Here is a 136,544-nt window from a genome sequence, read left to right as displayed (position 1 = left end):
CTCTCTCTCTCTCTCTCTCTCTCTCTCTCTCTCTCTCTCTCTCTCTCGGGCCCTTTCCCCCTACTCGTGCTCTTTATTAAAAAAATCTCTTTTTGATTATTAAAAACTTAGTATCATTTCAAGTTACATTTCCTTGCTTCTTGGTGAAGTTGTAGGTTTTTCCTGTATTTACTGACTGTTATCAACCAAATTGCCTTTTGGGTCCTTGGCTTTCAAAACTTTTAATGAAGTAGTGTTAATCTTTTATTCCTTGTTTTCATCTTGCTAAAAGTGAGAGCAGGTTATATAATAGATTCATGGAATTTTGAACATGGACAGGACCATACCTTGTTTCGTTCTCTCAGTTATAGATGATTCTACCCAGATCCAGGAACTAGGAGTGACTTTCTCTCAAAGTTATACTACCAGTGTATGGCAAGTCAGAGCTAAGATTCCTGGGCTTGTCCCTACATAGAATCAGTTCTGTTTAATTTATTTATTTTAAGAGAGAGAGGGAGAAGGGGAAGGGGCAGAGAGTGAGAGAGAGAATCTCAAGCAGACCCTGTACTGTCAGACTGTCAGCGGGGAGCTGATGACACAGGGCTTGGACCCAGGATCTGTGAAATCATGACCTGAGCTGAAGGCAAGAGTTGGGTGCTTAACCAACTGAGTCCCCAGGTGCCTCTGTGCGTATTGTGTTTTAAACCATTATACATATATTTCCTTGGTTAAAGATATTTTCAGAATTTATATTTGGTGATTAATACTTCATGTTGATTTTGGAAGCTAAATAAAAGAAAAGTAATGCAAATAGTACAACTAGACCCCCAAAACAATCTAGGCTAGCGGCAGGTCCTAAAATTTAGGGTACATTAGTGTCAACCTGGAGAGCTTGTTTATTTTGAACTGATTTTAGACTTAACAGAAAAGTTGCAAAAATAGTACATGGTTTACACATATTCCTCATCCAATTTTCCAAATGTTAACATCTTACATACTATATAGTACAGTATGAAAAGTAGGAGGGGCGCCTGGGTGGCTCAGTCATTTGGGCGTCCAACTTCAGCTCAGGTCATGATCTCATGGTTTGTGAGTTTGAGCCCTGCATCGGGCTCTGTGCTGACAGTTTAGAGCCTGGAGCCTGCTTCAGATGCTGTGTCTCCCTCTCTCTCTCTGCCCCTCCCCCATCCACTCTCTGTCTCTCTCATTCTCAAAAAAAAACATTAAAAAAAATTTTTTTTAAGAAAAGTAGGAAATTACCATTGGTATAATACTATTAATGAAACTGTAGACCTTATTCAGATTGCACCATTTTTCCAAAAATGCCCTTTTTCTGTTTTAGGATCCCAAATTAATTTACTGGTTATTCTTCCAAGTCTCCTCCAATCTGTGAAAGTTCTTCATCTTTCATGACCTTGACACTTCTGAAGAGTACCGATCAATTATTTTGTAGAATGTTCCTCAAATTGGATTTGTCTATTGTTTCCACACAGTTGGAACAAGATTATGCACTTAGGCAAGAATGTGTCCTTCTCAGTGTATCATATCAAGTGGTTCATGATGTTGATAAGTCTTATTACTGGTGATGCTGACCTTGATTTAGTTAAGGCAATGTCTGCCAGGTTTTTCCACTGGAAAGTTCCTGTCTTTCCCTTTGTAGTTAATAAATACTTTAAAACTATGTAAATTTTGTTCCTCCTCACACTTTTGCCCATTAATTTTAACATCCATGTATGGTTATGGAAGTAAATTTAAGCAGGAATTTATCATGTGGATCTTTTTTTTTTCCATTTAATGTTTATGTATTTATTTCAAGAGAGAACGCGAGCAGGGGAGGGGCAGAGAGGGAGGAAGAGAGAGAATCCATGCTGAGCTCAGAATCGATATTGAGATCATGACCTAAGCCTAAATCAGGAGTTGACATTCAACCAACTAAGCTGCCCAGGTGCCTTGTGAATTTCTACTTTTAAAACTTCAAATGCAGCAAGATACTGTTAACATTTTAAATTGCAAAGATGAATTAAGATAAGATTTTTCAGGAACTATCAATAGAATATTTCTTTTTTGTTTGTTTAAAATGTTTATTTATTTATTTTGAGAGAGAGTGCAAGTGGGGAGGAACAGAGAGAGAGAGGGAGAGAGAATCCCAAGCAGGCTCCACACTGTCTGCACAGAGCCTGACTCAGGGCTCAATCTCATAAACTGTGAGATAATGACCTGAGCCAAGATCAAGAATTGGATGCTTAACCGACTGAATAGAATATTTCTGGCACCCCGATAGAATATTTCTGCAAGTTGCATTCTCACTGAGCCAGTTTTTTTTAGCTAAGCTTTCTTCCATAAGTTGGTTCCATATACAGTAAAACCTTGGATTGCAAGTAACTCGTTCTACAAGTGTTCTGCAAGACGAGCAAACATTTCTAGTAATTTTTAACTTGATAAATAAGCTATGTCTTGCAATATAAGTAGTATGTGATGCTGAACCTCAGATGATCACAACTGAGGCAGTAGTTCTTGAATTTGTTTCGATATACAGGTGCTTTGAATTACAAGCATGCCTGTGGAATGAATCATGCTCACAAGCCAAGGTTTTACTGTATAGGCAAAGAATTTTGAGGTTGTTCTCACATCTTGTATCCAAATTCCCACTAAATAAAATCATTTATTTGCTCCTTGTGTATTTTCTTTTATATTTGAAATTTATTTCTTTTATTCTTCACACCCAGTGCGGGGCTTGAATTCATGACCCTGAGATCGAGAGTCGGATACTCTACTGATTGAACGAGCCAGGTGCCCCTATTTTCTTTTAATTACATACTTTATATGAAAAATGGTCCCAAAAACCAAACTGAGGAAGTGGGGAAATGAGTTCGGAAGGTAGAAAAGCCCCCCACAGTGGTGTCAATGAGCAGTTTTATGCTCACTCCCAATAGGAGAATCTCTGAGAAGCTGTGTGAAACAAATTCAGATCACCCCAGTTGAGTATGGAAGACTGAAACATTTATCCACCTTCCCCCAGGCCCCTCTGTTTGAGGACTACCCTTAAAACGTTCATTCCCATATCTCTGGTACCTGTCTGTGTGCGGTTGAGGAAGTTCTGTGGTGCTAAAGAAAGCCTCGGGCAGAAAAGAGCTACTTTTTTCTTTTTTAAGATTTTATTTTTAAGTAATCTCTACACCCAACATGGGTTTCATACTCACAACCGAAATCAGGAGTCGCATGCTCTACCGACTGAGCCAGCCAGGCACCCCTGGACTTATTTATTTATTATTACTTATCCCTTTATTCTGGTAATTGTCTTGAGGGAGATCACTTGGAGGTTTTATTGCACTGTGGTCACTAACGCTGCAGAAGCACCAGAGGGCGCCTCTGAGAGGGTTTCCAGCTCCTGGGAGCTGAGATGGTGTTTGCTCCAGCGCACTACGACTGTTTGGAAGAATTTCACTCCTTGGCTGGAATCCCAATTCTTTTATTTTGGGTTTGGGCTTTGGAAGTGTCACCTGAGTGGATGGAAATAACCACTGGGCTAGTTATTTCAATAAAGTTAAAGATAGTGAATAGAACCAACTGCCTTATCCTAATTGGTATAAACATAATGTTGCTCTCAACACTTTTACACATTAGTGATGATGAAGAATGCACTCAAGACTTTGGATTATCTTTTATTCTATTCTTGTACCAATAATTTCAGAAAACACAAAAAGATTCTCCCGTACTGTTTTTGCATTTAAAATTTACTTAGTATTGAAAAAACTCGAGTGTCATTGATTGTTGAACTTGTGAGCTTAGAATTGACCGGAGGTGACTGTTACCACTCTAAACTTAGGACTTTGCTTTCCCCAGGGCTTATGACTATGGCTTAAAGATAATAGATATTTGGTAAATATCGATCGATTGAATCATTGATCCTAAAGCTTTGAGATCTCAGCCATACTTCAAGTCAGGGTCTGCCTCCACTCAGAGTCAATTTAATAATCCCCTTTGGGGAAAAGTAATAAATATTTCATGGAAGATATGTCTTAATTGTAAGAAATTTTGAATTCTGACATGTCAGAAAAAGGTGCACTTTAGTTGGTTCTTCAAATGTTGTGGATCATAGACACTGTGGAAATGTGGTCTATCATCTGGAAACTTTTTTTTTTTAGAGAGAGAGAGCATGAGTGAGGGAGAGGAACAGAGGGAAAGAGATAGAGAATCCCAAGCAGGCTCCACCCTCAGCACAGAGCTAGACTCGGGACCCGATCTCATGACCCCAGGATCATGACCTGAGCTGAAATCAAGAGTCAGTCGCTCAACTGACTGAGCCATCCAGGTGCCCCATCTCTGGAACCTTTCCTTAGGAAAACATGTCCATTTGCAAAATCTTGCCTGCAATTCCTGAAGCCCAGCTTCAGAGCTCCTCAGGAAGTCTGTGAACCTTCTGTTACGGCTGTTCTTTTGCCTCCCCCTAGTTGCTTGTCTTGGCCACAGCAGACATGAAAAGAGGAGATTGTTTCTGTCTTTTTAAAAATTTTCTTTTCTTTTTATTTCAAGTAGGCTTCACGCCCAGTGCTGAGCCCAATGCTGGGCTTAAACTCAAGACCTTGAGATCATGACCTGAGCTGAAATCAAGAGTCAGATGCTTAACCAGCTGAGCCACCCAGGTGCTCCATGAGACATTTCTAAATATTTTTGTTTTCTTCTCCAGGGCTTATTGACTATAATTTTCATTGCTTCCGGAAGGCCATCCATGAAGTTTTTGAGGTGAGAATGAAGATGGTGAAATCACGAAAAGTTCAGAATCGGCTACAGAAGAAAAAAGGAGCCACCCCCAATGGGACCCCAAATGTGCTGCTGTAGTGAAGTTTCAGGAGTATCTTTTTAAGCCAGACCTTCCAGTGAGGCCACTGAGCTGTGTTGCACTAAAGGAAAAGGAAAAAGGATATGGGACACATGATGTATTCGGTGTAAGAAAAGAAAAATTCCTGCAACCCTCTTGATCTTCTCTTTTTTAAATAAAGTGAGCACTTTGAAGCCAAAACTTGTATTTTAACAATGAAGTAAAATCTGTAATTTCGTTACACAAATGTAAACTTTTATGGTCTGTGGTCAGAAACTCCTGTGTGAGGACTGCCAGGAACTGTATATATTTTGCTCTTTTTCATGTTTTTTTTTTCTTTGAACTTTGATAAAACAACTTTTCTAAGCTTTTTTCTGTACTTGGTGTCAAGGACATGCATACTGTAGTGTAGTTCAGATCTATATGGCAATCAGAAATCAAAAAGCAATGCACTGGCAATGACTTTTTTTTTTTTTTTTAATCACTTTGGGAATCTTTGCTAACAATTGTCGAGAAAAATCATTTTTCAGTGGAGCTGGAACAGATTGGGGCAGCAAGCTCCAGGAGCAATAAGAACTGTCTCCTGTTTATCACTGGTATAAACGGGAGTTTTGTAGAATACTGTTAGCACCAAACTTACCTAAAAATTTCTATAGCTGGGGCAGTACTTCCCGACTCAACAGTTTTTACAGAGCTCTTTACCTCAACACACATCTCTATAATCATTTTATACAGAGAGGTTGTTCCTTTTTGCTGCATTACTGTTCTTTGGAACCTTCGGGACCAGATTTCCAAAATGGTGCCAATCACTGGAGATTGGTCAAAGTAACATCAGAGGCCACATGGTTTCCCAATTGTAGGTGATTGGTACCTACAGATTTAAAAATATATATACAATTCTGTATGTTCGGCCCTGAGCAATGGGCCTGTTGTTGTGCAACATTTAAAACGTTTGTTGAGGATCATGACCGCAGGGAATGTCTCAGAACTTGAGCGGAGAGCATAATCCTGGTGAGCATGTTTGTCGCCACTGAGCCTCCTGCTCATCTGTGATCGTGTGCCTTGTGGACTCTGCCTGTTCCCACCTTAGGACTGAACTAGAGCTCAGCTTGCTAGCAGCACACTCTGCACAGCTGAAAAGCCATCCTGCAAACCCCTAACGATCAGTGGGAAGAGGACAGCCAGAGGAGGCGTTACAGTTAGCTATGTCTTGGTCTCCATGAAATTCTTCCACTCATGCTTACCTTAGACTATCAGGATGTTAAGAGACTTACTAATCACCCCTCACCCCAGACCATTCCAAGTAGGTAATTCTATGTCCATCCCCAGGGTCAGTGCCCTAAAGCTACTTGTGGGTATTAGAAAATAATTTTATTTATTTATTTATTTTTAAGCAGAGACTCCTGAGGAAATCAAAGCTGGTCCTAGCAAAATGTACCAAGTTTCTAAAGTTACTTGCCCTTGAAACTATCTCACTTCCATCTGTAGCTTCCTTCCATCCTCTCTCCTTTACTCCCCAAATCCTATTCCTTTGAGGCTGCTAACTGCAAACGCAAGACTGATTGCGGTTTAAGATTTGAGTCCTCCCAAGGGTCTGTGCATTTTGGAAGGAAATTTCCAAAAATCATTAAGGCGCCCAACTCCCTTCCTCATGATTCCTGCTCAGAAACCTGGGTCAGTAGGAGCCCAGGGTTCCAAAGGAGCCTTTTCCTTAATTTCTAGACCTATATCCTGTTGGATCTTTGGATCTTTGCCAACAGGCTTGGTACATATGGGTTATTCTTATAAATTTAATGCTCTAATATTTTTTACACAATGTTTCTTTTTGATTAAGCAAATAAAGAATCACTTTTCTAATGTGACTTTATCCTAAAGGTAGAGATACTTGCCTATCTGGTAAATCACACATTACTTAGCTATATATATATATTGTTGTAACCAGGAGGAGCTTCCATTTTTAAGCTGGGTATATGATGGGTTTTTGTTAAAATGTGCCTTAAAAGTCTATTACTTCAGGAGCAAATGGTTCTTTTGGAGAAAGCAAAAATAATCCTATGGCATAGGACCCAAGTTCATGGTAGTAAGTGCACTCTTTGATTAATCACACACTAATCCATAGATTACTGCCTCAAACCTGTAAGCATGGTAATGACCTCTTAGTTAAAGACAGATGTAGGAGTTGTGTCTAAGAGTTCAATTTTTGAAGTCTGTGCTATTGGAATTACAAAATCTCTTTGATTCCTTTCACATTTTATTTCTGATATGGAACTTGGGTTTCTGCGATGCGTATGACCATATTTAGGTCTCAAATCTAATATAATTGGGCTATAAATACAAAGCCCAAATACATGGCTATGGTGATGCCCTGGAACATTTTTGCTCCTTTTCAAGGGTTGAGAACTTGACCTACAGGTTTCTGGGGCAATTAGAACTTCTGTGTAGAGGTGAGACTGAATTACCACCTTTGGTTATTTTTAGTGATAAAAATTAGTGTGTATGACCAGGGTAGAGTGTTTCTGAAGGAATAAGTAAAAAACTGGTTGGCATTCACAGTGTTATTTTGTGAACATAATATATTTTGGACCCTTAAATATAAAATGACTAAAAAGTCAGCAATATTGTTAAATACGGGTTATATGCTAACTTTGTTTGAGACATACTCCAGAAAAATGGCTAAACTGTCTTGATTATTAAAGTACGGTATGCATTTAACTTCTATAGACTGGTTGTAATTTGTAATCAAGCATCGTATTATGTTTTACTTTAAGCCGTACATCATTTGTAATTATTGGTAAACCGTTGCTTTCAAGAATGTTAACAGCCAATTGAAAAGCATGTGTCATGCTCATGATTTGGGAAGGCTCTCATTTTATTTCAAGCATATTCATAACTAATCATTCTGGGAGCAGACTATTCTCTTGGTGAAGCGTAGGTATGGTCCTTCCTACTTGTGTGGTTTTATCCCATACAGGAGTATCATTGCTTCACTGGCCCTGCTGGGTCCCTTTAGTAAAATGTTTGTCCTGATTAATTTCCATTTTATGGAAATGAAGGTAAACTACTCTACTTACATTGGATTTACACTTTTATTTTTATATTGTGAACACCCTTATCCATATTTTTGATGGGAACATGACTGTTTGGAATGTAGAACTGGTTTTTCAGTAAACTTCAGATATTAATTCTTGCTTCTCTGGCCCTAGTCCCAGGGCTACCTGGGAATTCTTTTCCAAACAGTCCACCTTATCGATTCTGCCTTGCTTAGTAAGATTCCACTCTGTGATGACTTTGACAGATACCTAAGAGTTCCCAGAAAAGACTAGCCTTTAGATGTTACATCTTATATATGAAATTCTGTTTCTGGTTGGAAAACCTGACCTAAGATAATATTTTTCTATGGTTTTTTATCAGTGGTGATGTTGAGTTTAGGAGAAAGAAAACTGTCTTGAACAGAATTACTTACTGATAACATGATTGAGTGCACACAATATTTCATAAGTGCTTTTTATGTAAGTTATCTTCATAAACCCAAGAGGGGGTACTATTATCACTATCTTACAGATGAGGCAACTGAGGGTAGAGGGGTGAAATCCCTTGGTGAAGATCATATAAGTAGTAAGACAGAAGGGCCGGAGTCTGCCTGGAGAGTCCACCCTCTCAATACTGCTCTAAGCAGCCAGACCACATGTCCCTTTAAGTAGCCTCCCTTCACAAATCTGAAGATGGGGACTTGAAGTTTAGGATTTACTGCTGCGTGGGCTTATGAAGGCTAAAATGCTGGGATATTAAAAAAAAAAAAAACACCTTTTCTTATGCGAGAACCAATATGAGCAGCTCTAAATGTACTCCAAGATTATGCGTTTTTCTTCCTAATCCATTAAATAACTCTACTGCCGAAAATCATATTAACAGATAGTGTTTAAATGTCAGAAGAGAATTCAAATACCTTGTCCAGACTTTTGGTCTTCTAAGAAACCAAAGTATATAAAATTCTGAGAAAATCAAGAGGGAATAAGCCTTTGAGCTTAGCTGTATTTAACCTTTTACTTCATTTTTAATATGTGTAACCATATTTATAGAAAACAAAACACTGATCTGGAATAAAAATCAAAAAGATACTTTTCAACCCTAACCTTTTCTTGAGATGCAGATCTATATTTAAAATTGCCATTAGCATACTTTTGCTGTCATCTTCTATTAGGGGACCCTTAAATCTAACATGTCCAAAAATTGAACTTGCTTCCTTCTTGCTAAATCTCCTCTTTCTATGGTGGTAGGACTATACTCCCTGTGGTGCCTGCCAGAAATGTAGGCCTCCTTCTTGGCTCTTCCTTCCTGTTCACCCTTTCAACCACCCAGTTCTTTCAGCTCAGCCTTACAAGCTTTTTTTTTTTTTTTAATAGTTTTTTTTTTTTTTAAGTTTATTTATTTTGAGACAGACAGAGACAGCATGAGCAAGGGAGGGACAGAAAGAGAGGGAGAAAAAGAATCCCAAGCAGGCTCTGCACCGTCAGCACAGAACCCGATGCGGGACTCAAACCCTAGAAACTGTGAGATCATGACCTGAGCCAAAACTGAGAGTCTGACCCTTAACCAGCAGCCTTACAAACTTCTATTCAATCTATTCTCTCTGTCTCTTTTGCCATTATCCTGCTTTAGATCACCATCTCCTCTCTCTGGATCTTAATAACCTCTCAACTAACGTCTCTCCACCTCATCCATCCATTCTCCACACAAGACCCAGATTGACTGTTCTACACCACAGTTCTGACCACATCACTCCCTTGCTTAACACCCCTCATAGCTCTCCATTATAGATCTCAGTCATACTCCTCAATACAGTTTGCAAGAACCTGCTTCCCAGGTTTTTACTTCCCTCTTCAGCCGTGGCTCATTTTCCCTCAACAGAGCTGAACCAGGATGCCCATACAGTGCATGGTAAATAAGAAGATCCATGAGTTTTGAGCCTTTTCTTTGTCAGTCATTTTCTGAGGGAAATGATAATTGTTTTTCATTCAACAGTTACTGATATGACACTTTTTATATGCTACGTGGTTTTTTTTTTTAACTTTTTAATGTGTATTCATTTTTGAGAGAGAGAGCGAGAGCAGGAGAAGGGCAGAGGGAGAGGGAGACGCAGAATCTGAAGCAGGCTCCAGGCTCTGAGCTATCTGCACAGAGCCTGACACGGGGTCTCCAACCCACGAACCATGAGATCATGACCTAAGCCGAAGTCGGATGCTCAACCAACTGAACCACCCAGGCGCCCCTACGAACACCTATTCAGGTGTTCTTAATAAAATACCTAAATGGCAGATTCTGGAGATGTAAGGATTTTAATAATAGAAAATAAAGCACTTTATAGAACTGTAGGAGTTGACCCTTTATGGAATCCATTTTAAACTTTTTGTTGTTGTGAGCCACAATAAATATAATTCACATTGCAAACTATCACATACTCACACTTATAAATATTACTTTTAAAAAAGATTTTATTATATTTTTAAAGGGTTTATTTTTTAAAATATTTTTAATGTTTATTACTTTAAAAAAAAATTTTAATGTTCATTTATTTTTGAGAAAGAGACAGAGCACTAGCAGGGGAGGGGCAGAGAGAGAGGAAGACACAGAATCTGAAGCAGGCTCCAGGCTCTGAGCTGTCAGCACAGAGTCTGACATGGGGCTTGAACTCAGGAACCACAAGATCATGACCTGATCTGAAGTCAGACGTTTAACCAACTGAGCCACCAGGCATCCCAAGAGTTTATTTTTAAGTAATTTCTACACTCAGTTGGGGTGCCAACTCACAACATGGAGATTAAGAGTCACACTGTCGGGGCACCTGGGTGGCTCAATTGGTTAAGCCTTTGACTTTGGCTTAGGTCATGATCTCAATGGTTCGTGAGTTCAAGCCCCATGTCTGGCTTTCTGCTGTCAGAGCCTGCTTTCAGATCCTTTGTCTCCTTCTCTCTTCCTTACCCCTGCTTGCACTCTCTGTCTCTTTCTCAAAAATAAAATAAAACATTAAAAAAAAAAAAAAAAGAGTTGCACTGCCCACCAACTGAGCCAGCCAGGCACCCCTTATAAATATTACTTTTTCAAAAATCTCACAAAGTAGGGGCGCCTGGATCTTAAGCATCCAACTTCGGCTCAGGTCACGATCTCACATTTCCTGAGTTCGAGCCCCGCATGGAGCTCTGGGCTGGCAGCTCAGAGCTGGAGCCTGTTTCAGATTCTGTCTCCCTCTCTCCCTGCCCCTCCCCTGCTCGTGCTCTGTATCTCTCTCTCTCAAAAATAAATAATAAACATTTAAAAAAATCTCACATAGTATTATTCCTTCTACATGCAATGCATTCTAGTATTTTTTAATTTCCTTTTTGAAAAAGATGTCACAATTCACTAATGGGTCATGTTCTATTTGTAAAGCATTGCTGGAACGAATGAATCCATTTGCCAGATCAGAGATACCTGAGGATTTTCTTTCTAGCCTAAAATAAAATATTTTCTTTCCCTAATGTTTATTTATTTTTGAGAGACAGAGACAGAACATGAGCGGAGGAGGGACAGAGAGAGAGGGAGGCACAGAATCCGAAGCAGGCTCCAGGCTGTGAGCTGTCAGCACAGAGCCCGATGCAGGGCTCGCACCCACAAACCATGAGATCACCACCTGAGCCGAAGCCAGACGCTTAACTGACTGAGCCACCCAGGCGCCCCTCCTGTTAATTTTAAAATCTTAACAAACCTAGGGGAAATTCTGAGGAAGTTCTTGAATTTTCCTTTCACTTAATCAGGGCTTTCTGTTGTTTACCAGAGTAGTTCTACTTTCCATTGCCATCCCTTGGACGATTTTGTATGCTGGGTTGTAGGGGATTTAGGAGGCTGCTGTCCTGGCAAGATCATCATTTACTGTAGACTCTATCCTTGACTATAATAAATAGTTAACTTTACCGGGATTTTAGGGACTTATGAATTTACATCTGACTTCTATGTGGTCCTTTGTTAAATCAGATGATATTGGTATTACCCAATATCGAGGCTGCATGAGTTTTGCCCTTTTGTAGTATTTTGAGACTCCCAAGAAGCAGGTGAGCAAGGCTCTTCCACATGAAAGAGACGTGATCTGCTGCTACACTCAGGGTGGAGGAGGGCATTAACTAGTGTCGGGCTGCCTGAGGTCTTGACCACCCTGCTTCTTCAATCTTACTAATCAACGGCTGGGGCAAGGAGGATCTTTCTAGTTTCTCAAAACTGAGCAACCCCCCCCCCCCCCAGAGAAAGAGGGGGGGGGGGGGGGGGGCCCCCCACTTAAGACCCTTCCCCTGAATGGCCAACTACAGTTGACCTCAGTTTCTTCCATGCTAATGCAGGCCACCCCAAGATGAGCCACTCTAGTGTGAAGACTGAGCTGAAGGCAATCAAGACCTTTCAGGCTCAAGAGAAACTTCTGTCCTTTCCTTAACCACAGAGAAGAATCTAAATTGGGGGTATTTCCCAGAATAAAGATAATTATCAGAGATAATTTTTATCTGAGTGACCCATCTGTATGGTAGGGCAAACATTTTATTACCAAACATCTGCATTACTTTTTATTGCCCTGTTAAGTGCATTCTTCCCTTGAAGCCCCAGATCCCCACCCACTTCTCCTTAGTTCAGAATGACATATAGAACTCATTTTGCCTGACTTTAGAGTTTCCATGTCTGTGTGGATGCCCCATACATATGCTATAAAATTTGATTTTCTTCTGTTTATCTGTCTCGTGTCAATTTGATTCTTAGTTCAACCAGAAGGACCTTGAAAGGGACAGGAGTTCTTGCCACCGACACTTACCCTCACCACCTGTGTGGAGAATTCCATTTCTCCTCCTACAAGCTGATTCTGGTTGCTTCCACCTTCCATTATTGCCTAAGTCCCTGTGACTGCTGCCCAGTCATTGCTTGCTTCTGGCCTTGCAGAGAGCTCATGACGGTAATGCCCTGCCTTCATCAAGTAGTCAGTAACCAGGAACAAACTCCAGACTTCTCCCAGACTTCTACAAGCGACCTCAGTCACCTCCCTTCCATGGGAAGCAGCCAGTAAAGAGGCTGACTGGGAGGGGCCAGTCCTAGATATCTTTCCATATCAGTGGGAGAGGAAGGAACTCAGATTAATAAGGTGCAAGAAAAAGCACCATCATGGGGCGCCTGGGTGGCGCAGTCGGTTGAGCGTCCGACTTCAGCCAGGTCACGATCTCGCGGTCCGTGAGTTCGAGCCCTGCGTCGGGCTCTGGGCTGATGGCTCGGAGCCTGGAGCCTGTTTCCGATTCTGTGTCTCCCTCTCTCTCTGCCCCTCGCCCGTTCATGCTCTGTCTCTCTCTGTCCCAAAAATAAATAAACGTTGAAAAAAAAAAAAAAAGAAAAAGCACCATCAAATTCATTTAATGCTCAAGGCCAGAGCTTTCCAAAGTTCTTGGATCGTAAGAATCACCTAGGGTGTTTAGAAACATAAATTCTCATCTCTACTCCAGCCTTCTTGAATCTGAATCTCTGAGGAGAGGTCTAGGAATTTGTATTTTAAATACGTATCCTAGGCAAGTCTTTTTTTTTTTAATTTTTTTTTATATTTATTTATTTTTGAGAGAGTGAGACAAAGTGAGACTGGGGGAGGGGCAGAGAGAGAGGGAGACAGAGGATTGAAAACAGGCTCCAGGCTCTGAGCTGTCAGCACAGAGCCCGACACGGGGTCCGAAGCCACAGACTGTGAGATCATGACCTGAGCCAAAGTCGGACACTCAACCGACTGAGCCACCCAGGCGCCCCTAGGCAAGTCTTATATATTGGGAGACATTGTTTGGCCTTATAGCTGTTAAAAGGGATGAGAAGCAGAGATGATGGAAGACTAGGGTTAGAATCACTAGGGGAGCTTTCTTCACTCTTCCACTCCTCCATTAATACACACACACACACGCACACAAACATGTGTCCACACACACACACACACACACACACACACACGTCTCCAGTGTTAGTTTCTTTTTCCAATTGGGTTATATAGCTTTTAAAATCCAATTTATTTAATCAACAATGTGAATGTAAACTTTTTTTTTTTTATGAGAGAGAGAGAGAGAGAGAGAGAGAGAGAGAGAGTGCAAAAGCAGGGGGCGGGGAGAGGCAGAGGGAGAGAGAGAATCTTAAGCAGGCTCCATGCTCAGCTTGGAACCAGATGCTGGGCTCGATCCCATGACCCCAGGATCATGACCAGAGCAGAAATCCAGACTCAGGCACTCAACCGACTGAGCCACCCAAGTGCCCCTTGAATGTAAACTTTTATAGATGTAAATTAAATAATTTAAAAAGTCTAGTTAAATTGTTAAATTTTTTTAATGTTTTATTTATTTTTGAAAGAAAGAGAGTGCGTGAGTGAGCAGGGAGGGGCAGAGAGAGAGAGAGAGGGAGACACAGAATTCCAAGTAAGCTCCAGGCTCTGAGATGTCAGCACACAGCCCAATGTGGGACTTGAACTCGCAAGCCGCGAGATCATGACCTGAGCCGAAGTCAGATGCTCAACCAACTGAACCACCCAAGTTCCCAAACCATGCGTTACTTTAGATATTTAAATATTTATTCATATTAAAATAACAAATTATAAAATGGTATTACAAAAACAAATTAACAAAATGGTATTAATAAAAAATTTTCTTCCCCACTCAAATCATTTTATTTAATTCTTCACAGGCATCTTGTACAGCAGGGTTTTCATCATCATGGGAAATTTTGAATCATCTAACAGTTCCCTCTTGGCTGTTTAAGAAAGAATGTTTAAAAAAAAAAAAGTATTTCCCCCCAACCCAAATTCTAGTTAGGTAACATACAGTGCAGTATTTGTTTCAGGAGTAGAATTCAATGATTCATCACTTACATACATCGCAACAGCTGCCCCCTTAACACCCATTAGCCCACCCCCACCTACATCCCTCTACCAACCCTCAGTTTGTCCTCTTTTTTTTTTTTAAGTTTTTTTTTTCAACGTTTATTTATTTTTGGGACAGAGAGAGACAGAGCATGAACAGGGGAGGGGCAGAGAGAGAGGGAGACACAGAATCGGAAACAGGCTCCAGGCTCTGAGCCATCAGCCCAGAGCCCGACGCGGGGCTCGAACTCGCGGACCGCGAGATGGTGACCTGGCTGAAGTCGGACGCTTAACCGACTGCGCCCCTGTCCTCTATCTTTAAGAGTCTCTTAAGGTTTGTTTCTTTCTTCCCCCTCCCATACGTTCATCTGTTTTGTTTCTTAAATTCCATGTGCGAAATTAGATGGTATTTGTCTTTCTTCTACTGACTTATTTTGCTTAGCATAATTCCTTCCAGTTCCATCTACATAGTTGCAAATGGCAAGATTTCATTCTTTTTGATGGCTTAGTAATATTCCATTGTATATATAAACCACATCTTCTTTATCCATTCATCCATTGATGGACATTTGCGCTCTTTCCATAGTTTGGTTATTGTTGATAATGCTGCTATAAACATCAGGGAGCATGTGCCCCTTCAAATCTGTATTTTTGTATACTTTGGAATAAATACCTAGTAGTGCAATTGTTGGATCATAGGGTAGTTTTATTTTTAACTTTTTGAGGAACCTCCATGCTGTTCTCCAGAGTGGCTGTACCAGTTTGCATTCCCACCAACAATGCAAGAGGGTTCACCCAAAAAGAACATGTTTTAAATTGAATAGGATACTGTCAGTGGAGATATTATGGGGTCTCCAAAAACCATTTGTTAAACATCAAGACAGGTATGTTTCCCCCCTCTATATTCACTATCTCCACAAATAAGTACTTCTTGCGTTTCTCTTTTCAGTGACTTTTTAAAAAGCCTACTAATAATGATCTCCTATGCTTATTCTCCAAGGTCGTACCCTCAGGAATGTCTTCACCTTTTCCCCATAATTTTTTAGGTAACCCTTATTAGAAAACTGCCATTGCTCGAGGCCCTTTCAAGACATATTGTCTTCCTGAAGAGTACTGTGTTCAAAAAGGACAAAGACAAAAACTTAAGGCAACTCTTTTTTCTGAAGAATGGTATCTTGGAAAAATTTTACTTCCTATTCTGGCATATATGCTATATGTTTCCATTTAAGAACATCTGCACCTAAACCTAACATCAGTTCCCAGGGAAGTGAGACTGGCCCGGCTGTTCTCTCACAAGATGCTAGAAGGTAGGCGGAGTGGTGGCATACCTGCACCTTGTGGTTATTTTGTGCTAAAAGGATAAACTGTAGGAAAGTCCAGGACTGCTTTTTAGAAGATGATGACTTGGCTGTTATTCAAAGCTTGCAAACTGGATTTTAATGGGAAGCAGCATTGAGTTGTTAGTTCTAAAGATGGTAATAATATTCCTGAAATGCCTTGGGGCTGCAGAATTTCTCTACGAAGTTTTGTAATTTGTGTGTGCGTTGAGCATTGTCTGTAGACTGAAGAAAGTTTCACATCTTTATCAACTATGACTTTTTGGAAGATTGTGGATGCTGCAGTGGTGAAGAAAACACAAATTTGTTTAAAAGTATTCGACTCACACTAATTTTTTGCCATTTTGCAATTTCCCAATGAATAGAAACTGAAACTGCTCTCAGGGTAGACAGCAGAGTTCTAAGTTATTCAGGCGAGTTTGTAGATGACCAAGTTTCTTCCATCAGCAAGTGCCTAAAAAGGTTCAGAGAATGACACACTGGCGTGGCAGGGTAGGGGCCATAAGAAAAAAGGCATAGACAGAGTGGCAGAGGGACAGCACCCATCTGTCCTGAAGAGCAATTCAGAGAGGACCCAGGAAGAGGGAAGAAGGGAGAAGACACAGTTGCTGGCACATCACAAAGTACCTGTTCTTTCATCCATGAGCAACTAGTTTTATCTTAGTGGCAGGTGTTTCCTTAACAGCTAAGATTAGAAACGAATGATCTCTTGTTAAACTCATCAGTTCGTCAGAACTAGGAAGTAAGCAATATGAGCACTGTAATTTTTGCTTTTAATTTTAAAAGCGTCTATATTGTGAGGGGCATCTGGCTGGTTGAAAGAGTATGTGACTCAGTCTCAGGGTTGTGAGTATGAGCCCCATGTTGGGTGTGGAGATTAAAGGAATAATTTTTAAAAATGAAAGCACTTTTATTATGAAAAAAAAAAACAAAGATATGCAATCCATGTAAACAAAGCAAAACTACAGTACTGAGCAGGTTTCTTTTTCTTCATTTCTAATATCAAGAACCATAATTTGGGGGAAGATGTCAGATAATTCAAAACTATGGCAGCAAATTGGGTCTCCAAAAAAGTGTTATTTTAAAGAAAGTCACAGTAAAAATGATTTTAATAATGTTGCAAACAAATGTTTACTACTGTATTTACTACTTTGCTTATTAATGGGAAAAATATTTAAAAAAAAATTTTTTTTTTCAACGTTTATTTATTTTTGGGACAGAGAGAGACAGAGCATGAATGGGGGAGGGGCAGAGAGAGAGGGAGACACAGAATCGGAAACAGGCTCCAGGCTCTGAGCCATCAGCCCAGAGCCCGACGCGGGGCTCGAACTCACGGACCGCGAGATCGTGACCTGGCTGAAGTTGGACGCTTAACCGACTGCGCCACCTAGGCGCCCCAATGGGAAAAATATTTTTTAAAAAAATGTTTATTTTGAGAAAGAGAGAGAGAGAGAGAGAGGGAGGGAGAACACATTTGGGACCAGGGGAGGGGCAGAGAAAGGAGAAGAGGGAGAATCTCAGGCAGGCTCTTCACTGTCAGTGTGGAGTCCGACACGGGGCTTGATCCCATGGAACTGTGAGATCATGACCTGAGCCAAAATCAAGAGTTGGCTGCTCAACCAACTGAGCCACCCAGGAGCCCCAAGCATTTTCATTTTCAAATGGTGGGAAAAAAGACCTTGCATGACACAAAATAGCCTGATTCCTTCCTAGTGTAGCAAAAACAATCCAGGTTTCAGACCCAAAAGACCTGGACTTGAATCAGGGTTCTTCCACTTCCTAAACAGCCTTGGCTAAGACGCTGAAACTTTTAAGATTTCCAAGTATTCAAATCGAGAAATAAATAAAATTCTAGAAAAATTTGTTTTCATCAATATGATAAAAAAAAAATAGCATGTTAGAAGTATAAGAACTTGTAATGTAGTGGAAAAAACTGAGAATTAAAGTAAGCTGCTTTGGGGAGCCTGGCTGGCTCAGTCAGTACAGCATGTGACTCCTGATCTTGGGGTTGTGAGTTCAAGCTCCCGGTTAGATAGAGATTACTTAAAAAAAAAAAAAAAAAAAAAAAATTGCTCATGGTGCCTGAGTGGCTCAGTCGGTTATGTGTCGGACTTCGGCTCAGGTCATGATCTCATGGTCCGTGAGTTCAAGCTCCATGTTGGGCTCTGTGCTGACAGCTCAGAGCCTGGAACCTGCTTCAGATTCTGTGTCTCCCTCTCTCTCTGCCCCTCTCCTGCTTGTGCTCTATCTCTGTCTCAAAAATAAATTTTTAAAAAATTGCTCATTTTTCTGAGACCTCAACTGCCTTCATCAGTAAAATGGGTATAAATAACCTATGCTGCTGTCAGTATTGTTGTGAAGAATAAATGAATTGATGTATATCAGGTGCCCAGTACTGGGCCCAATACACAGTAGATGCTCAGAATAGTCCTGGCCTTGCTCCTAGGATGCAAATGAAGATGAGTGGTAGACCTGCACTTCACAGGACTTCTTTAGAAAAGAGGAACTAGGGGCGCCTGGGTGGCTCAGTCGGTTAAGCGTCCGACTTCAGCCAGGTCACGATCTCGCGGTCCGTGGGTTCGAGCCCCGCGTCGGGCTCTGGGCTGATGGCTCGGAGCCTGGAGCCTGTTTCCGATTCTGTGTCTCCCTCTCTCTCTGCCCCTCCCCCGTTCATGCTCTGTCTCTGTCTGTCCCCAAAATAAATAAACATTAAAAAAAAAAAAAATTAAAAAAAAAAAAAAAAAGAAAAGAGGAACTATATAGGGCAACGATAGTGGTTGTAAATAAATAAACTTTTCTCTATAAACGTTTCTGCTGAGAGAAATCTTTCAATTGGCTTACTAGAGGTCTTTGCTCTTGCAACAAGTTTAATAAACTTTAACATGTGCCCATGAACTACATTGTCAGAATAAATTTTTTTGTTTTTAACCAAGAAAGGAGAGATTATAATTCCTATGGAACCAGTCTGGTGGAGGAAAGAAGCCTGTTAAGGAGCAAGAATTCTTTGTCTCTTTTCAGGGAGCAAGAACCCCTGTTCCCTTCAAGGTCCTTCTAGCGGGACTAGGAATCAAATTGACATAAGACAGATAAACAGGAGAAAATAAAAGTTAACAGCATACATACAGGGAATCCACACAGACATGGAAACTCCAAAGTCAGGCAAAACGAGGTTTGTATGTCATCCTGAACTAAGGAGAAGGGCTCCGGGTCTGGGACTTCAGAGGAAAGGAAGGCACTTCCCAGGGCAATAAGGAGAACAGATGTTTGGTTATTAGATGTTTGCTCTGCAATACAGATGGGTCACTCAGATAAAATTTATCTCTGCTAACAATCCTTTTTCTGGGAAATACCCCCAATTTAGATTTTTCTGTGTGGTTAAGAGACGGACAAAAGTTTCTCTTCAGCTTGCAGGGTCTCAAGCGCCTTCAACTCAAAATAATCCATATGTCAAGTGGCACATTCTGGTGGGGGGGGGGGCCTGTCTTGAACCCTTTCAGCACTAAGGAGCAGACTAGGTGGTAGTATCTTCTAAAAAAAAGAAAAATGTCCCACTCTCGGTGCAGAGGAAATAAAGGAGGAGAGCCCCCAGAGACTACAGCATTCAGAATTTGACTGACTTGCAGGCTGAATAACTGAAAGGCTCCTAATGCTTTCAGAACTCTGTTTCCTTAGCTATCAGATAGGAATGATAATACCTGTTTCACAAGCCTCTTCATTGTGAGGCCTATTGCCACAGGCTTTTGCAAAACTGTCAAATGTTAGACAATCTGAAGATTTAATAACAAAGAATGAAAAAATGAACGAAGCAGCACATTGGGGTTTGGTTTGGTTTGCGCATCTCAGCCAATCTGATTATCCCTTTACTTTTCAGAAAACAACAACATGGAAAGGCTTGAAAGATATCATCTAATTTTATTTTAGATATCCTCCATTTCTTCCCTTCCCTCCCAATTTCACTCTACAAAAGGTTGCTGGTACAATTCTTTATATAACAAAATGTAACTTGGCCAGCCGGATTAACCCTTCTTCATCTCACCTAGAATTCCTTCCTTCCCTCTTCATCCTCCCTAGTCTGCCAATCCCTCCCTCTTTCCTAAATTCTCGCCCCTCCTTTAGGCCTTCAAGAACCCAAGCCCTCTTTCTCTTAATCCCATTTTTTCCATAATGAAGCATGAACTGTGTCCTCTGAGGTTCACCCTTACGTATGTATTTGTATGCTTTCCCGCAAATTGAACGTAATTCCCTTAGTTTTATTTGGCAAGTCACAATTATTTATAACTATAAATAAATGCTTACAAGTGTCTTGCACCTGATGACATTATCTTAAAAAAACTGTTCTAAAAACCCTACTCCGTTCCCTTATCACTGGATTTTTTCCCTTCCGCACGTAACTGTTCCCACTCCCATCAGCTATACTGGATCACAGACAAGGCTGTGCAGCGCGCGGGCAGCCGGAGCCTGGGCCCCTCTGGACTCTCAGGCCCGGGCTCCAGGAGCCCACCGGCGGCGAGTAGGGCTGGGCCGCTTCCGGCCGCGCCGTTCTTCCGTAATACCCGCGAGCGCCGGGGGACCCCGGACAGGCCCGGCAAAAGGTCGGCTTCCGCTGGGCCTGGGCGAGGGGCAGACGAGCGCGCCGTACGCTTTTGCAGACCCCGGAGAGCTTTCCGCGGGGCCAGCGGCGACTACGCAGTGACGGACGCCGGAGCCGGCCGACCGACCGCCACGAAGCGACCGCCACGTCAGGGCAACTTCACAAAACCCGGGCGAGGGCGGGTGACGCAGGCCGGGCGGCCGCGGCGGGGTTGGGCCCGCGGCCAGACAGGAAAGCTTACCTCCAGCCCGGGCGCCCGGTACAGCGACTCCCCGGCCGGCGCCGGCGCCTGCCCCGCCCTCAGGGAGGCGGGGGAGCCGCGGGGGAGGCGGTGCCATCGCGAAGCCCGCGCCCCGCCTTCACCCTCCTGCCTGCAGTCCGGGCCGGGGCTGGGCGGCGTCTGCGGAGGCTCCCTCGGCCTGGCCCAATCGGCCTGAGCCGCGCTTTCACACCGGCGGCGGCGCGGAAAGGTGGAGGCGGCTGGCCGGGAGGCCGGAGCCGGGCCAGCGATCCGCCATGGAGACCCGCTACAACCTGAAGAGCCCGGGTGAGCAAGGCTGGAAGCGGTGGGCGGCGCCGGCGGGTGGGCCGGGGAGGGCAGAGTGACCCCGGACCCCGGGTCGGGCGCTGCGGTTCCCTCGCGTCCGCCGCCACTCGCGGCTCCGCCCCGGGTTTCGCGCTCTACGCGAGACCGCCGCCTGCCGGGATGGTGCAGGCCGCAGGGCGGCCGGGCGGGCACCGGCTGCCAGTCCGGGGACTGGCCAGTTCCCCGCAGCACCTGGACTTTCCCTTTCCTCTTGTTGGTTGCGTAGTGCTGGGTCATAAACTCGTATCTAAGAACAGATGTAAAGATGATGTCCGTGGGTAATAGTTAACAGCGCCGTGCCGTCCGTACCTGCACCCTGAACACCGACCGTCGTTATCCTTTCGTCGCTGCCACCGGACTTATATTAGCTGTTTCACTCACTTACACGTGAGGATTTGGTTGTTTAAATATCGCCTTTGCAGCATTTGGGGGCAAATAGAATTAAAGACCTAGAGGAAATACTCGGTATTAAACCAACTAACCAAAGCGCTAAGAAAACTAGTTAGATGAGCCAAGCCCTTTAGTGCTTAACCATGATTTTTGCCATGCCGACTAACATGATATATATCCATATTCGGTCATAAAGACTTATTTTTCTGTACTTAGTGCCCCTGCTTCATTTACAAAACAGCCCAAACAGTCCTAGCCTCAAGTTCTTTTCTGGTGCATTATGAAGATGCACGAAAATCAAGCAGCTCTCTCATATTAAGGCAGGCTGGAAATGAACAACTACTTTCTGTAAATGGTATTTATTCTATGTGTACCTTGATAAAATTGTCAGGAGGGACAAACTCCACAGTTCAGCTCTAAATGATATTCCTAGAATATTAGTGGTGGTTTGGCCAAATATTGCTGCTGCTTATTTTTTCATTACAAGAAAGCATCTTTTCATTAGGAATCAGTAAGATTAGCATCGTTATGGAAAGAGCGGACATGTGAGTCTTTGATTTTTAAAAAATACTTAATATGTAGAAACTCCAGAAAAGCTTGAGGTTATTGATTGAGCAGAGCTTTGTTAGCTTGAGTGCTTTCAGGCTGAGAAATGTTCTTAGGTGACCAAGTGTGTAGAATGGGTCATACCATGTATGGGCCCATAGACTCCTTTAAAAATCTAGTGAAGGCTATCGGCTTTCCAAGAGATGCATTTATACACTTCAATTTCAGTTTGGTTAATGGCTCTCCATTCCCCATCTCTTAAGAACGCTAGAGGGGAAAGAGGGGAAAATAAAAGACAAAGAGGGAAAGAAAACTTTGGTTTTAAGGATAGATGGTAGAATGCTTAAATTGTTTAGATTGTTGTAGATTATTTTTTATGTTTATTTTTGAGAGAGAGAGAGACAGAGACAGAGACAGAGCGTGATCAGGGGAGGGGCAGAGAGAGAGGCAGACCCAGAATATGAAGCAGGCTCCAGCACAGATCTGAGCTGTCAGCACAGAGCCTGATGTGGGCTCAAACCCACGGATGGTGAAATCATGACCTCAGCTGAAGTCATACACTCAACCACCTGAGCCACCCAAGCGCCCCTAGATTGTTGTAGATGTAAATAAAACTATATGGGTAAAAATGTATGGTGACTCTGAGGGCTCCTGGGTGGTTCAGTCGGCTAAGTGTATGACTTTGGCGCAGGTCACGATCTTGGATCTTACCGTTAATGGGTTCGAGCACCGCATCGGGCTCTGTGTTGACAGCTCAGAGCCTGGAGCCTGCTTCAGATTCTGTGTCTCCCTCTCTCTGCCCCTCCCCTTCCTGCTCCCACTCTCTCTCTCTCTCTCTCTCTCTCATAAAAATAAACATTAAAAAATTTTTAAAAATTAAAAAAAATGTACCTTGGTCACAGGATACCAAGTTCCTTAGGACAGCTGAGATACTTGGAGTGTCCAGAGAATAATGCAAATATGAGTAATAATGCAGTTTGGAAGGGAAAACTGGTGGATCCAAAGACATTGTTTTTAACAGCACATTGCTCAGTTTTCTTTTTTTAAGTTTATTTATTTTGAGAAAGAAAGCACAAGTGGGGGAGGGGTAGAGAGAGAGAGGGAGAGAGGGAATCTCAACTAGGCCCTGCACTGTCTACACATTGCTCAGTTTTGATAGGTTATCATGCCTGAGGTTATGAAAAGCTTTTAAATTCTCCAGAATTTTGGGGCGCCTGGGTAGCTAGTCCCTTAAGTGTCTGACTTTTGATGTCGTCTCAGGTCATGATCTCATGGTTTGTGGTATTGAACCCCACGTCCGGCTCTGCACTGATAGCATAGAACCTTCATTGGATCCTCTCTCCCCATCTCTCTCTGCCCCTCCCCCGCTTCCTGCTTGTGCTCTCCCTCTCAAAATAAATAAACAAACTTAAAAAAATTCTCCGGAATTTTGTGTATTTCCAAAGTATCTGATCTGTCAGCTGGCTGAGCTTTTGTGGACATGCTTCATGCTGTGTTGTAAATTGCTTCCTCTTTTTGGTATCATTTCCTCAAAGGTGGTGGTGGTGTTCTACCTGAGATCATTTTTTAAAATCTTTTTTATTAGTTACTCTGTGGATCATTTGGAGTTCATGGTGAAGGTGAATTAGATGAGATATGGGACTTACCAGAAATGCTAGCAAACATGGTGAAAATGCTTCCTTTGTTTTAGTCTCAGTCGTGTGGTATTTTTAGAGTAATCCATGTGTGAAAGAAAGTGATTAAAAGCACTTCAAGAGATATAACTCTTTCTAATTAGACATATGCATGGCACAATTAGGAGAATACACATAACTGGTAAAGGGCCAGTGTGCTAGTATGTGGCTAGTACGTATGTTCAGTTTGTAAGTGGGAAAACTTATTTCTTTGTGATTTTTCTGGAATGGACTTGTGGTTAGGGGTAAAGTTCTGTGTGGAGCTACCTCATTAAGCCTCTGCCTTAGCCCATCAGTGGTTGTTCTGGATCAAGTTCCCTGATCCCTTTTTGGGTCTGCTCTGGCCAAGGTAGTAGGATTTCAGAATACAAAGTAGGGTGACCTATGTGTAGAGAACTTCTTGTGGTAGCTTTCTTCAGAAGGGGTCTGTGGCCGTGTTCAGGAGGTGATTGGTGAGAGAGTGGAGCAAAGGCACCCACTGTCTGCACCGGAAACCTGGGAGCTGTTCTATCCATATACCCTTAGTGTTGGCTGGACCTTCATGCTAATTATTCTCAAGCTTTAATGTCCAATTCAGCCTTTTTCCTAGGCTGTAGTATACCTGGAATTACTGGTGATTCAAAGTCTTCACCCAGATTTCCCCCACACTGAAAAAATCTCTATGAGGTAATAAAAAACCAAACTCATCAGTTTACTCTCCTCCTCCAGAGTCCCCTCATCCCTTATTCCAGGATTGACAGCAACTAGGCACCCATGGGAATTATCTTTGATCTTTCAGTCTACTCCTTAGTCTACCCCCTACCCTGGAACGAACACCACACACCCACACCCACACCCACACCCCCCCAGACACACACATGCACACACACACACACACACACACACACACACACAGGCATACTTGCATGGGTGCCGGTATACACACACACATATTTATCTATTCAGTCACTTTTGTCACCAGCTCCAGTAAAACAAAAAACAAAACTGATTAGATCAGTCCTTAAATTGAAAAAATTTCAATGTCTTCCTAATAGCTATGGATAACATTAAAAGTAAAGTGTTCAGTTTGGTCTACACGGCTGCTCACGATTTGATCCCTGTCTTTCTCACCAACCTAGTCGAGACTACTACAACTGTGCTCCGTTGCTTTTTTTTTTTCCCTCTTCTGCATTTTTGCCATGTATCCATTTCGCCCAAGTGACTATCCAGATGGAGTAGCTCTTCTCACCTGTATGCCTTGGTCCCTGTTGGAAGCTCTGCTTGGCATGGCTTCCCTTTAATCCATTGGAAATTCCTATTCTTCAAGCTTCTTTAAGGTTCGGCCTTGTCCAGCTATCTTAAGCAATTAGGTAGACTATAAGGTAGTCTCTATGTTTGTACATACTTGGTCAGTGTTTGTATTTCAATTGTTTTAATATCTTTCTCACTGTGAGTTTTTTGAAGGCAAGAAGCAGGTCTTGGTTATTTGGTCTCCATCACTTGGACATTTTTTTAAATGTTTGTTGAATGGATACCTTTGTAGGGTCCTTCTGGACAGAAACACTAGTCTTTAAACATTTGCTTAAGTGCCTTCATTATGGGAGTAGGAAGAGGCACTTGGGGAGCAGACATTGGGTTCATATCCCCAATATACCCTCCTTCTGCATTTTACCCATGCTTTGGAGATTGATTATATTAAGATATTTGCTTTCTTTCTTTTTAAAAGAATTTTTTTTAATGTTTATTTATTTTTTAGAGAGAGAGAGTGCGAGCCCAGGAGGGGCAGACAGAAAGGGAGACACAGAACCCAAAGCAGGCTCCAGGCTCTGAGCTGTCAGCACAGAGCGTGACACACAGCGCTTGAACCCACAAACGTGAGATCATGACCTGAACCAAAGTCTGATGCTTAACCAGCTGAGCTACCCAGGAGCCCAAGATATTTTCTTTCTAAGAGAAATAGATACTTGAGAGACAGTGACCTGTAAAAGATCCCTTTAGCTGGGGCTTTGTCTTCAAAGCCCAATGTAAGCCTAGAGAGGTAGAGCCTGGGTATTTGAAGGTTGCTATTGCTAATGCCTAGGCCCATAGAGCCTAGAGTTTGGATCCAGAGTGATCCTGTGGTCTCCGTAGAAAAGAACAAGAGCAGGCATGCAGGTATTCCCCATCTCCTTTCCTTCCCTGGCATATTGTGTCTCACCATGATAGAATTCCTTGAATAATCTTGCAAAGAGTTAAGAGAGGAGATGATCGGAAAAAGTTTTCTCTGTATGTGATAACAAGAGATGGAGTATCAGGAGTGGCAGACCATGTTCTAGACCTAGTTGCCAGGCAGTAGTTTGAAACTTGACTATCCTGTAGTGATAGTTCTCCTTGGGAACCAGGGAGCCATGCCATGAGGCCAACTATATATGCTCATTGTCTGTTGTTTTTAAAAAATTTTTTTCAATATTTATTTTTGAGAGAGAGAGAGAGACAGAGCTCAAGCAGGGGAGGGGCAGAGAGAGACGGAGACACAATCCGAAGCAGGCTCCACGCTCTGAGGTGTCAGCACAGAGCCCATGCAGAGCTCAAACTCATGAACTGCGAGATCATGACCTGAGCTGAAGTCAGACGCTTAACCTACCTAGCCACCCAGGTGTCCCCTCATTGTCTGGTTTTGAACCAGGGAGAATTTTGAGAGGGTCTTATATCCCAGTCTATTTCTGACAATAACTTGTGACCTGGGGAAGAGGTGGGGGAGAGGAAGGAAAAGAGAATTACGTGAAGATATTATTGACTCCCATTTGACAGATATGAACATTGAGGCAGAATAAGATTAAGTGATTTATTTAAGGATTTAGAGCTACAGAATATAGGAGCCAGAGGTTTAATGCAGCTCTAATTCAGAGTCCACATTCTTTTGCACTAAGACATTTATAATATATGTAATGTAATTTCAGGGAAAAAAAGATTATGAGAACACTAGACTAATATTACCTTCTATTTGGCTACATGGCTTTAGCTCTCACATGGTATGTGCCTGTGTAGTCTGTGAACTATGAAAATCAGTATGTTTAGTTGTTGAACACATGATTGTTCCTTTATTCAATTATTATCAGTTGTTCTTAATTCTGATCCTTTCTTAACATCTCTTGTAATATCCAAGTACTACTGGGTGTTTATTTTTTTTTCTTTCCTGTTGAATTGAGCTGAGTGGGGGAGAGGTGGAGAAAATGTGGAAAGAGTTTGCAATAACATAAAATAGATTTCTTCAGCTTAATCATTCAGCCAGCTGATGAGAAATGAAGAAAAAAACAATCTCCATGGCATCTTTGATTGCCGACAGCAGCCAAATGAATTAACTTCATAGCAGCTTCCATGATTTTATTTATATCTAATAATATTAATTTGAAAGAATGATATTTTCCTGTGGCTTTAAACCAAGGTTTTTCAATCCTTGTTCCATGGGCTCCTTCGATAGACTAGGTTGAAGGGCGTAAACAGCCTGAAGGCCCCTCCATCCCCAACCAAAACAGCTCTGTTACCTGTTGTACATATTGAGGTTCTCATTAAGCTTTTTTTTGAACAAAGGATTTTATTGTCAAATAAGTTTGAAAACCATTGCTTTTAACCAGATGCTTGGAAAGATTTTTTGGGAGGATGATAGTAAAATTCAATTAAACTAATATTTGAGTGTTTACTATGTGCTAAGCCCTGAGGAGCCTGCAGTGAAGTAAATTGTTTCACAGCAGACAGGTGTTAAGTAATTACAAGTGAGATTTTATAAACTTTATAAAAGATAAAATACAGAGTGTTAGGGCTTAGAGCAAGGAGTCTCAACCTAGTTTCTACAGTAGTGGCTTCCAGATGGGACTGACCATTAGAATAACTAACTTGGAGAGTATTTCTGGTCTCTGTTCCCCTCCCAGAACTCCTCAGAGATTTTTATCTATCAGATGGGCATCTCTAGTCATTCTTCGGGGTGTACAAGGGAAGTTGTCTGGAAGACATTCCTAAGGAAGTTCCTTAAGGCCTGTCTAGATGGGGAGTGGGAGTGGGAGCAGCATTGCAAGCTGAGGACCATGACAAATACTAGATTAGAAACATGTATGTGAACATTAAGATACATTTCCCCCCATGTTCTAGACACTAGACTTTTTTCCATTCTTTGACTCCCTGCCCCCTACCTCCACCACCTGCCCCAAGACTACAAGCTCCTTGATAACCAAAACTATATGTTGGTTGCAGCTGTAACATCTAATATGATGGACTCAGTAACTATTTGATGTTCAAATACTTTGATCAAGTGAACAAAGTCTGTGACTACAAGGACCTAGTTTGATGTAGGAGATAGAAAAGAATGAATAATTATGGAGTAGGATAGTGAGTTATGAACTCTTTCCCCCACTTAGGAACCCTTGATTAAAAGGAAATTTTATGCAGAAGTCCTGATACATACTGAACTGTTTGGTTGTATGTGTGTGGGAGGTGTGCTGAGTTAACCTCTTTCATTCCATACCTATACCTCTATGCATTTTACTTTTATTGTTTCCTCTGCCTATTCATACCCATGCATAATTGCCACTGTCTTTCTTTCAGATGTCAGTGCCTGCCTGACTCCTTTTCTCTTCTGTCTGTTGTCAGGTTAGGTGCCCACCTGGTACATACTTCTCTTATAGCACATTGAACTATATCAGTTGGTTTTCAAGCAGAATTTTGAGGAGCCATGGGCTACCTGGTTTTTTCCTGGCTTTACAGTCCTATACCAGTATCCTGACATTTTTTAGCACCTACAGCTTGAGGTTTGAGGGGCTGGGATCAAAGGATTGACCTTTAAGAACGAGTAGGGAAGGAAGGAGGGTACAGGTACAGATAGGATTTGTAGGTTGTGATAGGCTGCTGACAGTCATTTATCGTGGAAGTAAAAGGCTGTGTCATTAACTGTAAGAGGTGAAAGAGGAGTGAGATGAGGAGTAAACAGGTGTGAAATAGTCTTGGGGTGCTGGCTGGAGTGGGCTGCTTGGCTTACCAGAGAAATTCCGGAACGTTGGGTGGCATTGTGTCCTGGTGGAAGTTGTCGATAATAACTCTGTAATGACATCAGTGTGCCTGCCTCTGTGACTTTTTTTACCCTCCCCTTCAGTAATGCTCAGCTGTTTGGGTATAGATACCAAATAAGAAGATGGTTGGGTTGGGTCAGCTAGAATTATATTTTATTAGGGGAGTATAAATGAGGAATTCCTAAGAGCCAATGGTATGGATAAAGAAGGACGTGAATATAGATATAGGTGGTTACAGAAATTTATGGGGTGAGTTGATTGGAGGTTTTAATTAAGCTGAAGAGTCTTCTCAGAAAGGAATTCAAGGGGCACCTGGCTGGCTCAGTTGGTAGAGCATGTGACTGTTGATCTCCGTCAGGGTCTGGCATTGGGCGTGGAACATTGGAGCATACCTTAAAAAAAAAAAAAAATCAATTAGAGCTGTGGAGATTTAGTGACTCCTGGGGACAGTCCATTTAAATTAATGCAAAATAGTGGGTGAAAATTCCCAAGAGGTAGAGGATATCCTCCCTGTATAGGAAGATACAGGGTCTACCGTTCATAAGCATGAATTCCAGAGGGCACATTTTTGTTAATATAGATATTTTAACAAAATAGAGTTGGAATGCCTGTGTTAAAATTCCAGCTGTCATTGACTAGCTGTCTGGACTTGGACAAGTTATGTAATCTCTCCATGTTTCAGTTTCTTAGTCTGGAAAGTGGGAATTTTGTAAAAAGTTTATTTATTCATTTTGAGAGAGAGAGAGGTGGTGCACGCAAGCAGGGGGAGGGGCAGAGAGAGGGAGAGAGAGAGGATCCCAAGTAGATTCCACGCTGTCAGCAAGAAGCCCCGTGTGGAGCTCTATCCCATCAACTATGACATCATGACCTGAGCCAGAATCAAGAGTCAGATGCTTAACTGACTGAGCCACCAAGTCTTCCATTGTTTTAAGGATTACATGAGTTAGTGTTTATGAAAATGCATATTAAATAAAAATAGTGTCTTTATGAGACTGCCCTAAGTATTTAATTTAATATATAACTCTTCTAATGCCATGTCCTTCCCCTCTCTGATTATTACCATTATCCCATAATTAAACTTTAACCATATACCCAGTTGACCTAGTCCTCTGTACAGTTTTTATTGAAATAGGAACTTTTTCATTAGTTTGTGAATTTGTGCTAATCTCTTGGAAAAGTGTATTTTAAATGTCTCTATCTTATGAATTTTATTTTAGCTGTTAAACGTTTAATGAAAGAAGCAGCAGAATTGAAAGATCCAACAGATCATTACCATGCACAGCCATTAGAGGTAAGTTTCTATCTTCCATGTCTTAACATGTGGATTAAAAAAAATTTTTTTTTTAACATTTAATTATTTTTGAGAGACAGAGCACGAGTGGGGGGAGGGGCAGAGAAGAGGGCGGGCACAGAATCCAAAGCAGGCTCCAGGCTCTGAGCTGTTAGCACAGAGCTCAACATGGGGCTTGAACTCATGGACCATGAGATAATGACCTGAGCCGAAGTCGGACACTTAACCGACTGAGCTACCCAGGCACTCCTCTTACATGTGGATTTTAATGCTTTAATATTTTATTTTTATTTATTTTTTAAAACATGGTATTATTTTTTTAAATGTTTATGTTTGAGAGAGAGAGAGAGAGAGAATGTGCGAGGTAGGGGCGCCTGGGTGGCGCAGTCGGTTAAGCGTCCGACTTCAGCCAGGTCACGATCTCGCGGTCCGTGAGTTCAAGCCCCGTGTCAGGCTCTGGGCTGATGGCTCGGAGCCTGGAGCCTGTTTCCGATTCTGTGTCTCCCTCTCTCTCTGCCCCTCCCCCGTTCATGCTCTGTCTCTCTCTGTCCCAAAAATAAATAAATGTTGAAAAAAAAAATTAAAAAAAAAAAGAATGTGCGAGGTGGGGGAGGGCAGAGAGAAAGGGAGACAGAAGATAGGAAGCCGGCTCTGCACTGACAGTAGAGAGCCTGATGTGGGGCTTGAACTCATGAACTGTGAAATCATGACCTAAGCCAAAGTCAGATGCTTAACCAGCTGAGCCACCCAGGCGCCCTAATACTTTAATATTTTAAACTAATTACTTAAAATTGTTTTTTCATTGCTTTGAGTCATTACAGATGTGTTTGATGTGGTTTATTGACATATTTTACTCCCTATATTTTCTAAGTATTTATTTCATTAGCCATTCAGAATCTGACATTTTAGAAGCAAATTTCCGGTTTCTGTAAAATGGTCTCAGATGCTAAATTGGTTTTATGTTTTGAGTATGAGGGAGGGAGGGGGAATGGAAAGAACCCCAAACTCTTTATACTTTGAAAGATCTGGCTCCTTGAGGGGCCTCTGCAGTTAGTCTAGGCTTTTTGCACAAACATCTCTATCTCTTTTTAGTCTTCCCATCTGTATTTAAATGTGCTCAGTCTGGTTTCCATGACATTAGTGAGAATAAAATGTAATTTTGCACACTGTAAACTGTAAAGTACTTGGGAACTCTAAGATAATATTGATAGCATATTTATTAATATTACTGACTACTTATAAATAAATAGGCTCTTAAGCATCCATGAGGGATAATTTTTTAAAGTTTGTTAAAATAGTAACAGTAATTTTACAGTAATTATTTGATTATATACTAATTATCACTAATTAGTATTCAAGGATTAATTTCCAGCTTAAGTAAATCTGGAATCTAATTTATGAATATATAACAGTGCTCAGCTTTTTAAAATGCATTTGTTTAAATTTTAGCTCTTGTGGGACATGGAAACTAGATTAATAACTTTTATTTATAACTTTTATACTTGAGACATTTTGTGCATTAACTATTTTAGTAATAATGTGAAACATTTGATTTTTCTCATCTAGGAATATTTCTGATACTCCTTGATAAAGATGATCAGACCTTTTAATGTTACTAATTTCTTGCTGGTTATTTTTTTTGTTCAGGATAACCTTTTCGAATGGCACTTCACAGTTAGAGGGCCCCCAGATTCTGATTTTGATGGAGGAGTTTATCATGGACGAATAGTACTGCCCCCCGAGTATCCCATGAAACCACCAAGCATTATTCTTTTAACGGTAAGAATTCTTGGCTTTTTGGAATACTTGTGGTTTAACTCTTCATGACGACTACAGAGTGTGGTTAGCATACTCATTTTCATTAAGAAATAAAGTGGGACATTATTATAATTTTGTCTTTGGAGACCACGCCTTGGTAGTACAATTATTTTCCCCCAAAAATAATTCCTAGGAATTATTGATGCTAATGAATGCATAGTGGCCATAGTGTAGGTGATAGGATTCAATGAATTAATGTATGCAAAATGCTAGGCAGTGTCTGGCACTTGGTAAGTACTCAGTAGAGGGTAATGTTATTATATCTCTTAATCGCATCATTTCCTTCAACTTCTCAACTTTGTTACACTGCTTTCCTCATTTTCCTATGCAGCTCTTAAAGTAAGAGCTGTCACAGAGTCCTCAATAAATGTTAGTTATATTATTACTATTTTTTAAAATTTACTTATTTTGAGAGAGAGAAAGTGTGTGGGGGCATGTGCAAGTGAGGGAAGGGCAGAGAGAGAGGGAGAGAGTATCCCAAGCAGGTTCTGAGCTGTCAGTGCAGAACCCTACTTGGGGCTCAATCCCACAAACCATGAGATTATGACCTGAACTGAGATCAAGAGTTGAATGCTTAACTGACTGAGCCACCCAGGCACCCCTCTGTTATCTCTGTTTAGATCTTAGAATTTCTTTCGTCACATATTTTACCTCCATGTGAAAGAAAGCTGTTGATCCAGTATTCTCTTATTTATCCTGGGATGTTGTTCCTTCAGAGTAAATTTCTCTCTTATTTGTTAAGCATTCTTTCCCTCGTTTCTTTAATTTGCAAGTATGTCTAAGTATCCCCTAACCTTGAAAAAAGCAAAACAAAACACAAAAACCTTTCTCTGTTGGGGTGCATGGGTGCATCAGTTGGTTGAGCATCTGACTTCAGCTCAGGTCATGATCTCACTGTATGCAGGTTTAAGTCCTGTGTCAGGCTCTGTGCTGACAGCTGGGAGCCTGGAGCCTGCTTCAGATTCTGTGTCTTCCTCTCTCTCTACCCCTTCCCCACTTGCACTCTGTTTCTCTCTCCCTCGAAAAATAAACAAACATTGAAAAAAATGAAAACCTTTCTGTGTCTCTCCTACCTCTTTAAACTGTTGTATTTTCTCTTGGATAAGTTCAAGACATCCTTACTCAAGTTTAGTCTGTTGCAGTCTGGTTTCTACATGCTTACTACACCAATTTCAGGGACTAGTTTCAAAAATCCTGCTGCCCCTTTTCGGTCTTCATCCCAGTCCATCTAAGTTAAATATCTGATACACATGGAGTGGCAAATGGTGAAACACAAGGTATTCATTAATAAATACTAAACTAATGCTGCTTTAACCTATATTTGGTGTAGTGGAAAGAGCATTAGTTTCAGAGCCAGTAGACCTGGATTCTGACCACTGCTCTTGCCATTACACCAGAGGCAGGTTATATAATCTCATTGAAATTCACTTTTCTCATCTGTCAAGGCTTGTGTATGGTAAATATAATCACAATATAAAGTTCCTAGCATATAAAATTTGCTGCTTAACACACATTAGGTGATGTTGAGAATTGTTAATGCTGGGGATAGTCCTGGGGGGTGCCCTACTGTGTTAGGAGTCCCTTTTTAGTTGCTAGATCATGTGGAGAGCCAAGTGGTCCAGGAGTGGGGCTGGTGCATGGTGAAACTGGCAGGGAGGAATAGTTGGGGCAGCAGCTTTCACCGGAAGTATAGAAATAATTCCAGTAGTTACCCAATATATGGTCATGGTTAACACACTGGCTGAGAATCAGCCCTGCCCTCCTGATTGTCAGTATTTACTCTTTCTGGTTCACTTCCTCTCTTTTGAAAAGTCTTCTCCAATCTTCATTCAACAAGTATTTGTTAAACATATGTCATGTACCCTGTAGGTGTGGCAGAGAATAAGTTAAATTCTCTGGCCATGTAGAGCTTGTATTCTAACTTCATGCTTCTTCTTCCTTATCCTTCCCTTAAATATGGATATTCTACAAGTTCAGACTTCAGCTGTTTTCTCTTATTTCTATAAAATGGTTTCATCAGTCATCTCTGTTAAGGCAGATACCAAAAATGTTTCTTGTCTGACATCAGCATGTCTCTATTTCTGCCTATCTGCTATACGTCATCCATAGCTCTTCTACCAAGACAACAGATCCATGTCCAAAACTGAAATCATTATCTCTGATCTGACTCTTTTGTGTTCCTGTCTTATGAAATTGTATCATCCTTATGGAAATCACTTCAGTGTCAGAGCCTTCTGCACCAATATCTAATTAGGTAACACCAAGTTCTTAGGTTTTATTCTAGCCTCTGTATATCTTCTCTTTTAGATCCTTCACAGGGCCTTGTGCGGTACTGGGCTCAGAGTAGGACATCAGGACATCTTTATACATCAATTATGTATGTAGATTTCAGTTATGCAACTCAGTTTCAAAATGGTGCTACAACCCTTTTTTTTTTTTTAAGTTTGTTTATTTTGAGAGAAAGCATGCGTGGGTGTGTGCAAGTGAGGGAGGGGCAGAGAGAGAGGGAGAGAGAATACCAAGCAGGCTCCGTGTTCTCATCACAAAGTGGAATGCGGGGCTTGATCCCACAAACCATAAGATCATGATCTGAGCTGAAATCAAGAGTCGGACGCTCAACTGACCCAGCCACCCAGGTGCCCCTAGGTGCTACAACTTCTAAAAACAGCTTTTATTGTTCTTTCAGACTTCAACCAATATTTGTGGAGTATCTATAAGAGGACAAAAATCTGTGTCCCCTTGGAGATTATGTTAAGAATTAAAAAAAAAATTATTTACTTGTAAAATATATTTATACTTATAAAGTATACAATATTAAACACATGTATAGTTTTTTAAATGCCTTATTTATTCCTAAGGCTAATGGACGATTTGAAGTAGGCAAGAAAATCTGTTTGAGCATCTCAGGACATCATCCTGAAACTTGGCAGCCTTCGTGGAGTAGTGAGTATTAATTTAAAGTGAATATAAATCTTCTATTCTGTAACTCTAATCAATTCATAATTATAAAGTGTAACACCCTTTTGAGATTGAAGCTGTTTTGGATAAATAATTTGATGATATTCAATAAATAATAAAAATTCTTTCCCTCTCTTGGTTTTGCCATCATTTTATTTTATTTATTTTTTTAAGTTTCTATTTTTATTTATTTATTTATTGAGAGAGAGAGAGAGAGTGTGTGCGCGAGAGAGATTGTGAGCAGGGGAGGGACAGAGAGAGAGGGAGAGGGAGAGGGAGAACTCAAGCAGGCTCCCTGCTGTCAGCATGGAGCCTGACGCAGGGCTTGATCTCAGGAGCCATGAGATCGTGACCTGAGCTGAAATCAAGAATGAAGATGCTTTACCAACTGAGTTAACCAGGTGCCCCATTTTAATACAGCCACTCTACCTGCACCTCTTCAGTGAAAGCCTATGTGTCTTTTTTCTCTTTCTAGAGTAAACCCAGTTCGTTTTACAAAACAACTTAGATTGATGTTTACTCTTTATTTCAGTAAGAACAGCATTATTAGCCATCATCGGGTTTATGCCAACAAAAGGAGAGGGAGCCATAGGTTCTCTAGATTACACACCAGAGGAAAGAAGAGCGCTTGCCAAAAAGTAAGTTGCATTTCACTCTTTGTTAGGATTGAAATACTTTTCTGGGTAATGGCAGTAGGCAGATAGGGTTTGTCTCTTACTTTGTGAGTTATCTTGGTTACAAGATCTAGTCTTAGTTTTGCTATTTTAGAAATTCATTTGTAACAATTTATTACTCAGGGATGACCAGAGTCTAAAAATTATTTCATGCTGTCCAGTTTTCGAGAGTAGTTGATTATATCAACCTACAGTGGGAAATATCTTCTCCAAGAAAACAGTTCTGGTTATTTGTGTCCCTTTGGGCAGTATTACAGATGGAAAAAAACAATTCAAATATTTATATATAGCTTTTCATAATAAGATTAAAAACTCTTTGAGGGTAGGGAGGGAATCCATTTTATTGATCTTTGCATCTACAGTATCTGGCTCAAAGCAAGTGCTCAGTAAGTGATCCAAAATAAAGTAAAGGAGGTTTTCTTTATCAGGTTGTAGTTTTCTGGTGTATTGCCTTCTCATTTTTTTCAGAGGCATTCTGTCTGTATAACCCAGATTAGTCATCAGATTCAAAGTATCCTCTCCTTTGAGTAGTGCAAAGACTAAATTTTTTTTTTTGATGTTTATTTATTTTTTGAGAGAGAGAGAGAGACAGAGTGTAAGCAGGGGAGGGCAGAGAGAGAGGGAGACACAGAATCCAAAACAGGCCACAAACTCTGAGCTGTCAGCGCAGAGCCTGACATGGGGCTTAAACTTGCAAGCCATGAAGTCATGACCTGAGCTGAAGTCGGATGCTTAATGTCTCAGCCACCCAGGTGCCCCTGATAAATTTTTTTTAAGAACAACTTCTAATCTAGTTTATGTTTTTAATCAGTGTGCCTACAGAAGGGACCTTATAAGAAATCCTATCATGAGGATTTCCAGTGCTAGAATAGTATACTCATCCCTCAACAAATGTTAAAGATTCCAAAATTGCACTGAGGTGAAGAGTATTTAAAAGTACTGACATTCTGTAATTCTTGATCTTGATCATTTTCCTGCCCTGGACTCTGCTGTTTACTACCTCTCAGGCATTTTATATTAGTTAAATTTTAGTATATCATAGTCTAGAACAGTCCAGAATACGTCCTCTATAGATATTGTTAAGTCAAATAAATTTTAATATCTGAAAGATTTGATAGACTCTTTGGTTTTCATCAACAGCTTTGCTTTGCTTTTCTTTCTTCCTTCCTTCCTTCCTTCCTTCCTTCCTTCCTTCCTTTCTTTCTTTCTTTCTTTCTTTCTTTCTTTCTTTCTTTCTTTCTTTCTTTCTTTCTTAATGTTTATTTATTTATTTTGAGAGAAAGAGTGCACATACATGTGTGTGCAAGCAGGGGAGGGGCAGAGAGAGAGGGAGGAAGAGATAATCCCAAGCAGGCTCAGTGCTGTGAGTGCAGAGCCTGATGTGGGGCCTGGTCTCACAAACTGTAAAATCATGACCTGAGCCGAAATGAAGAATCTCTTGCTTAACTGACTGAGTGATACAGGTGCCCCAACTTTTCTTTGTAAACCTTGTTGCCCGGTTCTGGGTACATACCTTACTTTAGCTATTAATCGCAAATTATAATATGTACTTTGAACATACAGCTTTCTTTTTTTTCTTTGTTGGCTTTCTGTCTTGATACTTCAGTTCATGTATAAGGAGGGAAAGAAAAGAACTTTGTTTTTTTGTTCTAGACTTCTCTGTGTAAGATTCTAGCTTCTTAGTCTGTGATAGAGGATTTTTAAAAGCATGATTTTGTATTCATCCATAGTAGCATATTGTCCTTGTGGATAAGCTAATATTAAAAATAAACATTCCCCTTTAAGTTTCATCTGACTTCTCAGTTAAAAGTGGACACATTTTAAAGCAAATAATTTGGATACAACTGACTCTCAAAAGGATATGGACAGCAGTCCTTCTGGTGAAACAAACATTCATCAACAAGTACTGAAGTCATACTACTTTTACATATATTTTGTTCATGTGAAGTTATTTAATAAATTCAGTAACATGTTCTTTCAAGACCTAAGGCTTTTAGTATGTTGAACTGTAAATACAATAAAACAATTTTTTTTTTTTTAAGTTCAGCAATGTAATACATACTCCTGTGTATTATACATATTTACTTCCAGTCCTACAAATCCTTAGTACTCTTGTGAACTTCAGGGCACTTTTGGCTTTATCTGGACTACAAAGGGGAAAATGAAAACATAGAAAAACAAATAAATCTTAGGAAATAGTCTAGTTAACAGGTTTATCTTGAGTCTATTTAATATAGTGAGTGATAAATTTCAGCCTTTGGATTTTAAACAAGTTCTCTGTTTTTCGAGTTATACTGCTATTTATTTTTTTATTTTTATTTTTTCCAAGTTTTTATTTAAATTCCAGCTAGTTAACATACAGTGCAATATTAGTTTCAGGTGTAGGATTCAGTGATTCAACACTTACAAACACCCAGTGCTCATCCCAGCACATACACTCCTTAATCCCCACCACCTATTGCACCCATCCCCCCACCCACCTCCCTCTGGTAACCATCTGTTTGTTCTCTGTAGTTAAGAGTCTGTTTCTTGATCTGCTCCTCTCTTTTTCTCCCCTGTATTCATTTGTTTTGTTTCTTTAAATTCCACATACGAGTGGAATCCTATACTGCTATTTAGATGAATAGGATTTGTGAATTTTTTCCCAGGAAGTATCTGTAAATTCTATTTTTAATGGTTTCTTTACTGTTTTATATATGTTTCTGCTAAAACATAATTTAAACTTTATAATGGACTTTTTTCCCACAGGCTTAACATAGTTTTAAGTGTGACCTTGAGGACAGTGTAATTAGACATTTTGTATGTTTTGTTGTATAGATCTAAAGCTTAGTTTTCTTTAGATAGTATATTAGAAAAAAATGGAACCTAAGCCCTGGATTTTTTTTTTTATTTTAGATTTTTAAAAATTGAGATATAAGTGACATGAGTTTCTTTTTTTTTTTTTTTTTTTCAATGTTTATTTATTTTGGGGACAGAGAGAGACAGAGCATGAACGGGGGAGGGGCAGAGAGAGAGGGAGACACAGAATCGGAAACAGGCTCCAGGCTCCGAGCCATCAGCCCAGACCCTGACGCGGGGCTCGAACTCACGGACCGCGAGATCGTGACCTGGCTGAAGTCGGACGCCCAACCGACTGCGCCACCCAGGCGCCCCTGAGTTTCTTTTTTAACACCAACCTAACTTGTATATTTGTCTCAGAACTTTAATTATTGCCATAATTGTCTAATTTACATGTAGATGAATATGATATGGAATTATCCAGTGTTCTTTTATTTTAAATTTAATCATTCAGTAGTTGAGTGTCTTGAATTACCATTCAAGTATGTAATTTATACCCATCAAAAAAATTATTTCCTACCAGATCACAAGATTTCTGTTGTGAGGGATGTGGCTGTGCCATGAAGGACGTCCTGTTGCCTTTAAAATCTGGAAGTGATTCAAGCCAAGCTGACCAGGAAGCCAAGGAACTGGCTAGACAAATCAGTTTTAAGGTACTCTAAATTCGTAAATAAATTCTAATTATGTGATCCTTTTGTTCTGGATAGAAAGTAAAAGAATATAGTTCTGTTGCAATAAGGTTTTATAAATCATTTTTTCTTATTATGACACTAATAACATACATTCACAAAAGCATTACAGCATACCAGTTAAAAGCTTGGATTCTGGGGGCACCCTGTGTGGCTCAGATGGTTGAGCCAATTCTTGATTTCAGCTCAGGTCATGATCCCAGGGTTGTGGGATTGAGTCTTGTGTCAGGCTCTGTGCTGAGCATAAAACCTGCTTGAGATTCTCTCTCTCTCTCTCTCTCTCTCTCTCTCTCTCTTTCTCAAATAAAATAAAATATTTTTAAAAAGCTTGGATTCTGGTATATAATGCTGGGGTTCAGATCTCAGCTTTGCTATTTATTAATAGTAGGACATCAGATGTATTACTTAGCCACTGTGCCTTTTTATCTGTAAATAATAATGTTACTTATCTTGTAGGATTCTTATGAGGATTGAGTGAGTTAATACTTAAGTATATTGTATTTAGAACTGTCCCTGATACTTAATTATTATAAAAATATAATAATGTATTATTTTTTTAATGTTTATTTTTGGGAGATAAAGACAGAGCGTGAGCAAGGGAGGGGCAGAGAGAGAGGGAAACATAGAATCCAAAGCAGGCTCCAGGCTCTGAGCTGTCAGCACAGAGCCTGACGCAGGGCTCAAACTCACAAATTGTGAGATCATGACCTGAACTGAAGTTGGATGCTTAACTGAGCCAGGTGCCCCAAAAGTATAATAATTTAGAAGGAAATAACAATCATAAATAATCCCATCCCCAAGAAATAACTGCTGATAATATTTTGGCATATCTCCCTGATGTCCTTTTTTCCCCCTTATATTGCATATAATTACTTCTGGAATTTAATTAGCTCTATTAAAAAATGTCAACCTGCATTAAGCAACATGCTGCTTCCTCCCTGTTCACCTCTCTTGTATCCTGTCTGTCCTTTCATATCCAGTTCTCAGGAGAAATTTTTCCTTCTATTTATTGTATTGCCTGGAAGAGGAGGTGCTTAGGAAGTGTTGGTTTTTTTCTTTCTTCTGAGGATTCCAATTGTACTTAAAGTTGCTTTTCTGAAAATTATAGGGCCAGATGTGTTTTGTATATCCAAATTCCAGATTTTAGAAAATATCAAACGTATACCATATTTTAGCACCTGCAGTGACATCTGGGGCAGTACCCCATAATCAAATCTATTAACATTCCTTGAGCAAACCTGGGAATATTTACACTAATGTGGGACAAAGACTGTTAATAACCTCATCTGTCAGGCTTCGCCTGGCAATTACCAAAAACTTAATTTGGAATTGTAGATTGTGAGCCATGGCTGTTAGCTTTGTCTCTTACCAAATAATGGCTCCTTGAGAGCAGTATTGTCTGTGTTTCTTCCTAAAAATAAGTCGAAGAGAGAATTCGTAGCCTGTGGGTTATTTTGTATATTTGTTGTAATATGCTCTTGGGTTTATCTTATTTTATAGGCAGAAGTCAATTCATCTGGAAAGACTATCGCTGAATCGGACTTAAACCACTCTTTTTCACTAAATGATTTACAGGATGATATACCTGCAACATTCCAGGGTGCTACAGCCAGTACGTCGGTATGGCTCTTTCTTGTTTTTTACATATATGTATGTCTATATCAATATCATTATTTGCAATAGGAGGAGGAGATCTCTAGATGAAATATCTGAATATTTTGATTCTCCTGATAGGTGGACTCCAGCCCACCCTTCCCTCTAATGAATCTTATTGTCTTAAGCAAATTTTTCATACTTTTGAAGCCTTCTTTGTTGTTAAATGGAGCTGAACTGAATAATTTTTGGTCCTGTCATTCCTCCAGAATTCTCTGATTTCTCTGAAAAGCTGGTTATAGTATATAACTATATAGCTATACAGTATATAGCACTACACTCTGAATAAAACAAATTATACATACATTGGCCCCTTTCTAAATAGGCACTGTATCTTTGGCAGGTTTGTTAAGCCACGTTAAGATACTCAATAAAGGACTAGAGCCAAAGGTTTGCATTAGACCTGCCCTGCCCAGTACTGTAGCCACTAGCCACATGTAGCTATCTAAATTTATATTTTCAATTATTTAGAATTAAATTTAAAATTCGGTTCCTCAGTCACGCTGGCCACATTTCAAGTAACCCATAGACACATGGGGCTTGTGGCTGCCAGATTGGACAGCATAGGTATTGAACATTATCATCTCAGAAAGTTCTATTAGACAGCACTGCCTTCCTTGCATATAGTAAGTGTCCAATAAGTAATTGCTAAATGAAAGATTAGATGAATGCTATGTGTCTTGTTAGTTGTGCTCTGACCTGTTATCTAAATATTGGTGGGCATAGGTCATCAGAGATTGATTAAGAAAATGTGACTGGATAGTTGCTAAATAATTAGAATTATGGGGGAAAACATTGACTTCCCTTTCTAAATATAAAAGATGAGCTGTCTTTTTGGTAACAGGTTATTTGGTTGAGTTAGCCACACGTTTTCTCCCCCCCCCACCCCACCCCTTCAGTTTTAGAGAGGATCTTAAAGGGTCAGGGAAATTGAAATAGAAGCTGGCAAACACAGATTTTCCCTTTCCTCAGGAATAACTTACTATAAAGTGGGACTGAATAGTCCTAAGTGATTGTTCTCTCCCTTCTCAGAGAGTGAGATGGACAGAGAGAATAGGTTGAAAAGGGAAGGCAGGGGGAGGGTGCTCTGGAGGAAGTACTTGGAGAACTGGTGATGGAGGTACAAGGAAAAAGTATATGTGGAGAGTGAAATCATTTGTACATGATCTCCATGTATTTTTATGAATTGCAGAGAAATATTATGAGTTTGTTTTAGTCAGTAAATGTTTTACCTTGAAATATTTGATGGGGCGCCTGGGTGGGTCTGTTGGTTAAGCGTCCGACTTTAGGTCATGATCTCACGGTTCGTGGGTTCGAGCCCCATGTCAGGCTCTGTGCTGACAGCTCAGAGCCTGGACCCTGATTCCAATTCTGTGTCTCCCTCTCTTTCTGCCCCTCTCCCACTCGCACTTTAATGTTTTAAGAAACATTTAAAAATTTTAAAAAAAGAAATATTTGAAAATATTTAGATTACTCTTCACCTTTAGAATTCTAATTGTTTTTTATTTTATAGTTTTTGAAAAATGGAACCAACCTATTATAGAGAGGAGGGTGGTGATCTTTTATCACTTGTAAGGACAGTCTCCTGATATTTGTGATGTGTTTAAATCTGCCTTCAGTCTCTTTTTAAATCTATGTCAAGTCCCTCTGTTGCATATCTCAGTTATACTTATTCTACTTGTATTTTTTTTATTATTAATTATTTATTGTCTATATTACTTCCAAGACTTTGAGTGCCTTGAGGATCAGAGCTGTCTTTCTACTGCTCTGTATCCCCAGTGCCTGGCCTAGTGCCTTGTATATAGTTAGGTGGTCAGTACATATTTGTTGATTGAATAAGTGAATCTTAGAATTGGCACTTAAAAAATACTAGATATACAGGTAAAGAAGTCAAGAAGTTTAAGTAAATTACATTGCACAGTCAGTAATATTATTACAGTGGTATTTTCCATTTTGGTTTGATTTGATTTGTTTCAATTTTTATTATTGCGGTTTAGTTGACATACAGTGTTATTAGTTTGAGGTATACATTTTGATTTGAAAGTACATAAAACTTAGAATTCTTTTTAATAGGTATAGGTAATTGATACCAATTCTGGTTAAAACAGTGATAAGCAATAAATTGTCTACAGTTGCAAGTTAAGCTTTTAATTATATTTACATACAGATTTATCTCAGAATATGATTATATAAATTGATCACAGTGGAAGTAATTGAAACTTGGTTTTGGCTAGGGGTAGCTGCTTTATATGCAAGTGTAATATAAATTCACTAAAATGTTATACATCAAATTCCAGATAAGCTATGTTTTTTTAGCCTTGAGGGGGCGAGAGATTGCCCAAAGTCTAAATACAGCAGATAATATCAGGCCATCTGTTGCTTTTTGATGCAGATTTTTTTAGCTGTGTTAGACTGGGGACAATACTGATGGTAGTTTTATGTTCTTCCAGTCTGTCAGATTTTTTCCCTCTTCCTAGGGATTGAGATTCCAAATAAACTGTTTCATTTTGTATTAAAAAGTACACACAAAACTTCCTTCACAGATGCAGGTTATTCCAGATTATTATAGAAAATTTGTATGTATTACAGGGGACTTACTTGTGACTGTGATGGTTTTTAAAATTAATTAGATTAAATTAAATACAACATCATATACTTCTATCTTCCCCAAAATGGTCACTTCATCTTAATTAAGGAGATGGAAATTGTTACAACTTAAGTCTGCATTCAGTGATAGGCGTGTTTGGACAAGTTTAGGTAAACAGCAAAGATTTACAAGTCCTACCAACAAACATACACAGCATTATGAAAATGCTAAAGCCAACTCCATGTGAACTGCCAAGATTTTGTCCAGTTAGTTCTTAAACTCCAAATAGTCTAGGTTCCTCTGGGTCTATAACCTTGGGGTTGTTACCGTTTTCCCTTAATGTGATTGTTTTAAATAGGAAAAATTTTAGAATTTTATATTGCAGCACTAGTCAGTAATATATTATCTAAAAGGCATCTTGGGGCGCCTGAGTGGCTCAGTCTGTTAAACATCCGACTTCAGCTCAGGTCATGATCTCACGGTTTGTGAGTGGAAGCCCTGCATTGGGCTCTGCTGACAGCTCAGAGCCTGGAGCCTGCTTCGGATTCTGTGTCTCCCTCTTTCTCTCTCTGCCCGTCTCCCGCTTGCACTGTCTGTCTCTCTCTCTAAAAAAAAAAATAAACATCAAAAGGCATCTGAAATAGAGGAATCTCATTACATTAAAGCAGTATGTCTATATGAGTGTTTTCATTAAGTGCATGTACTAAAATACCTAAGGTCAGTGTTTTAAGGTGTTGTTCTAAATATGTTAATGATACCAACAGAGGTCTGAAAAGCTGTCCTAAGTAATGACTTTTTAAAAATCAAAATATAGTGTCTCCAAAGGGGTATGTTAATAGTAACAATGTTAATAATAACTAATATTTAATCAGCTATTGGGTATCCTAAGCACTTTATATCATTACTGCCTTTAATCCTTGTAACTACAGAACTGGATATTATCCTCACTGTACAGATGAAGGAGCTGAGTCTTAGGTTGAATAACTTGCTTAGGGTCTTGCATCTCTGCATCTCCCAAGTGGTAGAGCCAGCCTAGTAATGATAAGGCTCCCTGATCGAGTCAGGGTTATGGGCATTGTATTTTCCCCTCAAACTAATGGAAAAAATAACATCTATAAAATAAAAGCTTTGGGGCGCCTGGGTGGCTCAGTCGGTTAAGTGTCTGACTCTTGATTTCAGCTCAGGTCACAGTCTCACAGTTCGTGAGGTTGAGCCCCATGTGTCAGCGCAGAGCCTGCTTGGGATTCTCTCTCTCCCCTTCTCTCTGCCCCTTCCCTGCTCCTGTGTGTGCATGCCCACACTCCCTGTCTTTGAAAGTAGGTATTTAAAATAAAGAAAAGAGGGGCGCCTCGGTGGCGCAGTCTGTTGAGCGTCCGACTTCAGCCAGGTCACGATCTCGCGGTCCGGGAGTTCGAGCCCCGCGTCAGGCTCTGGGCTGATGGCTCGGAGCCTGGAGCCTGTTTCCGATTCTGTGTCTCCCTCTCTCTCTGACCCTCCCCCGTTCATGCTCTGTCTTTCTCTGTCCCAAAAATAAATAAACGTTGAAAAAAATTTTTTTTAAATAAAGAAAAGAAAAGCTTTAAACTGAACCAATCTCTTTTGCTAGTTTCTGGATTGATAGCAACTTCATATTTTTTATTTTCCTTAAGAGCTTTCCCTGCAAGCCTTGAGCACTTTTGCTGCATCAGACACTTTTAACTTCTTGGCTGAGTAGTTGGAAGAATGGGAGAGTTTAAATGGAATGTTACTGTATTGGCTGCTGTAACTCAGTTCAACCCAATGAGTATTTATTAAGATATAATAGGATGCCTGTGACAATGTCAGACCTCATAAAATGCTGCCACTTTGTGGATCTCTTCTCTTCAATGAGTGTACTGTTGCTGGGAGTCCTGGAGTTTGAAGTCCAAGTTTGCGCAGCTCTAATTCAGTATCGGCACTAACTTTTATATTTTTAACTCAAAAGTCAGTAGTTCCTTTTCTACTTCTGTGTTATGGGTCATTACGTATGAGTGCTTCCAAAGGATAGTTTTAAGAAACTCAGATGATTTAAACCTCTTTTTAAAATTTTTTTAATGTTTATTTATTGTTGAGAGAGAGAGAGAGACAGAGTGTGAGCGGGGTTGGGGCAAAGAGAGAGAGATAGAGGGACACAGAATCTGAAGCAGACTCTAGGCTCTGAGCTGTTAGCACAGAGCCCAACGGGGGGCTCAAACTCACGAATCATGAGATCATGACCTGAGCTGAAGTCGGATGCTTAACCAACTGAGCCACCCAGGCGCCCCGATTTAAACCTTTTAATGCTGAAATGAATGTCAGATTTAAAATGTAATTTCTTCTGTAGGTAACTCAGATCAGCAGTTTCTTCCCTAATGTTTATAGCTATTGCCAGGGCAAAGCCTATCCTCTTATCTTTTAAAGAAAGTATTTGAATTATATTATTTGATTATTTTTCCTACTCAATATTGAAATTTTCTCTGATGGAAAGTACTTTAATGTTTTATATTTACTCAGTTTTCATAGTTATTCTGAATAAAACATGCATTCTTATTTTTTATTTGAAAGGGTGTTGGCACAAATAGAACCGGTATAAAGTTGTTTTCAGTAAAAGAATTAAAGGCCATTGGGTTATTAAGAGTTAAGGTATCTAGGGGTGCCTGGGTGGCTCAGTCGGTTGAGCATCCAACTTTGGCTCAGGTCATGATCTCACAGCTTGTGGGTTTGAGCCCCGCGTCAGGCTCTGTGCTGACAGCTCAGAGCCAGGAGCCTGCTTCAGATTCTGTGTCTCCCTCTTTCTCTGTCCCTCCCCTGCTCATGCTCTCTTTCACTCTCAAAAATGAATAAATGTTAAAAAAAATAAAAGAGTTAAGGTGTCTATATAAATAGAATTCATATTTTATAGAGCTTTCTTATCTATAAACTATTATTCAAGATTTTGAATCGCTTGGTACCACATTATGGTTATGCTTGACCGCCTAGGCAGTCATTGAAAGGAGAGAAAGCAGTTGATACCTTGTGCTTTGTGGGGGTAACTAGTATGCCTAAGTATGCTTTACATACATAAAGTAACACAATTCAAACACACAGTGAAGGGTTCTTCTAGACTTGTGTTCAGGTGACAGGAGTTATGAGGAAGGATAAGCCTGGTTTGAAAACTACATCTGATTTTTACAACAGTACTGCTGCGAAGAATGCACGGTTTGAAATTATGCTCTATGCTCCGTGATTGTTGGTGGAAGCATGCTGATATAGTAAGATCATGTTGGAAGAGACCTGGTTCATGAAAGGCACACTGTTAGGAGTTAAACTTTTTTTTGCCATTTAGGAGTGCAGATTTTCTAGCAGAAAAGAAATCACATTGCTTTCTTCCTTGGCTCTCCTACAAGAAGTGAGGTGTCCAGATGCTTAACAGATATTGCTGGAGTTACCACCTGAAAGAGAGTAGAAGGCCTTCTATAGAGCAAATGGCTAAACTCTATCCTCGTCTTATTTGTTGCTAATAAATTTTTCCTCCACCTGGTGAGTACTCAGAATAAGTTGTGGTGTTGGCTTATTCAGGAGGGTGAGTAATTAGTCCCAGCATTCAGCTTGGTAGTTTTGCCTTTAGTTGTATTTTAGTGCTTTGAGATTCTGTATACTCTTGAATGGACAATAGATATATATATACAAGTTATCTTCACCAGTTTCAAACAAAACTCCCTAAAATTTTCTAGTACGGAGCCCAGAACCCCTCAGCAGCATCCCTTCAACAACCTGCTCAACCTGTAGCTAAGAATACCTCCATGAGCCCTCGACAACGCCGAGCCCAGCAGCAGAGTCAAAGACGGTCGTCTGCTTCCCCAGATGTGATCCAGGGCCAGCAGCCAAGAGACAACCACACTGATCATGGTGGATCCGCTGTCCTGATTGTCATCTTGACTTTGGCATTGGCAGCTCTTATATTCAGACGAATATATCTGGCCAATGAGTACATATTTGACTTTGAGTTATAATATTGTTTTGTGTCTTAAGAGCTGTGACTCTGCTGCTTCATTAAACATTCTGCATTGGGTATAATCTAAGAATTGTTTACAAAAAGATTATTTTGTATTTACCCTTCATTCCTTTTTTGATCCTTATAAATTCAGTATAAATATAGCTAGACTTTCAGACTGTATCCTGCTTAGTTCAAGGGACTGAAGTCACAGCCCCTTGTCTCACCATATGACCTGCTTTACAGGGAAATAACTTATTGTTGTTTCTCATGCCTCGGCTTCTTTTTTGTAAATTTGTGATACTTTTCTGTATAGCCCTTTGACATTTTTGGATAAAAGATGGTGTTTTAAGTTCCAGTGAGTATTACTAGTTACTCAGTACCATTTATTGAGTACTCTATTTCTACTTAGGTAGAATGATAACAGGGATAAGAGTTGAAAAGGGAAAGTAGAGCTCTTCAGATAGTTTGCTGAGAATGTCATTCATAGAAGATGCACTGGAATTGCCCATTCTGTGACTGACTTTGTGTCCTAAATGTTGTTCAGTGAAAGTAACAATTTCAGTCAAATAGTTATGAGGAAATGAGATTACATCTTTGTTCCTGGATGTTATTTGAAGAGGAAAGGATGCTTTGAAGCCACTTTGATATGCTGTTATCCCATTCTCTCCCAAATATACACAAGATTTAAAAATAAAAAAGGAAACAACCCTCCATAGATTTTTTTTTTAAGGAAGGAAGGGTCCAAGCCAGAAATCAGTTGATTTTCTTCCAGAAGTCAAGTGGAAGGATCTTCAGATTTTAATGTTTGCTCTGCTTTGAATTGTATATCTTTTGAAGGTATTACATGTCTAGCTTTGTAATCACTATAAATGTAATTATTCCAGGAATATGCATAATGTTGAAATATTTTATGTACCGTTTCAATAGAAAAGCTCAGGGCCCAAGTAACAGTGATAGAAATGAGAAAAACCTTTACTTAGAATTGTCCACCTAATCAAAACCCAAGAAATAATTGTCAGTGCAAAATCAATATATAACTTAGTGCTAGCTAACTTCACAGATTCTAGTAGATACTTTTATCATCATAATGCCTGATGAGAACATAGAATCACAGAAAAGCATTGCCTTCAGCATGTTTGGTAACAGCGTTGAGGGCACTCTTAAGAGTACTTGTTAATGAAGATGTAGTTTTTAAATATAGGCAGTCCCCAGCTCTCAAATAGGTTATGTTCTAAGGGTGCATTTGTGAGTTTTTTTTTTAACAACTCAATGTTGTAAGTGGTGTTCAGGTTCTAGAAAGTCCACAAAAGTTTGTCCATAATGTATCTTCAATACTTTGGAGGGTGGTGTTCATAAAGTCCTTAGTGTAGTTTTAACTAACTGAAATTATGGGCAAGATAGAAACAATTTGTAAAATGCTATTAAAGGCAAATTTAATTTTTATTGCTGCTATGGACTTTGGGTCTGTTAATTATTAGACAAAATTTCTATTTTCATCTGCTAGCCATTTTCCTTTATGTCCACATCTAAAATAAACATGCTGTATGCTATTATACAATACATAATTGTCTAAGGATTAATAAATTAGCATTTTAAAAGTGTTTACAGATTGTTTCTGTTATATCTACAGCCAAAGTTAGTAAAGTTTTAAAAAGCTCAAGGACTTTATGAAGACGTCATATGTCAGGAAAATTAAAGGTTACCATTTTATAACTTTATTGCCATGGGAAAGCACATTCTGAAGTCTTGGTTTGGAACACAAAATACTAGAAGTAGTTCAGTGGTCTCCTAGCAAGAAGTCACTGACCCTTGGGAAGACCAGATGACCTTATCACCTGAGAAGAAGAAAGTCCCCCTGCTTTCAGCCTTTGATTGTAGATGAACCGTGTGCTAGGAACAATCTTCCCTCCGCTTCTTCTCAGTGAAACTTGAGCCAACCTCTGGATCTACGTGATCCTGTTGCATGTTTCCAACGGAGTGTACCTATACTTTAAGATTGATTAAGCCAAGAAGATTTTGAATTGCGCAGATCCTTCTCTATCTGATTTGCCTCTCTTCCCTCACCTGTCAACTGATAGGTCACCTTCTTGTTTGTATTGGGATGTTTTAAGCACCTGATACACATATCTGAAAAGTGGCATATTTTTTGCTCCTTCCCTTTCAGCTCACATATGCTACTTAAAAATCCTTAAGTTGTGAATCTGATCCCCATCGTGGAGTTGATGAGCAAAATTGATCTTTGGAGCTATTCTTACTCAAATGCCACTTGAAGAGACTCTTCAGAAAACAGTTGTTTTTAAAGCCCCACCTTATCCCTTTAATTAGAGTGTCGGGACAAAACCAGATATGTATCTGATTGGTGAAGGTTTAGGACTCCTTCCCCCAGTCCTCATGTTTAGGTAATTCATGGCTTTTTCTTTGACCAAGAAAGCACATGACTACATATCAAGGTAGTTAAAATAGCATGTCAAAAAAATATATAATGTCTGTATCACCTGTAACTGTTTAAGCCAATGAAACCTTTCAAATTTTATGTATTGTGGGGCTTTTATGTAGCACTTTACATTTTCATGCTGCTTATTGTTTTGTTCCACTGAAATAAATGAATTTCATCAAAATTCTCACCTAATTTTTTTAAAAAAAACCTTTAAAGTTGTTTATCATTTTGACTATGGAAATATAATAGTTCCTATTTCAGGAGAATAAGAAATCTTTTTGTTATTTTTGGCTATGAATAAACTTTCTGGTATCTTGAGACCTCCCATTTTTATAGACCAGAATCTGTAAACAAATCTCACACATTTGGACTTACTTGGGCAGAAACCTAGGCTGAAGTACTGAAAAACCTGTATTGTTCCATCATTTGCAAGTAAGTATATGAAAAGCGAATGCATTTAGTGAACCTGCCTCTTAACAAAGACTAATGTGTACATTAACATGTGTACTGTTTAAGCCTTTGTGGGAGGCTTGTACCTTGCTCAGAAGCTGTTTGGAACACCTCTTGAACAGTTGCCTTCAGAACTAGTTTGAGCTGCTCAATAAAACCAGTGACTTTATTCATACCGTGTTTTGACCAAAGGTGGTATTCTTTATGTTATTCGGCCTTCTGGCCATTCTACCTCCTTAAATATTTTTTCCCATCTTACCACTTCGTGCTCACTGCCATTACCCTAATGAGCCTTACTCTCTTCTGAATTAGTGCAGTAACCTCTAACAAGTCTCCAGTCTTACCCCATTCCTCACACTGCAGCCAGTGTCTTCTTCAGTGCACAGATCTCATTCTGTCTTTTAAGCCCACAGCCTCAATGTAGGTCATAAGGCTGTGTGTAACCAGAGTCCCACTGTGCTCTCTGGCCTAATCTGACAGCTTACTGGGGCCTTTCCACAGCTCTGAGCGTGAGCACTGGGGCCAGTCCTGTTTCCTGAGAGAACTGAGCAAATGTTAAAGTTACACATCCCCTGTCTTACACCATATATATAACTTAAAATGGACCTAAGACCTTAGCATTAAGAGCAAAAACTGTAAGATTATTAAAGTAAAACATACTAGGGGCGCCTGGGTGGCGCAGTCGGTTAAGCCTCCGACTTCAGCCAGGTCACGATCTCGCGGTCCGTGAGTTTGAGCCCCGCGTCGGGCTCTGGGCTGATGGCTCAGAGCCTGGAGCCTGTTTCCGATTCTGTGTCTCCCTCTCTCTCTGCCCCTCCCCCGTTCATGCTCTGTCTCTCTCTGTCCCAAAAATAAATAAAAAGTTGAAAAAAAAAATTAAAAAAAAAAAAGTAAAACATACTAAATCTTCATGACATGGGTGAGGCAGTGGTTTCTTTAGATACAAGACCAAAATCACAAGCAACCAAAGAAAAAAATATTTCATCAAAATAAACTTTTTGTGTTTCAAAGAACATCATTAATAACGTGAAAAGAAAGGAGTACTTGGTGGCTCAGTTGGTTAGGCATCCAACTCTTGATTTCAGCTCAGGTTACAATGTCGTGGTTTGTGGGACAGACCCACATCCGGCTCTGCACAGACAGCACGGAGCCTGCTTGGGATTCTCTCTCTCCCTTTCTTCCCCTCTCCTGCTTGCACGTACTCTCTCTCTCTCTCTCAAAACAGATAAACTTAAAAGCGAAAAGATAACATTGAATGGGAGAAAATATTTGCAGATAATATATCTGATAAGAGACTTGCATCTAGAATATCTAGAGAACTCCTATAACTCAATAATAATAAAAAAGAAATAACCTGATTGAGAAATGGCAAAGGATTTGAATAGACATTTGTACAAAGAAGATACACAAATGACCAATAAACATGGAAAGATGCTCAACATCAGTCATGAGGGAAATGCACATCAAAAGTACAGTAAGCTGCTTCACACCCACTATGATGGCTAGAGTAAAAAAGTGAGGAATTGGAGAAATTGGAGTTCTTTTCCATTGCTCGTGGGAGTGCAAAATGGGGCAGCCCCTTTGAAAAACTTGTAGTTCCTCAAAAGTTAAGCAGACTTACCATATGACCCAGCCATTCCACTCCCAGGTATATTGCCAAGAGAAATAAAAACATGTTCACACAAACTTGTACATAAATATTCATAGCGTTATTGTTAGTAGCCCCAAACTGGAAATCCAAAAGCCCATTGACTGAAGAATGGATAAACAAGATGTGTTCTGTCTCTACAATGGAATGTTATTTGGCAATAAAGAGGAATGAAGTTATAATACATACTGCAACATGGATGAATCTTGAAAACATCATGCAAGAAAGGAAGGAGAGAAGAAGAGAAAGAAAAGAGAAAGAAAAAGGAAGAAAGAAGACAACATGCTGAGTGAAGCCAGACACACAAGGCTACATATTGTATAATTACATTTATATGAAATGTTCAGATTAGGCAAATCCACAGAGACAGAAAGTAGATTGGTGATTGCCAAGGGCTGGAGGGAAGTGAAGGGAAGGAGGAGGTATGAGGTTTGTTTTGGAGGAGATGAAAATGTTCTAAAATTAGATAGTGGTGATGGTTGCACAACTCTGAACATACAAAAAACCACAGTTTTAAGAGGTAAATTCATGACGTGTGAATGATATTTCAGTAAAGCCATTATTTAAAAAGTTACACTTCTCTCCAACTGAGTTTTTCTCCATACTGTGATCACAATAATTGAACTACTGAAAATAAGAAAGATTAAAAAAAAATGATAGGACCTAACATTGTATTCAAATGTATCCAAAACAAAACAAATATTTCTTGAAAACCAACAATATCTATGAACAATTCTAGGGTTCCAGCCAGTCCTTTTATAGGCCTGTTTCAAATGGAAGAGAGGAAAAGAATGATCTTTCGAACAAAATCTACAGAAAAGAACTTTAATGGGTCTCATCCCTTTCCCACTAAATCTTCAGGAGCAATGTGACTTTTTAAACAAATTACCTGGATAATTCTGAGAAGTGGCCAGATTTGGGAATCACTGAATTAGTCCCCATACTGAATTATTCCCACTCCCAAATTCCTGTTTAACTCCTATAATTTGGCTTCCTGCCACATCTTTGAACTGAAACTACAGTTAATTGAAGTTTGGAGATCCAACTGAAGCTGTTTTCTGCCTTCACTTCCTCACATCACTCAAACCAGAAACTCCTTTGGTTTTCATAGTCACCCTCTATGCTTTTGTTTGGGCTTCCCATCCATCCATTCGAAGTATAGGTTCCAGTGCACCTGGCTGGCTCAATCGGTAGGACATGCAACTCTTGATCTTGGGGTTGTGGGTTGGAGCCCCACATTGGCTATAGAGAGTACTTAAAATAAAATCTTAAAAAAATATATATATAGATTCTCAAGGTTCTACACTTACACTGGGACTTCTATTTTCCTGGAAGATCTCACCCTTTCTTGTGGTTAAACTACCACCATACGCTGAAGGCTCCAAATCTATTTCTCCAGTCCAGACCTTTCTCCTGAGCTCCAGGCTTCTCTATACTCCAGCTGCCTATCGGGCATCTGGAAGTCCCATGATACCTCACACTCCACAAGTCAAAAATCTATGTCCTCTCCCCCAAATTTGTCTACCTCTAGTGGATATCGGTTAATGGTGGTACCATCCACCAGCCCTACCTCCAAACTAGAATTGTAGATAACACTGTTGACTTCTATCACCTCCCATTCTGTTCAGTCAGCAAATGTATTCTACTTCAGAAATAACTTGACCATCTCATTCTTCTGTCCTCTTCCCTCCTCTTCCTTCATCTTCCCTTCCATTAGGGCAAGACCTCACCCTCCTTTGTTATTACAGCTTCTCCCATCCAACTGATCCCAGTTAGGAATTCCTTAAAAAAATAAAGTGGATCATGTCACCCCACTTTGCTTAGAGAATCAAAAGAACTTCTTTTGATTCCTTCTTACATGATAAAACCCTAATTCTGTTTCAGTTCTGGCTACTGTTCTTCCTGACCTCCAACCTCATCTCCCTACGTCTCTACCACACTAAACTCTTCTCCATCTTGAACACAGCAGCCAAGCAATAAGTAGTCTTTAAGCATTTTATTCCTTTCAGTAGATTAAATATAACCACATACATCTTTATACTCCTAGTGTTCATAATTCCATATCCCAGGATAGGATTCAAGCCTAATTTATGATGAAATTATACATTTTAGGATTGAAGACCAAAATTAATCTGATGCTCGTGATCGGAGGAAGAGCTTACATAATCATGAATTCCCCTTTGGTGTACGGGTTCCTTCAAAATCAAATGTCTTTTCACTGAAAAAAAGATGTGTATGTGGGAGTAAAGCAAGCATCCGTGGCCATAGACAAAGCATGATTTCTCAGATGGAGAAATAAAGCAACCTTGTGAAAACAGGTCATTTGTGTGTTTACTCAGCATTTCCTAAGCACATTCATGCACTCATCTTGTCCATCAGGTCTTTCCTGCAAATCCACTCAGAATCCAAGCTGTCTCCCTTGTGGATGTGACAGACTGGTTTTATGCAGCTAGAGGGAAGGATTAATGATCTCAGCAAAGAGCTGGCATATTCAAGAGGTTTAAAACATTTTTTACGTAACAGTTTTAGCCAAAGCTGCTCTCGGACTCAGCGGCAGCAGAATTTCACAGGAGGACAAACTTGTTGACTAATGGCCAATCATTAGGCAGCAGGGAGGGCAAAGCCTTGGTGTTTGTGTCACGCCTGAGGGGTGGGAGGTGGGGTGGGTCAAGCTTCACTATCAAATACTGAATCGGAAAAATCAGTCTGGCCAGTCATGCCCTCGCAGCCCCTTGGAGAAGTACCATCACAAAGCGACAGACTGAATCAATGGTTCAGCCCAGGGGGGTCTGCCCCGCTGCAGGTTACTGGCGAGCAGCTTCTGGTATCATAGACAGTCACAGAATGCCTTATTTCACAAGACTCATTTTGTTCTTGTTTTGCCTGGCGGCTCTTGTGGAGAGCAGAAAGCCCAAGAGGAGGAGATGGACAGGGCAGCTGGAAATGCCCAAGCCAAGGTAAAGTCGTGGGGGGGAGAGGGGGGAGGGAGGTCACTTGCAGCAGCAGCAGCAGCAGTAGCAGCATAGTGGGATGGCTCCCAGGAGGGCCAGGGGTTACCTCGTTTCTATTAATCTATTTCCAGCCGGAGGTAGACAGGGCCACCACCTCACTGAAAACAGCCTCTCTCGGGGTACAAATATACTATAGTGTCACAAGCCACGAGAGAGCAAAGCTAGACTGGGTTGAGCATTTTCTTCTAGTATCTGTGTTCTGCCCAAGCATTTTGACTTAAGGCAGGTAGGTGAAGATTTTGTGGGTCAAATATCCTGTACTTCTCCGATTGTGCTGCTTTGTTTCTCAGGATTACATCCTGTAGGGACCATAGGTGGCCTGCTGAGTGATTGCACTCAAGTACTTTGGAGGGGGGCCTGTATATAGGAATTTAGTTGGAACTACTAAGAAAACATTGTAAATGGAAGTTGTCCCCTTTAAATTATTTGGGGGGCACCTGGAAGGGTGCAGCCGGTTAAGTGTCCAACTCTTGATCTTGGCACGGTCATGATCTCACAGCTCATGGGTTCAAGCTCCACACTGGGCTCTGTGCTGATGGTGCAGAGCCTGCTTGGGATTCTGTCTCCCCTTCTCTTTAGCCCTCCCCCGCTTGTGCTCTTTCTCTTTCAAACTAAATAAATAAACATTTAAAAAAAAAAAGTATTTGGGAACAACTTTAAAATAGTATCGGGTTTCATTTCACTGTGTTGAATCTTCAAAAGGTATTTGAAATTTGCTAGGTTATCAGGAATACATGTGTGGACAACAGGAATTGCCATTTCACGATGTAATGGAAACATTTCCAAGATACTGGTGAGGCAATCAAAATCATTACATTACAAATCAAAGTTCCCTATTAAGTTTGTTTGAACTGATGTACAAAAAATGATACTCCAGGCCTGATGTAGACATGACTATTCAGAAGAAAAGAGCAAGCAGCTAAGATATAAACACCACATGTGAGATGCTACACCTGTTTTCCATTCTACTAAGCATTGTGTGAACTAGTGATTATGAATATAAAATAATATCTTGAGACACAGTTTCTAGGTCACTGGTTTTTAGTTTTAATTAGGCACTGCTATCGCTGACAATTTTTTGAAATTGTATCTATATGTATATTTACTTATAAATTATATACACGTACTGTTATAAACATATATACTAAAGTAAAATGATTGCTTCCTTATTTTTAGATAAAAACTGTCAGTAAGAGTTACAATTCCTATCTTCTGTGTCCCAGCGGACCATCTTAAACACCCCAGGGGTGTGCTGGCTTTGGAGACTGCTCCCTGGGGGATATATGTGCTCTGCAGGGCCTGATGCTACCCAGGCAGAAAGCAAACAGATAAAACTTATCCATGATGCCAGGAAAGAGGCACTGCTCTGGAAGTCTTGCCCTGGTTATCTTGCCAGGATCACAGGCTTTTGGACTGGAAGGAACCTCAGGGGTCACGTGAGCCAGCAGAACAGCAATTATTCTGCGTTCTAATTCTGTGACATGTGAATAGGTATTGTGTGAAAAGGGGGCCTCAGGGTCAAAGAAACTTGGGAAGCTCTGGTTCAGATGATTTTAAACAGATGTCTCTATAGCAGAGCTTCTAGAACATTTATTATGCAAATAGACATTCTGCATCTTGAAGGGGAAAATAAATTATGCAGTTTCTCAACAAAACAAAACAAAACAAAACAAAAAACCAACTCACTTTTTTGGACTATCTTGTGGGAGTCATAGTTTACAGAGCACATATTGGGAAGCACGGACTCATTTACGGATGCTGAAAAGTCAGCTCTCAGGCGTGGGTAATTCACACAGCTGGCTAGTGACTCCACAGGACTAGAATGTAGGTTTCCTGATTTACCCAGCCTGGAGGAAAAGCGTTATATGGAATGGTCTATTCCCTAAGAATGGTGCTAGGGTTCAGCACAAGCCCCTCAGGGATCCTCAGGGATCCTACTCGGCAGCCTGGGCTGTCACATCTGTCACTCCCCAGAAGACCCGCAGTCATTCCCAGCCACCTGCATGAGCTTGGGGGTAGATTGAATCTGACCCTTAGGGGTAAGGGGAGTTTCTTGAAATCCATCCCATGAGATACTAAGGTGGAAGAAAAGATGAACGTACACATTCAACAAATATAAAATAATTATCGCAGAGGGGCTGGGAAAAAGATAGAGAAAATGTCATATCAGGAAACACGGTTCTAGGCCTTTCTAAATTTTTTTTAATGTTTATTTTTGAGAGAGAGCGAGAACGAGAGCAAAAGCTCTGTGCTGACAGCAGAGAGCCTGATGTGGGGCTTGAACTCATGAACCACATCATGACCTGAGCCAAAGTTGGATACTTAACTGACTGAGCCACCCAAGAGCCCCAAAATGACCTGAAACTTTACTGCACTTACCTCTGTAGGGTCACTTCTTTTCTTTGAAGTCCTGTGTCCTCCACCCTGCAACGCCACACGGTCATACACACACATACCACATACCATACATAGGATTTCACACAGTGTCACACACACCACACGTACATGGTCTCACACACACAGTCATCCCTTCACATGTAAGATATATGGTCACATTCACACATACAATCACACACACCCCTACACACTGCTGTTAGGATCTCTTCTAACCTATATACCTTCCATATCACTGTGGCCAAGGCACCCTTACAAAACAATTATTCTGCTCAGGAGCTACCTTTTCAAAAACTTCTGGTTTTCTGATCCTTTGTGTCCCTGTTTATTGAATTGATGCCACCCGAACCTGTTTTCTCTTAGCTATTTGATTTGTTCTCTTCTCCCTGCCTTTCAGCCTCCCGGCTTTCTCCCAACTCCTCCCTGCGTGCTACCTAAGTTGGCCGCCTGACCACATGATTGCTTTCCTACAGGAGAGGCCCTTTTCCCTGGAGATCTGAAAATGCACCTCGCTCTAGGCTCCGAGGTCTGGGCTCTCCCTGGATAACACTCTCTGGTTCCTCCTGGTCCCAGAGCTGGGGGGCCCCTTCCATATTTCCTCTCCTATTTGCTGCCCCCCTTGGTACTGCCTGCCCTTGGCTGTCCTTCTCTTGGTCTGCATCGTGGCTCAAGTTGTGCTGGGCCCAGGAGCAGTTTTGCTTTCCTGCTGCCCAGTGACCTTCATCCTCCCCAGAGGCCTGGGAAGGAAGTGGTGCCAGGAAGTCAGGGAATCCAGGTTCAGGCCCTGGTTCTGTGGCTCTCTGGCCATGGCCGTGTTTCCCAATCTTTCTGAACCTCATTTCTCCTACTGAAAAGGGGTGATTTTGAGACCTTCCCCACTGGGATGATGGGGTAACTAGAGCTCGGGGTCTGCATAGAGAGGGGGTGATTCATACAGGCGTAGTCATTTTGACTGCAACTATTGTCACCAAATAAACTTCAACACAGTGGCGCTAGCCCTGCTTCTTGAAGGTGTAGCGAGCACATCATTCTTCTCTCCCCACCCAAGGCTGGTTTGAGGTCCTGTGGAGGTTCTGGCTGTCCCACATGGGGCTGGGACTCAGGGTATGACCCCTGGAGCCTGAAGTCTTCGGTCCAAGGCATCCAGGCGCTGAAAGGATGAATTGAGGGCATCTGGCTCACACAAATAGCTCAAGGCTGGAGATACTAGTGGCCTGACTTATCAAATAACTGGTTCCTTAAAAAAAAAAAAAAAAAAAAGACTCAACAATGGCATAGGCATTCCAATCTCCTCTGTCCTGCCAGGGTGCTGGAGTTCTGGGACTTCTGTTCCCTAATCCGCCCCTCTAAATGGATATGGAAACCGCTGGCCAGCAGGGATTTGCTCCATGTGAGACAGAGGGGTAGTGTGCCCGTTGCACTCACAATTTAATGTCTGTGATCTGCTAAGCCCTTCGGCTGAGCTCTTCCTCTACCTTTCTGGGGTGTCGAATGTGGCCTGTCACACAGTCGCTGGGCAGGCACTGGGCCCGGTGCTTCTTGATTTCTGGAGCCAGGCTTGGGGCAGAGACTGTGAGAATGGAAGCTCCATGGAGGCACCCTGACGGTGACCACCACGCTTCAAGGGGACTGAACTGGGTTCCATATTCCAGCTAACCAGGAGGAAGACTTCTCTCCGATTGGCTTGTCTAAAAGCAATTCTGATCATGGCTTCTTCCTCCAACTGCTTACCTTCAGTGTTTTCCTGTTGCCTTTGGATAAAGACAAAATTCTTAACATGATCTTCAAGGCTCTGCCCGGCCTGGTCCGTAGGTGCCCCTGCAGCCCCACTCTGTCCATTTCAGTGCCTCGCCCTTCCCTTTCCCTTTTATTGAATGCCCACTCCTCTTTCAGCCTGGGTCACCTCAAAACTGGTGTGTCTTAAACCAAACTATGGGTGTGTTGAATTTATTTCATATTTAAAGTTTATTTATTTTGACAGAGAGAGAGACAGAGAGAGAGAAACAGAGAGTGCAAGCAGGGAAGGGGCAAAGAGAGGGGGAGAGAGAGAATCCCAAGCAGGATCTGTACTGTCAGCACAGAGCCCGATGTGGGGCTCGAACCCATGAACTGTGAGATCATGACCTGAGCAGAAACCAAGAATCGGACGCTTAACTGACTGAGCCACCCAGGCTCCCCATGAGTATGTTGAGTTTCAATGCCTACAGGATAGCTACTGGGGATAATTAGACAGTTGGATAAAAGGTCTAGAGCAGGGGGTACGGATTTAGGAATCCTCAACACGTTAATGACAATTGAAGCCACAGCTATAGGCGAGCCTGCCAAACAGGGTGTAGAGGGAGAAGAGAGGGCAGCTGGGACAGGGCTCTGGGGACACTAGCAGTTAAGGGATGGGCCGAGGACGAGGGGGAGACTGCAGTGGAGATTGAGAAGGAACCGTCAGAGTGATAGGAGGAGAACCCAATGCCGGGTCCGGAAAGACCAGGTTTCTAGCAGAGGCATGGCCCTCCGTGTGGCAGAGAAGCCAGCACCCAGCAAGAGTGCCTGCAGGGCCTCGGGTCAAGCACAAGTGGGGCAGGGCGGACTTGAGTGAGGGGTGGCAGCAGCAGGTGACACACAGCTCTCTGTGTGGAGGATCATTTATTAGGAGGGGGAAAGAGTTCTATTTTAAAGAAAAAGTTTAAAGATGAATATAACTGCCACACCTGTACTGCTGCCACTGTTTAATACATTTTGCACGAGAAGGACGTGCGGTCTAGACAGATATTCTGCTTAGGGGTCAAGGTGGGAGAGACTTGAACCCGGTTTGAAGGCTGACGAGAATAAGCCATGGACGAGGTAGATGCTGAGGAAGTTGGGGTGAGGGTGCTTGAGGGCAGAGGTCAAGGGCTCTGGGAAGAGGGTCAGGCACCTCTGCCCAACCCCCAGGTACTCTAAGAACCTATGAGTGAAAATACTACTACTGCTCCTGCTCCCGAGTTGCCCCCTCCCTGTTTTCACCTTCTCCCTGAGAAGCTCCAGGTGGCCTTCAGAGAATAGTTGGGAGGTCTGGAGCTCCAGGTGGCTCCTGGGCTGTAAGGTGGGAAGCCCCAGCTTATAGGGGAATCTGCTTCTTGGGTGGGGAGGGAAGTCAGGGCAGAAGTTAGGCCAGCACTGCAGAATAAAACTTTTTGAGACCGAGGAAAAGTTATAGATCTGCACTATCCAATATAGTAACCACCAGCCTCATGTGGCTATTAAGCACATAAGTATGGCTAGTAGAACTAAAGAACTGAACATTAATTTTATTTCATTGTAATTGACTTAAACAGCCACATGTGGCTAGTGGCTACTTTATCGATCAGCCCAGCTTTAGAACTCCATCAAATTGCACTATCTGGGCAGAGCTGATAGAGAATGAAAGTTAGTGAGGATTTCACAGAAAGATGTGTCAAAGAACAGAACCTCAAAAGAGGAAACATGTTACTTTCCTCTTATAGAGTTTAAACAGGAAATATGCCTATTTCTCTAAAAAACATGAAGTGTGATAACACTGAGAATAAAATAAGGATGTATACATAAATGAACAACAAACATTCAAAACAAAAATCCCTTCATTTACTTCTAAAATCTTTAAATATCCTACACATAACGCTGACTTCTTATAAGGCTGTTTAGTTTCTTCTGTCAAGAATTAGATCTCGCAAACTTACAAGAAGACCATGGGGGAAGGGGAAAAACTAGTTTCAGAGAAGGAGGCAAACCATAAGGGACTCTTAAATATAGAGAACCAACTGAAGGTTGATGGTGAGAAGAGGGGAGAAGGGAAAATGGGTGATGGGCATTGAGGAGGGTACTTGTTGGGATGAGCACTGGATGTTGTATGTAAGTGATAAATCATGGGAATCTACTCCCGAAGCCAAGAGCACACTGTATACACTGTATGTTAGCTGACTTGACAATAAATTATATTTAAAAAATAAAAATAAAAAACATTCATAGAAAAAAAAAAAAGGAATTAGATCTCACATCTTGTTAGACCCAAATCCATCCATCCTTCTTTCCTTCCTTCCTCCCTCCCTTCCTTCCTCTCTCCCTCCCCTACTCTCTCCTTTTTTTAAAATCTTAGAATTCTTTTTTTTTTAACTCTTTTAAAAAATGTTTATTGGGGCGCCTGGGTGGCTCAGTCGGTTAAGCGTCTGACTTCGGCTCAGGTCATGATCTCGCGGTCCGTGGTTTCAAGCCCCGCGTCGGGCTCTGTGCTGACAGCTCGGAGCCTGGAGCCTGTTTCAGATTCTGTGTCTCCCTCTTTCTCTGACCCTCCCCTGTTCATGCTCTCTCTCTCTCTCTCTGTCTCGAAAATAAATGAACATTAACAAAAAATTTTTTTCTTAATGTTTATTTACTTTGACAGAGAAAGAGAGCAGGGGACGAGCAGAGAGAGAGGGAGAGAGAAAATCCCAAGCAGGCTCTGTGCCATCAGCACAGAGCCCAATGCGGGGTTTGCACTCATGAACCATGAGATCATGACCTGAACCAAAATCAAGAGTCAGATACTTAACCAACTGAGCCTCCAGGCACCCCCATCACAAAACCAGTATTATAGTAACATAAGAGAAATGTTTAAAAAGAAATATATATATATAATCCTCCACCATTCAACCCAACTGCTGTCATCCAATCATTACCTTACGAAGGCTCTGCAAGGGTCTGGTTCTCAGGACTGACTATGAGGGCCTGGGGAGGACAGGGTGGGTCAGGAGGGGTGTGTGTGTGTGTGTAGCCTTTGGTGGATGGAGAAGAGATGTCTAACAGGTAGCTCCTATAGGGAGTAATCTCCCCATATGCCTTTGTGGGTCGTTGGGAAAACATCTCTTGCTTGTCTTTGCAGTCACTTATATAAGAAGAACCTCGACGTGACCAAAATCCACAAGGGAAAACCTCAGCCACTTCTTAGAGTGGAGGACCATGATTTCTCCATGAGACCTGCCTTTGGAGGTAGGACTGAGTCCCCAGGGGCTGCCTGCTGCCCTGTCCTGCTCTGTCCTGTTCCCTCAGGCACAACCCTCCCTTGGGGCCCCAGTTTTCCCACTCACAGTCAGATAAGCCCAAATCGGCTTCCGAAGTCTCTCATTTCCTCAAGGAGAGAAGAGTTGGAAGGAAATGAGCTAAGAAGGCTGTTGGCTGAAGTGTTGCTAATGGTTAAGATGTCTACGACCAGAGTGGACCTGCCTTGCTGCTGCCAGCTTTCTTTTCCTAAAACATGAGCCAGCCTGGAGAGTCTGGACACAAAATGGCTCCCCTGGGTCAGCCACCATTCCCAGTGATTAGCTGGGAATTTGGGGTGTTGAGGGCCACCTGCCTTTCAATGCAACAACAACAATTTAACCCATGATGAGTCTCCTCATAAACTTGGCCCCTAAGGAGCTTTGCTGCTTTGCAGTCAGGGACGGGTGGTCAGGCTGGTGGCTTTCCTTTCTTTCCAGGAATTGGAGAAATGCCACAGGAAGGCCAGGAAAGGAGCCATCTGCTCTCAACAGGCGGGGAGTGGGGTATGAATAGCAGAATGTGCAAGATGTGCCCCGCCAGCACCCCCCCCCCCCCACTTGTGTACTTGGGAAACTGAGGTCTGGTGCATTTCAGCCAACAGGTACTGGCCAAGGCAGACCTGGGCAAGCTGGCTTCCCTTTCCCTTTATTTCCATTTCCAGATCTTCTCTTAGGGCCCTAGGGCTGTAGGGGTGACCTGCAGGCAAGTCACAGATCCTCTCTGAGCCTCTGTTTGCTGGTTTGCAAAATGGGAATTGTAATCCCTACATCTGGGGTTGTTGTCAGGATTAAAGGAGATAATGTATGTAAAGCCCTTGACACATAAGGATTCAAGTCCCTTTAGAAAAACCCAGCTGTCAGGTCTGCCTCTTGTGTGACTGTTATGGGATTAGACATTAATTCATCCCAGGGGCCTTTGCATTTTAAAAGGCCGCAAAGCCTCTCACTCAGTTCTCTGAGCTCTGACACCTGCAGAGCAGGAAGAGAAAAGTAGGAGGCAGATTATGGTCCCATGTGCCTTCTTCCTGCCCAGGAATGTTGTTCATCACTGGCTCAGGTCAGGAGGTTACCAGCTCCCCCAGGGCTCACCATGATAATGCCCACAAAGAATTTTATGAAAAAAAGTTTTCCTAAATAAGCAACTCTAAAATAGCTGTATCTGCTCCAAGAGGTCTAAGTGAGACATTCCTGTCACAAGGAAGATCCACCTTGCCTTTCTGGTAGAGTGTCAGTTAAGTGGCTAGGACAATAAATACACAAAGGCATTAATGACAGCATTTTGATACTGGTTTTTCTGCACCAGGCACCATTCTAATCAAGGTATGTACATACAGGATCTTATTTCAGTCCTCAGAACTGCTCTGTGATGTAGATACTAGAGAGGTGAACTCACTGGGTCAGGTCACACTCCTGCTGAGGTTAGGCCCTCCCTCCTGGCAGAGTGTCTTTTCTTGTACTTTCGACTTGTATGTCCCTCGATGCAGGGCTGACATACCCATCAGGCAGAGTAGGCATAGTGTTAAAGGATCACAATGATATTCTTAGGGACCCCTGAAAATATTTTAATGTATTTAAACACTTTTCTTCTTTTAATGTTTTGTTTTTGAGAGACAGAAAGAGAGCATGAGTGGGGGAGGGGGGGAGAGAGAGAGAGAGAGAGAGAGAGAGAGAGAGAGAGAGAGAGAACCCAAGCAGGCTCCAGGCTCCCATCTGTCAGCACAGAGCCTGACACGAGGCTCAAACCCACAAACCATGAGACCATGACCTGAGCCAAAGTCAGACGCTCACCCCACTGAGCTGCCCAGGTGCCCCTAATGACTCTTACCATCTGTAATCTCTGGGAGTATCTGAACAAGGGTTAGAACCAAGAAGCTTTCCCTACAGGTATTCCTGAGGGTCTCCATTCCATCCAGCACCTCATCCTTGGGCAGGGGACACTGCCCAGGTGGCAGGCAGGTCTCTGAGGAAGGAGACTGGCAGACATAGGTGACTCTGCAAGTAACAGACTCTGTGCAAGTAACTCCTTACTTGTTGGCAGCCCTGTGCCAGGAGCCTGGTAAGAAGCAGAGCCTGGGCCCAACCTGCCCTCATGCTTGCCCCTCCTGACTCCCTCCCCGGCTTAGCACCCACGCACACTAAGCAGGTCATTTGAACAAAGATGTTGTGAAGTTATGTCTTATTCCTGTCCTCTCTTCCTATTTTATTTCTATAAGAGGGGCTTCCTGAGGATTGATGTTTAAAAGTAGTTGATAAAGAAGAATTTATCTGAGGCTAGATACCCCATGGTGACCTTTTAGGTCTGGAAAGAGAACAGATTAAAAATCTAGCAGCTTCCTAATAATCCCAGGGATCAGTTGAAACAAAAATACCTTGCCTAAGCTCCCAGCTGCCTGATTCAGTAGTGCATCCTGGTTAGAGGAAACTCCAAAGACCTGGGGTGTCTCCTCCATTTGTTAGGAGATATGCTGCAATGCAGGCTTTTTTAATATTTAGTTTTTAAGAAATTGTGGTAAAATACATATAACATAAAATTGACTATGTTAACCATTTGTAACTGTACAGGTCCGTGGCATAGTTATCCAACCATCACCCCCACCCATCTCCAGAATGTTTTCATCTTCCCAAACTGAAACCCTGTCCCCATTAAAAAGTTAACTCCAGCTCTTTCCTTTTCCCCAGCCCCTGGCAACCACCATTCTACTTTCTGTCTCTAGGAATCTGACCACTCTCGGTACCTTGTGTAGGTGGAATCATACCGTTTTTGACTGGCTTTTGTGACTGGCTTATTTTGTTTACTTTTATTTACTTATTTATTTTTGTTATAGCACAATTTGTATATTTCAAGGAGACAAAAAGTTAGTATTGTGTACAGTATCTTAAGATAAATTGCCTTCGAATGGGAACTTCCTTCCCAGTACTTTGAGGTCTACAAGGCACATCTAGAAAATTTACTTCTGTGGAAACTGAGGACTGCTTAAATTGAATGGCAGGGAGGGAGAGGGCCTGTGGTTTTTCTTTTTGATTACTTGCTGTAACACTGTCCTTTGGGCGACTGAGGGAGTCTCATGTTTTCTTTAGACATCATTAGGCCCCAGAGCTCTTGCAGGACAACTTTGACGCCGTATGAATTCTGCCGTCTTGCCAGCACTGATGAGAATGACGGTAGTGAGTTCTCACTCAAGTTTGTGCAGCTTTAAAAGAATGCAGTTGAGGAGGGAGTCATCATCAATCTGGCTTATTTCTTTTAACATAATGTCCTCAAGCTTCACCCATGTTGTAACATAGATCAGCATTCCCTTCCTTTTTAATAATATTCCACTGAATGCATAGATCACGTTTGGTTTATCCGTTCATCTGTTAGTGGACATTGGGTTGTTTCCACCCTTCGGAAATTATGAATTATGCTTCCACGAACATAGGTGTACAGATACCTGTTTGAGATCCTGATTTTAATTCTTTGGGGGTATATTCAGAAGTGGAATTGCTGGATCATAGGGTAGTTCAGTTTAATTTTTTGAGGAACCTCCACACTTTCTTCTACAGCAGCTGTACTTTTTACATTGCCACTAGCACAATGTTGATATTTAATGCAAATTGTATACAGGGGAGGTATAGGAGGGATGGAGTGTCACCACCCTACTGTGGGTAGGAAAAGAAAAGCAGCTCAGGGGCTGAGGTGTGCTCTCCTTGCCCTGCCACATGCCGGCCTAGAATTCTGAGGAGTCTGAGAGTTCTGAAGTTGGACTGAACCTTCAGGATTGTTGTGAAGGTGCATTTATCAAAGAGGTAGGATGGGCTATCTGTAATTTTGCAGTATCTTTGCTTGATTTATAACCTTCAGATATACATATGGCATATGGGTCTCTGGTTGGGCTCTTGCCTAGAGGTTGACCCGCAAATGTTGTTGCTGTCCATAGACGTCACCTCCTGGCACCTGGCACCAGGGAGGAGAGTGGGCCCAGAAGGGCAAACCTCGAGGTCAGCACTGGGTGGGTTGAGATTGAGTGACTCAGAGAGACCCGAAGACTGAACCCAGCCTTTGACCAGGGGCAGGTTGGGACACCATCTGGGCCAAAAGCACCTCCCCACATCAGTTTCTAGAACAGAACGCTTCCTGTTAAATCCACACAGCAAAGGGCTGAATTCAGCAGAGAAGGTATGCAGCATTGGCTCATATGTTTCCTTGAGGTAACTGCAAACCCAATGTGTCCAGCTTCACTTCATGAGCCTGCCAATTTTCTGTCAGCTTTTTCTTGGGCAACTCAGGCTGGAAGGTGTTGAGCCCAGCTTGGGTTTGCCCTCCTTCTCCTCCAAGTCAACCAGCTTGAATCAATTCACCCATTAAACTCTCACTCAGATCTGCCCCCTCCTTCCCCTCCCTCATCCCCTTACACCACCCATTCTCAATATGCTCTTGGGGGGTGAAAAAATTCTCCGATGTTATAGTGGTTTGTGGCCCTCCAAAGCTCAGTCCTCCCTAACAAAGTCTTTTTCCTTAGTATTTTATTTAAATTAAAATTAATTAAAACCTTAAATTCCACTAGAATTTTCACTTTAGGGGGCAATAAAGGTGAGGAGTTTGGAAGCACTGCTTATGGCAACACAGTGGTTCCCACCCCACTCATGGTCAGGTTCACCTCCTGGAAACATCGCTTCCATGCGCTGCTCCCTCAGAAACTGCAGGCTCCCCATATTCTTCAAGAGGAAATGCAGCCCCTGCTTCTCCCTGCTGGGTCCCAAGACCTCCACAGTCTTCTCCCTGCTACCCCTGACGAGGACTCTTCCCTGCTAGAACGCTTTCTGTCCCTGCACACCCATGCTTGTTTCTGCCTATGAGCATCTGTTCCCAACGCCCCTGCTCCATGCTGCCCTGCTTCATCCATCTAGCCAGAACCCACTTTAACTCCTCTCCTCTAACATGTGGCATCTCTCGGCTATTTTGAACTATATGACCTTCTGATTTGAAATAACTGCACAGATTCATTCTTTCCCTCACAAGACTGCCCCTCCACTTCAGGCACCAAACGCAAGTCGTCCCCAAGTCACCTGCACTTGTCTGACTTGGCTACAAAATCAGGAGTTCCCACACCCCCTCCGCAGGCTTGGTAGTTTGCTATAATGGCTCATAGAGCTCAGGGGAATACTTTACTATTGTTGGTTCATTATAAAGTAGATTATAAAAGACACAGACGATCAGCCAGATGAAGAGGTAGGCAGTATGAGAACTAGAGTCCTGAGCACGGGGGCCTCTGTCGCATGGAGTTGGGGTATGCCATCTTCCCTGCATGTGGATGTGTTTGCTATCCTGGAAACTCACTAAACCCTGTTGTTTAGGGTTTTATAGAGGTTCCACTCCATAGGCATAATTGATGAAATCATTGGCTATTGGTGATTACCTCAGTCTCCAGTGCCCGCCTCTCCCCAGAGGTTGGAGGGTGGGGCTGGAACTTCCAACACTCTAATCACAAGGTTGGTTCCCCTGATAAGCAGCCCCATCCTGAAGCTATGTAGGCATCCACCAAAAGTCTCCTCATTAGCATAAACTCAGAATGTTTGGTGGAGGTTTGTGATGAACAAAAAAGATGCTCTTCTCACCCCTATCATTCAGGAAATTACAGGGGTCTCAAGAGCTAGGAACCAGAGAAAAAGACCAAATATATATATTTCTTTTCATATCACAATATCACAATTTCTGTGTCACCTTGCAAGGTTACTGCCTACTTCTCTAGCTGCATTGTCTCTAATGCGTTGCCTTCCTAAGGAACTTTCTAGGGTAATTCTGGTGCTTTTCACCTGGGATGATAATTTAGAACCACCCCCATAGAAGATGCCCTCTGTGTTTGGGGCACCCAGATGTACGAGTGCCCCCATGGCTCTCTAAGTGCTTTACTCTGTGGCCTCAACCTTAGCAGGGATTCAACCCTGGACTTCCAAGCCCCAGGAGTCTGGCCACCAAGGCTTCAACTGCTACTCATCTGGCCATCGTGAGACCCATGGAGCCAGCTTAAAGCAAGGTCATGGCTCTATTTGAATCTGAGGCCTCCTTTTGAGTGCTCCTTGGACCTCCCTGGCTCTGCCTCTCCGCTTTGCCACGCTGGGTGGGCTAGTGCTTCCCGATTACATCTGAGGTTGGGGAGTCAAAGTGAGGGACACAGCTGACTCTCTGGGGTGGGGCTCCTGCAGAGTTTTTCCTGGGAACTCCTGCCCTTGGAGGAAACTCCTCTGATCCTTCCCTTAGTGCTCGTGGCCTTTCCCTTCTGGAACACAAACCCTAACTTGCCACCCACGCTGTGCTCCTACTCACTCCTTCCCCTGAAATTAATCTTCCCTTCCTGGTCTCTCCCTCACACAGCCCCTTCTCTACAATCCTGCTTGGAGCAATCTCACTGCTTCCCTCACTTGACCCCACCTGAGCCCAAGTGACTAACAAGGTCACCATGCTCTGAAAGGATAGGATGCTGGGCCCGGTAACAAGTCTGTTTGGGGATGTTAAATTTAGGAAATTGTTAGATATCCAGTGGAGACCTCTTTCAGTCTTTAACAACAATCAGGCTATTGGAGTTTGGGTCAGAGATAGGGCCCAGGAGGGTGATGAGAGTCAGTCTTTCAGGGAAGAGTTGTTTGTGGGAGGGGCTTTGTTGCAGACACCGCAGAGGGAGGGGTTTCAACAAGGGGTGGGGCGTGGGGTGGTGGTCAGGAAGATTCCTCGACTTAGCAAGCATCCGGAGGGCGGGAGACAAGTAGGAGGTGGAGACAGCTAGTGGAGATGGGGTAGTAGAAGAGTTTGACAAGAGGAAAGTGGCCACCAGGGCATGGGAAATTGTAAAATCTCACTTCTGGAAGTCTCCTTAAAGGTCAGTCGTGCAGCGGTCCTCAAACTTGAGAATGGATCAGCATCACCACAGTGCTTACGGAGACCCAGCCTCCCAGCCCCCACTACAGAGCCTCTGGCTCAGAACGCCTGTGGTAACACTTGAGAATTGTATTGCTAACAAGTGCCCGGTGAGGCTGATGTGGCTCATGAAGGAAGAGGCCCTGATCGAGTCCAGCCTAGATCCTAAAGTCCTAACACCAAAACTCCTGTTTTAACAAAATACCACAGATGGCTTAAAGAACAGAAATTTGTTTCTCACAGTTCTGGAGACTGGAAGTCTGAGATCAGGGTGCCGTCCGATGTGGTTCCTGATGAGCGTCCTCTTCCTGGTTTCCAGGTGCGGCCTTTTCACTGTGTCCTCACGAGGTTGAGGGAGAGAGAAGCAAACTCTCTGATCTCTTCTTACAAGGGCACTGGTCCTATTTGAGGAGATTCTACCCTCGTGTACTACTCACCTACCAAAGGCCCAGACCTCCTAACACCATCACGTGGGGAACTAGGCTTCAACATGTGAATCTGGGGACATGAGGGGACACAAACATTCAGTCCACAGCAGCCACTTCCTTCCGTGGGGTCTCTGCCAACTCAGCACCTGCATAGGCCTTTTGAACCTTTCTTAGTGATGAATAGCTGAGAGGTTTCCCAAAATTGTTAAGCACAGGACCTGCAGCAAAGGGCAAGGCTGCTCACAGGCAAACTTGTTTTCACAAAGAATAGGTGATCAAGGCTGTTTCCTTGGTGAGTCAGCGGTGGAAGGGGAACCCTGTACTTACTGAGGTGTTCCACGAACACGTTCTTCATCGTTTACACAGGGGCAGCTGTGCCTATTCCAGATTCTCCCCCGTCCACTAGGACACTCTCTTGGTCTCTACAAAAATATTTTCTTGAGGTAAGCATCGTGGTAGTGTTCTGTAGGTTCTTTAGCAAATTACCACAAATTTGGAGACGTAACACAGATTCGGACACCTGGGAGGCTCAGCCAGTTAAGTATCTGACTTCGTCTCAGGTCATGGTTTTGCCGTTAGTGAGTTCGAGCCCTGCATCAGGCTCTGCGCTGACAGCTTAGAGCCTGGAGCCTGTTTCAGATTCTGTGTCTCCCTCTCTCTCTGCCCCTCCCCCCACTCGTGTTCTGTCTCTGTCTCTCTTAAAAATAAATAAATATTAAAAAAAATTTTTAGGGGCACCTGGGTGGCTCAGTCGGTTGAGCGTCCAACTTTGGCTCAGGTCACAATCTCATGGTTCGTGGGTTAGAGCCCCACGTCTGGCTCTGTGCTGACAGCTCAGAGCTGAGAGCCTGCTTTGGATTCTGTCTCCCTCTCTCTCTCTGTCCCTCCCTGCCTGCACTCTGTCTCTCAAAAATAAACATTAAAAAAATTTAAAAAAATGTTTAAACCACATAGATTTATTATCTTACAGTTCTGTTGTTCAGAAGTCCTAAATGGGTCACACTTGGCTAAAATTAAGGCATCAGCAGGGCTGTGCTCCTTCCTGGAGGTTTCAGAAAGAATCTGTTTTCTTGCCCTTTCTGACTTGGCTGCCCAGATTCCTTGGCTCCTGGCTTTTTTCTTCTGTCTTTAAAGCCAGCAACAGCTGGGTAAGTTCTTCAAACGTTGCATCACTCTGACCTCTTCTCTTTCTTCTACATTTAAGGACCCTTGTGACTACATTGGGCCCATCTGGATAATTAAGGCTGCTCTCCCTATTTTAAGGGCAGCTGAATAGCAACCTTAATTCTATCTGGAACCTAAACTCCCCTTTGCCATGGTGCCTAACATTCACAAGTTCTGAGGATTAGGATATAAGCAACTCTGGGGGGCCTATCACAAATATATATAAGGTGAATCTTTACATGTGTAAACAATTATCCTTGAAAACACTACGCAGCTTCTCAGAAGTCTGCCTCATATCTCCTCCCAGCTGGTATCTCCCGAGGGTAACCATTATGCTGCCTTCTAACTCCATGAATTAGTTTTGCTCATTCTTGAGCTTCATATAGAGGGAATCATACAGTGTATGAAGCGACCATGTTCCTCTTGGAACAGTATGACCATTAGAGAGGTGGTTTTTTGTTTTAGTTTTTTTTTTTTTTAATCATTTTAAGTGCCAGTCTGTCTTTCCGAGGCTTCTATACATAGGACCTTGCCTGACACAATAATGCTGCCATTCAGAAAATATCTCTTCCATGTGAAAACCCTTCAAGTCATTGAAGACTGTCCAATGTTTTTAAATTTTGCAAGATCAATATCCCATGTCCTCCGATAGCTCCTGACATGGTGTCATCGCAAAGTCCTCCTACCCCCACCCACTTCAATAATGAGGTGCTATTCTATGCTATTCACAGGGGTATTCCTGGTTCCAGATGCAATCCTCCCTCAGATGTGATTGGGTCACACAGAGCCAGGGAATCAACCTTCTGTTGCTCCAGATGTCTATGAAAACCTTTTGCGTATCCTTCCAAATTCTTTTATGCATATGCGAGTAAATATGCACATGGTCTCTCCCCACCCCATCTTTTGGACAATTGTTAGTTGCTCTACATATTCTTCTGCACTTGATTTTTCTTTCTGACTCAGCGATATATTTTGGGAATCTCTCCCTATTAGTTCACAAAGAACTTCTTCATCTTTTTAATGGTTACTTATTATTCCATGGTATGGATCTACCATACTTCATTTGATCAATGTCTTGTTGAAAAATATGTGAGTTGTTTCCAGAATTTCACTATCACAAATCGTATGTACAAATGTCATTTTGTAATTTTGACAATCACGGGATTATCTAAATAGATACAGAAAAGATCTTGATAAAGAAGAACACCTGTTGATGCTAAGAATTCTTAGCAAACTAAGATCTGACAACAGATGAGAAGAAATAAAATCCAGTAGAAAAACAGATGACAAGCAATTCATAGAAGATGAAATTCTGAAGCTACAAGTGTTTAAAGGTGCTCAAACATATTGGTGATTGGAGAAATAGAAATTAAAACAACACTGAGAAAGAATTTTATACCCATCAGATTGGCAAACCTTAGAAAGTTGGATCATGACAAGTGTTGGCAGCCACTGGGCATAAGAGAACCCTCCTTTGTTGTCAGTGAGTGTGACCATGGTGTGTAACACACTGGTCAGCTTTCTACCACAGTCACCCAAGAGACTGGCAGCCTGAGACAAGGACACGGAGCCTCTGTAAGACAAGGGGGATATGGGGTTTATTATAGGACCAGCACAGACTTTAGATCGGGACACAGAAGTCACCAGGTGGGAGAGTTTTGCTACTGGAGGCCAAAGGCAGGACCACAGATTTACCAAAAGACCCATGGAGTCTGTTGCATCTCGGCAAACACCAGTCCAGGGGTTGATTGGGCCAAGCACTTCATGGCAGAGGCCAGCCAGCATGGACGCAAGGGCCCTTTTCTCCTCCATGATGCAAGGTCAACTAAGGTGAGAAGAAATTAGAAACAGGACTAGATTGAGCTGCTGTTAGTTGGTAATTGAAAATTTTTCACACTTTGACACATGATCTTTTTTGCGAGAAAGGTCGAAAAGCTGCCTTTTTTTCCCCCACATTTGAGAAGTGTGAGTTAATTATCCACCTTGCTCCCCCGTACCCCCTGACACTGTACACGCAACCTGAAACGTCCTTCTTCCCTTTGCTACCTGTTAGAAGTAACAAAGCCCAGCCCAAACGCTGTCCCTATGGTGACACTCTCTCCAGTGCCTCAGAATTAATCAAAAGCTGTCTCTTTTGTGAAATTTTCTACAGTGTCTTTGGTTAGAATTAATTGAGCTTTGCTCCTATTATCACAGAGCTCATTGTCCCTCTTAGTGGATTTCAGTCTCCTGGAGGAAGGAACTGTGTCTTCTTGATCTCCACATTCCCAGCTGTGTGGTCTGGGAGACACGGACAGTGTGGGTTGGAATGAATGAACCAGTCATTCAGGGAAGGTGAGGTGAACCAGGAAACACTGCACACTGGAAAGTCTTATTGAGAGTCAGCTGCAATGCTGATCTCTGAAAGACTGTGACACCTAAAATACCAAAGTAACGGGGCACCTGGGTGGCTCAGTTGGTTAAGCATCTGACTTTGGCTCAGGTCATGATCTCACAGTTTGTGAGTTCGAGCCCCACGTCAGGCTCTGTGCTGACAGCTCAGAGCCTGGAGCCTGCTTCCAATTCTGTGTCTCCCCTCTCTCTCCCCCTCCCCCGTTTACACTGTCTCCCTCTCAAAAATAAATAAACAAAAAAAGTTTAAAAAGAATAAGGTAAAATACTGAAGTAAGAAGAATCCTGAAGTGACCAGCACTAAGGTCTTGTTTATTTGTTTGTTTGTTTCAATTAATTTTACTACAAGCCTGAGATTTCGTTATAAAAAGAGGCTTTGAAAAGACTTTGAATAGACAGTATCTTTGAAAAGATACTGCCAGATGACAGAAGACAGACATTTCTCCAAAGAAGACATCCGGATGGCCTGCAGACACATGGAAACATACTCAACGTCACTCATCCTCAGGGAAATGCAAATCAAAACCACAATGAGATACTACCTCACACCTGTTAGAATGACTAAAATCAAAACCAGAAGAAACAACAGGTGTTGTTGAGGATGTGGAGAAAAAGGAACCCTTAGGCACAGTTGGTGGGAATGTAAACTGTGGAAAATACTACAGAGGTTCTTCAAAAAATTAAAAATAGAACTACCATATGATCCAGTAATTCCACTACTAGGTGTTTACCCAAAGAAAGTGAAAATACTAATTCAAAAAGATAAATGTACCCCTATGTTTACTGGAGCATTATTTACAATAACCAAATTATGGAAGCAGCCCAAATGTCCGTCAATAGAGGAATGGATAAAGAAGTGGTGTGTGTGTGTGTGTGTGTGTGTGTGTGTGTGTGTGTGTGTGTGTGTATGTAGTGGAATATTATTCAGCCATAAAAAAGAATGAAATTTTGCCAATTACAACAACATGGATGGAACTAGAGAGTATAATGCTAAGTGAAATAAATCAGTCAGAGAAAGACAAATACCATATGCTTTTACTCAGATATGGAATTAAAAACACAAATGGAAAAAGGAGACAAAAAAAACCCAGACCCTTAACTATAGAGAACAAAGAGATGGTTACCAGAGGGGAGGTGAGTGGGGGATGGGTGAAATAGGTGAAGGGGATTAAGAGTACACGTATCATGATGAGCATTGAGTCATGTATGGAAGTGTGGAATCACTATATTGTACACCTGAAACTAATATTACATTGTATGTTAACTACACTGGAATTAAAAAATTAATTAATTTAAAAAAGATACTGCCACATGAGCCGGATTAATTCAATGACCACAGTATTTCTTTGGACAAACCCTTGACGTGTCTTTTCCCTCCCTTTAATGTGGCAAGTTTTGACTCCTTAGTACCTGGGAGCATGCGTTGCTAATAACTGACAGCCCTTCTTCAAGTGTGGCCCACAGAGATTTTTCTGTTGTTGGGTTTCCCCATTTTGTCCTGTGGCACAGTCTGGAGCAGTTTACTTCTGCTCACACTGCTGAAGGTGAGTGAAGCCACACTTCACCTATGCTAGGGCTGGGTGATAGTCCAGGACCCGAGTTTGGCTGTTTGGAGTCCAGGGCCAGTGGGCAGTGACACTGGTGTGGCAGGCAGAACACCATGGGTACCTGCGATTTCCTTGCAGAATTGGGTCTACAGTGTGGCCCCTCAGTGACTAGAAACCAGGGCTAAGAGGTTGGCAGTCATTCCTTCCCCCAATGTGTATTAAGCCCTCCTCAGGCCAGGCTCTCTGTTCTGTGAATGCTGAGGGAAATACAATGAGTAAGTTTCAGGCTCTACCCTCTGGGTAAATGAGATAGGCCACAATAATAATGGCAATGATCATATAACTAATTATAGAACATCTTATATGCCAAACCCTTACGTGGGCTTTCCATGGATTAACACATTCAATCCTCATGACAACTGTATGAAGCTGGTATATAATTACACCTATTTATAGATAAGGAAACCGAGGCACGGAGAAATTATGTATGCCCAAGGTCACACTGCTGGTGGATGATGGGACCAAAATCCAACTCCTGGCTACCACAGTAGGTTTATTTTTTGACTCTTTTGAATCACGGAGTCCTTTGAAAATCTGTTTGTTTCCCTGAATAATGATAATCTCTGTTACATGGGCGTGCATGCACACACACACACGCATGCTTACTTTTTATGTAATTTCAGAAGGTTTGCAGAAGGCTTGCCCCTGTCCCTAGGGGCTCCATGAGCTCAGGATAACTACCCCTGCCTGCCTTGCACAGATGATCTCCACATGAGGGCATTGGTGGAGAGTGACAAATCACAGACATGACAAAGCAGTCAGGGGCAGCTGGAAGGTGGCATGAAGGGTACCGAGGGAGGGCTGAGGAGGGAATGCAAGGCCAGGTGGGGCACCAGAGGAACAGAGAAATGGCCCTCGATCCTCTCCGGAGCCTGTTCTCTCTTCTGGTCCCCATGAGGGCAAGGTGGCTTTCTCGGGCTTGTCTTCCACTTTCTGATTTTGATCATTCATTCCTATAGCAGAGGCTCCTCCACCCACTGACAAACCAGTTAGGGAAGATAGGAGTGGGGGGACTCAGGGACCTGCCTCCTTAATCCGGGTTGGCAAATGACCTCTCTCTTCTCCACCTGTGGGACCACAGAACCTGCAACATCCTCCCTTCCTCTTCTTCCTTCTACACTTTCAGAGGAACCTCATGCCATTGACTTCAGGTCTTGTTATCTATTAATATGATCACTGCCCCAACCTACTCTAATGTGTGGGGGTGAGGGTGCAGAGTTTGGAGGCTGGCAAAGCAGAAAGACAACCCTCCTCCCCAGTGGTTGATGGGGGAGTGGATGAGTGTTCTGGTAGGAAAAGAACAGGACACGGTGGGATCCGGCAACCTCAATTAGGGGGTTGGGGAAATCCTTCTAGAAGAAAGGTGGGGTTTAAGTTGAGACTCCGATCAATTTGACTAGATTGAGTAGTAATACCTCATTGTGTTTCAAATGGATTTATGTCTATTTTGTGTGTCTGTGATTTATTTCCTCTTTTTTGAAATGTTTTTTTGAAGTCTCGGCTGTTTTTGTATTGGGTTGTCTGACTTTTTCTTAATGGGACTCTTAAGAATTATTTATATATTCTGCATGCGAGCTTTTTGCCAGTGGTGGTTTTTGATAAATAGGAGTTCTTGATTTCTTCAGTGAAAAATTTTTTATTGGATTGTAACATATATACAGAAAAGTACACAGGTCATAAGCGTACAGCTTAGCGAATTATCTAAAAGTGAACATTTTCTTGTAATGAGCATCTAGATCAAGAAACAGTATTTCCAGAAGTCTCCTCTCCCTATAATTATCCTTCCACCATGGGCAACCATTATCCTGACTTCTAATGCCAAATATTCGTTTTGCCAGATAATCTTAATTTCAGTGTAAATCTATTGATCTTTTCTTATGGTTAGTGTTTTTGTGTCTCGATAAGTATATTGCTATCCTGAGATAAGAATATATTCCCCTTGATTACCTTCTGGAGCTTTGTTGTTTTGCTTTTCACATCTGGATCTATAATCCACTTGGAGTTATTTTGCATATTGCATGATTTGCATATGTATTTCCAATTGTCCCCGCATTGGTTATTAAAGAAATATTCCTTCTCCAATCACCTGCAGTGATATCTTTATAATAAATTAATGTTCTCAGGCGCCTGTGTGGCTCAGTCAGTTGAGCGTGCAGTTCTCGATTTCGGCTCAGATCATGATCTCATGGTCGTGGGACTGAGCCCTGTTTCAGACTCTGCACTGAGTGTGGAGCCTACTTGAGATTCTCTCTCTCTCCCCCTCTGCCTCTCTCCCCCACTTGCGCTCTCTTTCTCTCTCTCTCAAAAACAAAAATAATAAGTCAATGTCCTCAAATGTGTATTTCTACTTCTGGATTCTCCATTCTGTTCCATTTTGTCAATTGGTTCATTTTTATGCCAGTTCTTTACTTCCTCTTTACTGTGGTTCTGTAATAAATCAGGATACCTGCTGAAGCATATCCTCCCACCCTGTTTTTCTTCAAGAAAGGCTGCTTTGAATTTCCTGATAAGCATTTTGTCAAGTTCCATAAGAAAATCTAATGAGATCTAGATTAGAATTGCATTGAGTCTGTAGATCAATATGGGATAATTAATATTTTTGCAATATTGAAACTTCCAACCCAGGACCATGATCTATTTTTCCATGTACTTATGTCTTTTAATTTCTCTCTATTATATCTCATTGTCTACTTCATAGAGGACATTCAGATATTTTGCTAGATTTTTCTCTAGGTACTTATTCCTAGGTATTTTTGATGCAATTGTTAAAGGCACTTTTGCAAATTTCCTTTTCTAACTTTGACTTTTGTATATTGACTCTGTATTCAACATCCTTATTAAAGTCTCTTATTAATTCTAATAACTTATCTGCTAATTTAAAAAATTATATGTCCAATCTGATACAAATAATGGCACTTTTGTTTCTTTTTTTTTCCAGTCCTCATAACTTTTTCTCATTTCTTGCCTTATTGTGTTGTCTAGTCCTTTGCATACAATATTGAATAGAAGTGGCATTTATATTCTCATCCCATTCTCAATATTAAAGGAAAACTTACAACACTTTGCCATTAAATATGATATTTATTGTAGCTATTTTTTGGTAGTTATCTCTTTTCAGATTCAGGAAGTTCCCTTCTATTCCTATGCTTAAAAAAATCATAAATGGGCACTGACTTTGGCAAAGGCTCTTTCTGTTAATATGAAGGATTATATTGATTGATTCTATTTTTGTAGTTTACAGTTTTAAGAAGAATTTCCAAATCTTAATTTTTTTTTATTTTTTTTTATTTTTTTTTTCAACGTTTTATTTTATTTTTGGGACAGAGAGAGACAGAGCATGAACGGGGGAGGGGCAGAGAGAGAGGGAGACACAGAATCAGAAACAGGCTCCAGGCTCTGATCCATCAGCCCAGATCCTGATGCGGGGCTCGAACTCCCAGACCGCGAGATTGTGACCTGGCTGAAGTCGGACACTTAACCGACTGCGCCACCCAGGCGCCCCCAAATCTTAATTTTTTAATCTATTTCACTTAGTATACTAAGATATTTTTTTATTTGTATTTTTTTAGAGTTTATTTTTAAGAGAGAGAGAGAGGGAGGGAGAGAGAGAGAGAGTGAGGGAGGGACGGGGAGAGAGAGGGAGACACAGAATCTGAAGCAGACTCCGGGCTCTGAGCTGTCAGCATAGAGCCTGATGCAGGGCTTGAACTCAGGAATGGCAAGGTCATGACCTAGGCCAAAGTTGGATGTTTAAACAACTGAGCCACCCAGGTGCCCCCACACTAAGATATTTTAAAGTTGATGCGATTTCAATATCTAAAGCCCCTTGTTCCTATTCTCTATTTTTTTCTGCTGGTTATTGTGTATGTCTTATTGTGTGCCTGGTTGTTTTTATTGTGAACTATATATTATATTTATGATATTTTTAATAGATATAATTGAAGATAACACCTGGGATGGTGTTATCTTCCTCCAGAGTGGATTTCTGTTTATTTATACCAGATGCCTGGCAGCACGAATACTCCGTGCTGCCTGAGGCCACTACCACTCCAGATAACTTCAACCTACTGACAGAGTAGGGACTGATGTGATTTGAAGCTGAGCTACATATCCTGCAAGGGCCTATCTACCTTCACTGCTAAGGTATACTTTTGGGGATCCTAAAGTGGAGCAGCCTGCTTGGTGGGCCCTGGATTCTAATCCCAGCCCCAAAGCTTCCTGAAACCATCAAAAGCATCCTTCAGCTTCTCAGTTGCCTTCCTCAGCTAGCAGATGCCCCCAGGAGAAGTGGATCCAAACATTGAACATCCCTCCTTGGGACTCTGGTTCCCTCTCACATCCTCATCTAGGTTTATTTTGTTAGTATCAAAGTCTTCAGAAATAAATTTTTATATTTGGTCCAGCTTTTTAGTTTTCAGTAGAAATGTTAGTGTGAATTATTTAGCTTGCTAGTATTCAACGTTGGAAGACTTTGATTGATTTTCCAGTGTGAAAACAACCTTGCATTCCTGGAATAAACCTGATGTAGAAGTGATTTATCTTTTTTTGTTTTTCTTTTTTTTTTTAATATACAGCTGGATGTGATCTGTTACTATATTGTTTAGGAGCTTTGATTCTATGTTCACGAGTGACACTGACTGGTAATTTTGCTATCTAGTGCAGTCCTTGTTCTGACTTCATAAAATAAGTTGACATCTTTTCACATGGATTTTGATTTTCTAAATATTCTTTTTATATTTTCTGGAAGAGTTTATGTAAGATTGGTGCTCCTTCCTCCTAAAACTTTGCTAGAATTTGCTGGTGAAGGCATCTGGACCTATCATTTTCTTTGTGGGAAAATTTAAAGACTCCGTTTTTAAAATAGTTAAAGGACTTTTCAGGTTTTTGTATTTCTCTTTTTATCAGTGTTGGTCGGTATATTGTATATGCTTGGGGATTAGATAATTTCATCTAAATTTTATTTATTTATTTATTTATTTATTTATTTATTTATTTATTTATTTAATGTTAGTTAGTTACCTGTCTGTCTGTTTTTGGAGGGAGGAGGGGCAGAGGGAGATGGGGAGAGAGAATCTTAAGCAGGCTCCTTGTCCAGCTTGGAGCTTGATGCAATGCAGGGCTCAATCTCATGACCATGAGATCATGACCTGAGCTAAAATCAAGAGTCAAGAGTCGGACACTTAACTGACTGGGCCTCCCAGGAGTCCCTCATCTAAATTTTAAAAGTTATTGGCAAAAAGTTGCTCAGAATAACTTCTTTAATTTTTTTCATGTCTGTAGCGTATACAATGATGCCTTTTTCATTCCTGATAGTGGCTATTTTTGCTTTCCTTTTTGCAAGACCAATCTTTTTAGAATTTTATCAGTTTTACCAGTCCTTTCAAAGAATCAATATTTGGCTTTTAACAGTATCCTTTCAATTGTGTGTTTGTTTTCTATTTCAATACTTCCTGTTTTTACTTTTATTATTTCCTTTTATCTACTTAAATTGCTTTTCTTTTCCTAAGTTTTAAAGATGAATGCTTAAAAAAAAAAAATAAATAAAGATGGATGCTTAGCTCATTGAATTTAAGCATTTCTTCTTTTCTGAGATGGTAGTTAAAGTTATGCATTTTCCTGTAAAAAACACTTACCTTGCATTCCATGAGTTTTGATGTGTAGTACTTTTTAATCATTTTGTTAAAATTTTCATTATGATGTCTGCACTGACCCATCAGTTTTTCCAGAAGTATATTGCTTAATTTTCAAATGTATGGAGATCTCCTAGCTATATTTTTGTTATTAATTTCTAGCGTTCATTGAGTTCATAGTTTATATAAATTCTAACCCTTTAAAAGTTGTCAGCATTGCTCTTTGGCACTGTATATAGTAAATTTTTGTAAGTGTTCACTGAGTGCTTCAAATTAATGTTTATTAATATAGTTTTTGCATTCATTGTCCTATATATGTCCATTATGCCAAGTTTGTTAAATGTTTTAATCTTATATGCTCTTACTGGGATGTTTTTGGTCTACCTGTTTTATAAATTCTGAGAGAGATGTATTAAAATCTCCCACTATAAATGTAAATTTTTGTTTCTCCTTCAATTATGTCTACTTTTGTTTTTGCATTCTGAAGTTATATCAGTAAATGAACACAAATTTATATGTATATTTTGTTGGTGAATTGAGTCATTTATTATTACTAAATGCGCCTCTTTATTTATCTCTTTGTCTACTTTATTGATATAATATAGCTACACTCATTTTCTTTTGGTTAGTATTTGAATGTTTTATCTTTTGCATTTCATGTTCTACTTTTCTGTATCTTATATTTTCAGTGTGTCTCTTTAAATAGCATAAAGTTGGGTTTTGTTTCTTGATCCCATCTGAAAAACTTTAGCATTTCTGAATTATAAAGTTGGACAATGTTTGTTTGTTCAATGGAGCATTTAGTCCATTTTTATTTATGAATAATTTAGACGTTGGCTTTAAAACTATCATCCTACTATGTCTTTTTTTATTGTCCAACCAATTCTATGTTCTTTCTTTTTTCTTTCTGGTTTTTTTGTGGATTGATTACTTTTGGTTATTCCTATTTTGGCTTTCCTATTTTAGTTTTGAACATGCGTACTCTTACTATTTGTCAGTGGCTTCCCAGAAAACAACAGGAACTCTTGGCTTATCATACGAGTATGTTAATTAGCTACTTTTACTGTTCTCCCAGACAATGCAAAGACCTCATCACTTTTACTCCATTTATTCCCTTTCTCACTTGAATGTTATTTTTGCTTGCATTTCTGTTTAGCTTTTTCATTTCCACAATACGTTATTAATATTGTCTTATGGGGCACCTGGGTGGCTCAGTTGGTTAAGCATTCAATTTCGGCTCAGGTCATGATCTCAAGGTTTACTAGTTCAGGCCCTGCCTTGGGCTCTGTGATGACAGCTCAGAGCCTGGAGTCTGCTTCAAATTCTATGTCTCCCTCTCTCTCTGTCCCTCCCTCGTTCATGCTCTGTCTGTCTGTCTGTCTGTCTCTCTCTCAAAAATAAATAAACATTAAAAAATTTTTAAATAAAATTCAAAATAAAATATTGTCTTACATAGTCAGTGTTTACTTAGAATTGTGCATATGTTTACCATTTTTGTTGTTCTTTATTCATTTTTGCATCCCCAGCTTTCCCTCTGGGATCAAATTCCTTCAGCTTGAAAAAACCTCTTCATTTAGGGCAGGACACATGTTGGCAAATTCTCTGTTTTAGTTTGTCTGAAAATTCTGTCTCATATTTATTCTTGGAGTCAGTGGGGAAGAAATGACATATATTTTAATTTCAAAAATGGATAAATTCCTAAGTGTGCTTTTTAGGACCATGTGAGGAGAAATGATAGGAAGGCTAAGAACCGAGAAAATGCTTGACTACACAGGTATCTCCCTTATACTGTCTTGCATTTGTCACCTCATTGGCTATACTGCATGAAATCCCACTGGTGACTTCTATTTAGCTTACCAGATCCCTCTCTTAAAGCAGCAAAATCCGTAGCAGTGTGAAGAGGCCAAAGCATGAATGCCTACTTAGTTTAACTAGGCTTTTCTGTCTCTTTATGGGACCCAGGCTTACTCAAAACATAAAATTGTTCACGGAAGGAGGAGAAAATCCAGTAATTTGGAAGAATTCTCCCAAAATCATGTTAGGAAGGGTCACAAAATAGACAGTTCAGGAGAGCCTGGAAACATTAGCCCTACTAGTGCACGTCAAAGGCAAAGGTCAACTCCATTGCACTCAGACCAAGGAGGGCAGAGCTGTTGGTTCTGTTCAAACTTGAGATGTGAGTCCCTAGGAATATAGCTTTAGAGCCTCTTGAACACACAGGTTGTTTACCTCCAATGACCCAGGTCTCCTGAGAACTTGTCCTGCACTCCCACGTGGGCAGTACCTCCGGAGCGCTGACGTCATCCTCACAGGCATTATCACATTTCTCTTAGGGCAGCTGTGGAGAGCAGGGCAGGCCCTGAGAACAGAGAGACACAGTAACAGGCTCCAAGCAAGCTGATATATTTTATCTTGAAAATGTCCTTTGCCAAAACCAGCTCCTATTCATACACCGTGCCCATTATCTGAAAACCGGGCCACTGGGAGGTAGGTGCAGAGAGGGCGATAGCTATATTGTTTCTTTCCTTTGGCTCTTGGAATGACCTGATGTTGCAGATCCCATGGCACCTTAGAGAAAGGGAGGGGGGGAAGGGAGAGCCGGTCAAGTACAGCACACATCCATGAGAGGCAGTGGTGCCAGGGTTAAGAGCTCAGACTCTGGTCTGTTTTAACAGCTCTGGCAACAAAGGGTCCAGAGGATGAAGGAATTAACCAGCCCCACTTCCCCGATGGCAATGCTGGGGGCACATAGCCCCACGAAAGGGAGCAGGATCTGGGTACTAGGAGAGGACCCTGGCCAGGCTGCCCGCAGACTCTACCTCATGTTGCAAGCCCCCTGGGGGAGAAAGGCAGACCAGTCAGACCTAGGAGGGAGCCTCCTCCCCACACTGAACATTGCACTCTGGCACCTTCAAAGCACCCTGGGAGCCTAGAATAAAAAGAGAACACAGCTGTTAGAGCAGGGACGTCTCACGGGCCCTGACCTAAGCTCTCAGTTGAAAAATACGAGAAAATAAAAAGATCAGCTTACCCCCTGATTTATCCGAGAGGGAAAAAGTAAAAATAAAAAATAAAGCATTGTATTCATTTACTTTCATGTTTCAGAACATAGGAAATACCGGTTAAATTCCACTAGTAATAAATAAAATTCTTCCATTCTATTAGACTCGGTCAAAAAACGAATCTTCAATGGTGGGATTGCAAGTATTAGCAGGTGTACGGGGGACATTTGAGGGAGTTGGTGAGCCCATCCAATGCTCTAGGCTACCTCCATGAGGACCCTTGGCCCCCCAGTTTGGGCTAGAACTGAGGATTGAGCCTTCTGGTTCCTACTCCATGTCAGAGTCTCCCATCCTTTTTCCCAGCCCCTGACCAAAGTCTTGGTGCCTTCTAGACCTTCCAGACCCTCTGGTCCCTCCCAGACCTTAGGTCTCTTCCTAAGACCCAGACTCCTCCGGCCACCCTAAGGTTCTTCCTGCTCAGACCACAGTGGGTCAGCGTGCCCTTGTCCTGCACCCCCTGGCCAGGGTTCACAGGCTCCAGGTGCCACCGGGCTGGCCTCATGCCCTCTGTCCACCTGCCACCTGACTCTCAGAGATGTTTTTTGTCCATAACTATAATAGCATGTGTTAATATGCTTGATAAACACAGATTTTTGGCTTTCTCCATTCTAGATTTAAAAAATAGATTAAAATCTGGGGCGCCTGGGTGGCTCAGTCGGTTAAGCATCCGACTTCAGCTCAGGTCGTGATCTCACGGTTTGTGAGCTCGAACCCTGCATCGGGCTCTGCCCCTGGAGCCTGCTTCAGATTCTGTGTCTCCTTCTCTCTCTGCCCCTTCCCCACTCATGCTCTGTCTCTCTCTCTGTCTCTCTCTCTCTGTCTCTCTCTCTCTCTCTCTCTCAAAAATAAACAAATGTAAAAAAAGTTTTTTAAAAATCTTAAAATCTAAGAAACATTTTATGGAAGTATAACATACACACACAAAGTACACAGATTAAAGTGGGCAACCCACTAAGTTGTCACAAAGTGAGTGTAACCATCATCCAGCCCAAGACATAGAACAGGAAGCCACAGATAAACCCACCGCTAAACATGGTTTTGGAAATCTTGCCACAGGCCAGGTGGAATTGAGTGTCAAGCCCCTGTGCTATGTATTCTCCTACTTCTCATCTGACACGACCTGAAAGGTTTTAAAAATCTTGTACAGTTATGTCTTTTGCAGTGATCTGACTGCACAGAGATCTTGTCTCACAGCAGACTGAAGATTTCAAGAGGGCAGGATCCCAGGTATCTGTTAGGTCCTCTGTAGGTAGAGTTTGAATAATCGAACAAATCTAGCCCTGGGCATGCAAGTGTCCCAAGCCCAAATCAGAGGCCATTAGGCATTATCTGTCCTCTGTAGATGTCACAGGAGGACAATTGACCAGGGTCCCTACTCAGGCACTAGAGCATTATTCCCTTGACCCTACAGAGATAACCCTGGGATGTAGAAAGTAGTAATCCAGTTCATCAATTCATGCAACAAGCATGGGTTAAACATTCTCTTTGGCCCAGGAAAGGCAACATAGGGCAGACACAGTCCCTGCCCTCAGGAAGAAAGCTGAGGCACCCAACATGTCAGGAAGTAGCAAGAAAAAAACCCTCATAGAATTCGAGCCACTGCCTCACCCCTTCTCCAGTCAGGCTACCCCCAGGAAGGGGGTTGGGGTTGGTGACCCAGTCGTAGATAGAAATGTACCTTCACCAGATGTCTTTGCTCTTCTGCAGGCCCTGCTATCCCGGTGGGTGTGGACGTGCAGGTGGAGAGCCTGGATAGCATCTCGGAAGTGGACATGGTACTCAGGGCCCTTGGTGGGGCAGCCTCTGGTGCGGAGTCCTGGGGTTAAGGTTCTGTGAGCACCCGTGGCTGGTGGGGCTGCATGGGTGCAGGCTGTCCCCTGGTTGGTGGAGCAGGGGCCGCAGGAAATAAAACGGGGACTCACTCAGTTGGCTCAAGTGCACTGAAGCCTAGAGCAGAGATTCTCAACTTGATGGGTAAAAGTAACTTGGGGAGTTGGTTAAGTGCACATTCCTGGACCCCACCCTGGACTTCCTGAACGAGAGTTTCTGGGAGTGGGACCCAGCACGTTATATTTTGAACACACTCCTCAAGTGATGTGACTGGTGAGATGAACCACACGTGGAGGAGCACGGGAGGTGGACATTTTCGGACAGAAATTCTGCAGTTTCTGCTCTCCAGTGCCTGCCTTGAGCATCGCTCCCCTATGCATTCCTTGGCAGGGTCCACCGAGGCCAGGTGGTAAGGGAGGGCTCTTTGGAGAAGCCTCGTTTCAGCTAAGACTTGAGGGGTAAGAAGTAGACAGTGAGGGGAGCGCCAGAGCAAGAGCAGGAAAAAGGCCCCTGAGGCAGAAGAAACAGGTTTACAAACATAAACTAAAACAGTGCAGCACAAAAGGAGGAAGAGGTGGGAGTAGAGGAATGGGCAGGTAGGGTGCTCCCTTCCAGCCTAAGATGTATAGGTGTGCTGCAGGACAGCCAGAAGATGTGTAGGTGTGCTGGTAAAGTAGAAGTTTGTGGGCACTAATGCTCTGAGACCACCACCACTAGGTGTCTTTCCATCCTTGCTCCCAGAAGAGGGTGTTGGAGGGCACTTATTTACTTATTTGCACTTATAACTTAGCACTCACATCTTCTGGCTGCGGCAGAAGGGTCAGAGTCTTGGTCTAGGCATCAACTATGCAGGCAAGGAGACACTGTTTGGCAGAATGAGCTTTGAGGATGAAATTATAGCAGATATGCAGCTGTCCAACCCTTCATCCATTCATTCCTATGCCCCCCATTTTTCCATCCCGCAAATATCTATTGAGCGCCTACTCTGTGCCCTGCCAGGCACTGAGTTAGGGCTTAGGGATTCAATGGTGGGCAGGACACACTTCTGCCTTCAAAGATTCTACAAGACCAATGATAGAAACTCTCTTAAACGGTTTCTATCATTGACTGTACAGGTTTCTCCAAGTGTGTGCTAACTTGAAACTGAATGCTTAGCCAATAGGTAAGGAGCCCTGTGTGCACAAGTCGAGGTGAGAGAGAGAAGGACTTTGGGGAAATCCCGCCCTGCTGGCCCCCATGCCAGGCTGTCTGCCTTACAGCTGCGGGTTTCATTTGCAAAGCCTGAAGGATAGGCTGCTCAATTTCCTGGGCTCCAACCTCATGATGCACTATGAACCATTCTCTTTCCTACCATTTCCTAGCAGCACCATTGTTGCGGCCACTGTCCTACAGGGCTGCAGAACTGTCACCTCCAACTCTGGAAGCTGAGTCTGAGGTGTCTGTTACATTGGTTGATGATGAGTTGGCTGTAAGAAAGGAAGGTTTCTGGGGCGCCTGGGTGGCTCAGTCGGTTGAGTGTCCAACTTCGGCTCAGGTAATGATCTCACGATTCATGGGTTCAAGCCCCGTGTCAGGATCTGTACTGACAGCTCAGAGCCTGAAGCCTGCTTCAGAGTCTATGTCTCCTTCTCTCTCTCCCCCTCCCCTGCTCATGCTCTGTCTGCTTCTTCTCTCAACAATAAATAAATGTTAAAAAAAAAAAAAAGAAAGGAAGCTTTCTAAGCATTTCTGTTTGGTGTCATCTTGGGCTTCCATAGGACTTCACCATGACCCTGTACCTGCGGCATTACTGGAAGGATGAGAGGCTGGCTTTTCCCAGCACCAACAACAAGAGCATGACCTTTGATGGCCGGCTGGTAAAGAAGATCTGGGTCCCCGATGTCTTCTTTGTTCATTCCAAAAGGTCATTCACCCATGACACCACCACTGACAACATCATGCTGAGAGTGTTTCCAGATGGGCACGTGCTGTACAGCATGAGGTAAATGCCCATGGGGTCACTGTTTCTTTGTCTAATGCCATTCTACTATGTATGATCAGTCTCTTTGGCCCTGAAGAGTTTATCGCTGTGGTTGGGCCTGTGGGCTATACAGATGGTCCAAGTCTCCTGACGCCTGTTAGAACTTTCTAAAGATGAAATGATCACCCTAGTAGCCAGCGACTTCCCGTCATCTGGGATCTTAAACTCAGGCTAGGAGACTAGTTAGGCTCGAATGAGTTTGGGGAATCAATGCCCTTCTAGATACCTTCCACCCCTGAGAGCCTATGATTCTAGTTTGTTGGTAATAAAGATTAAAAAAGGTAACAATAGGGGTGCCTGGGTGGCTCAATCAGTTATGGGTCAGACAGGGTCAGGTCATGATCTCACAGTCCATGAGTTCCGGCCCCGTGTCGGGCTCTGTGCTGACAGCTGAGAGCCTGGAGCCTGCTTCTGATTTTGTGTCTCCCTCTCTCTCTCTGCCTCTCCCCTGCTCCTGCTCACTCTCTCTCTCTCTCTCTCTCTCTCTCTCTCTCAAAAATAAATAAACATTAAAAAAAAAGGTAACAATAGCTACTGTTTATTGAGTGCTATTGCAGATTGCCTTGTGGACTAATGAGTGTTACACAGGCTTATTCCACATCTTCTTGGCCTGCTTGTATGCTTCACCAGAATTCAATGCTAATAGCCTTGGGGTGGTGGAGGGTGGGGGGAGGGCATAACCACCCAGGCATCCTTGAGGGAGGCAGCCCGCTGGCTGAGGGCAATGCCCAGAGAAGGGTGCAGATGTGGGCCACTGACGGCCAACACCCTCAGTAGCCGGGACCTGGGCCATGTCTTATGGAAGGACAGAACTCTAAAAGTTAGGGTCCTGCAACTTAGATACTGGGATTTCCAAACTGCTGAAGTAGACATGAGGAGGCAGCTGCTCTTGGTCATGCCAATAACTCACTGCATGAGCCAATATGCTCTTTTGGGTTGCCTAGGATTACAGTCACTGCCATGTGCAACATGGACTTCAGCCACTTTCCCCTGGACTCCCAGACCTGTTCTTTGGAGCTGGAAAGCTGTAAGTATCCATATTCTTAATGACAGATCTTTGCCTCTTCCCCTGTCCAATCCTTGTGCCATTTTAGTAACGTGAGACCACATACTGCCTGCCAGTGTTAAGACCTGTTCTCACCGAAGCTGGTGTAGGATTTCCCTGTTGTTTCAGCCTGCGTCAGAATCAAAGGAGTCAAATTAACTTATTTTCCTCTCCCCAAAGATGCATATACAGATGAAGATCTGATGCTGTATTGGAAGAATGGGGATGAATCCCTGAAAACAGATGAGAAGATCTCCCTGTCTCAGTTTCTGATTCAGAAATTTCACACCACTTCCAGACTGGCCTTCTACAGCAGCACTGGTAGCTAATGTTTGCCCTGGTCTAATTCAGATGTGGAAGAAAATACATGAGAATTCTCCAACCTTAAACTTTTCCCTTTCTAATGAAAATGAATTTGCATTATTAAATAACGCATAGTTCTACCAAACATTAGCAGCACTTAAAAGCAGAGTTTTAAAAAGTTGCTGTCATGTCTCTCATGGCCAGAGGCAACCACTCCTAACGAAGTGGAACACACCCTTGCAAACATCCTGCTTTAATTATGTAATTGCACAGTTGTGGGGTCATGCTTTACATGCTGTTCGGTAATCTAGTTTATTTGACTTAATGCTACAGATGATAGCTTTCCGAGGAAATGTATTTATTACTTATATTTCAATCTATAGATTTATTTTTAATGTTTGGTGTAACTCATCCTGGACCCTGGGCTGTGTCTGAAGTGTTGAGAGGATGCACTTGTCAGTCCCTTTCTAATCTCACTGTGAGCTCTTGTGGTAGTTTTCAGAGGGCTGTCATAATAAAGTACCATGGTCTGGGTGCCTGAAACAACTGGAAGGTATTTGCCACAGTTCTGGAGGCCAGAAGTCTGCAGGCCATGCACCTCCCTTAGGCTCTAGGGGAGGAACCTTTCCTTGCCTCTTACTAGTTTCTGGTGGGTGCTGCATTCCTCTGATGTCGGCTTCTGTTATCATATGGCATTCTCCCTGCGTCCCTCTCTGTGTCTTCACATGCTGCTGTTTCTGGGTCTCCCTGTCCACACTTCCCTCTTCTCTGAGGACACCAGTTGTTGGATTATGGCCCACCCTAATCCAGTATGACCTCGTCTCATCTTGATTCCATGTACAAAGACTCTATTTCTTTTTTTTTTTTTTAATTTTTTTTTTCAACGTTTTTATTTATTTTTGGGACAGAGAGAGACAGAGCATGAACAAGGGAGGGGCAGAGAGAGAGGGAGACACAGAATCGGAAACAGGCTCCAGGCTCTGAGCCATCAGCCCAGAGCCTGACGCGGGGCTCGAACTCACGGACTGCAAGATCGTGACCTGGCTGAAGTCGGACGCTTAACTGACTGCGCCACCCAGGCGCCCCCAAAGACTCTATTTCTAAATAAGCTCGCATAGTGGGAGTTAGGACTTGGACATATCCCAATTCAACCCACGATAGCCCTGTGGTAGCTACAGGACCCTAGAGGTCTTCTCACTTAATGACTCTTGGTGTATTGGGAAGCCCAGGCTCTTCTGTGGAAAGCTTTTGTTCTACTTTCTGCCCCCACATGGCCACCATCTCCCTGTTCATCTGCCCCCCACACACCCCTCTGTCCCCAACATCAAACGTGGAGAAAGTTCGAGCCTCAGTCAAGGTTGTGTTAGTGTTTAGACAGCTCAAGCTTTCTTCACTTTATGCCCACAGTGCTTGTCCTCATCCCTTTCTTCCCTTTTCTGTCGATATGTATGTCCACAGAATTTTCTCTTCTCATATCTTCTTGGTAAGTTCAAACCAACTCTCTTTCTAAGACCAATTTTAAGAATGTCTTACATAACTTTTTATTATGTGCCACTGTTTTTTAAAAATATTTTTTCTTTTTTTATTGAGGGACAGAGCGTGTGCATGCACGCACCCTCATGCACAAGTAGGGGAGAGGCAGAGAGAGAAGGAGACAGAGAATCCCAAGCAGGATCTGTGCTGTCAGCGTATGGCCTGATGTAGGGTTCCATCCCACAAACGATGAGATCATGACCTGAGCCAAAATCAAGAGTCAGACACTCAACAGACTGAACCACCCATGCTCCCTTTTATTTCTTTATTTTAGAAAGACAGAGAGAGCATGAGTGGGGGAAAGAGGAAAGAGGGGGAGAGAGAGAGAGAGAGAGAGAGAGAGAGAGAGAGAGAGAATCTTAAGCAGACTCCACGCTCAGCATGGAGCCCAACATGGGATTTGATCCTAGAACCCTGGGATCATGGCCTGAACTGAGATCTGGAGTTGGGAGCCCAAAGGACTGAGCCACCCAAGCACCCCCAGAGTATACATTTTTAAGGATCCTGGTTTCTTCCTAGTGTTTCCAAGGCAACTCTCCCTGATTTTCTTCCAAGGAAAGGATAGTGGAATAGTCCTTAGCAAAATGAGGGCAACTCTCAGCCTTTCCAGAAAAACCCTGTGCAAACCTAAGGAACAATGTGATTTGCTTCATGGGTGCCAATTTAAGTGTGGAAAATCTGACATGACTGGGTAAGCGCTGTGGTATGAATAAAGGATTGGGAGTTTCTGTCATAGTTGAAGATTACTTTCTATTTATCCACTCCACTGAAAGCACCTACCTCATTGAAATAACCCAGGAACTTACACAGTAAACCATGTGCCAAGCTTCTAATGGACCCATCCTATTGTTCCAGCCTTTCCCTATTGATCCACCCCTTCCTTTCCCTGACTCAGTACTAACTTTCCATGCCAGCCAGTTGGGCTTTGTCCCCTTCCTCAGCAGCATTTTTCTGGGTGCAGCCTGAGGTCCTCCTGCATCCAAACCATCAGGGCAGTGTGCTTGACAAACAGATTTCTGGGCCCTCTTGCAAGCTACTGAGTCAGCATCCCAGGCTGGGCTGAGATGGGAGTGGGGTAGGTGTGTGCACACAGTTTCAGTCCACTTTATACATTTATACTGTCCTTGCCACCATCTGTGGTCCCAGTGATTGGGTATCGATTTTGTGGATCATTTGAAGCCTTACCATTTTAGTCCTTGTTTACAACCACTCATCTTGTGATGTATGTGGAGGTTGGCTCAGCTGATAATCTACAACAAAGGGAATAGTGATAAGATCCCAGCTCTGCGGGCTCCTGCCTCTCTGGTATTGGAATCAATAAAATAGAACCAGTCCCCCTGTCTTAGGTTCCTGAGTTGTGAGTCCTCAGGAAATATGGTCCTGGTTTGCAAATAACAAATACCCAACAAGCAGCTAAACATAGATCTCTCTTTCTACCTTTTCCCAAAGTGCTGTGGAGAGAAATTAGGTAACATTGAATAAATAAATGTGTTTATAGGAGGGAGGGCTTTGATTTTAGAAAGGGGATATATTCTATTAAGTCAATGATCATTCACTTTGAACTTTCTGCTGGAGATGAGAGCAATATGGGGGAACCCAGGGAAGGAGTTTGTTTTTGCCTCTCTCACTGAACCTCACGCGCTTCCTCCTGTGTCCCCCAGGCTGGTACAACCGTCTATACATTAACTTCACGTTGCGACGCCACATCTTCTTCTTCTTGCTCCAAACCTATTTCCCTGCCACCCTGATGGTCATGCTGTCCTGGGTGTCCTTCTGGATCGACCGCAGAGCTGTGCCCGCCAGAGTTTCACTGGGTAAAAGCATGTAATAAGGTGTGATAGGGTGGTTATTTTTTCATAACTGATCACTATAAAAAGAAAAAGTAGGGGCGCCTGGGTGGTTCAGTCGGTTGAGCATCCGACTTCAGCTCCGGTCAATATCTCGCAGGTGACGAGTTCAAGCTCTGCGTCGGGCTCTGACAGCTCAGAGCCTGGAGCTGCTTCCGATTCTGTGTCTCCCTCTCTCTCTGCCTCTCCCCCACCCATGCTCTCTCTCTCTGTGTCTCAAAAATAAAGATAGACAGTAAAAAAAAAAAAAATTTTTTTTAAAAGAAAGAAAAAGTAAAATCATTATTCAGAGTTCTTAACTGATTGGCTGCCAGAGCCAAAAGGAGCAGACTTTCCTCCTGCTCCTTGCCCTCACTGTTCCCACACTGCTCTCAGCTTTCTAGACTATTTTATGAAAACCACAGGGAGCTACAACTGCATCAGCTTTGCTCGAGTCATTTCAGAAGGAAAAAGCTTGTCTGGGGAATAGATGTCCACTACCAGCAGTCTTAGAGCTCACTACGTCGATGAATAAGACAATTCTGCAAATGCCAAAAACTTATTTTGTAAATACAAGAATTTTGTTTGCTGGCCTTGTTTGCATAGAGTGAGAGTTTGAAAGCAGGGCCTGTATCAGGAGACTTGGGGGGAAGGAAAGGGCTGTATGCCCTGGAGTTGTGGTTTTAGTCCTTGCAGACCCTAAATTCCAGAGTGAACCGTAACAGCTCATCGTTGTCAATCTGGACAAAATCAGGCTGGGCTCCCAGAAATGTGAGGGTTTAACCTGCAAGGCACAGGGAGCAAGAAACTAGCATGCAGGCTTCCGGGAATTTCCACAGTCTTCAGAGACTTAACATGGCCCAGAGAGAGAATGAGGCCATTCCTTGTGGTGTGGGAAGTTTCCTTTAGTGGTGTCCTTTACTCACTGTTTCAAATTCCACATCTGGATGGGTCCTCCGTGAAGCCCTGCTGATGCGGTCAGCCATATCGCAGAGACCCAGTCCCCCAAGGGGCGTAGAATGAAAGAGGACCAGCAGTGAGCTGGCCAGGAGGGGGCCTGCCTGCTGCCTGTGGGGCAGATCCTCAGCATGGATGTTTCCATGCCCCGGGGGTTTCTCGTTAGATTTAAGAGATGGAGAATATAACACGGTGACTCAGTGGACTGTGGGAGCAGTTCTGTACCCTTGTTGGCGGCTGAACTAGAGCTGGATGTTGCAGGTATCACCACCGTGCTGACCATGTCCACCATCATCACGGGCGTGAACGCCTCCATGCCCCGCGTGTCCTACATCAAGGCGGTGGACATCTACCTCTGGGTCAGCTTTGTGTTCGTGTTCCTCTCGGTGCTGGAGTATGCAGCTGTCAACTACCTGACCACGGTGCAGGAGCGGAAGGAGCGGAAGCTCCGGGAAAAGGCGAGACAAGTTTCATTCACTTCCTGTCCTAGCTCAAGCTACTGGTTGGATGAGAATGGCAGGAAGGAGGGTTGTGTGTAGAAAAGGGTGATGTTTATGCAAAAGGAGGGAGATCTATTTTAGAGTAGGTTCTAGCTTCTACCACAAAGGATCCCAGACAGCAGAAAGTCTTTGGATCAAGACTAGGAACAGGAAGACTTGGATCCTTAGGTCCAACTCTGCTACTTATACTGGGCTTCCGTTTCCTCATCTGTAAAAATGGTATAGCTGAACCCTCACCTCGCCTTCCTCCCAGGGTTATTGTAAAGATCTCATGAAGTAATGTATATAAAAATTATTTTGAAGCTGTGGGGTTCTAGAGTATCTAGTATAGTATAGTATCTAAAGTGTCACTGTTACTATTGAACATGTTTAGGGAAGGTGCCTCCATGTCCTATGACCAGACAAGGAGAGTTCTAGAGTTGAACATTCCTGTGTTTATCTGCGCTCTCACCCAGTGAAAATTCAGCCACATACACCTTTAGCCTTTAGACTCACTGGAAATACTATGCTATATACACTGCACTGCAGTATATTAACCCGTAGCATGAGATACAGTGGAAATGAGGAATTCGGGCAATGTGCATAGGCCTTTGGCACAGGGAGGGAAAGTCAATTCCTTTCGTATTCAGAGTCTCATTAATCGCAGTAAGAAATAAAATGTCAACTTGTTAACCAAATCATTGCTCATCATCGCGCCAATCGAAATGGGCATTCTCCTAAAAGGTATAAAGATCAGGGGATATGAAAATCCCACATTTATGCACATCTAGGTGGCTAATAGCTCCTTAACATAAGGGACTTTTAAATTTTAGGAAAAGAGGATGTGTTACCTTTTCAAAAATAGTCTTTCAATGCCCACATCATACGTGTTAAATATTTCTACACTGCCTCCAAATAGGCTAAATTGTTTAAGAATTTATTTTTAAAATTCTATTCAAACCTTTTCTACTTTAGCATTTGAGTGGTATGCACTCAGATTTTCAATAATCTGCTCATCGGTCATTGTCAAATGATTTTGGATTATATTTAAACATTTTTGATTTATAGTCAAATGAACTTTCCCATATAGAGCTGTTGAAAAAAATAACAAGCCTTCACCTGACAAATATGGGCTCATGAATTATTGAATGGTGCCAGCTAGAAGCCCACTCTTTACTGACTCAAATTTTGGAAAGAAGTGAAACCATTTCCTTCCTTAAAAAAGGCATTGCAGGGGCGTCTAATGGGCTGAGTTGGTAGAGCATGTGACTCTCCATCTGAAGGTTGTGAAGTCAAGCCCCACACTGGGCATGGAACCTACTTAAAAAATAAAATAAAATAATAAAAATGCATTGAAGGCACCATAACCTTTTATGCTTTAGAATAAAGACACTCTCCTACCTAGTCATCTTTTGATTCATGCACAAAGAGGTGGAGACCCACAACTGGAATGAGAATGTGCAGGTTTAAAGTTTTGACTCTGACTCTAGCTATGTAATTTCAGGAGAACTATATAGCCTCTCTGGGTCTTGGCCTCTCTGCAGTTGAGAGCATGTGAACTCAATCAGTGATTCTGGACCCCGGCTGCACAGTAGAATCACCTGGGGAGCTTCGAATTAATTCATTTAGAGTGGAGCCTGGGTGTGGCCATTTTAAAGAGCTCCTGGATGATTCTAATATGCAGCCAGGGCGGAGAGTCATTGGACTGAGTGATCTCTGGAGATCCTTCTAGTTCTGCCTTTCTGTGGTTCTGAGTAGCCAGAGGGCTTTGCTCTCGGCCCAGGCCACCTCCTCTGCACCTCCACAGGGTCTAAACATGCCTGCCACCTCTCTTGTGTTTGCTGCCTGCAGTTCCCCTGCACGTGTGGAATGCTTCCCTCAAGAACCATGATGCTGGATGGAAGCTACACTGAGTCTGAGGCCAACAGCCTGGCTGGGTACCCACGAAGCCATATTCTGACAGAAGAAGAAAGACAAGACAAAATAGTGGTCCATCTGGCTGTGAGCAATGAATCCAACTCCTCTAGGAAGAAGGGGCTTCTGAAGGGCCAGATGGGTCTTCGCATCTTCCAGAACACCCATGCCATTGACAAGTACTCCAGGTTGATATTTCCTGCCTCCTACATATTTTTCAACTTAATTTATTGGTCAGTGTTTTCCTAGAAGCCCTGAGACTATGCTTGGGAAAGGACATAGACATCTATGGGGCCTGGCCAGCCGTCTGCACATGGACCTGCTGACCACTCTTCCCTCACCAGACGGAGCAGCTGTCCCTGGACCACCAGATCCTGGACCACGATGGCAGTACCCCCTCTCAGAGGAGCCCAGGAGCCCTTTCCCTGACCTCATGGGTTTGCTCCTCATTAATGGTGTGTTCTGTGTCCTATTTCATGCCTCATTGGGACTGTCTTCTTCTGTTCTTGTGTGTAAACAAGAGCACAAGAGGCCCCCCCCCCCCTATAAAAATGACTCAAATGCCTCCTAGATATTCTGATACCCTAAGGAAGCCCAGGATTCAGTTGTGAAGGGACAAGGAAGAATAAAGGGCAAGCTTAGGGGCTTTATGGATAAGAGACAGGAAATAGGATTCAAAATAGGAATTAAAAAATATGTAAACCCGTACAACTAGATTAAGTGCCTACCTAGGAAGGAAAAAAAAAAAAAAAGCTCAGATCCCTGATTGGAAATGATTTGACCTGTGTGAGTCTGGCAACTCACAGGATTTTGCAATCCATTCAATCATTTGTTAAATATTGAGCCCCCACCTTGTGCCAGGTACTGTGAAAACGAATAGAAGTCTCTTTTCTCAGAGAACTTCTCTAAGCTTGCAGTCATTCTACATATGGCAGAGGGTACTTCTGCCCTTCTTTTTCTCCCAGCCCCCACTTAGCCCATGGATCTGTTCTGTTTGCTGGTGCTTTTACTTCTATGTCTGTCTAGAAAAGCACTTTCTGTCTCCTGTGAGGCCCTCCTAAGGCCAGCTTAATACTTCTTTCTTGGAATCTCCATTCAGGGCAAGTATAGTATTGGGGAGAAGGCCAGGGATTTGAGAATGGGTGATAACAGAACTTGGTCTTGGAGAGGAAGGAGCCATGAGTCTGCTGTGGAAATGTGTTCCACATGCCATCCTACCTCCCTTACTGGGCTTCTCCCCCAGCAGACAGATGACCTCAACAATTCCTGTGTCCACCCCTGCCCCCACCCCAAGGGTGGGCAGAACTGCCCCTGCACCCTGGAATGATTTCTCCTTTCCACAAGGAATTGACTTTCCTCTAATGTGGCTAAGCTCAAATTAGGAAAGCAATATGATTTATTGAAGCTATAGTAAGTTGTGAATGACCATTCCTCTTAATCCTATTTTAAGAGTTTTCTAGTTAACTCAAGTGAACCTCTAATTAGCAGTATTTATGGAAATATAAAGGATATGATTTTGAGAAGGGGGCCTTTTCTTTAAATCACAGCACTTGGAATCAGAGGGCTGATCTAGGGAGTAGGGAGGGAATGCCCAGCTCAGATTTCTTGCTTAATAAAAGAAGTTGTTCTGCTCTGTCCCCTACCTGCTGCCCCTTCTACCTTCCTGCTCAGGGTCTGAGCATCTAGTCCTTTGGTCACAAGTATACAAATGGTACAGGAAGAGAGTATAACCCTGCCTTAAATCAAGTGAGCTCTGGCCTGTGGAGTCTGCTTTGCAGCTCCTGACTTCCAGGGGCAGAGCTTTTTAGTTCCTGAAGATTAGAGCACAGGTAGGTACCAGAGCCTCCTGAAGTTTCAAGTCAAGGGCCCGTACATCCCTGATCTGCTCACTTCTCCCGCACCACAACCGCCATACAGTTGCCCTATGCATCTCCGCTTCTCTGGTCCTTCCTTTCGTCAGTTACCCACCCATTTCCTCTGTTTCCATACCCATTCCTGTGTGATCCTGGTCCCAGACACCCCTTTGCTTCGCCACTCCACTGTCCCTGTTGAGACCCAGACTCACCATCTCTGGCCACCAAGCCTACCAGTCCAGAGGCTGTGTGATCAGGACTGGGATTTGAGGAGTTAAACTCTCAACAGGACAGCCTCCAGGCAATAATATGGCATAGATTACCTTGGGCAACTGCGAGTTTGGGAGGTTCCCAAGACCACTCTCAGGTTTAATAATTCACTGGAAGGACTTTCAGAACTCAGAGGAACCATTATACTCACAGTTATGCTTGGATGTGGCAAAAGGATACAGATTAAAATCAGTGAAGGAAAGCAGCATTTAGGGCAGGGAGCAGGAGAGACCAGGCACAATTTTTAACTATTCTCTGTCAGTGAAATCATGCAGTTAGTGCTTATTTCTCTCAGCAATGATGTTTGACAATATGTACCAAGTATTGCCAACCAAGAAAATGTACCCAAGTCCATCAAGGTGTGCAGAGTTTTTATTAGGGGCTGGCCAATGTAGATACAGCTAACTGCCCACCTGGCTGACCTTAGTCTCGAACCTTTTCAGAGGTTGAGCTGACAACTCTTATCCTTAGGCCTCCATCATAAATCACACTGTTAGTATAGACTATCTGCCTTGACCCAAGGCTCCAAGGTAAAGACTCTCCTATTGGGCAGTATATCCCAAGGGCTTAGAAATTACCTCCAAGGAGCTGAGGCTGACCCAAACCCTTTCTTTTGTCAAGGCTAATCCTTTACTGCACAGCAATCTTTGTAAATTACTTATTGTTAATGCTGATCGTTGGGTTGCTATTATAGATTCATGCAACGAACATTTTAAACATGCCTTGCACTGGGATGTTCAAATTAAGAACAAGTGTTAGTTGCAGCTGTCAGAGAGGGTATACATATATAGAGGACAGTGTACACAAATATCTACAAGTTAAAAAGTGTTAAGTGCTACAGTAGTGGTTCAAAGTGTAATGGGAGGGAGTGCAGAGGAAGGAGAGAATGATTTCTACTGGGAACACTGGATCTCATGGACAAAACACCCCTGAGCTGCCCCTTGAAGGTTGGAGATTTGGAGATGAACATGCTAGACGCACATCGCACATGTAGAAAAGTACGTACTGGATCTGTGCCGTCCAATATGGTAGCCACTAGCCATGTAGCTATTTAAATTTAAGTTAAATTAAAAGTACGGTTCTTGCCACTGCACTAGGCACATTTTCCAAGTGCTCTTCTCAATTGCCGCACGTGGATAGTGCAGACCTAGAGAATGTTTCCGCAATCACAGAAAGTCCTGTTAGATAGTGCTGCTGTGGATGAAGGGGTCAGCCTGAGCAGGGGCATGAGAGCGGCAGGAAAGTCTAGGGCTGCACAGTGTAAGGTTTGTGGGACAAGTCATCTGTTTTTGCTGGGTCCTAGGCTATGGGAAGAGGAGGTGAAAGACCAGCACTTTCCACAACACTAGGGTCATGGCAGGCTTCCCCCATGCCAGTGCCAACAAGGACAGCGCCCCCTCCCTGGAGTTGTCTGGCCCAGAACCACTGGGTTTCCTAGCCTCATGGACAGATAAAAGATGAAACTATGAAAAACAAGGATTGTGGGATGATACAGGGCATCTGGACTTGTTTAGAAATTTTTAGTCTCTGTAGATTCTGGTAGGCCACAGTGCTACTCAAAGAATAATTATGTTGTCATTAAATAGATTGCTGTAGTTGTCTTATTTAATTCCAATACTGCTCTGCTTCTATGTTGTCTTCATAAATTGAGGCTCATATAACATGGTAGCCTGTTCACACTCAAAAAAATAAAGATGTATTTTAACTAGCTTACATATTTAACTGGAGTTAATAGTTAATAGTATGATGTTTACAATCATAAATAGCATTTTATCATGTAGAATCATAATATAATGACACCACTGTATTTAACACTGCCTTACTGCAGTGTAACACAGTCTGACTCTACTTAAGAAAAGTAGAGAATTAAAAGGAGGTAAAGAAGAGACAATAGGAGGGGTGTCTGGGTGACTCAGTTGATTAAACATCTGACTTTGGCTCAGGTCATGATCTCCTGGTTCACAAGTTCGAGCCCAGCGTCAGGCTCTGTGCTGCAAGCTTGGAGCCTGGAGCCTGCTTTGGATTCTGTGTCTCCCCCTCTCACTGCCCCTCCCCGCTTGTGCTCTGTCTCTCTCTCTCTCAAAAGTAAATAAACATTAACAAAAAAAAAGAAGAGACCATAGTAGGAGTAGAAAACAGGAACTAAGGAAATGTTGAGGACATGGAATGATTCACTCTAGAGGCAGGAAGACAGCAGTAAACATGATTGTTATCAGGGATGCTTGAATGATACTTTATTTCACTGACTCTAAGGCACCATTGATGTAAGATGCACCCGTATTTTATGTACCACCAAGAAAGAAAAAAATGCTATGAATTAAATTACAGCATGCTAGTGATAATGAGTCCTGATTTTGCCAATATTAAATTGTGAAAAAATATGCATGTTGGATAAATGAAATAGGTATTATACAAAAGCTGGTGATTGGACATACTTCTTTGACACCACAGAACCAACATTTATTATGCACTTGTCCTCAGGGGCTTGTGCCTGGGTGGGGGAATGGGTGATGGCAGATACAGAAATAAATGGGAAACACCTTTCAGTGATTAAGAAGTTTACATTGCAGTGGATGTGTTTCAATTTTTTTTTTAACATTTATTTATTTTTGAGACAGAGAGAGACAGAGCATGAACAGGGGAGGGGCAGAGAGAGAGGGAGACACAGAATCTGAAACGGGCTCCAGTCTCTGAGCTGTCAGCACAGAGCCCGATGCGGGGCTAGAACCCATGGAGTGTGAGATCATGACCTGAGCCGAAGTTGGACGCTTAACCGACCAAGCCACCCAGGCACCCCAGCAGTGGATGTGTTTCAAAGGAGAGAGAGAGATCATAGAATTTGAGGAATAAATGCTATTTGTGGTAAATTCTGAGCAATGGGTAGATATAATTTCAACTGGTAGAAAGGGAGAGTGGGGATGGTAACATGGCAGAAGGAAAGCTGAGGTGTGTTCAGGAGACAGTGGGCAGATACCCTACCAAATGTACAAAAGTCTCAGGTTCCCATCTTCCTAGTTCCATGACCCTGATATCAAGAGTCCTTTTAGGTTCATTCTGCTTAGAATAAACCTGGGGAAGAGATTTGTCTGGTCTGGTCTGGGCCACACATGTTGAAGATGATCAGAGCTCTGTGTTAGAAACTTAGAAGGTTTAGAAAATTTAGAAAGTTAGAACTCTTCAAAGACATTTTGATTTGGTTCAGTATTTTTGTAAACATCTGCAGAAGGGAGACCAGGAATTCAAAAAATGGAAAGCTGCGTAGTCCGAGGGAACCGATGAGGGGGAAAAATAACAATAAGTATAGTGGAGAAAGTTCACATTAAGTTCAGTTATATGTGAGAGCCACAGCCTGTGTGCTGACATTAACAGAGACTGGGAAGCCAGGGGAAAGAGCTATTCCCTGTGGAGGGTGAGGAGTTTGGTCCTGGCAGACAAGTGGAGATGTGAATGAAAGTTATAAACATTGGTCTGGGGCTGGAGGGAGGTAAGGCTCCCTCTTAGATGCTCAATGAAGCTCAAAGCTCAGTGAAGCTATCAGAGTGGGTGGAGCTCCAGGAGCAAAGCAGAAGAGAAGAAGTCTGCAGACAGGAGTTTAGGAGTTTATTTTTAGGTGGGAAGAGAAGGACTGATCAGAGAAGTAGGAGACCCAGAAGACTGTTGTGCCTTAGAAACTGGAAGAAGGGAGACTCTCAAACGGAGGAGGGTACAGCTGGGGGCAAATGCTAACCATAAAAATAGAGAAGGATAAACACTGTGATCAGACATAGCAAGATGGAGGCCAAAGGCTTGGTGGGATCAAGCACACAGGGAGATGTTAAAGAAGAGGGACCTAACTATAAGTGATTTAGGGAGGTAGAAGGGAAAAGGCTCAGAGAATTACTGCTATCTATTATGGAAAGAATATTTTAGACTCTTGTTTTCTTGGAGGATTTAAACATAACACAGTGGCATACCTGGCCTGAATGAGGATTGCGATCTCAGTGGTTGTTTTCCCAAATTATTATATTGGAATTTAGGGGACCAGTCTGAAAACAGTGTTTATAACCTAGTTGCCAGGTCTGTGGACCAGCAACAGTCTTGAGGACTTGTGCCATCCTCTGTTCCCACGTGCATGGGGTGGGTACCACCGGAGACAGTGTGGCCACTGCTTCAGCCATCAGGGAAGATAGAACAGATGTTAAACAACCTCATTATGTAAAGGGCCAGGTATTGAGTGCATTCTCTTGTGTTTGGCACTGTGGCGAGAGTGGATATATGGTTCCCAATTCAATTCTCACATAAGCCCCGCTGAGGTGGGAAGGATTGCCCCTACCACATACCCACCAAAGCGTGCTGTCTTCCATAATTGTGTTCAACACATTTAGGTAGGTGGACTTCGTGAAGCAATTATTATTTCCCATAGTATTTTCAGGAAAAAGGGCAATTTATTCCCTTACTTAGATGGGCAGAAATGAGGTTGGAGGGGCGCCTGGGTGGCGCAGTTGGTTAAGCGTCCGACTTCAGCCAGGTCACGATCTCGCGGTCCGTGAGTTCGAGCCCCGCGTCGGGCTCTGGGCTGATGGCTCAGAGCCTGGAGCCTGTTTCCGATTCTGTGTCTCCCTCTCTCTCTGCCCCTCCCCCGTTCATGCTCTGTCTCTCTCTGTCCCAAAAATAAATAAACGTTGAAAAAAAAATTAAAAAAAAAAAAAAAGAAATGAGGTTGGAAAGAGTAGAAAGAAAAGAAAACCCAAGCTGGTCTGGGTTGTGCTGAGACATGTGGGCATGGAGTCACCCCTACACCCAGGTAGAAACTTGGAGTCAACTAGGACACGTGGCTAGCTCTTGAGGCTGGAAGCTGGCCTGTGGGACCCACAGCTATTCAGGGCGGCCAGGGCAAAGCAGTATGGGTTTCCATCACTTACGCTGTTATAGGGAAGGAAAGTTTTCCTCGACCCTCTTAGAGTCCCTTGCTGAGTCTGCAAGTGAAACTGAAAAAGACAGAAAGACAGATTAATAGGAGAAAAGCATACATATTTATCTAATGTAAGTCTCATGTGACACCGAGGATTTGTAAAGAAATGAAGACCGAAAGAAATGGTTAAACCTGAGTGTTTTTGTGCTAGATTTGATGAAGTGTGAAGCGTCATGGGAAGATACGATAGGACAAAAGGTATGAGGTAAGTGTAGTAAATGGGGGTGGGGGGATTTAGCAAGCCTTGTTTCTTCAGATTCCTTCCTGTGTCCCTTCATCTTTGGAGATAAGGGTGCTCCTTTCCTGTGGGTGTGGAAAAGGCAGCTGTCACATAAAGGTTATGACTTGCTTCAGGGGACGGTCAGAAAGTCCTTCCTGCACAAGCCGTTTCTCAAATTCCTTACTCTTGAAATAGTCAATAAGTTATAGTTTGGGGGTTGCATGTCCCGTTTAAATGGTACAGACCAGCACGATTCATAACCCCACCACCATAGACCTCTTCCTTTTTCCTTTCTTGCAAAAGAACAGACAGCTGTGCTTGTGGGATTAACACTGGATTGGAAGCAGCTGATGCCCCCACCCCCACGCAGTCACTAGGAAATGTGGCAGGAGTTAAAATGGTTCCCACAAGGAAGGCTGCGTGCCCAACCCATCTGAGGGTGAACGTGCTGGCCGGTTTGCACAGAGACCCAAATCCCGTGCCAGGAGGCTGCATTGTCCCAGCCTGTCCCACCCCCGGAGTCACCAGTGAGCATCTGCACGGGTAGTATAAAAACATTCGCCATTAGCAGATTGGATAAAGCACTCAATCCTCACCCTCAGACCTTCAGATGTCATTACGAAATGACATTTGGGTCAGCCATTGAGAACATTAGGTTTGGGATTTATTTTAAAAGAGAAATTGAAAGATAAACCTCGGCTATAGTAAACCATTGTTTAATCTAAACCGACCAGGTTTGTGGTGGCAAAGCTCTTCTCCACCCTGTCCATTTAGCCCAAGGCATCCCCGATTCTACAGTGCACATGAGTAAACTGGGGGGCTTGTTAACATGCACACTTACATCCAGTAGGTGTGGGAGGGGACCCAGGATCTGCACTCCCAGCAAGCACCTGGGAGATGTTCCAGCTGCTGGTGTGCAGACCACGCTTCAAGTGGCAAGGCCTTAGAGACCCCTGCTCATCATTTAAAGTTGAGCTTAAATGTCACCTCCTCTCTGTTGATTTCCTGACATCCTCTTCCTTCCCAAAGCAGAATTTATTACTACCTTACTGGCATCCTCCAAGCATTTTATGCATTTGAGCATTAAGAAATTTCCTTTATGTTGTGATTATCCTCCTTAATCCATGCTTTCCTAGCTCTGGCTAATGGTAGTCACCTGGGGAGTTTAAAAAAAAGAAATCTCAGTGCCCAAGTCCCACTACCCCAAGAGTTTCTGATTTTATTATGGTCCCCACTCTTGTAGCCAGGGCAGAGGGGTATCAGAGCACCTGGCTCCGGGGGTCCCACACAGACCAGGCTCCGCCACTTGTCACCGACAAAACCCAAAGGCAGAGAAATGAGTGGTGGTGAAGAAGAAAGGAGTTTATTTCAGTGAGGCCAACACTGAGAAGACAGCAGACTAGAGTCTCAAAGACTGTCTCCAAAGTGCTGAAAATACTTCCAGGTTTAGGTGAGAAAATGTGGGACAAAGGTTGGTGGGAAAGTGCAGGAGGGCAGCGAAGATCAAATTGCACATTGTCCTGGAGTCAGTCGGAGTGGAGTCTTGCTGGCTCAGGGCGGTGCTTGTTGCCTCAGGGGGTAGTTTCAGTTCCCATCAGAGGATGCTCTGCCTGCAGGGTCTTTTGCCTGAGTTAAGAGATAAGCTGGAAAGAAGAACTTAATCAATTAGAAAATACAGACCAAGGTCAGAATGGAGGTAGTTGAAGTCCTCTTTCACTCTCTGTCTCTCTTTTAAATAACACTGATGCTTTTTTTGAAGACTGATACTAAAATCTGAAATAAATTTCTTTGGGAGAGTATTGTCTCGACTTGGTTTGCATGGTTTGCAAACTGTGTTCCCCGGGACCCAGTGGGTTCTCTGGGGGTGCTTCAGGGACTACTCCAGGGGTGAGAGATGGGAGAATAGGAATGAGCAGAGGGTGTGGGGACAAGGCAATGGACCTAGCCAGAGTGGGGGAACAGTAAGGAAGGAACAGAAGCTCATCCTTCCTCTTTTCCCAACAATTTTTTCATCCTGCTCTTGGGCAAAGCAACCAACACAACAAAGAAGACAGCCTACTGTAAGCAAGTGCCCAGTGCTTTCATCTTTCCAAGAACCCCATGAAGTAGGGTTCACAGAGGAGATAAGAGGTAAATACGTCAAGTTACAGGGCCAGGACTGCAACAGAACTTCTGACCCCAAGTCCTTTCACTTGGCGTGGTTCCCTGCACGAAAGCTGTGGAGTCTGAGACACACAGGCCCCCAGGGAAGCCTCAGTCTTCTCCCATCGGCACTGCTCGGATCAATCCCGAAGGTGCCTGGCTTGTTGGTGGCACAGGTGGAAGGGAGGTTAGAGGTGCGAGGGGCAAGTAGGCACCAACCACCCACAGAACTTTAGGTTTCTGCACTGACATCATATCTGCCCAAACTATTTGGAAAAAGCTCCCAGCCCTGGGTCCTGGTCTTCTGGCCTCCAACCTTCACGCTTCACCCACTTCTTCCAGTCCCCATCACCTCTCCTCTTCCCTAAGAGAGCACCACTGCTCAGCCTCCGGGAGGAAGCTGGCAGCTGTTGGCACGAGGGCCCCATTTCTCCCCTGATGTCTGCTCTGCCATTGTAGGGTTGTAGAGTTGAACATGGCCACAGACCTTTTTCATTCCTCCTATGAGCGGAAAGAGTGCGTGTAGGTGAAAGCTGCAGCAGAAGATGCCATGACAGATGTAATGAGTCCTAGAATGTAAGCTCCACAGGACAGGGATTTCCATCTATATTCTTAATTGCTGTCTCTCAAGGCATAACAGTGTTTGGCACATGGTGGATGCCCAGTAAATATGGAAGGAACGAATGAAGTACCCACTATGTGCTAGACACTGTGCCAGGGGCTTTACTTACACTATGCCATTTCCTGTTAGCTACTGAAATATCCTACTCGTGTTCAGTGTGGAGGCGGGAGGCTGGAGATTCCGTGAATGCATTTTGCTAAGCATCTGACATTGAGCAATGTACTTAATCTCTCTGAGCTTTAGTTTCTCCATCTGGGGGGAAAAAAGATGGTAATTCTGACGTCTTAGGGTGGATGTGAGGAGTGAGTTAACCTGTCTGAAGCACTCAGCCCAGTGCCTGGCCCAGGAAAAATACAATGTAGGCAAAGGAGAGGAGTCTACCTTACCACCCTACCACCCTAAAATGCCCCACCGCCCAAAATATCAGTTCCATCTGTGATTGCAGTCACTTTTTTTTAAAACATTTATTTATTTTCAAGAGACACAGAGCATGAGCGGGGCAGGGGCAGAGAGAGAGTGAGACACAGAATCCAAAGAAGGCTCCAGGCTCTGAGCTGTCAGCACAGAGCCCGACGTGGGGCTCGAACACACAAACCATGAGATCATGACCTGAGCCAAAGTTGGACGCTTAACTGACTGAGCCACCCTGGTGCCCCTGTGATTGCAGTCACTTCTTTTTTTCTTTTTTAATTTTTTTTCAATGTTTATTTATTTTTGAGAGATAGAGAAACAGAGCACGAGTGGGGGAGGGGCAGAGAGAGAGGGAGACACAGAATCCGAAGCAGGCTCCAGTCTCTGAGCTGTCAGCACAGAGTCTGATGCGGGGCTCAAACCCATGAACCATGAGATCATGACCTGAACCGAAGTTGGATGCTGAACCAACTGAGCCACCCAGGTGCCCCTGCAGTCATTTCTAAAACAACAAACATTTTAATACTAACCCTGATCACAGAGTATATAAAATTCTTCGCAAGAGAACCCGGTTTACATTTCAGCCAGCCATTTTCATCAAAAGGATAGATGAAAACTTTGTCATGGATCAGTTCGTGGTTTGGGGGACCACTTTCCTTTTTTGAAATGTTTATTTATTTTTGGGAGAGAGAGCATGTAGGGGGAGGGGCAGAGAGAGAGGGGGACAGAGAATCTGAAGCAGCCTCTGTGCTGATAGCAGTGAGTCCCATGTGGGGCGTGAGCCCTTGACATGGAGCCGAAGTCGGGCGCTCAACTGACTGAGCCACCCACCCAGGCACCCTTTCTGTGAGGAGGATTCATTCTTCATTTTGCAGGTGAGAAAACAGACCCAGGGAGGTTGAGTAACTTGCATACTGGCAGACAGCTAATTTTCAAAGGAAAAATGCTTACCCAGATACTCTCTTCTGCCAGTTACAGAATTTAGTTAATACTCCTCAAATGACATGAATTGGTAACAGCATGTGACTCGGGTTAAGACTTCTCCCTTTGTCTGGAGATTCCATCTTCTCAGGCCTGTGACCCACTGGGACACCTACAAATGCCCAGACTTTGGTACTTCGTGTGTTTTTTCTGAAGTTGGAAGATGACATGGGTCACCTCTCAGGATTCTTCACTCAGTCATGCTTTTCATTGAGTTTCCTAGAACATATCTCTGGCCTCAGGAAAACTCCTTTGAAAAAATTGGCTTGGTGTCATTGAATACTATCCAGGTTTATGCATTTGCTTTTAGTGACTTGCTGAATGTCACCTACACCAGTTTCAGTTAGATTCAGCTACATGTAAAGAACATGGCATTAAAAAGAAAGAAGCCCACAAGGGGCAGTCCAGAATGCTCTAGTAGCTCTGTTCCATGTAGTCTCATGAAAACTCAGGCTGTTTCCTGCTCACTGCTTGCTCCCCTTAGAGTGTGGCCCTTGACCTCATGGTCCAAGATGGTGCTAGGAATCCTAGCGATCTTTCTGCAATTGAGGAGGCAGGATGTATGCAAGGGGAGGAAGAAGGAAAAATGAAACATGCCAGCTATCTTTCAAGGAAAGTTCCAGGGGGCTGTTGCACACTTCCCCATTGGCCAGAACTTGGTCTTATGGCCGCATATAGCTGCAAAGAATGCTGGGAAATGTATTTGCTTGGAATAGACATATACCTAGGTAAAAATAGGGTATTCTAGAAGAAAAGGAAAAATACATAGTGTAGGAAAGAGCAGTTCCTGCCATACCACCCAAGAACACAGCCACTTGTTTCCATGAAGCCCCAGCTGAGAACAGTTAGGAAGGTCATAAGAAAAGACAAAATGTTCAGTCATTGCCTCCTCCCTTCCTCTCACCCAGATACCTTCTTGTTCCTATTCTCAAGTGTGAAGCAGGGCAGAGATACATGGGTCTTTCTAAAGCATTGTGTTGATGCCAGGAGCTTCTGTTACTACTGAGCTCAGAGACTTGGAATGTTTCTATGCCCAGAAATAGGACCTGGGAACTGAGTCCCTGCCATCGTTTATTTTGAAAGAGGGCAGGAGTTTTATTTCCTCCAACTCTGCCAATTTTAGGGACAAGCAAATGGGGTTAGCAAATCTGAGGCCATTCTCCTTGGGATAGACTGTGAGGGCCTAAAGCCCGTACCCTCACTAACTGTTCCACCTGTTTGCGTGACTGTTGTCTCCAGGGGCTGAGCTGGTCTGTCCCCCTCACACTCTAAGGGGCCTCGAATACTAGAATCAAGAGAACAGAACACCCTCCAAGGTGATTATCAGTCTGAGATTGTTTTCCCAGGAATAATGAAGGGTTCGCCCTGAGTCACCCCCCACCCCATCCTCTTTATTAACAGTAGTACATTGTTTTGAGATCTCCTGCTGGCTTGAAGGATGTAAATGTGACACAGAGGAGAGCTTCTTCTGAGTTTGAATAACTTTAGAAATTGAGTCGATCAGCAAATATGATATAAGTATATTAACAATAAGAGGGGCACCTGAGTGGCTCAGTTGGTTAAGCATCCGACTTCGGCTCAGGTCATGGTCATGAGTTTGAGCCCTGCGTGTGGCTCTGTGCTGACAGCTCAGAGCCTGGAGCCTGCTTCAGATTCTGTGTCTCTCTCTTTGCCCTTTCCCTGCTCCTGCTCTCTCTCTCTCTCTCTCTCTCAAAAATAAATAAACATTTAAAAAGTAATAATAAGAAAAATACCAGAGTGAGGTAAGTAGTTGGAGTCTATTGTTCTGGAGCTTCTTTCTTAATAAACGAAACAAGACTACATTTAAAACAATATATTGTGAATAACAATGTGTTAGTTAATGCGTTAGTAATTTGGACCATTTGTGTGCCTGTGATTCAAGTTACTGCCTACCTTAAGGTCATAATATCCAAGATCAAAGCCATCTTTCATTTTCTATAATCCTCTTCTGTTCTTGTCTACTTCATGTTAATCAATAGTCCACATGAATATGGGTATCTACATGGTTGGCATGTCTAGTCATATCTGTATTTCTGGAAAAGCTACCTTTTAATAAACTATTACTGTGTAAACTACCTACAGCTGACAGCTTTTATTGACGTATGTTTTACATGCAATGAAATGCGCAGATCTTAATTAAGTGTATCGTTTAGTGAGTTTCAGCAAGTGTGTATACCCAGTAACCCACCTTCCTATCAAGAGACAGAACCTTTCTGACAAATCCTATGCCTTATTTCCAGTCAGTCCTTATGTCCACCTCCCCCTAACCTCACAACCACTGCTGTGGGTTCTATCACCACTAGATTTGTGTTGTCATTTCTCACACTTCATATACATGGAGTCATAAGGTATGTACTCTTTTGTGTCTGGCTTTTTTCATTCAACATCCATTTCTGAGTTTCATTCATGTTGTTGCAAGTATCTGTAGTTCATTCCTATTTGCTGCTGAGTAGTATCCCGTTGTATGAATAAAGCATGATCTCTTTATCCACTCTCCTGTTGATAGACATTTAGATCATTTTCAGTTTGGAGAAGTAAAGCTTTCTATAATAATTATAATAAATAACTTAAATAAATCTGTAAGTAATAAATTTGTAGCTTATAAATAAGGAAACTGACAGGTGTGTGTGAGTATATTCTTGACTTATCACAGAAACATGCTCATCAAAGATACTCGACTAAAGCTCTGAGGCACAAGCATGCATCTGGAACCGTGCTTTGGGTGAATGAGGAGTTTGTGGACGATGGGAGGATGAAGGGAACAATTACCAATTCATGAACTTAAAAAAAAAAAGTTTATTTCTTTTTGAGATGGGGGAGAGGAAGTGGGGGGAATTCATGAGCTTAAAGTGTTTATTTTTGAGAGAGAGAGAGAGAACAGGGGAGGGGCAGAGGGAGAGGGATACAGAGGATCTGAAGCGGGCTCATGAACCATAAGATCATGACCTGAGTCAGTTCAAGAGTCTGGAGTCAGATGCTTAACTGACTGAGCCACCCAGGTGCCTCAGAGAAAGGAAAAGTAACCGCCCAACGTGGGGCTCGAACCCACGACCCTGAGATTAAGAGTCTCATGCTCTACCGACTGAGCTAGCTGGGCAGTTCATGTGCTTTTGAAAAGTTGTTGTCTTCCAATTGCAATCAAATGAAGGAAGTAGGCTTGGTCTGAAAATGCTTTACAATTTAGAAATGAGTCACTCCTGATTAATTGCTCCATTTTACAGTGGAGAAATTCTTGGACTTTTAGTTTTCTTTTGTGTAAAATGGAGGCACTAGTTTTTACCTAGCTTACCTCGCAGGTTTTTTTTTTTTTTTTTTTTTGAGAAGCAAATGAGAGAAAGCATACAAGGTATCTGTCAGCTTAAAGCTCTGTGTGAGTGCAAGGTGGTAGTGTTGTCTCTGACAAATTCACACGGTTTTCCCTTAAAAGCTTACGGTGGAATATTTCACATGTGTCATGCATGTTTTGTTTATTCACTCATTTACCTTCCTAAAAGGTAAACACTACTGCTATCATTCCCATTTTATGGATGAAGAACTCGGGGCCCGGACAGGTCTACCTCTCAGAGGCCACACAGGTATAAACGGCATAAATGGGATTTGAATCCATAGAACTGGCTCGAATCTGAGCTGTTACTATTGTGCCATCTGCCTTTCTAAAAACATGTCATTATACCTCCTCCTAGCAGCTCACTTTACAGTAATCGTCTTCATCCACCGCCTTTATTTCCTTGTGGGAGGGTTGCTATATTCAGATTTGTTGGTAAGTTGTCTCCAAGATATAACAGAAGGAAACTGCAAGTTTGCCTAAAATCTTACTGATTTCCCATTTCGGTCTTCCTGGAGGTTTGTGGTGAGACTGCTGGGTCAGCCATATTCTCAGCGAAAACTCTGCATTTATGAGATAATCAGAACCACCCACAGGATGGAACAGATCCTGTGAGCTCCTACTTTCCCAGGACACACAGTTTGGTGCCCTGGTGAGGTGGGAAACACCCTACAGCACTGAATGCTAAGAAGGAAGCATCCCCATATCCAAGACCATTTGGTCATTTACTGGCATGTCTATCCTCACTGCCTGGACATTTGGCCTTGCTTCTTATAGACCCCTGTACTTCAGGCTGCACCCCCTTCTGTCCGAGACGCTGTGGACAACTGAGTCAGAAGGCACCTTGCATTTCTGGGTGGGGACTGGGGAGAGGGGATGGACAGCACAGCATTTCTTTTTTCTTTTATTTATTTATTTTTAAAATGTTTATTTGTTTTTTGAGAGAGAGAAAGAGCACGAGCAGGGGAGGGGCGAGAGGGAGACAGAGGATCACAAGCAAGCTCAGTGCTGACAGGGAAAGCCTGACGCAGGGCTCAAACTCACTAACAGTGAGATCACAACCTGGGCTGAAGTGGGACGCTTAACCGACTGAGCCACCCTGGTGCCCCTTTTTCTTTTTTCTTTTAAAATTATTGGGGGCCGCACCCTAAAAAAAAAAAAAAAAAAAAAAAAAAAAGAGGGGCGGGCACCTGGCTGGCTCAGTGGGAAGAGACTACGACTCTGATCTCAGGATCATGAGTTTGAGCCCCACGTTGGGTGTAGAGCTTACTTAAATGAATAAATAAATAAAAACTTAAAATAAAATTCCTGGGGACCACTAATTAACACCTCCAAATTGATCTGAAAATAAAGTTCAGTTTTTAAGCAGAATGATCATGGTTATCTAAAATATTACATGTCCCTAACACTGAGGTTTCAGAATGTGAGTTGTGGAAATTCTAAAGTTAGGTGAAATTTAGCAACTCCTGAAACTGAATATTCAACCCGAGAAGAACAGGCTGAGAAAACCACCTGTGCTGCTTTTTTTAGCATTTTCTGCAGAAAAATTAGAAGTAGGAGTTATGGCCCCCACAACCACATCACCAGGGATTGGCTATCTATCTTCAGCATTGACTAAAACAGGAAGTTACCAGTGGTACCTAAATGGAGCTAATAAGAACGAGAACCTCCTACAACTTTGTAGCCACTTGGAAAAAGCAACCCAAACCAAATTACCCATCTGGATCTGCTTTCTGTTCATAAATGAGGTAGATGAACTTGGGGAGCACCAACACCTCCCCCAGCTGGAATGGTCATGATTCTATCCATCAGTGACCAAGACATGATTCTATCTATCGTTGATGAAGGACTGCAATCCTCCACCAACCTGTGAATTTATAATCACATGGGAGCTATCCTGGATGTTCTCCTGCTGGAATGGCAGAGTATGGAGCAAGATTTGGGGTGAGTTCAGAAGTCCCTAAGGAAAGCCCAGTATTGGCCCTCAGAGGGCAGAAAGTGGACACAAATCTACAAAAAAGCATTCATTTCACTGACTCTTAAGGGTCTCCAGTGTTTTTTCTCTCCTTAAAGCAAAGAACCAAGTCATTTGAAAAACTGGAGACAAATGAATACACTCTGAGGCTAGCCATTTTGTTTTTATTTTTCAACAGATTCAAAGAGACAGTGGAATTTATGTTAATTTATTTTAAGAAATGGTATGCAACGAAAGTTAATCTGGGAGTCAAGGCAGTCACATGCTACAAAAAGTTAAATAGTCAGACATTAAAAATTGCACAACTGTTACATCCTTCTTTGCTGCTGCTGAGTTCAGTTTAAGCCTGTTGTTTATTTTATGGTAAAATTAAATTACATTCTTTTCTTCAAGTGTTGAGCAGTTCCAAACGTGGCTTCTTAGTCAAAGAATCCATTCTTACTGTGGCCAAAAAGCCTCTCTTTGGTTCAAATGAATCATTTCCCCTAATTAGCAGGGAAGAATCCGGAACTAATTAACTAAAAGATCTGAGATGTCTTCTAAATGCTTTGGGCAACATGTTAAATAAAAAAACTGTGTGACAGGGGCACCTGGGTGGCTCAGTGGATTAAGTGTCTGACTTTGGCTCAGGTCATGATCTCACAGCTCTTGGGTTCGAGCCCTGTGTCGGACTCTGTGCTGACAGCTCAGAGCCTGGAGCCTGCTTCGGATTCTGTGTCTCCCTCTCTCTGCACCTCTTCCGTTCACACTCTGTCTCTCTCTCAAAAATAAATAAACACTGGGGCGCCTGGGTGGTGCAGTCGTTTAAGCGTCCGACTTCAGCCGGGTCACGATCTCGCGGTCCGTGAGTTCGAGCCCCGCGTCGGGCTCTGGGCTGATGGCTCAGAGCCTGGAGCCTGTTTCCGATTCTGTGTCTCCCTCTCTCTCTCTCTGCCCCTCCCCTGTTCATGCTCTGTCTCTCTCTGTCCCAAAAATAAATAAACGTTGAAAAAAAAAAAATAAAAAAAAAAAACACTAAAAAAAATTTAAAAAAGAAGAAGACTATGTGACAAATAATATCATTTTGCAGACCAGCCATTTCAGGAAGGGGGAGGGGTTAGAGTCAATGGAAAAGCACAGGCTCTGGGATCAAAAGTACAAGTTTTCCTGTTTACTACCCACATGTCCTGGGAGAAATAACTTAATGTCTTGGGGCCTCAGGTTTCTTGTGGATGAAGTAGAAGTAGTACTCCTGTGCCTGCTTCCAGGGCTGGTTCTCGGGGCTAAATGGAACCCTGGATATAACAGTGTTTTGTAAATGCCACAGGACCACTCAATAGCAAACTGCAATTATTCAGCAATTGGGTTGGTTTGGGGACAATGAAAGAAGTCCTTGTGTTTTGCATTTAGCTCTCAGACCACATCATGCCACTGAGGGAGCCTCACATCAACACCCTGCTTAAATCCCAGCTACCCCACGAAGGGCTCCAAACGGTCACTGGGGCTTTAGGAATAGATTGACCTCACAGTATTTCCTTTTTTCTCCACAGCGACTCCCCTGGAACTGTGACAAGCATATCAAACTCCACCAACAAGAAACTAGGGGACATTTTATGAAGTTATACTTGAACCTAGAAGCCTCTGTGTTTCAGTTAAAGACAGACTTGGAAATGATAAAAAGGTGCCTTAACAATTTTAACATGATTCCAGCAGAGGGAGACAGGGCTGCACTGACTCCACACAGGATCAGTGATGTAATTGATAGATTGACATCACAAACAGCCTTTCTTCCTTCCTTCTTTCCTTCCTAATCAGATGACTGTAGTCATAATTAAAAAGAAAATTTTTAATGTTTATTTATTTTGAGAGAGAGAGAGCAAGCAGGGGAGGGGCGGAGAGAGAGGGAGAGAGACAATCCCAAGCAGACTCTATGCTATAAGAGCAGAGCCCCATGTGGGTCTGGATCTCACGAACCATGAGATCATGACCTGAGCTGGTATCAAGACTCGGGTGCTTTACTGACTGAGCCATCCAGGCGCCCCTGTAGTCATAATTTAAATATCACTAGGTGGAGAAAATATATGGCTGAAGGCCCTTATGAATTCAGCTGTACTTGCAAAACACTTCTAAAATGGGTTCGCATTTGATCGATCATAGAAGCCACTAAGGTGGTTGGAAACAGCAGCAAAGGCAGGTCGTGCATTAGTCTTCACAGTGCACAGACTTCACACCTGTGGTGAGTACCACTGGTGGCTGAGCCAGCTTTCACCCTGTTTTCCTCCTTCCTGAGTCACAGTTCCAGTTTCGTTCAAGCATCTGCTCCATTTCCAATCCAGAGGTGGATCCTGATTATTCCAACTCAATCAGATCACATTTTCCCCAGTGAAGGTAACTGGTCCAGCGACGGACTTATGACCTTACTTGGCCCAGTCAAACTTAAGGGAAGGGTTTCTCTTCCACGCTCTGGGAAGAGGTGTTCTCTCTTTCTCTCCCACTGGATATGAATAAGGAAACTTACTGCCGTTGGCAGCCATATTGCAACCATGAGTAAGGAAACAGAAAACACATAAAAGAATGAAAGAAGGAAAGAACCTGAATTGTTGTTTTTTAAGAACCTGAGTTTTTGATGACACCACTAAATCAAACAAACCTGCAGCCTGGATTTCTTGTTTTGTGAGATAATACGTTCCTTTTTAAGCCTGCTTGAGTCAAGCCTCTATTTTTTGCAGATATAGTATCTGTATAGATTGATGGACTCCCTTGGCTTTTGCCAAAGTCACCCAGTAGTCTTCAGTCCATTGGGTGGACTGAAATAGTGGTTGAGGACCACTACTTTTAATTTTTTATCTTTTTTAAAAATTCCAGTATAGTTAACATACAGTGTTATATTAGTTTCAGGTGCACAATGTTGTGATTCAACAATTCTATACATTACTCAGTGCTCACCATGATAAATGCACTCCTTAATCTCCATCACCGAATTCGCCCATCCCTCCAACTCCCCTCTGGTAACCATCAGTTTGTACTCTGTAGTTAAGATTCGTTTCTTGAGAGGCACTACTTTTGACTACTTTTTAAACGATCTATTGCTTTTCTACAGGTCACTTGTTGAAAAGGTTGTTGCAAATTATTTCAGTGATATCATTCTTTTCATTGACATAGCACTTTATAGGTACTTATTATTTATTGCTAGTCCTAGATGGATCTGTGGCTTAGAAGGATTATTCCAAATGAGAGATTGCAGTACAGCAAGTCAAAACATATCCAAAGTCACCCAAGATGTGAAAATACTGAAAATACTCTGTATGTCATAAGTGCTCTTCTCATTACTAGTTTTAGTCTGATGGAGGGAAAAATTCAAGTCATCTAAAATGGCAAACCATGATATTTAAAAAAATAGGAATTGTTAGTGCTGCCTTCCTTCATTCTCTGTTTCAAGGGTAGGAGACTATATACGTATTTTTCTTACTGATTCTGTTGCTAGTTGATGTTCATAACTTCTAATAAAATTAAACTAAAAATTACATTTTAAAAACTCACTTGTGGCTCCTACTGGAAAGAACTTGCCAAAACAGGAAGTAGGGGTTGTCTCATAAGAAGGAGACCGAGTGCCCAACCTCCCAAGGATTTTGGCCAAATGTCTGAGAGATTGTTCAGAGAATCACCAGATAAGCATTCATGAAACATGTATTTGTCTAAGCATTCATGAAAAATTTCTTTTTTGACCATAATTATGAGAAATAAAGAATCAAAAAGGAATGTAATTTTTCAACCAACAGTGTACAAAGTCTTGTGCTGGGTGCTGCTGTGATGAAAAGATGAATAAGATACAGTTAATGACATTTTATATTGCCCTTAGAGAAAGAAGGCTAGTACAGTGTATGTGAAATAAGTAGCCAACCATTTTAGGCAGTAGATAATTAAATGTTAACCTGGAGCTAACCTTGGAGGACCTGGGTGGCTCAGTTGGTTACGTGTCTGACTTTGGCTCAGGTCATGATCTCACAGTTTGTGAGTTGGAGCCCCACGTTGGGCTCTGTGCTGACAGCTCGGAGCCTGGAGCCTGCTTCGGATTCTGTGTTTCGCTTTCTCTCTGCCCCTCTCCCACTCATACTCTGTCTCTGTCTCTCTCTCTCTCTCAAAAATAAACATTTAAGAAAATGCCGTTTGCAGTACAGAATAAGTGATACCAGTACACAGAGAGAGAACTTAAGATGAGTTATTGTGATCAGGAGAGGTTATTTTATAAAAACGATGAGCTACATAGGATGGGTTTGGATGAACTTTCAAGGTGAGAGAAAAATATTTTTTGTTTCAAACATTGTTGAACATTTTCCTATCAATACATGAGTATCTGAAATTGTTTCCTATATTTTGAAATGCTTCAGAATTAAACTTAGAAAAAATTTAAATGTATTTATGTATTTTCTTCCTTAGGAAATAAAAGCATTGGGCATTTAATATGTTCATTATTCATTCACTAAATATTTATTGAGCACCTCCTGTGAGCCAGCTAAGATTCTAAATGATGAGCAAAAGAGATATGCCTCATTGATGACTGAAATCTTGTTCAGGGAGATAACAGTAAATGAGTAATTAGAAAAGGGAAAGAACAGATATGAAATCTGTTTATCACAGGAGCCACTAGGGCATCTCTTATCTCAGATTTCCCTCCTGGCAAACTTCAGTCCAAAGCTGGGAAACCACATTTAGACACTGAGCTCAGAGTCAGAGCAAAATTGGTGTGCATGTAGAGAATGTTCTGGAGTGAGTAACTTGGAAATAGTTCATGAAGGCCCAGGGCCATTGTCTTGGAGCAACCAGGAGTGTGGTGTCTGAAGTTGACCCTCTTGGTCAGTGAGTGCCTTGGGCATGGAGTGTTGGGCTGGTTCTGAGGGCCAGAGGCAAGGAGACACTTGAAGAGCTTAGAAGAAGCAATGAGAAAGCAAACTAGCCTCAACTACTGCCTGTTCCTTTCTCCACTGAAGGAATTACTACCCTGGAGTTCTTGCATTGATGTAGAGAAGGCCATGATAATTGAGGAATAAAAAAAGAAATTAGAAAGAGAGATTGTCATGCTAAATAAAGGAAAAGGAGGATTTGGTCAAAAACAGTGGTTTTTAAAATTGGTCTGGAAATACTATACTTGAGTCGGTCAGTGTGGGTCCTTGATAAGCCTTGGATTATGATTTCTAACCCCTCTACCTTCCTGAATCTGGATGTTAGCCCCAACTGGTGCTCTTAGACCACATATGCTCTTTATAAACCCCTCTTATGTCCTTGTCTTGAAAAAATGTCATGGATATTCTCTGCAATAGAGTCACATGGTGTTGATGGGAGAAAAAACATTTATTAAGAACACTTATAAGTAGGGTGGCACCTAGGTGGCTCATTCGGATAAGCATCCCATTCTTAATCTCAACTTAGGTCTTGATCTCATGGTTATGAGTTCAAGCCCCACCATGGGCTCCACACTGGGTGTGAAACCTACTTAAAAATAATAAATAAATAAATAAATAAATAAATAAATAAACAAACACCTATAAGTAGGGAAGTAGCAAAGTGCACATGACTTTTTGAGCCCTCATGATCCCCCCAAGAAGGGTGCTTGGGCTGGGTATGGTTGGCTAGGTCCAAATACAGAAAGGGCTCTAAGACAGGGTTCCTCCCCTTAGGGCTCTGCCATTGGAGCTTTCTGGTGGGGAAGTGGCCTAATTGGGAAGGCTGGGCATCTAGATTCAGCCCGTCCTTCCATTGAGCTAACTCAGACCTGCTGAGCTGGCTCTCTGCTAAGCTACTGAGAGAAGATTGGAAATGCATATTTGAGGCCATCTGGATTAGCTCTCTTTGGTTATGCCCAGGGTCCTCCAAACAAGAAAGAAATGCATTTTCCAAAATGAGCATCAAAGAGCCATTTGATGGTCCCTTCAATGACTTCTCAACCTGGAGATTTTTATGTACTCAGCCCCAGAATCTTTTTTCTTTGCCACTTTGGCTTTTCAGGTCAGCGACTCCCCACCAATGATCTAATCATGCTTGGCTTGCATTGACTTCTGGAGACATCACATATTCTGCCTTTATTTCTATATGTTGAATTATTTTCAACATCTATTTATTGAGTGCTGTTAAGGGATAATTTATATAAAAAGATCTAATCACAACTTTCATATAACTATGACACATGTCAAAGTTTTTATTTAACTCATTAATTGGTTAGAGGACCAATAAGATATTACAACTGGTACATTTGAGGATTTGATTTATAGAGATTTGTATTCTCTACTGGAAAAAAGGAATAGTTTGCATAGTTATGGGCAGAAAAAATATATTACTGTCAGTTTTCTACATGTTAATGTCTACTGTTATGGCGCTGTAAAATAACCTGGTCAAAGACAATCAAAGGCCACATCGTTATAGAATGAGGAGGGTCCATTGGACAAAGCTTTGCATTCTATTGTAAGGACATGCAATAATCTCTTTCGACCATTTCAATATCTGACAGCTTTTCCTGACAGACTTCCTTCCCCCTGTGATCATACATAATTTCAAAGATTATTCTTGGTCACCAAAAAAAGCTGGTCACTTTAGGTTTGGCTGATTACTTAAAATAGGGGCATCAAGATTGTTGATTGATCAGAGAGGCCTCTTTCAGCTTGCTTTGCAAAATCTAGGGTAATACAGCACCAAATGGTACCAAGTTAACTCCTACCTACAAGTTATCATAAGGAATCTTAGACTGGACTTTGAAAAGCATGTCTTATTTGTTGTCCCAAGATCCTCCACCAGCCTTTAGCTGCAGTACCTTTGGGCAAGTTCCTCTCTTCCTGAGGTTTTGAAAACTACCCCAATGGCTTACCTTTGAAATGACCTTTCTTACTACCTAAAAAGGGTGGTCCAGGCCAGTTTTCCTCAGAGGACTTTGCAGACGTTGACTCCATAATTACAGCCTAATTTTGTGCTTTATTTTTTAAATTAATTTATTTTTAAAAGATTTTATTTTTAAGTAGTCTCTACACCCAACATGAGGCTTTAACTCACAAGCCCGAGATCAAGAGTCACGCACTACCCACTGAGCCAGGCAGGTGCCCCCAAACTTTGTTCTTTAAAATGGCTTGTCACATCTAGTCAACTGAGTATGACGATGACAATATTTCAGGCAAGGCCTTGATTGCACAATGGAGTCTTTTAGTTATATTCTGGCAAAAAGGAGGACAGATTCTTATGGAACATATGTAAATAACTGTATTGAAAAGTAAAGAGACTAGGTAAGTTTCTGAATTCCAAGGAGGGTAATTGACTGTTGGTGAGAATCATATATCATTTTTAAATGTCTCATTTTAGTTTACAACAGCAGAATTTACAAAATTATTGTGAATAGCATAGAGCATAAAAAGAAAAAGAAAAGGCTTCTTTACACATCCAGTAAATAGAGCATTAAAGCAAATCAACAATATTCCAAATAACCTCAATAAAATTTCCTGCAGCAATTGGTTCAATCTTATATAATTAATTCTCATTCTGATGGATGTCGGGTTAGCAGTTTCATGAAACTGTCTGCTTTTCAACTATAAAGAGGCCTGGAAATCCCAACTAACCTCTGCTAAAATTCTCTGAAAATTATCCAAGCCATGTCAGCCAAGATTTGAAGAGTCAGTAGTTTGAAGGACCTTGTGCTGTCTTCTTCCATGAGATTCTGAGACTGCTTTTCTTTGATGAAGACACAAACTCTGGCCAGTTGATTATAGCGGTCTTTTGAACAAAAAAAAGAAAAGAAAAACTATGATGTTTACAAAATTCAGCTGAAGAGGCATGCTTCAGGCGGTTGAGTGTCTGACTCTTGATTTTGGCTCAGGTCAAAATCAGTTTGTGAGTTTGAGAGTTTGAGAGTTTGAGCCTAGCATGGGCTCTGAACCAAAAGTGCAGAGCCTGCTTGGGATTCTCTCCCTCTCTCTACCCCTTCCCTGCTCTCTCTCGCTCTCTCTCTTTCTCTCTCAAAATAAATAAACAATAAAAGAAATTCAACTGAGTACATTTTGAAGATCTTATTCATTCATGATCTGATTCCTGAATCAGGCAACATCTAATCTAGTAGCTAGGAAAGAGCTCTGAGGAGTTCTATAAAATGAGAGATTTGTAGAAGCAGAAGTGCAGTGTAGGTGGGCGACAAAGAAGTTATACTTGACAAAAAAGTGGACTGGTTAGGGGCGCCTGGGTGGCTCAGTTGGTTAAGTGGCGACTTCGGCTCGGGTCATGCTCTCGTGGTCCGTGAGTTTGAGCGATCCATGAGTTTGAGCCCCATGTCGGGCTCTGTACTGACAGTTCGGAGCCTGGAGCCTGCTTGTGATTCTGTGTCTCCCTCTCTCTCTGTTCCTCTCCTGCTCACACTCTGTCTCTCTCAAAAAATAAATAGACATTAAAAAAAATTTTTTTTGGGGGGGGGGCACCTGGGTGGTGCAGTCAGTTAAGCGTCTGACTTCAGCCAGGTCACGATCTTGCGGTCCGTGAGTTCGAGCCCCGCGTCGGGCTCTGGGCTGATGGCTCAGAGCCTGGAGCCTGTTTCCGATTCTGTGTCTCCCTCTCTCTCTGCCCCTCCCCCGTTCATGCTCTGTCTCTCTCTGTCCCAAAAATAAATAAACGTTGAAAAAAAAATTTAAAAAAAAAATTTTTTTTTTAAGTGGACTGGTTATTGCAAGGTTGCTTTTTTTTTAAGGGATGACAAGGGTCTGTCAGGTAGATTACCTAACTAGTGCTAATTAGGCGATTCCTGATTGACTGATTTAAGATTCCATTTCTGGGGACTCCTGGGTGGCACAGTTGGTTAAGTGTCAGACTCTTGACTTCAGCTCAGGTAATGATCTCACAGTTCCTGAGTTCGAACCCTACATTGGGCTCTGCACGAGCAGTGCAGAGCCTGCTTGGGATTCTCTCTCTCCCTCTCTCTGCCCCTCCCCTGCTCATGTGCTCACTGTCTCTCTCTCCCTCTTTCTCAAAATAAACAAAACTTAAAAAAAAAAAAAAGATTCCATTTCTGGAAGAGCTGAAAGTAAGTCTTGATTTGGTGACATGGAGCTTAGCCTAAGTGACTCCATTTTGGGCCCGTTGTTTTTAACAATAGATAACACAGACTTAATGGCTACTGTTAATTTATTTCTGGTATTTTTTTTAATGTGAAAAGTCTAGAGAAGTTCATAATACAAATAATACAGCTGACAAGAAAATTTAGTTCTTTCTGTGCAAATGAAGACAAAAAAGCCTCTTCCCCACTAGCCCTCCCAACCTCAGCCATATAGAAAACCTGCCCAGGTAGGAAGCCCAGAGGTTCTGTGGATTCAGTATAGGAAGGAGTGGGGGCGGGGCGCTGTACAAATCCAGCCTTCAGCTAAAGCAAATAATAATGGCCGGAAGCTTAAAATAGATCCAGGGAGGAGCTCATTAACTTGGCATAGGAAGTGGTTCAGCACCTCTGGCATTTCTCATTTTGGAAATTGCTTTGGTCCGTTTTCCTTCTATTCACTGGACCAGAAAATACAGACCTTTACTAACATACTCACCACATCTGATGATGAACTAATTTAGACTGGTCGAAATAATTGTTCGACAGGAACACAGGGCTTCAACCTCAGTTCAGAAAATCCCTGACATCTGACGTAGGAGGATTTATAGGTTTAGTGGAAATTGCTTTCTCCTGCTCTCCAGATTGCATACTGTGGGTTGATTTTTTTTTTTTTTATGAGTAAACATCCTTGTAATAATGAACAGACCAATAATGTCTTAAGAGACAAAAAGAACATCCTTTTCCTTTTTGCTGTTTCTTGAGAGAACCATTTGGATTTGGAAACCCATGGTGGCTGTCCAGAATATGAAAGTTGGCATCTTCCTGTTGTGGTGGGGATGGGTTTTGGCCACTGAAAGCAGAGTGCATTGGCGAAGAAGAGAAATACACGAGATGTCTAAGAAGGGCAGGTGAGTGGACTTTTAGGGATAGAGCTAATGGTATTGTTCCAGAATCATTTCCATAATACTGTGTTTTATGTGGATGCCTTTCCCCACTTTTCCCTTTGTTCTCCTGCTTTCTATCTTTTAGGAAGTTAGAATTATGTTGTTGTTTTTTAATGATGCTAGATTAGATATAGTGCTACCGTTGCATATTCTTAAATCTCTTATGAATTGTCCTGAGTGAAAGATAGACTCTGGGAAAAAAGAATATATGTATGTTTTTTAAAAAATTAAAGGCATTTATTTGATGTCTGCAACCTAGGTGGAAACAAGTATGCAAATTCCATGGGACCTCTAACTAGTGAAAATGATTCTGTTAGTTCTAATTATTTCTGTTAGATTTGTGGGTCCTTTTTAACATCTTTTAAAAGAAAACAAGGCAGCTTTCTTCAAGCTGTCTGGCTAGGTGGATCACTGGATCATCCCCTACCAGTAAGCGGAAAGGGTGCAAGGATGGACCTGCCTGCAGACCGGACCCTTGCTCGATGCCAACGGTATGTGCCACCCTGGCTGAAGTGGTGTCCGAGCGGCATCTGAGGCAGAAACAGACACCCTCTGACACTCGGCCTCTCAGGCAGCTCTGATGAGGGTGCTAGTGATTAAGTGCACACTTGCACACCTGCTTGCCCGACATTTATCAATAAAATAGCCCATTTGGAGAAAACCTAATCCAGCTCTCTTTACTGATGAGGAAATAGAGGCAGTAAGGGCATCTTGACTCTCAGTTTCTTTATCGGCATTGGGTCCAAATTAAGCTTCAGGGCTCCTTATCTCTGGATGTAAATACAAATAGAGGTCAGAAATATCAATTTATGTGAAAGGAAATCCAGCTTTCTAGCGTTCAGGGCTAATGAGAGAGCTGGGTATCTAGCTCCTCCATGTCCCCCTCCTGGGTCTTGAGAGCCTCCCTACCCCCCACAGGCTTCCGAACAGCCAGCTATGGCTCACAGCACTTGTTTCAGGATATTTTAGCAACATCGCAAAGCTAGGCGCTGAAATATCCGGGGATCGCGGTAAATCCTGGACGCTGAGGGGGACTGCTGTGTACAAGCCATATGCCCTGGTTCTGTCAGAGTCAGGAGTTGCTTGGACAGACAGTGGAATTTGTGGAGCGCTACAGCCATAGAGATTATCTGAACCAAATGTGCTCATGAGGATTAAAAGCAACAACAGCAACAAACCCTATTGGTTGTCGTCAAAAACTTCTCAGCCTCTCTCCTAAACCAGAGTTGGAGTGGCGACCAGTTGGTAAATACCAATGATGAAGAGAAGTCCCAGAGAGTGAAACAGATTTTCTTTAAAAAAATTTTTTGCTTGGGGCGCCTGGGTGGCGCAGTCGGTTAAGCGTCCGACGTCAGCCAGGTCACGATCTCGCGGTCCGTGAGTTCGAGCCCCGCGTCGGGCTCTGGGCTGATGGCTCAGAGCCTGGAGCCTGTTTCCGATTCTGTGTCTCCCTCTCTCTCTGCCCCTCCCCCGTTCATGCTCTGTCTCTCTCTGTCCCAAAAATAAATAAACGTTGAAAAAAAAATTTAAAAAAAATTTTTGCTTAAAAGAACTTTTTTTTATTATGAAAGTTATACATGACCATTATTTAACATTTTAAAAAATGGGAAAAATGTTTTAGAAACACACAAAAACCACCCGTAATCCCTAAGCTCAGAAGTTTATGGGTGTTAATGTTAACATTTTTGTGCATTTTCTTTCAATCTTTTATTATTTTTTTTCTAAGCATGTCCTGGGTATTGACTAGTTTGGGATTATTCTATATGTCCAGTTTTGTAAACTCATTATATTTATATGGTTTTGTCTGCATGTTTACTTATTTAATGTCTACATAATTATCACTTGAGTGACTGCATTATAATGCAAAATGTACCACCATTTAAGTATTATAAATATTATACATGAATATCTTTGTATATGAGAATAGTTGTTTACATACATGTTTATTTTTAAGTGAGCTCTATCCTCAACATAAGGGTTGAACTCAAGACCCTGGGCTAGTCACATGCTCTACTGACTGAGCCAGCCAGGTGCCCCTACATATGTGATTTTTTAATTAGAATAGACTCCTAGAAGTGGCACAAGAACCTTAAATCTCCAAATATATTTGGCCGAACTGTTTTCCAGATTGGTGGATCCAATTTATATATCCACCAACCAGATTAAGTTTTAATGTGCCTAAATTTTTATTATTTTATTTATTAACAATTTTTTTAATGTTTATTTTTGAGAGAGAGAGAGAGAGAGAGAGAGAGAGAGAGAGAGACAGTGCAAGCAGGGAAGGGGCAGAGAGGGAGATGCAGAATCCAAAGCAGGATCCAGGCTCTGAGCTGTCAGCACAGAGCCCGACGTGGGACTCGAACTCACGAACTGTGAGATCATGACCTGAGCCGAAGTCAGACACTTAACCGACTGAGCCACCCAGGTACCCATATGTAACTTAAATTTTTAAAGGGATCACTTAATTTCATCCAGAATCTAAACTCATAAGATGCTAGTAGTTTGTATCCAGGCTTCTTTTCGTAATTTATCCTAATGGAATGGGAAGCAAGATGAACACACTCACAGAACAGGGTGAGGCAAGTGCGGTGTCTATGGTGCAAAATTGAAGGAGGCGCTTGCATGATCCTGAGAGTGCCTCCTTAGGTTATTTTCTCACTTGCCTCACTGTAGTCTCCACCCTGGCAAATTATTCAAGTGTTTTTCCCCTCCGAGATCTCCATGGGAGGCACATCCAGGTGGAGTTCCTTTCACAGATCCATGCTTGGTAAACATCAGAATGTCAGGGCATTGAGCAATGTTTCCAGGATGAATCAATAGTTATTGTTTCTCTCTCCTCCCTGGAGGAATGGAGGCATAACCTGTCTACACCGCAGGCCCTGGGACAAATGCCAGCTCTTGCTCTGGGAGGGCAAACTGATCTACCAGAAGCCGGAAGTACTGTTACTATACTTGCTTTGCTATGCTAAAGAATTCAAGTTGATTCTGAAGGTAAAGAGGGTCCAAGTTGCTTCAGCGGACTTCCATTTTTGGAGAGATCACACTGGTAGCAGTATGGTGGGAGGCCAGAAAGAGTGCTAGAGGGGAGACAGAGAAAGTAATCCAGAGTCTATGCCTTAGCCCAGGTGAGGGATGCTGAAAGCCGGGAGTAGGACATTTGTGGAAAGAACAGGACTAGGGGAGATGGATTTGAGAGCTTTAAGGGGCTAGAATTGTCAGAATTAGCTTGGGTGGAAGACTAGTAGGTATTTGGATTGTGTGACTGGGTAGAGGGTGGTGCCAGGGAAAGGAAACAGGAGGAGGGGCGGATTTGGGAGGAAAGAGGTATTCTGTACGAGCATGTGGACGTGGATGTGCCTTCACAAGATGCTAAGAGATAGCTGTCCAGTTGGAGGCTATAGGTCCACAGCTCCGGAGGGAAATCAAGCTTGGGGATGTAGATTTAACAGGAGTCCTCACAGGAGGTGGTAGGTGAGGAAACCCAAAGACACCATGTTGCATGAAGTGAGAATAGGATCAAGGACAGAACCTTAGGGAAGAGCAACATTTAAGGAGAGGACAGAGGAAGGAGCCTTGGTGAAGGACACTGGAAATGAGGGACCAAAGAAGTGGGCACATGATTGGAGTAGAGGGGTGTCAAAGAGACCAAGACAGCCATTTATTCAAGAGTTGTCAGATGCTTGTTATGGGCCCAACACCACAGTGGGCAATGAGTGCTTCATCGGTGACTAAATCGGACACAGGTTTTGCCCTCAAGAGGCTTACACACCAGAGAGGCATTCCGGCAAAGTGTTAAGTTTCCAGAAGAGGGGAGTGAACAATAGGGTCAGATCACACAAAAACACAGCAGCCAAGAGCCACTGACGACGTCAGAGAAGAGAAGAGCAGGGCGGTGGGTTGAAGAGCGGGGAGAAGATGGGGCGGGTAGAGGAAACTCGTACAAGCAACTCAGCTGTGCCCAGAAAGGCTGCGACTGGTGAGGTTGACAGGCGAGAGCTTTCAGGCCAGAAGAGACCCAGCGGGTTCACGTGATGAAGCAAGGAAGCCAGGGGAAAGGTGGTGATGAGGCAAGAGCCATTTGCTCTCAAACCCCTGTCCTGACAAAGCACAAGCCACTTAATTACGAACTGGGTCTCTGATTGCCCAGAGTGTCTTGGAATTTGGTTTTCTCCTGAGTAAGTGGTGTCCACTCTTCATCTTGTCCCCCAATTCTCCAGATGGTTTGCTCGAACTTTTGACTCTCTTTGTGCTCCTGGTTCTGTCCTGTTATTACCTTTCGCTCAGTCTTAATTGTTTTCTGAGGCCTGTGCTCAGGCTGCTCCCATCTCATGACGCCCTCCTTCCCTTTCCTCTCTCTCCTGCTCATTTCTTTTCTTGCTCCTATGCTTACCAGAGACGTCACTTTCTTGGAGGAGCCTTCCTGGCCCTCCTCCACCCCTGCCTCTCAGTCTCAACTGGGCGACTTACTTGGGAGTTTCCACAGCCCAGTCTGTACCATGTCAGAGGACTAATCTCTCAGCATTAGCACTTCCTCCTCATCTGCCTCGGCTTCTAGACGATGAGCTCCTTGAGGGCTGTGTTAGTCTGCTCAGGCTACCATAATGAATTACCACAGACTGGGTGGCTTAAACAATAGACAGTTATTTTTCTCACAGGTCTGGAGGTTAGATATCCATAGTCAAGGTGCCAGCAAATTCGGTTTCTAGTGAAAGCTCTCTTCCTGGCTTATAGACAACCACCTTCTTGCTCTGTCCTTACATGGTCTTTCTTCTGTGTTTGCCAGCAGGGGCAGAGGGGGCATCTCTGGTGTCTTCCTCTTCTTGTAAGGACGTGAGTCCTATTGGATCACAGCCCCATTACTATGATCTCATTGAACTGTAATTACTTCCCTATAGGCCCTATCTCCAAATATATTCACACTGGGAGTTAGGGTTTTAACATATGGATGGGGGGGGGGGGGGTCACAGTCCAGTTCATAACAAGGACTCCACTAGCACCTTTATCTTTGTCTCCCTAAGTTCAAGTACAATATCGGATACATGATAGATACTCAAGAAGTGTTAAGCATGAATAAATGAGTTCTGATTTTTGCTATTCCTGTACTTTATTCGCCCCACAAATATGTACTCAGTACATTATGCTTTGGGTACTGTGCCCAGGGCTTGGTGGAGGCAATGGTGGTCCCTTGAGATGCTGAGTTTAGTGGAGGTGACAGACATTTAATCAAATAATTTTTACAGAATGTCAGAATTTCAAGGACCTTAGAAATCCCTTCATTTTAAAGATCAGAAGAGAAAAGCCCCCCGATGTACAATGCCTGTGGCAGGGTCGTGAAAAATCCCTTCAGAATTCCACATCCCTCTTTTCTCATGTCCAGTGCCCTCCTCTCACCATCATAAAGTGAGAACAGGACATTACATTTACAGATGTAAGGTTTAGGTTGAACTATATGAAAATGTTTTTCTAGGTCAAAACCAGTTGAATGTCAGCCGTTTTATGTGGTTCAAACATTTTCTGGCTTAATCTTTATAGCAATCTTGTAAAGTTAGTATTATTTCCCCATTTTATGGAAAATTGAGGCACAGAAAGATCAAGTAACTTGCCCAAGGTTTACAGCTAGTTTGTGGCTACCCTGAGATTCACACTGAAGTCTGACTGGTGACAAATCTGAGTTCCTTCCCATACTATAAGCTGCCTCACTTCAAACAAGTGATTGTGACTTATAATTACTATGACATCAAGTCCCCTTGTGGGCCTTTACTATTCACTCTTCTAGGCCTGGTCCTGCTCCACTTCCAGGTGAGAGGGCGAGATGTGGGGTAAGTGGACAAGTTCACTTAGTCACTTCACTTATCAAAATGCATTGCAAGCTGGCTCCTTGACAAACATACCCTTTATTTGGATGCTTATTTTGGTCTTGGTTTTTTTATTTTTAAAATAGTTTTTTTTTTTTAAATTTTAGAGAGAGAAAGAGAGTGTGAAGTGCAGGGGAGAGGGACAGAGGGAGAGAAGAGAGAATCTTAAATGGGCTCTACCTCAGCAAGGAGCCTGATGTGGGACTCGATCCCACAACCCTGGGATCATAACCTAAGCCAAAATCAAGAGTTGGACACTCAACCTACTGAGCCACCCAGGGAACCCTTGGTTTTGTTTTTGTAAAAGCTGATATATTTAATTAGTGATGGGAATTCCACTCAAAAGACGTTTATTGAGAGCCTAAAGTGTTCAAAGGCATGTAGGTACATGGTGGATAGTATATGATCAGTAAACAAAGTTTGCTTATAAAGGGGGTAACATTGGAAATAGAGACAGATCTCTCCAAGGTCAAAAGTGGTATCCAGAAAGTAGCTGAAGAACTTTAATAAATGGGAAAAATACAACCTGAGAATTCTGATAAAGAGAATAGGCAGAAAATAAATCAAAGCTTTAAATTAAAAGAAAGCAATCCAGTGTCTTCAAATGGGAAGGCATAGGAAATTTATGTTGGGACGTATGTAGAAGATAAAAGAGATGATCTAGGTCAAGATTTTACCAGAGACGCAGGGTGACAAGCATGTTCTTGCTGTGCCCTGTCACTGAGGGTGATAGCAGCCCAGGCCTGTGTGCCAAGGAGCTGCCAGGTTGGTGGGAACAGGAGTCTGTCATGGTGACAAGAAGAAGGCTTGATCAGATGACCTTGAGCTAGGACTCTGAGACAAGATCAGAAGGCAAATGAAATTGGGCTGGTCCACCCACACCAGACACAATCCCTGCTGTCTTTTGGTTCCAGGAAGCTCAGGTCTCCCACAGGTGTGCAGACCTTAGGTGTCCATGAGTATACACATCCTGTATTAGTCAGGGTTGTCCAGAGAAATAGAACCAGTAGGATGCATGTAATATGTATCTGTCTATCTGTATATATGGTATTACATAGATATATTGTGTGATGTACTGAAATATATACGTATGTATGGAGGGAGAGGTGGGGAGGAGGATTTATTCCTTTGAAAGAATTGGCTCATGTGGTTGTGGGGGCTACCGAGTCTGAAACTTACGGGGCAGATAGCACTCCAGAAATTCAGCGGCAGATGATGTTGCATCTTGAGTCTGAAGACAGTCTGGAGGCAGAATTCCCTCTTCCTCAGCGGACTCAGCATTTTCGCTTAAGGCCTTCATCTGATAGGATGAGACCCACCCACACCATGAAGAGCAACCTGCTTTGCTGAAAGTCTGCTGATGTAAATGTTAATCACATGTTTAAAAATACCTCACCCGGGGCGCCTGGGTGGCGCAGTCGGTTGGGCGTCCGACTTCAGCCAGGTCACGATCTCGCGGTCTGGGAGTTCGAGCCCCGCGTCGGGCTCTGGGCTGATGGCTCGGAGCCTGGATCCTGTTTCCGATTCTGTGTCTCCCTCTCTCTCTGCCTCTCCCCCGTTCATGCTCTGTCTCTCTCTGTCCCAAAAATAAATAAACGTTGAAAAAAAAAATTAAAAAAAAAAATACCTCACTGTAACATCCGGGCTTGTATTTAACCAAAAACTGGGTACCATGGCCTAGCAAAGTTGACGTATAAAATTACCCATCACACATTCTTAGAGGTTGTGGTTTGAAAAGCAGATTATCGGTTACTTACCCAAAATTCCACTTAATAAGAAATCAAAAGAAATGAACTATTTATACCCAAGGAAAAATACAGAATACTTATTCACTACGTGGAAAAATGCACAGCCTCTATAGCAATTCAAGAAATGTAATATAAATAACATTAGGGTAACATCCTTATTAGATAAATAAAAGTTAAATGCACACGGACACACACACTCACATATACCCTGTGCTGGGGGGTCTCCGAGGAAGCCAAAATCATATTTGTGGGGCTCTGCCAGTGGACTGACCCTTTCCACATTGCCATCCACCCATAGGGCTAGAGCTATAAAGTGCCTTTAGTACCATAGGGATGATGCCTTCTGGAACAGACTTGAAAGGTCTCCAAGCTCCCCCATGACCCAACCCCCTGTTTCGCAGCAGAGGAAACAGAAACTGATAGCAGAAACGTGTGGTGTTCTGTCAACAGCCAGAAAAGCTGGGGCTTGAGACCGTGTGCTGGCAGGTATCCTCCCTGCTAGGTCAATGCCTCAGAGAGCAATGTGTACAAAATATCATAGCAGGGTTCCTGGGTGGCTCGGTTGGGTAAGCATCTGTCTTCGGCTCAGGTCATGATCTTCCAGGTCGTGGGTTCGAGCTCCATGTAGGGCTCTGTGCTGACGCTTGGAGCCTGGAACCTGCTTCAGATTCTGTGTCTCCCTCTCTCTCTGCCCCTCCCCTGCTCATGCTCCGTCTCTCTCTGTCTCCCCAAAATAAATAAATGTTTAAAAACTTTTTTTACTTAAAAAAACAAAACAAAACATATCCTAGCAGCCTTACTCATGGTGGGCACACTGGAAAGCAGCCCCGTGTTCAGTCTCAGGTAAGCAGCAGAGCAAACTTGGCTGGTCTGGCCCATGTCTCCTCCCCAACCTCCCTTCTACCTCCACACAGGCCTCCTTGCTGCTCCTGGGGCACACTGTGCAGCCCCACTTCATGGCCTCTGTCCACTCTTTTCTGGCATCGGGAGGTTGCTTTCTCATCTTCTTCAGGCCTCTGCTTGATTGTCACTTTCAGGCAAAGGTTCGCTGGCCATCCATGTAAAACAGCCAGCTAAGTGCCCACTCCCAAGCCCTTACCCTACTTACCATCATAGCTCTGAACTTATGTTCCCTTAAGGTAAGGTGGAACCCTGGCTGTGCCCGTGGTGATTTCCTTTGAAGTTTTGGCTTGGGCAGGCACAGTTACAGGCAACCCCGAGAATCCATCACCAAAGCCCCTCAGCTAGATGGGGCAGTGGTGGCAAGACTGGCTCCAAACGATAAGAAGGCTCGGCTTTGGGACTTGGAGCTGCCACATAGTCACTCCATGACTTTAGACAAGTCACTTGACATCCTCGAGTCTGTTTCTTCTGTCGAGTGGAGTCAATTATGTCTGTCACCTCAGGGTCATTGTAAGGACTGTGTGAGCCAAACTATGGGAAAGTGCTTCGGATGTTGTAAAGCTCAGGAAACCCCTGAAGACCCTGGGCCCCACCTATGCCATATTGTCATGGGCACGGATAAAAAGCTCCTGTGCAGACTGTCATTCTACCTGGACCCCCTTAGGGCTCGTCTCTGCTTTGAGGACAGTTACGCTACGCACATCACCCAGTGACACTCCCCGGATCTGCCAAATGGAGGCCCCACCCAGGGAAAGGAGATCAGTTTAGGGTTTAGGATGTCTTGCTCTGTCTGAGCTCTCACTGGTTTCACACCATTGACGTAGTGGGACACAGCAATGTTCCTAAGTTGTCTTTGTAATCAAAGTTCTAGCACATGGCCAGGAGACAACCTGGAGCTTAACTTCCACAGTTTTCATGATACCCTTTGTTCTTTGTGACTATCAAGAAACATTTTCCCATCTTCAGTTTTCTGGCCTCTCTCTTATTTTCCAGATTTTCTCTGCTGCATAATCCTTAAGTTTCCCAAGCTGTAGTACATCTGGGTCTGTAGGCTTGCGTTCCATTAAAAAAGCTAGAACAGTAAGTGGTTCTCAATATTGGCAGAGGAGGTTTGAAAGCTACTGATGCTGGGTCCCACCCCTGGTGTGCGGTGTGGCTTGGGAAGTTTCAAGTTCTTCGGGTGACCCCAAAGTGCATTCATACTGAGATACCCTGAGTTAGATGATCTCATGCCAGCATTTTCACCATGCTGGGCAGCAACGATTTCTTTTTACTGCTCCCTTCCCAATGCGAAGGCCAGTCTCTCTGATGGAGATTGGATTCTATTAGCAGACTCCCGGCCTGACCCTTACCGTTTGTTAACATTGCTGCCTACCCACCAAGCAGTGTATTTCCCTCTGCTGACTCTTCTGGCTCAGAATACTTTAGGGAAAGCTCCTTGCCTTTAGCACCTTTCTTGAGTCTCACCTCGTTTAAGCCTTGGCTTCCTTGGCACATTTCTCGCAGGTCCATTCAACTCTTTAGGATACACCTTTAGGTTTATGTTTCTCCTTTTATATTTTGTACGTGTTTTTGTGAAATCTGATTTCTTCACACGGCCAGGAGCTGGGGCTACAGAGATGTACGAGAGAGATCCCACCCTGATAAAGCTCACGGTGAAGTGCGTGAAGTGGTCAGAAGGCCCCTGGCCACACAGGCTGCTGCCCATTCTAATAAGGCATGTGAAGAAGAGAAGTGTTGGTTTGGGCGGGTAGGATGGAAACCTAGGAATTCTTCCAGGAAGAGGTAATACTTGATCTGGGAACACAAGGCATTGTCTAGGTAAGGAGTATGAAGAATGGAGGCAAGGGACTTCCAGACAGATGGGACAGCAGGAGCAAAGGCATAGAGGTGTAACCAGCAACTGTGGGGGACAGAAGTGGGGGGAGCCGAGGCGGAGAAAGAGCCTTTATGTACACGTGGCTATTACACATGCCACGAAAACAAGAGTGTTTCCATTAGCTAGTTGAAAGGATTCCTTCCTTGTCAAAATTAAGTTCTCTATCTTCTCAGAGGTGACCTCATCAGCAAAGTGAAGTATAACTTATCAGGTGCTCTGCTCTTAGCCAAATGAGGGAGACGTCCAGCAGACCCCTTGCTCATCATGGATTCCCAACCCTGCTCTACCTAACCTCTGAGAGAGTTCTGAGATGTGCTTTGCGAAAACACCATCCACACACGAGCTGACTAGGAACTATAAGAAGGAAATGTCAGGATGTACCATAGGTCAGAACTTTTCATTCTGTCCAAAAGGATAGGATGAACATGGGTGTTCAAAAAATGTACAGCCCAAAACTTTACTGCCCCCAAAGCTGTTTCAAATGTTATCCTATATCATCATAACTTGGGACATGTCTGTGCTTTCTCCATAACTTCCCCGAGGCTCATTCAATAAATGTGTGGGCATCGATTTTGCGCTGAGTCCATGCTAGCTCTTATGCGAGGGAAAGATAAGCTTAGACCTTTTACATCTAACCCAAATTCCAGGCAATCAGAGCCAAATCTTCCAACAAGACACTGTACTGACCTTACTTCCAACCCTTGGAGCCAGACCCTCTGGATTTGACTCCTGGATCCATCACTTTAGCAAGTTACTGAGACCCTCTGAGTGTCTTAGTTTCCTCATGTATAAAATGGGAATAATGATAAAGCCTACCTCAAGGTTATGAGGACTAACCCTAGATAATACATGTAATGTAAGTTAGCATAGTACCTGGCAGATAGTAAGTACTCAAGCACTGTTGGTTATTCCTATTATTTTCTGTGTGTCATACTTTGTTTCAAGATTAATAATCAGGGGTGCCTGGCTGGCTCAGTCAGTAGAGTGTGTGACTGTTGATCTGGAGGTTGTGAATTCAAGCCCCACATTGGATGTGGAGCCTACTTTTAAAAAAATGAATAATCATACTACTGGCTGGTAAAAAGATGCCAATGTCATGTAGAAGATTTCATGATATATTGCAACTTGAGTTTAAAAGCAAGTTACAGTATCTCCTCTTTTTCTCTCTTTCTCCTTTCAAAGGATGAGGGTATATACAGATGGCAAAGATTATTTCTTTCTTTTATTTATTTATTATTCATTGTTGAGAAAAAGAGAGAGTGTAAGCAGTGGAAGGGCAGAGAGAGAGGGGAGTTTCAAGCAGGTTCCACGCTGTCGACACAGAACCCAATGTGGGGCTCGAACTCATGAAACTGTGGGATCATGACCTGACCATGACCTCTCAAAATCAGGAGTCCAATACTTAACTGATGAGCCACCCAGGCACCCTGGCAAAGATTATTTTTGAATGGTTTTTATTTTCTCCTTTATTTTATAATTTTTAAAACATGGGCACATAAGGGAAAAAATGTTATTTAAAAATATTAAACATCAATGCAAAAGACTTTAAGAATCTTGTTTATCAGTCTTTTCTAGGCTAGAATCTAGGCTTCACGATGGGAAAGGCAGTGGCGTCTCAGAGCCCAGTTCTGTTTCAGGCTGGCCCAAAGCCAAAGAAAGAACTGGGTCGAGCTCAATTTCCATTCTGAGCCCTTCTTTCAGTTCCTCCTGCTTCCCTTTTCAGATGCCCATCTAGGGGGCCATTTCCTTCTTTCAATTAACATGCGTTGAGAGCCCACAGGAACCCAGCACTGTACAAGGTGCTAAAGATAAGACTCTGCCTTTGGTGGCCTGTGGTCTCATCCTGTCCCTGCCGACCATCACTTGTGATGGCCTGTAGCCCAAGGAGCAGCCCTCCCTCCAATCTTAGCTTTTCCCTATGCCTGGGACCCACTCTTGGGACCCACTCCTGCCGACCTCCTGCCTCTGTTCCACTTTGCTACAGATGACATAATCCCTATGCATCAGTCCCGATGTGTGTGCATCATTCGAGTCCTGGCAGAAAACAGCAGTGCACTCAAAAGGGCTTAAACAATAATTGAACAAAGGGACTACTCGCAGAGCTGTGGCCAAGGTTCAGGGAACCAACCAGGACTAGGAACAGAAGGAAGCCATGACTACCCACAGGCCTGGAGGGGAAATAGTATTATTGGAAATTATTGAAGATACTGTGATTATCTGTAATTACAGAGCAACACAGACATTGCTAGTCCCTGGCATTGAGGCAGGAAGAGATTGAGGAACAAATGCCCTGCTCTGTCATCTCCTGCCAGTGCCCATGTGGCTGAATCCACAAGCCAGACGGCAAGGATGCCCAAGTGATACAGTCCACCTGGCAATGTGTTACTCTCTGTAGTAACGGTTTCGTGGTAGATTCAAGTAAAGAGTGGCATCAATTTCTGATCTGCCCAAGGGGGAGAGATTTACCTTCTGGTAAACCGAGGGGGGAGAGGTTTTTAAGTCAGATCTCCTCAGACCAGTCTAAGTAATTAATCCTCCAAATCCCTGCTCCTGTGAGTACTGGGAAAATGCTCAGCAAAAGGCTAAATTAATGCAGTGAAGCGTCATAGTTTTGTTTTTTTCGTTCATATTTTATTCTGACAATATTGGCAGTAGATCTGAAGGGTGAGGAGTACTTTGTTGATTTGAGTACCTAGACTGTCTCTAGCATGCCTTTGTTTTTAATGTTCATCGTACACAGAGACAGAAGCACACAAAGATGCCGGCAGATAAGTCAAGCATGGCCATCAACACATGCACACCATTCTAAAGAGGTCTCTTCCTCACACGTCACCTGTGGTGATTTTCAGAAGCAGTCCCCACCCCTGGTCCATTTGCTGGAGGCAGAAGGTGGGGGACCAGAGGAAAGGAAAACTGGAAAGGAAAAATGGCGGGGCTCCTGGCTTCAGCTGGGTGAGAGAGAGGATGAGGGAGGCGACGGGGACCAGCTTTCCTCCTCTCGAAGTCCCTAGCTTCTTCCTCCCTTACATCCATAAGCAGCGTAGCTTGGTCCTGGTTCACTAGTTCAAATTCTTTCCCCGAAGTGCTTCCTTTGCGGTGAGCACATTAATTCCCTTACTTTGGAAGGAAACTTCCTTACCAGCTCAGTAACGACAGTGACTCCTTCCATTTGTGTACCTTTTAGAGTTTGAAGAGTACTTGCACGCACATTATCTCATTTATTCCTCACACCCCTTGTCAGGTCACAGAGCTTACCTTCTATCAGTTAAGGAACTGAGTCTCAGGAAACAAGTTGCCTAAAGGCACCACGCAGACAGCGTCAGAGTGAAGGTCAGAGCCCTGTTTTTCTGTCTCCCCGCCACATTTTTTCTCCCCACAATGATGAAGGTTTCTTCAGGAAAGAAGATGGCAAAGGACTTAAAGGTGGACATAGTTAAAAAGGAGGAAACCATATATATTGAGAATAAGATGAGCCAGGGCAGTGGCTCTTAAAGTGTTGTCTCCAGATCAGGGACATCAGGGGCATCCGGGAGCTTCTTAGAGGTGCAAATTCTTGAGCCTCAGCCCAGACGTACTGAATCAGAAACATCAGAAGAAAAGGGAGTTTCAGGAACCTAGGTTTGAAGAAGCCCTCCAAGAGATACTGATGCATGCCACAGTTTGGGAACCACTGCATCCAGGGGAAAGGTGTGTGTGATGGCACCCTGAAGAGAACACATGACTGGTGTTAGCATAAGGAGGAGCAGGGAAGGTAGTCAGTTATTTCTGTGGATTCCAGAGATGGTGTTGATGGCTGGATGAAGACTATTCAAGGCCATTGAAGCATTGCCTATAATAGCAGAAAACTAGAAACAATTCAAATATCTACCAATTGAGGACGGTCATGTGAATTACAGTGCATCCATGTAATGGATGCTATGTAGTACAAAACAGAACAAGAGGCTTGGGATAATTAGAAATGGAAAAAAATCCAAAGAATAGTTAAATAAAGAAAAAAAGAAAAAGTAGGAGAGTTTATATGTTAACTTTGGGTTTTAAAAAGGGGAGAACTAGGGG

General features: G+C 42.7%; 4 protein-coding genes and 2 non-coding genes across 9 annotated transcripts in view; 4 read left to right on the top strand and 2 right to left on the bottom strand.

The window, feature by feature from the left end:
• Positions 1-7,516, top strand: part of RRAGD (Ras related GTP binding D) — a 41,602-nt gene extending 34,086 nt beyond the window's left edge. Inside the window, exon 7 of the mRNA XM_040474160.1 lies at positions 4,667-7,516. Within this exon, the coding sequence (XP_040330094.1) occupies positions 4,667-4,818 (152 nt within the window). The 3' untranslated portion in view covers positions 4,819-7,516. The remainder of the gene's footprint in view (positions 1-4,666) is intronic.
• A 13,452-nt stretch (positions 7,517-20,968) lies between these two features.
• UBE2J1 (ubiquitin conjugating enzyme E2 J1) lies at positions 20,969-50,369 on the top strand. 2 transcript variants are annotated; one of them, XM_040474157.1, is made up of 8 exons: positions 20,969-21,159; positions 30,043-30,116; positions 31,764-31,895; positions 34,793-34,877; positions 35,425-35,530; positions 38,928-39,057; positions 40,594-40,713; positions 47,044-50,369. In XM_040474157.1, exons 1-8 carry the CDS (start codon positions 21,129-21,131, stop codon positions 47,320-47,322), a joined length of 957 nt encoding a protein of 318 aa, XP_040330091.1. In that variant the 5' UTR covers positions 20,969-21,128; the 3' UTR covers positions 47,323-50,369. The 2 variants fall into 2 exon arrangements, with proteins under 2 accessions (XP_040330091.1, XP_040330092.1); XM_040474158.1 differs by lacking the exon at positions 20,969-21,159 and adding an exon at positions 21,540-21,585.
• A 4,129-nt stretch (positions 50,370-54,498) lies between these two features.
• On the top strand, positions 54,499-99,190 carry GABRR2 (gamma-aminobutyric acid type A receptor subunit rho2). Of its 3 annotated transcripts, none has more exons than XM_040474154.1 (9): positions 54,499-54,798; positions 62,117-62,223; positions 85,155-85,222; positions 87,035-87,258; positions 88,242-88,324; positions 88,523-88,663; positions 91,840-91,992; positions 93,223-93,419; positions 95,292-99,190. In XM_040474154.1, the coding sequence occupies exons 1-9, from the start codon at positions 54,611-54,613 to the stop codon at positions 95,601-95,603; spliced, it is 1,473 nt and encodes a 490-aa protein (XP_040330088.1). In that variant the 5' UTR covers positions 54,499-54,610; the 3' UTR covers positions 95,604-99,190. The 3 variants fall into 3 exon arrangements, with proteins under 3 accessions (XP_040330088.1, XP_040330089.1, XP_040330090.1); XM_040474155.1 differs by lacking the exon at positions 54,499-54,798 and adding an exon at positions 75,152-75,242 and having other exon boundaries at positions 62,118-62,223; positions 85,155-85,253; XM_040474156.1 differs by lacking the exons at positions 54,499-54,798; positions 62,117-62,223 and adding an exon at positions 75,220-75,242.
• LOC121030125 (small nucleolar RNA SNORD116) lies at positions 65,417-65,505 on the bottom strand. The gene has a single exon (XR_005790069.1). It is a non-coding gene; the product is annotated as a small nucleolar RNA SNORD116 (small nucleolar RNA).
• A 10,659-nt stretch (positions 99,191-109,849) lies between the features above and the next one.
• On the bottom strand, positions 109,850-109,922 carry TRNAK-CUU (transfer RNA lysine (anticodon CUU)). The gene has a single exon. It is a non-coding gene; the product is annotated as a tRNA-Lys (tRNA).
• Positions 109,923-121,571: 11,649 nt separating this feature from the next.
• GABRR1 (gamma-aminobutyric acid type A receptor subunit rho1) overlaps positions 121,572-136,544 on the top strand; it is a 29,143-nt gene continuing 14,170 nt past the window's right edge. The window contains exon 1 of the mRNA XM_040474153.1: positions 121,572-122,067. Within this exon, the coding sequence (XP_040330087.1) occupies positions 121,946-122,067 (122 nt within the window). The 5' untranslated portion in view covers positions 121,572-121,945. The remainder of the gene's footprint in view (positions 122,068-136,544) is intronic.

The sequence above is a fragment of the Herpailurus yagouaroundi genome, unplaced genomic scaffold (assembly GCF_014898765.1).
Source record: "Herpailurus yagouaroundi ecotype Mexico unplaced genomic scaffold, PumYag 139, whole genome shotgun sequence".
Classification (NCBI taxonomy): domain Eukaryota; kingdom Metazoa; phylum Chordata; class Mammalia; order Carnivora; family Felidae; genus Herpailurus; species Herpailurus yagouaroundi.
Note: the sequence above shows the minus strand (reverse complement) of the source record. Positions and strands in the feature narration are given on the sequence as shown.

Coding starts and splice junctions, on each gene's coding strand:
- GABRR2 (XM_040474154.1), top strand. CDS start 54,611: ATGGTTCAGCCCAGGGGGGTCTGCCCCGCTGCAGGTTACTGGCGAGCA. Junction 85,223..87,034: donor GCATCTCGGAAGTGGACATG/GTACTCAGGGCC, acceptor GGGCTTCCATAG/GACTTCACCATGACCCTGTA. Junction 88,664..91,839: donor GGCCTTCTACAGCAGCACTG/GTAGCTAATGTT, acceptor TGTGTCCCCCAG/GCTGGTACAACCGTCTATAC.
- UBE2J1 (XM_040474157.1), top strand. CDS start 21,129: ATGGAGACCCGCTACAACCTGAAGAGCCCGG. Junction 30,117..31,763: donor ACCATGCACAGCCATTAGAG/GTAAGTTTCTAT, acceptor TTTTTTGTTCAG/GATAACCTTTTCGAATGGCA. Junction 31,896..34,792: donor CAAGCATTATTCTTTTAACG/GTAAGAATTCTT, acceptor TTTATTCCTAAG/GCTAATGGACGATTTGAAGT.